Below are 127500 nucleotides of genomic sequence, written 5' to 3'. Positions count from 1 at the left end.
AGAGTCGTACATTTATCCAACGAAGTTCACCGAGTTGAATAAATACGAAGAGTGCCGAAAAAATCAAATTCTGCAACGAGTTCCATACAACATTTTTTGCATTTCCAAAAAAACACACACTGAGTGAAATTTTGTGTCAAATTTTCATGTATTTTGTCAATAAATCCTTTAAATCAAAAAAATGTTGAAAAGTGTTACTTTTCGAAACAAGTGCTGAAAACTTCAACTTGTCAGCACCCATTTGAGTGCCGAAAAGTAGAACTTTTAAGCATTTATTTTGAAAAGTGTTGCTATTCGATTCTGTTATTTTTGGTACAGAAAAGTAGGCTATTTCGTCGTTCAAGAATGACAGGAAAAGTAAGTAGTTTCACGACGGAATTGCAAAAACTATTTTAAACTATTTTAATCTATTTTAAACTATTTGAAACTATTTTAAACTATTTTAAACTATTTTAAACTATTTTAAACCATTTTAAACTATTTTAAACTATTTTGAACTATTTTACACTATTTTACACTATATCACACTATTTTAAACTATTTTAAACTATTTAGCCTTTTCTAAACTATTTTAAACTATTTTAAACTATTTTAAACTATTTCAAACTATTTCAAACTATTTCAAACTATTTGAAACTATTTTAAACTATTTTAAACTATTTTAAACTATTTTAAACTATTTTAAACTATTTTAAACTATTTTAAACTATTTTAAACTATTTTTAACTATTTTAAACTATTTTATACTATTTTACACTATTTTGAACTATTTATAACTATTTAGCCTTTTTTTAAACTATTTTAAACTATTTAGCCTTTTTCAAACTAGTTTAAACTATTTTAAACTAACTGCTGTGTGAGTCTGCAGTGAACTACCGTATTTTCTTTGCAGTTTGCATCAATATAGCAGTACTCAAAATTTTATTGCGTGGGCGCAAATGATATGAAAATTTTCCATCATTTTGGTACACAAAATCAGCAGGGACCAAGGCTTTGCCACGGGACTGCAAGTGACAACAGCAAAAATCAATTGACTTTTGAGCAATCCAGTGTAAACTACTTTGCTGCGTTCAAATTTTTTAGCACGCGTGACGTTTTGGGACGATAATTTGCAAATTTAGCTCTGGGAGTGAAAATTAGTGCCCGAGTGTGAGTGCTTGATTAATTCGACAAATTTGATGGGGGGAATCATTTTTCTGGAAGGTTTCCTACCATTTTGTATAATTTAATGGTGATTATCAATTTGCAGGTTTTGGACTATTTTTGCGCTGCTTATATTTGTTTCGAAACGCTTAGCACTATTTAAGGTTCTGCAATTTTAGCAGGTCTAAAAATATTCCATCCTCGTCACAATTAACGCGACCAAGCTAAAAATTCCCAACCGTAAAGTTTACTAACCAAAAAAAACAAAACCGTTTTTTATATCCATTTCGTTGGGTCCAGCGGATCATCAAAGCACCTGTGTTTGTCGTTTGAATCGGCTCGTTCGCCGTTTGAATTTGAATTTGAAACTTATATTCAAAATTACATTTCCACGCATAAATACAAACTTTTTGTGTAAAAACTTGTTTGTTGTTGTGTGCGTGCAAATTCGAAAGAGCGTTGGTCGACTACTGCCACACAGTGCAATTGCTCAGTGAGCTAGGGCACTCACGACTGAGTCGGGTTTGTTTATGTCACAGTGGATATGAAAAACATTAAATTTCCCTTAAAATGACAAGGTCCAAAAAAATTTACAGTCGAGTAACGGAAAATGGCAGATTTTTTAAAACTTTTTTAGTGTTTTTTTCGATGAAAAATACATTCTTTAGGAATTTTGGGTACGCCATAAAATCGGGCGTCCAATCTTTCATAAACGTCACATTGACATCAATTTTCTATCTCATCACCGTTCCAGGCTGCAAATTATTGAAAAACACATCTTTTTCGCCTGTTCAAAAATGAAAGAAGTCGTACCACCCCTCCGTCACGAGGTTTCAAAATATGAACCTCGGATTCGTGTCCAGAGACAAAAGTTACCCCTAAGGACAAAGTTTCACGCAAAACTATGAGGGGTCGGGGCAACTGCTGTGTGAGTTGGTGGAGAATTACCCATATGAAAAAACAACAAGCTGAGAAAAAACGCATTTGAACTTCCGTTGTAGGTTCTTTTGAAAGAGCACACGATTTTGAACCAAACTGCATCAAAAACTCAAAAGCGATGAGAATGCATATGAGACATTTATACGATCAGGGGCAGTGGGGGTGGTGTAAGTGGACGGTATTTTTTTTATGTAGTGTTATTGATGTATTATATTCAAGTTTTGGTTTCAAATTTAATGTTAGTTTTAAACATTATATTGTAATAATCAAAAAACAGTTAGGCAGCTTATGTAACCAAAGTACTTTTCAAATAATGCGATTTTTTGAAAAACACCCCAACACATTCATCCGGAGTCCCCCGTAGAACATCCAGCATTTCACAAAATGGTTCCACGACGGAAGCAGAGAACTCCGTCCCAAGCGGTGGGGTTGAGTGACGATGATCGAATTTGCTACAGGTAAATGATTATCAAACGGCGAGTTATTTTATGCTGCTCGTCGACATCGTTTCACTCTTTCATAATCACTTTTAGCAACAGCACGGTTCAGGACTTCATGCCTCATGGTTCATTGGCACCCAACCTGCTGCTCTGTGGAAAAAAAATGACAGGATGTGAAGATGGACGTCATCTCTTGAAAAAGGAGATTACTCATCCGAAACAAACCTTTCGTAAATGAATTCAGCAAGGGTTGAATGAAATTTGCTTTGAATTTATGATTCAACGTTTTTTAAACAATTAACTTTAGTAGTATTCACTTCAAACAACTCACAGAAGCAACTTGCTACGCCCACCAGTAGACTGCGCAGCGTCAATTTGCACTGTGAAGAAGCATCTCACAGTCCTCGTCGTCGTCATCCTAAACTTCCGTTTCCGTTGCGTCTGGTGATGGATGCTTTTATCGAGCAACTTTATGGACGTAATGAGGAAGCAAGCGCATTCAGCCATTTGACGAGGACGCAGCGCAAGAATCGATTGAAATTGAATCAATTTATGAGCTGCAAAGTACAAAGTTTGCTTGGTATGAAGGCAGTTTGAACTGATTTTGCAAGTTTGGCTGAAATTTTCTAGTAAAATAACTTTATTTTTTTTAAATAAGACCACCAAACCAAAACCAAAATAATATTAACTTTCTAATATGCAGTTAAAGTTTAATTTAAGTTACTTTTAAACTGCTGGAAACAGGAATTGTGGATTTTTCACATTTTTTTGTAATTTATAAAAAAAGATAAAATGTATTAGCAAAACAAACATGACTTGCATAAACAAAACAATGCTGCAAAACAGGTTGTTTTGTCAGTTTTCTTAAGTCATCGAATATAAAAGTGAAATAACTAGATCAATTTGGGGAAAGTTCATCATTTATTGCTATTAAATACAACTCAAGTAATGCCATTCTTACATCGCAAATTTCCCAGCAAAATTTCATCTCGAAAATCGCAATAATGAAATGCACTTTGAAGGAGGAGGGGAACGCAGAACTGACCACGGAACATACACGTGGACCGGTCCGTGGCGACCACATCAGTCGAGAGTCCACACACACAAAACAGACAGTAATCAGGTGGCAGCGCTCGGCACTTTCAACGGAACTGGCCAGTTTGTGCGGTGAGGTCCATCCTTCATCATCATCATCAGCATCGTAACTGCCAGTCAGGAACGCAGAAAAAAAAGAACCCCCCGAGTCCGGGGGAGTTTTGACCGAACCCAATTACGGTTTTGACGGACATTATGCTACTCGCGATCCGTGGAACGCTGGAACATGGAGGGGGGGAGGTAGTAAATTGAATAAATTGCTAATAAATTTATGATAATTATATCAAATAATTATAAACAGTGGTGGTGAGGTGCGTTGGATGGAGTTTCGGAAGTGGCCATCACAGTGCCTTGACCACGCGAAAGAGTGCGCTGGTTAGCCGAGGCACTTTTCAGCTGGGCGTGGGAGGACCTGCGATGACATGTGGACGTCAACGCGCGCGGTAGCTAGTTATGTACGGTGAGCGTCGGGTGTTACAAGCGAAAAATTTGCATGAAATTTAGCTTGAAATCAGATGAAATGTCACATGTTGAGTTGTAATCTTGTAGAAAGTAACAACATAGTTTGGAATCAGCAAGATTTCACTTCTTGTATATGAACCAAATTGAACCATGCGTCTCCAGAAAAAATATTGGGAACACATGGTATTTCTAGTTTTATTGATACACCGAGTTCCGATATGTTTTTTCGCGAAAATCGTAAAAAACGCATTTTTTTAGACCATCCTATTTTGGATCGGACCACCCTATCCAACAAACAATAAAAATATGGGTCTTATTATTTTTTACCATTTCTTAGATTCTTACCAGGCCGATGCAAATATTTGTCAAAGTTTGTTAGTTTTACTCTGCTATTTTTTTCACAATGGCTTGGAATAATATTAGCATTTTCAGTTTGTCTTAGGGTATTTGCCCCTATTTTGGGCCTAGTACCTATTTTGGGTCTACCAAACTTAATTCAACGAAATTGAGCATTTCACCAAAACTGGCAGGAATCTGCCACTTGATAATGATACGTACAGTCATTATCTTCATTTTGGTGGGCAAGAATAATTTTCTTTTTCCTTCTAAATTAGAAATAAAGCAATAAAAATAGCACTCTTCACTATTTTCTTGGCAAATCGCTAGTTGCCCATTAGAGGCGAAAAATTTCACCACTTTTGCTTACCGCTTGTTGACACTCAGCGCCCGGCTTTCATCGCTCAGCACACGAATGAGAGCCGTCCCCCGAATCTTCAACCACCGGCAAAATGTTTTTATTGGTGGGTTGCACAATCCCGTTGCAAAAACAATCGCTCAACTGCCATCAAATCTATAAAATAATTCATTGATAACTTCGTCCATTTCGGTGAGAATGGCTCTATATTCAGTCCATTTGACACTTCTACAATTTGTGACAGTGTCTGTGCGCTTTTCACAAGTTACAGTGTTTCTTGCATAATACGGGCTTGCTGTTTGGCTACGCAACAAATGTTTAATTATGTTTAAAACTCGTAAAGAATGATATAAATCATGTCCAAGCTAATTATGCACGTAATGCAAGTGAAATCAATCGTTCTAATGTTGATTTGTGGCTTAAAACATCACAATGATTGAGCTTGTTTGTCGACCGAATTTGTGCGGCTGTACTGTTCGAGCTGGGGCTGAACCGTACGTCAAAAAAGTTTGCCTCATGCTTCGAGGTTTCAACCAATCGGAAGGTAGACCGAAAATATGTACAAAGAAGGTCGCATGCTAGAAGCAATATCCCCAAAATAGGGACAAATAATGTTTCAGTTTCACGGGCTTATACAGAAATATAAGGTATTTTCGCCAAAAATGTGATTAAGTAAGAGCATAAGCATTAAAAACCAACTTGTTCATTCAGTATCAGTATTTAACTCAACTAATGTTAACATGTTAAGGTTTCTGTTAACATTCCACAGGTCGCTTTTCTAAGGTGTCGTTGATAAGGTCGAGCTTGTTACGATGGACTACCTTCCCTTTACTAAGCAATCGAATCCAGAAGAGAAACGACCACCAGTTGTGTTGGTCCGAGCCGGGATTTGAACCCCAATCTATCGCTTACGATATTGGTATCAAGCAAGTATAAATCTAACAAGGTTTCTGGAGTTGCCTAATGCTTTCGGTGATTGGTCATTTGACATGGCCTTTACATCGCGTTCCTTCGAGCAGCTTTATTGGGTCAGCTACTTTTCCTATGTGACTCAAAGGAAGCTTCTACAGTATGATTTCGGTAGAGCAGTTCTCTACAAAATCGATCTTTTTTTTTAATTTTAATTTTTTTATTTTTTAATCAGACTGAAACTTTTTTGGTGCCTTCGGTATGCCCAAAGAAGCCATTTTGCATCATTAGTTTGTCCATTTAAATTTCCATACAAATTTGGCAGCTGTCCATACAAATATGATATATGAAAATTAAAAAATCTGTATCTTTTGAAGGAATTTTTTGATCGATTTGGTGTCTTCGGCAAAGTTGTAGGTATGGATAAGGACTAAACTGAAAAAAATGATACAAGGTAAAAAAAAAATTGGTGATTTTTAAATTAACTTTTTGTCACTAAAACTTGATTTGCAAAAAAAAAACACTATTTTATTTTTTATTTTTTTTAATATGTTTTAGGGAACATAAAATGCCAACTTTTCAGAAATTTCCAGCTTGTGCAAAAAATCTTTCCGAAAACTATATTTTTCAAATTTTCAAATCAAGACTGACATTTCAAAAGGGTTAAACATTCAATATTACGCCTTTTTGAAATGTTAGTCTTGATTTAAAAAAAAAATATTTTTTTCGAAAAGATCGGAAAATTTCACGAATGTTTCATATTTCAGTATTGATTCGAAAATTCGAAGATTCAACTCGGTCAAAGATTTTTTGCACAACCTGGAGATTTCTCAAAAGTTGGCATTTGATGTCCCCTAAAACATTAAAAAAAAATAAAAATAAAAATAGTGTTTTTAGTGATAAAAAGTTAAATTAAAAATTACCATTTTTTTACCGTGTATCATTTTTTTCACTGTAGTCCTTATCCATACCCACAACTTTGCCGAAGACACCAAATCGATCAAAATATTCCTTCAAAAGATACAGATTTTTGAATTTTTATACATTATTTTTGTATGGACAGCCGCCAAATTTGTATGGAAATGTATATGGACAAACTAATGATGGATAATGGCTTCTTTGGGCATACCGAAGGCACGAAAAAAGTTTCAGCCGGATTACAAAATACAAAAAAAAAAAACGAATGACCGAAATCTCAGAGAATTGCTCGGTAATATTACTTGCTGAAATACAATACAATGTCGTGGACAATATTCTTTTTGAGCGTGAATTTGTATGGAGTTCCACTTCGACGTATGTGACTGAGGGGTCTTTTCTAATTCTATTTCATTCTAAATCATTTGACGTTAGGGCTGTATGACCCGTTTCATATTTCTAACATTCGACGATAGAAATGTGTTTTTCAGTAAACTGCTGCTCAAAATGGTGGCTGACTGGTAACGGTGTTCGCTTTGTAAGCGAATGGTCCTGGGTTCGATTCCCATCAGTTCTAAAAGAGGAAGTATAGGAAATATAAATCTTCAAACTCTGAACGTGAACGAAAAATCAAAGTTGCTCGAGTCGGGGTTTGATGAGCCCCGTCCTTTGGATTGGTAAGCAAAACTGCTAACCACAAGGCCATCGCGGCTTGGTGAGCTTATGAATTGATTCAGGAATAATGTAACTGTCAACTATATACGTGCTGGTTCCTTGTCCATTTGACAAGGGTTCGGAAGTTCTAAATAACGTTTGAATCCGGTTGATGCAAACGTTCTTCAGGGCGGGGCTCGTCGATAAAGCTGAAGTACCTCGCGCTCGGAAGCCAGCGTAGAAATGGGTCACTGAAGCTCGGCAGAGCTAATACATTCCAAATGCCTATGCGAGTTATTTGCATGTATAGAATGTAGAATGTAACATGCGATTTTATGGGAAATTTAATGTAAGTTTCGAATGAACAATTAACCTGAACAGTTATGCGAAATTCACAAACTATATATAGATGAACGTTCCATTCAAGTTTGATCAAAATCGGTGAAGGTGAAATCCAAAAGTTTACCTATTTCACCCGTTCCTTTTAAGGTTATAAACAACTCTATAATGTTCGGAACCATAGGTTTAGTCTCCACATTGCGCAAAGCAATTCAATTTTGTCCGGGAAATTGGTATGGAAAAATCCCATTTCTGGATTTTGATATTATAAAAAAAATCACGTAGAATTTTTCATTTACCTAATAAACTTCCTAACGACCCACATTGTTTTCTATAATTTCGATGGAGTTGGAGAAAAACAACAGCAGGTTTGATTTTACAACCAAAATATGTATTCTTGTTTTGAGTAACACGTTATTTATTCGGTTCTGTATTTTTGAACTGTGAACCAGGAAAAGAAATTAAAGTTTAAAGATGATGTCTCCATGAACCATAATTATAAAGTTGAACATTTTTTTCAAATAAAGATTGATGGCATTATGATTTAAAAATAGATCATATTTTTGTCTCGCGAAAAAACCAAAACGTATTTAAATAATCATAAACTTTAACAAACTAAACCAAAATTTTGTTGTGCTGTGACAAAGGGGCTGGTTTTATTTCTATTTAAAATGCACAATATTCACATCTCTGCTCCGGAAATGAGCATCCGCCATGATTTATTTACCACATTAATCAAATCTGATTCCAGAATTATCGGTTTTCAACATTTTACAACAGTTTCCCCAAAATGATTTGTTTTCAGCCATTTTAATGTATTGTGGAATTAACTACCCCAATCTGTTTACAACAACCATGCTTACGGGTCACTCAATGTTGAGTTCATATGAGGAAGAAAAATACGCTGGACAAACGGCACAGTTGTTGAAGAAATTACAATTTTATTAACATTAATGCCTTCAGCCAATTGCCGGAAGTGAATCAGACGCGGCTGCCAGAGCTCAATGAATGTGTGTGCCAATTAAAGTGGGAATCGATACCTTTTATTTTTGCACCAGTTGCGATTAAATAAAATGGTAAATAATTTGGTTAATCATCGCACGTGGCGATTCAGCCGTGGTCCCGAGTAAGTTAATCGATTTTTATTTGAGCTTCCGGTAGCAGCGTGTGGTGTGATTTAAATTCGCGTAATTGTAGCTGGAATTAATCTTTTTAATTGGTATGGAATGCGGAAATATGGGGAAGGATTTCTGTACTGTATAAATTGCTGACGTTAATCGATACAAATGCAGCATTTATAATTCTATTTTTATCTGCAACATTTAACCAACAAACATTCAGTTAGTTTTTAAAATCATCAAAATAAGACAAACATTATAAGGTTGATATATACACTCAAACATCGATGGTTTGACACCAACTGTCAAACGAACGTGGTCTCTTTTTAGTTTGACACCCCTTCTACACGGAGTTCACACGCACTACCAAACGTTTGTTTTGATAGTGTGCGCGAGCGCCGTGTAAAAAGTGACAGTTTTTCACTTTTTAGTTTGACTTTGACCAACTAAAAAAGTGTCAAACGAAAAAGTGACCAACCACCGGGGGTTGAGTGTATTCAAGAAGAACTCAAATACACTCTAAACTCCAAGTTTTAACTGTATGAAATTCCAACACACCCCAAAATAACATAATGCATCACAATCCCCAACAAAGTTGATAATGAGCTAGAGCCAATTCATTTAACCTCGCGATGTTTTGCAAAACTGATAATAAAAATATTACGCTAATCATCCAAAAAATAGACCATGTTTGTAAATAGGAAAGGTGTTATCGCTGGTTTGATAACCCACCGTTAACGAAAACTTTTTCAAATGCTAAAAATTGTACAGAGGATCGTCCCACTCCAGTTCTATTTGATCACTGTAACCGTTAACGTCTCCCGACAATCGTAGTCGTAGAAAAATGTCTCAGGAACGGATTCTGCTCGCCTATTCCGGTGGCCTGGACACCAGCTGCATCCTCAAGTGGCTGCTGGAGAAGGGCCACGAGGTGATCTGCTTCATGGCGGACGTGGGCCAGGAAGAGGACTTTGGGGCGGCCCGCGAAAAGGCACTCCGGATCGGGGCCACGGACGTGATCGTCAAGGATATGAAGCAGCAGTTCGTGGAGCGGTTCGTGTGGCCAGCGCTCCAGATGGGACTGATCTACGAGGACCGGTACCTGTTGGGGACGTCGCTGGCAAGGCCGTGCATTTCGATCGGGCTGGTGGAAGCGGCGGCTCAGCGGGGGTGTACGATCATCTCGCACGGGGCTACCGGCAAGGGGAACGATCAGATTCGGTTCGAGCTGAGCTGCTATGCGTTGAATCCGACCATTAAGGTGATCGCGCCGTGGAGGTTGCCCGAGTTTTGCGAGCGGTTCCAGGGGCGGACGGATCTGCTGGAGTATGCGAAGAAGAATAACATTCCGGTAAGGCGATAAAGGGGTTGATTTTTGTTTGGCAAAGTGTATTTTTGTATTTTTGTATTTTTGTATTTTTGTATTTTTGTATTTTTGTATTTTTGTATTTTTGTATTTTTGTATTTTTGTATTTTTGTATTTTTGTATTTTTGTATTTTTGTATTTTTGTATTTTTGTATTTTTGTATTTTTGTATTTTTGTATTTTTGTATTTTGTATTTTTGTATTTTTGTATTTTGTATTTTTGTATTTTTGTATTTTTGTATTTTTGTATTTTTGTATTTTTGTATTTTGTATTTTTGTATTTTTGTATTTTTGTATTTTTGTATTTTTGTATTTTTGTATTTTGTATTTTGTATTTTTGTATTTTGTATTTTTGTATTTTGTATTTTTGTATTTTTGTATTTTTGTATTTTGTATTTTGTATTTTTGTATTTTTGTATTTTTGTATTTTTGTATTTTGTATTTTTGTATTTTTGTATTTTTGTATTTTTGTATTTTTGTATTTTTGTATTTTTGTATTTTTGTATTTTGTATTTTTGTATTTTTGTATTTTGTATTTTTGTATTTTTGTATTTTTGTATTTTTGTATTTTTGTATTTTTGTATTTTTGTATTTTTGTATTTTTGTATTTTTGTATTTTGTATTTTTGTATTTTTGTATTTTTGTATTTTGTATTTTTGTATTTTTGTATTTTTGTATTTTTGTATTTTTGTATTTTGTATTTTTGTATTTTGTATTTTTGTATTTTTGTATTTTGTATTTTTGTATTTTTGTATTTTTGTATTTTTGTATTTTTGTATTTTTGTATTTTTGTATTTTTGTATTTTTGTATTTTTGTATTTTGTATTTTTGTATTTTTGTATTTTTGTATTTTTGTATTTTTGTATTTTTGTATTTTTGTATTTTTGTATTTTTGTATTTTTGTATTTTTGTATTTTTGTATTTTTGTATTTTTGTATTTTTGTATTTTTGTATTTTTGTATTTTTGTATTTTTGTATTTTTGTATTTTTGTATTTTTGTATTTTTGTATTTTTGTATTTTTGTATTTTTGTATTTTTGTATTTTTGTATTTTTGTATTTTTGTATTTTTGTATTTTTGTATTTTTGTATTTTTGTATTTTTGTATTTTTGTATTTTTGTATTTTTGTATTTTTGTATTTTTGTATTTTTGTATTTTTGTATTTTTGTATTTTTGTATTTTTGTATTTTTGTATTTTTGTATTTTTGTATTTTTGTATTTTTGTATTTTTGTATTTTTGTATTTTTGTATTTTTGTATTTTTGTATTTTTTCAACCGTCAAATTTTAATTTTGGAAAACAATAAAAAAAATACTAAATACCTTTTGATTGCAGGTCAGCGCCACCACCAAGGCGCCCTGGTCGATGGACGCCAACATCATGCACATCAGCTACGAGTCCGGCCTGCTGGAGGATCCGGCCATCGCCGCCCCCGAGGAACTGTACCAGATGACGCAGTCGCCGCAGAAGAGCGCCGAAACTGCCACGACGGTGGAGATCATCTTCAAAGATGGCGCCGCCGTTCGCGCCTCGGAGTTGATTAGCGGCAAGACCATGGAACGTCCGGTGGACATTTTGACGTTTTTGAACAAGATTGGTGGGGAGCACGGGGTTGGCCGGATTGATTTGGTCGAGAACCGGTTCTTGGGATTGAAATCTCGTGGAGTGTACGAGACTCCGGGCGCTACGATTCTGCACGTGGCTCATCGCGATCTGGAGGTGTACTGCTTAGATCGGGAGATCTTCCGGGTGAAGTCGTTCCTCTCGTCCAAGATGGCCGACTACGTGTACAACGGGTTCTGGTACTCGCCGGAAGCGGAGTACGTTCGGTCCTGCTTGGTCGCTTCCCAACGTAACGTTACCGGCAAGGTGGTGCTGGAGATCTTCAAGGGACACGCGATGGCCGTTTCTCGGGAGTCCATCAAGAGCGTTTACAACCAGGAGCTGGCCTCGATGGACGTGCACGGATCGCTTTCTCCGTACGCCGCTACCGGGTTCATCGAGGTGAACGCCATGCGACTGAAGGAACATCACCGAGTGTTTGGCAGTGCCAATATGAAGTAGTTCGGTGGAGAGCGTTTTCATTAAAGTTGTTTAACGGTTCTGCAAAACATTGTCCTTTGATTTTGGGAAAAGGGGGGTTGTCTCTACTGTGTTGTGTTGACTTTCGGCCAACAATGTACGGTCACAGATGAACGGATGTGAAGCCCATCTAACTTCAGCACTAGCGAAATCTACTGTCTACTAGCGTCAGCCTTTTTGTCTGCTTGTCTATGGCAAGGTAGTCGTTTTACGTGCCGTTAGTGCCGACTTCCTGTCGATGGGCCCATCCCAGCCCGGTTCAGCCCGGTTCAATCAACCTGTTCAACGCCCTCTCTACAGCTGGGGCGATAGATTTTTATTTCCAGCCCATCGTCGAAGGCCACCTTGGGGAGAGGATGTTGCAAGCCGCCCAGGTCCACACTTTGTGGGGGTGGTCCGGCCAAAGGTTGTCCGTCCAACCTTGCACCATGAACCATGGCGTCGTTCTCATTGCCATCGGGGACAACGGGACCAGTTCCACTGGGAGAAGAAAAGTACATCAAATAAATCGAGATTGGGCGGTAATTTACATTTCCGTCGGTAGATAGACTTTTTCCATCGTTGGAGTGTTGGCACTATACGAGGGAGTGAATGTTGCGAAAATTGCTCAATGTTAGGCGTTTTTTTTTATTTGAATGAACTTTGTTCAGTTGATGATCGGTTGAGGGGTGAGGAGGTCAGTAGATGAACATTTAATAAAACAACATGGAATGATTTTAAAATGAAAGGATCTATTCTATTCGAGTGAAAAACATTTAACTAATATCAATGCAATCATAGTTGTGGGGTATCAGTTTGTGGAGTCGGAACCGAAGTTGGAGTTGGAGTCGACTTATACTCTGCAACCATGTATGCAAGTTGTATGAGCATTTTTTTGGAAAGCGGAAGTCGGAGTCGTCAAAAGTCTTCGCAATAACGATTTTATAGCAAAAAAAATAATCCTGAGTTTGGTTAGAATTGCCAAGAATTTTAGTCAGATTTAAATAGTTGATTGTCTAGTAAGGCCGTTGCAAATATTTTTTAAGTTTATGTCCCTCGACTCCGATCAAAGCAAGGGGTTGGAAACTCTTAGATCTATAATTATTATGTTAACCAGTATATCAATATATATGTTAGTATACTTATTATTTCCTTTACCAATCGCCAGTATACTTACCAATATACTGAGAGTATCTTAATATACTAACAGTTTATTGCTGTTCGGTAAGTATACTAACAAGTATACTGGAATATCGTTAGTATACTCAGTATTTTTAAGTAATATTAGAGTTTCCAGCCCCTTGGATCAAAGTTGAGGGGGGGAGGGGAAAAAAAATAAAAAATATATAAAAATTTAAATTAAAAGCCTAGGTTTGAACATTTGGATGAAAAAAGTGCATTTTACAGGCGTACAGTTGCTTTCCAATCATTAGTTTTAAAAATATCAAGGTATTGACTTGACTCAAACCATAACTTTTCATGGGACTGTACATTGGTATTTCATGAAAATTTAAAATGTTTTCAAAGGAGTGGCGAAATATGATTATAAACGCGGGAAAATGCATTTTAACTGGTTTTCAGTTGAGCAAACTTTAATATTCATTAAAATTTTGAAGGTTTTCGAAAATATCTTTTTTGCCCCCTCATTATTCAGGCCAACTTTGAAGGGGGGGAGGCGATATAAACTTTGAAAAATATTTGCAACGGCCTAAATCATTAAAATTGTTTTGTCAATATTCCATCACCGCCGCCATCTTGGATTTAGAAATTCTAAATCAGTTTAGCGTAGTTAAGAGGTCATTCTTAAGGTAAGAACAAGATTGTCCGTCAGGCCTGAACGCAAACGCAAAATTTTGCGCCTGTAATCATAGCCTGCCAGTCATCGACCATTGAACAAAGCAACCCCTGCAAATTGTTCGACTGACAGTTGATGGAAAAATCGAACTGGCACAGCGTTCTGCGTTCACCACTGCGTCGAACGGACAATCTTGTTCTTAGCTTTACGCTCGACAATCAAAAATAAGACAACGCAGTTGTTTTCCTAAGTAGAACTTTCTAGTACTGGTATTGAAAGGTATTAATTTTCCATTTTGTTATTTTTGGTAGACAAAAGTAGGCCGTGTCGTATCTTCAGAAAGACAGGAAAAGTTTACAGTTTCCTAGCAGAATCACAAAAAAATAATACTTACTTTTTAAACTTTTTAATTTAATGAAAACTTGTTCTAGAAGTACTTTGAACACTTCTCTACCACGTTCAGTATGATTCCATACCATTCCGTACGTATTTAATTTGTACTCTTCATGTTGCGGAAAAAATCAAACCTAGTCACCCCGGTTTGCGGTAACTAAGGAACTAATATCAACTATTCTTTGTGAAAACTATCCCAAGAATTTGCTATTGCTGTTTGTTTTCAATTCAAACTCATTTTCTTTGAGAGTATTTTACGCTATTCATCAATATTTTAAAAATAATAGTTAGGGGAACAGCATCTAATTCGCATGCTGGAATGTTGGCTCTAATGTTGGCAGGTCAGGACTTTGACATTCAATTAAAGCTAATTAAAAGCGTTTTCAACTAAAACCGAGTGATAATTAGCTCAATAAGAAGTGAGCAAGCAAGTTTTTATCAAAAGTTTTGCAAAATTAGTTGTTTAAATAGTGAAAATCACCAAATTGGATGGAGTTAGGAACGAGTGCTCAACCTGCCAAACATACAAGAATTTCCCTTAAATTACGTTTGAAACTTTTCAAAATTTGTTGAAAACATCTTGAACACTTCTCTAACAGGCTCAGTATAATTTCATATGATTCTGTGTTTGTTTAGTTCATATTTTTCATCTTGCAAACAAAAACATTCAATCTGTCTATGTCTCAATAGGGTGCCCGAAAAAATGACTCCAAGCTCTAAAAGTGAAAAACGGTTTTTTGGATTATTTTAGGCGTCGGTGTAAATTCTGAGTGAAATTGGTTAAAATTAACCCATTGATACTCGATCCTTAAGTTGGTAATGTATATGTTTTTCATACAATAATTAAATTTTTATATCATTAATAACTTTTCAGGATCGAGTTTAACTGCTTTGGCATGTTCTACAAAGATGTAGAACATTAAATTTCCAATAAGAATTTCACTTTTGAGAATATTTGGATGAAAGTAGTGTGCCCTGCAGACAAACCCGTTAGAAAGTTCGATTTTTCATACATTTTTCCGATTTTTCTCATAAAAACTGCACACTTGAGTATCCATGGGTAAATGTTGACCGATTATGCATATTTGAGCCAGTCCTAAAATAGGTCAAGGAAAAATAATTAGCTTGTGGAGCGAGGTTTTGGAATTAATGTCCCATATTTTGGGCACCATAATGTTTGTAAATTTGTTTTATAACTGAATTAAATATCTCCCATTATTTTTTCATTTTAGGTTGCTTTTGTCTCTCAGACATCTTAATAGCAAATTTTTTGAACTTTTTGAAAAAAAATATTTTCAGAAATTATCACTTATGGTCACTTTTCAAAAAATCTGTAAAGTAATTATTGATTGCTAATTCAATTTTACATCAAAAACAATATTTAAAATTCCAATTTTTTCCCCAGAATCACTGGTTTTTTTTTTCAAAAAATTATAACGCAACGCAGATTTTTGACCATGCTTCTCTATGGCTCAAAAATTGCGTGTTTTGGCCCCTACAACATATCAAGTTTTTGCGAAACAAAAATTAATTAAAAAATCAGCATTTTTTCCGAGTACCTATTTTATCTGGATATTCCTCAACAATACCTACAACTCTGCCGAAGACATCAGAAAATTCATTCAAAAGGTACAGATTCTCGAATATTTACGTACAATTTTTGTATGGACAGTAGAGGTGGGCAAAAAAGAGCGAGCCGCTCAAAGAGCCGGTTCATTAAAAAGAGCGAACGAACCATGGCTCACAAAAAAAGAACTACGGTTCTTTTTTAAACTCCAGCCTTTAGAAAGAACCGTTCCAAGTCTAAAGCAAACTTGTTATAAATATAATTGATTTAATTTCAAAAAAAAGTTGTGTTAAATTTGTTTTCAAGAATTAAAAATACAATTTAAAATATTTCAATGCAAATGAAAAAAAAGATTTTTGCTTGGTAAACCTTTTCGAGTTCTTAAGGATAAAAAAACGTCAAGTTTACGAGGGACTATTTTCCGACATTTTCAGAGCTGTTTTGTCACATTTCTTTGGAGTGTCCATAGCAACTTTCTCATCAATATAAATTTAAAGATTCTTTATAGCATTGAAGACAATATTTGAAAACAACTGAATAGTTTTCTAGTTCATATTTTCAGTTTTCTTTTTTTCAAATTCTAAAAGTAAATGATTTTCAAAACAAAATGAAAAAAAAACACTTTTCATTGCACTGATCATACATTAAAGTATTACCTAAATACAAATTTGAGCATTTCAAATTGCTTGCCTTGTAAATTATTACCGAAAATCTACTCAATAGCTAAGAGGTTTTGGAAAGAAATTAAATCCTCCTGAAATCAGCATTATTTAAATTTTGGCACAGATAAACGCAATTTTAAAATTAATAGCCATTTCTCCAAAATTCTATAATTAAGTTATTTAAATAATTCGAACGATTAGGTTCGAGTAGTAATGGTAACATAATGTCCTATGGTTTTCAAGGGCATCTTCTCGTTTCAGTATTTTTTTCCAAATAATTTATATAATTCCAATGTTAAATAGCTTTTCAAATAACACCATTCTTACAATCATCCATATTTTAAAAAAGAGCGAAAGAGCCGTTCAAAAGAGCGGCTCTTTTTAATGAGCGAACGAAAATGAGCGCCTCCTTAAGAAGAGCGGTTTTGCCCACCTCGGACAGCTGCCAAAATTGTATGAAGACTTGTATGGGTGAACCAATAACACAAAAAAGCTTTTTTGGCCATAAGGAAGGCCACCACAAAGTTTGAGCCAAATAAAATAATACAAAAATATGAATTTTTAATGTTTGTTTTGTTTTGTTTCGATGATATGATTGTTTTTAATTTTGATCAATCATTAAAATATTTTGATATCATTAAAATTAATTTAACTGTGGAGTGTAATGACGTTAAGATCGCCTTTAAAGGTCTACGTAGTTTAAGGACGGTCCCGTTTACGAAACTATTTCGGAATTTCGGAAAAAAATAAAAATGATGCACACTTTAACATTTAATTTACTTCACTTAAATAAAATTAATCACTTGATTTTCACTTTAAACCTCCAGTTGTTACAACCTTGCAGTGTGCAGGTTTCGTCGACAACGAACTGATTTTCCACGAATCAGTACAGCCCGTTTGCCGCGAAACCCGATCCAGACAAGGTGTTTTTGCTGTTGTTGCTTTTTATGATTTTTTTTTGTTTTGCAGAATTATAACTGATGCCAGATGATTCCACCACCGTTCACTTTCACTTATTTTTCCGATCCCACCATCTGTTTTGTCATCATCTGGTCTTGTAGTTAGCTCATGTCGGAAAAAAACGAAAGGTTAACCAGATACTAATTAAAACTTGTCTAATTAGAGTCCTTGCGACTGTTCTATAAGCTTCGCATATTTTAAATTCGTTTGATACCTGAAATTCCTCAAGTTGAAGAGTTGCTGAGCCCTGTTGAACTCCGATGAAACGCTGCTTCTAAAATCCGTGAAGAACAAATAAAGCTGATCAAGAAGCTGTTGGGGAAGATTTCCCTCTTATTGTGAAGTGCCAGTGTGATAAAAAAAGCTAATTATTTCTAGCGAAACTTGTGCAATGCGCTTCACTAATCAGCATCCTTTGCTCATTTGTGCAGCGAGCGCAAAACAAACTACTTCAACGGTCGATCTGGGCGGAAAAGTTGCCAACGGAAATGGCTGATTAATTGTTGATTTTATTGTAATTTAGCCCCCAGTTTGCCATGTTAGGGGATGCTAGTTTTATTTTGAGAAGTCGTATGCTTATGAAAAACAGTTTTCAAGCTGGAAGGAAGTTATTGTTTTTTTTTTATTTATTAGTAAACAGAAAAAAAGCATTTAAATATTTAAAATGTCTTAACTTCCAAAAATCTAAATCCCGATGACAAAGTAATCTGTCATCCTTTCTTCGCTGCAAAGATTACTCGAGCAATCCAACTGCAAATAATTCCCTCCACACGTCTCAAAAAGTAAAAGTCCCATACACTTTCAAATAAAACAAACCAAATCAAAAAGGCTGCCATCTCCAGCTTTCCAGTCAGGGTTCAAAAGTAAAACTATTCCTAGCTGTCTGGTGCCTACGTTTTTCTCCATTTTTCTGCAAATATTATTACGAATTGAGGGAGCACACGTACAGTAGTCACCCACACACACACACACAATCATATGCACACATAAATCGGAAACAATGTTTCCTCATCGCTTCTTTTTAGCATATTTTTCCTCACACCCACTGACAAAGTCACAAGGAAACGTTTTCCAGACATTTTCCTCCTGATCTACCTGTGTGGATGTGTTTGGGTGTGTGTTGCACAAACAGTTTTTCCTTCGAACAAACCTCCCCCATCCACACACAGGTTTTCCCGCCAAAAACAAGCAGAACAAAACAACGAAGGAAAAAAAACTATTGAAAAGGAAGAGGAAAACTTCTCCGCTGGAAGAGCTTTTCCGATATATCGTCCCGAGAGCAGGATTTCAATTTGAATGATCCTGTTTTATAGTTTTGTGTGCTCGGTGGCGTTTTATTTGTTTCATAAATTTATTCTGCAGCGTTTTCGTATAGGACGTACGAATCAGATGTTGGGTTGGGGGTTTTCTTACCGTTGAAAGGAGGGGTTTTCCGTTGATGTTATATGCATTTATGATAACTTTTTTGTATGATTGTTTCAAGACCACTACAATTCTTGAATATCACTATCTCAAGAGCTCAACCATCCCAAGCCTTAAGAATCTCATTCGGTATAACCTGAAAATCCCCTCTTGCAGCATCCCACGCCTCATTTAACGTTCTCCCGCTAGTCCGATCTCGTCGCTATCAGCGACTTGTCAAAATGCCCACACGTGACAGACAGTCAAGGAAATTCGAAACTCTCTCTCCTTCCCCACCCCCTCTGCCTAGGGTTGATTAGACCACATCGTTGGCCCAACGGTCATTGAAAGCGGTTTTCTCGTTCTTGGTGTCGTCATTGGCGTTGTCACCGTCCATCATCGGACACCAAGTCCAGCACAGGCCAACCGGGAGTTCTCTTCTGGTGTGCAATTGTGTGCCTTTTGGTATAATTGACGTTTGACATAATGGTTGAATGTTTGATGCTTAAATACAGTCCATACTCAATTATGTATAGCATCAATTGTAAAACTAAAATGATAGTCCGGATCGTTTGGCACGGTATGTCCACGCATCCTTCCTCGCCTGCAGATTCTGTGGAATGTGATCCGTTCACAGAATCTTCTCTGCGGTTAAGGCAACGCAGTAGGCCTGGCCGCTTTGATGAGTGTAGTGTAGTATATGTTCTTCCAGGATGCTTTTTTCGGACTGGCTGCGCTTGTGTTCGATAAGATTAGAATACACGGAGAAAAAATAGTTCTCAAAATCGTGAACAAGCTTTCTCGAAAATGGGAACCACCTTTAAGTGGTCACAAGTGTAAACTGCTATAAGTAAGTGCTTGATAAATCTGTTGGATTTTGAAGTCGTGAATTTAAAAATAATAATTGCATTATTTCGAGAATTTTGAATACTCTCTTGAAATAAAAATCAAGTTTGACTTCAAATTATTGATTTGATTTAAATGTATACATCAAATTTACTTCAACTTGTGTGACTTTTCTTAGGATTTATATTTCTAAATGTGATAAATGTCACAAACCTATTTTCATTGTGCTTGAAAAATGATAACTTTAAAAAACTGATTGAAAAGGGGGCGGGGTACAAACAATTTTCAAAAAAATATCTATCCGGAACAGCTGAACCCATTTTACATTTTCAAAACATTTTTAATACAGTTTCATCCTGTTTTTGGCAATATGGGGTGATTTGTATGTTGCCAAAACAAGGATGTAGAAAAAATCGGGAAATCATTAAAATGTATTTTTCAATAAAAAGAAATATTTGATATTTTTGTGGAAACCATCCAAAAATAATTTGAACTCCTCCGAGTGATAGGTACAGCTTAAGGGAACGTCCATTTATCACGTAATGAGCAAAATAGAACATTTTCTCAAAACCGAATAATTATTGCTCTTTTTTTCGGCAGTCACGTACGTGTACTTTGTACACACTTTGTAAGGGCACTCGTAAGAATCGCAAACACACGCGACTTTTGAAGTGATACCTAACCTTTTTGAAAGTCACATCGTGATACACGGTTATGTTTTATTTTCGTTATCAATATTATAAATTCATTATTTTTAAATATGTTTAGTTGTGAGTGTGTGGTCGCAAGACCTTCAAATCAACAAACAAAGTTTTCATTGATTTGTAAGTAAATTCAGCTAGGTTCTGAAGATTTCTTAGTATTTTCATGAAGAGTGCAATTGTTTTGAAAGGTGGATATGATTTTTGAAAAATGTGTGTTTTTGCGAAAATCGGATTTTTTGAACCACCCTAATTCAATTGGAACCACCCTTTCGTCAAATATCATACTATAGCATTGGTGTCTACCCGTAGCTGCTACTTCATTTTTGACCAGGACCCCCAAACATTGCTCCGTGGACCACAGATGAAAAGTAGGAACCAATCATCACCACTTCGCAATTTTCAAAGGTCCCTATCATGCTGTTCAATACCGACGCTGGCCACGACCAGTGGTAAGACAAGGGGAAGTGAATGGGAATGCTAGAATAAGTGATGGAGACCGCTAAATCGGCTGCGTCTCCGACAAAGTATCACATGAGTATTGAGGGGTTAGTAAGATGAGTATGAGGTCAGGATTCACTGTGGTAGGAGATCCGACCATAAGCAATTTGTTTATCGGTTGAAATTTTAAAAATGTTGGACGAGCTTTCCAATAAAAATATTTTCGAGCCTGAAAAATCAAGTCTGTCTTTTAGTATTTGCCTTACACCACCAAAAAACCTATTTTTTCAAAAAAAAAAAAATATATATATATATATTTTTAAAACCACTGTATCTTCATACGGATTGGACATAGGACAATTGTCAATATGGAGACTAAAACAAATCTGGGAAATCGATTCCTATTATCGGTTTTTTGAAACTTTGACGTTTAGACCACTTTTCTAGAATAACAGTTTGATTTTTGTATTTTTTTCAGGAGATCATGTATTTTCCCTGAGTATTTTAATAACATCTTTGGCTACATCCTCACAAATTTTGATCGAAAAAATCGTGACATCACCTTTAAATTTAACTATTATGCTTAAAAATTTAAAAATCGTATAGAAATGGCGTGTTTTTTTCTTTCAGTGTATTTTTCAGAAAGTCCGTCGAATTTACCTACATGTTTGTCTTTGACAATATTTTGATACGATGGAACTGACTTCATATACACAAAAATGGCTTATATAGGCCTAGGATAACATGTCTAAAAAATTTCATTGAAATCGGAGAGGGTTGGGTACAAAAATACCAGAAAAAATCCTGATTTGAGCTGGAATTGCTCTTTATTTGATTTGATTGATTGTATTTATACTAAAACTGCCAGTTAGAATAAATTATAACGATCAACAAAGTTTAACGAAAATAAAACAGGGCACCACGTAACCGATTGTAATGAAATTAAAAGGCTGCGAAAAACACGAAGCAGAGTAACCGCAAGGTCCCGCTACCCACAATCGAATCTTAACAGCGATACAACGAAAATGGAAGTGATTTAAATGCAAAAACGAGCGTGTCTTTCGATAAACGATTCTATATAACTCTTTCGTTTTTCACCGTGAAAATTTAACATAATTTGAAAAATAATTCACAATCTACCCGAAGCCGTGCCTTCAGATCAACGATGACAAAATACATCATCCTAATAGTGAATAATAGTAGGGTAGGGTAGTCATCAATGAGACACTTTTGGTTTTCAACTTTCAACGATTTTTCTAATTTTTTCATCAGCATTTTTTAATGAGCTTTTAGTTGGATTATCTTTCTTTTAATGTGTTCTAACATTGACCAAAATATGAGATCGATCTGACGTCTACAGCCAGAGTTATTTAACTGTCTCATTGTAGACGCACTTGGCAGGAACAATGAGACAGCTGGGGAACAATGAGACACTCTACGAAAATCAACATTTTTCTAGCAAAACATCATGTTTTTGTATTGTTCCATTGCAGGTGACTTGCCTTGAACATTATAGAACAATTTTGCCAACATGAATCTTTTATTAAGAAAAGTTACACTAAAAAGTATTTAAATTTTGTAAAATCCATATATTAATACCAAATAACTTTGTATTTTTGGTTAAATGAAGTTCAAATTCTATAAATATGCCAAAAAACACTTTTAATTCATGTTTTGAAAGATTTCCATCGATTTTGAAAAGTTTATTGAAGAAAAAACAAAGTGTCTCATTGTTACCCATGGGCTGAAATGAGTGGGGAACAATGAGACAGCCCTGGATTCTGGATATATTCTAAATTTTGTCCAAATCTAATGAAAGGACATTGTAGCCCAACTTAATCCCTATGGAATGTCGAAAGAAATTTGAAGAAATATTAGTTTTGGTGTAAATGGCAGCCTACAAGCGAAAAAGTATTTTTTGTCCATTATTTACTTTTACACCCCAGAATCAAACATTTATGAATAACTTTTCAAGGGAGCGTCCATAACCAAAGCCACTATTATGGCAGACGTGTATTCAGTAGACACACCTTTCCCCCAAATTTGAGCCTGATTGGTTGAAACTACGACTTGTGAGAGCCATTTTATCATTGTTCCCCGTGTCTCATTGATGACTACTCTACCCTAAATATCTACCATTTTTCGTCACAGTAAGCTTTTCGACCTATTCTCGTCGTTCACCCCTACACTGCTTGTCCCGTTTAATAAAAGTGTCTAATTATTTTGGCAAAGGAAGCCCAAGCAAAATTTCACTTGAATCGGAGTTGAATGTTAAATTTTTCGATCATTATTTTTACTAAAATTTTAAATTTGAAGTCCGCATTGAGTATAAAAATACCGTAAAAATTTTCATAAGGAAGATGGGCGGCGCAGAGTGAAATTTCTACAGAAATTTCCGACTTTTTCTCAAGCTGGGGAGATTTTATGTTTTATATCATAATGACCTTATTTCAAATGGAATGCACTCCAACTAACATCGACGTCACTATCGCATCACCCACAAACGGTCTCTACGGTTGTTTTGAATAACGTGACCATTTGAAGATCGTCACCACTTAAGGATGAGTCCAGCCAGGAGCAACGATGTGTGACCAATAGAGTGTCCAGATATTTTAATCAGTCTTTCTAACCAGATTGCGCCTTTTGTAAACTGTTCCTTACACCTTTTTAAATTCTCAGTCAAAACTGAGTTAAATCGGTCTAAATTTTCATTTTTTTTGCATGAACTTAATTTTTTTTTAGATTTTTTATGCACCCAGAAACACTAACACAACGAAATGACAACGTGGGAATGCACCGGAAATGGTACCTCTCCCAGCAGTGCACGTTCCCACGTGTAACTGTGACCGTACTGTTACTCTCGTTCTGCAAACGTTCAACAAGTCCTGAAATCACCAACTTCTCACTCCTACGATTTCAGCCACTTCCGGCGACGAGCTACCTGCACCACATCTCCAAAGTTCTGGGAACACACAGTGCTATTCATTATATGCAAAAGTGACGAAACACACACATACGTCGAGCAAGAGAGGGGGGACACCTGGCGGAAAAGACACTCAACTCTGGAGACAGGCGGCCCCGGCCTGATAACGACGAGAGAGAGAGAGAGGAACATCAGAACTAGCTGAAAAGGATTCCCGTCCCAGTAGACGGACGGTGGAGCCGAAAATGGCGCTAGTCTGGTTTGAAACAGAAGCAGCAGGTGACAGGTCCCTTTCCAAAACCTCTTTCAGGCCGGAAGTTGACTTGCCGCCGCCGTCGTCATCAGAATGCAGAACTAGGGGGACAGTTTCGCAGGCAGTCGCAGTTTTGCAACGGGGGAGATAAGCGATTTATTTGCAATTTTCTGTGAATTTTGAGAGTCTTTTTTCATTTGTGATTCAAAATATGTTGTCGGTTTTTGTTCGTATTAGTTAAAAACATGGATGTCATTTTCACAAAAAAATACAGCAAGTGACAGCGTTCTTCTTAAACCTTTGAAGTATTAGTAACACTTTCAAAAAAAAAAAAAAAAAAACATCTGAATTAATTGAATAAACAACTCACTTTTCAAATTTCATGAATATCCACTAAAGTTCCCATTACTTTCGACAAGATTGCCAGCGACCAGGAAGGCTTTGAGGAACATAAACAAAAAGTCCCCTGACCACTTTATCTAACTTTCTTGCCCGACTTATTGCCACGTACCCCTAGTAATCATTTACCAACTCACACATAACGCTCGTAACGTGTGCAAGGTTGCTCTGACAGATAAACTTAAATAAATTATGCTTTTTAATTTAGAGCTTTTTCGTCGGTGGTTTTCTCTGGGCCGAGGCAAGGAAAGTGTATCTTCTTACTGCTCTGCTCTGCTAAGGTCGACGACGACAACGTGGATTGTAACTGAACCTGGGAGCTGTATCGTGTATCCTTAAAGCAGTTTAGGGCGTTTCAAAATCTATGGTTTAAAGGTATTTTGACTGAATATCTAAAAGAAAAATGGAATCTAGTCGTATGAGATAACTTTTTTAACCAAATAAATTACTGGCATTGTTTTTCAATTTTTAAGCCTCTAATGTCGTTTTTTAAATTATTTTTCTCTTGTTCATTAGGTCATTTTTTACAACTTTTGTTCTACGAAAAACTTTACTTCTCTTGTTTTATGTGTGTCTTTATTCATTTTTAATATTGTAATTTGCATTAATCTTGTTTAGTTTATGTTTCTACTCTACACAGTAAAAAGTAATGTGAATTTGGAAGCTGTAATTTTGGAAGGTTGAATATTACCTCTTCTATTATGTAATTTTACCTCAATTTAAAAAAAAGTTCATCCGTCAAAACAAAAAAAAAACAAAAGTGTCGACTACGGGAATCGAACCGTAGACCTTTGACATACTAACCCATGATCTTTACTGCCTCGGCCACCATAGCTTGGTGTCTAAGGAGTGGTCAGATGTCGATGTATGACACTTGTTGGAGATTTATTGCATCAATTAACGAATGAACTCATTTGTTATGGTGGTGTGAGTTGATAAAATTATTCTCTCGATTTTGGCTCTGAGCCCTCAATAAATTTTGAGGTAACGATTCTCTCGACTCGGAATTTTGAGTGTAGGTTTTTCATGTTTTAACAGTTTTTTTTTTTCATTATTGGCTTGTTATTCACATTTTCTGCTATAGAAAAAAAACGAAACTATTGGCACTACGCCCCCCGGGGCATGGCCTTCCTCTAACGTGGGATTTCTGCTCCAGCGCCTCTGACGAGACAGGAGAAACCGGGACCGACGTTTTACTTCACCATCCGATAGAAGCTCAGTGGATAAGGTGGGAATCGAACCCGCGTCTCATAGCATCATCGGGATCGGCAGCCGAAGCCGCTACCCCTGCGCCACGAGACCCCCCTCTGCTATAGAATGATACCATATAAATTAATTTAAAGATCAAAAATTTAGTTTTATTTGGTTTAGGTTTTTTTTTTTTTGCGAATTTTTCAATTGAAGCCCGTCTTAAGGGGTTGGGTTTGAGTTGCAGACGGTTAACTTATACAAATAATCGTCAAACAATTTTATTGCGCATTTTTCACTTTACTAGAGTCTTGCGCTATTGTTTTCATCACAGTATCTTTTTATCACAGTGATTTTTCATCACAATTATGTCATTTCCATGGGTAGTCAAGGCAAGTTATTTATGTTTTGATTTGTATTTTTGCAATCAAAAACACTTTGAACACTCTATTGTTCATGAGTAAAAATCCCCAGTAATTTTTTTTTTCCAGGACTTCTACAAGAGCTCTTCAAGATAGCTACAGCATAGCAGTTTGGACCGCGGTAGCATAAAACTCTCTTCAAGTACTCTTCCAAACTCCTGAAGAAGTTTTGAAGAGAATTTTATCCTACCGCGGTCCAAACTGCTATGCTGTAGCTATCTTAAAGAGCTCTTGTAGAACTCCTGGAAAAAAAAGTTACTTGGGATGTGCCTTGCTATGTTTGCTTTTCCTTAACTATTTTTTTATGGTTTTTTTTATCTGATATAAAAAAAATTAAACAGCCAAAAATACACTTTATACGATTTTTGTTTGATTAGTTGTCAAATTTGTAAGGAAACTTGTTTGGACCGAGGTGACGTAAAATGCTATCTATGGGAAGCTTTTCGGTCGAAATCGAGTGAAAAAAAGCTCAATGTGAAGAAGACAAGCAAGCAAGGTAAGTTAGGAGCGAGTGCTCAACCTGCCTAACATACGAGAATTTCCCCGAATTGCATTATTTTAGATTGCTCTGGATCAGTGCTTACAAAATTTCGACTTGTTTTGTGATAGGTGACAGAACACTCCAACCGCCTTCACCACGACAACCTGGTGTTGACATTCTGCGTTCTACATTCGTTCACAAACGAATGTTGTAGTTTATTTTATTAACACAATTTTAACCTTAAAACGGTCATTCGTCACTTGAACACAAATTCCGATCGTCTCTCCCATGATCGTTTTCAAAAGGCTTCTGTCCCTACGCAGCAAACACAAGGAAGAGAGAGAAGAAATAAAACAGAGAAAGAGTATTTAAGAGCACGTTGTCTCGCTCGGGGGGCTGCTTGTGTCGTGCTCATTTTTGTTCGTTTCGTCTTTGTGTTTACGTTCACCGAGCGTCGCCAAGCAATAGTCATTGGAGCGATCAATAGTCCCATTTAGTGACAGATCCCTTTTCAAAGATTGGTCTTGATCATTCAATGTTGTTTTTTAAAATCGACGTTTGGATAATTGGCGCATTTTATAGGCATTATAGGTTTGAAAATATTCCAGTTCTATTTTTTATTTAATCCTAAAGTTGTATTTGTTATCAATTTCTCAGATTTTAAAGCGTACAATAACTAGTTTTTTTTCCTTTAGTGTAGTTCTCTACATTTTCGCAAATCATAAGCGAATTTTATTTTATTGTTGTCCACATATTCCCTATGCCAAAGGAGTAATTTTTCATCATTAGTTTTTCCATACAAGCCTCCATACAATTTTGCTGGTTAGTCATTCAAAACCGATAACCGAATTTATGAAAATCTGTATTTTAAGATGGGATTTTCTGATCGACCTGGTATCTTCGGTTGTAGATTATGATGAGGATTATTTGAGGTAAAATTTATTTAAAAATACTCTATCTTTTTTTTTCTTCAAAAACCGCGATTAAAATTATATAATTTTTAATATTCGGATATTTTTGATACGTTTTATGGGACTTCAAAAACATCTTTTGAGGCATAGTGCATGATGATTGATGGAGCAAAATCTGGTTCTAGAGGTATGATTTTTTGAAAAAAATGTGTCTTTTGAAAAATACAGAAAATGCGGTCAACACTTTTTTAAATAGAATTTGCAATGCAATTTTGCAAATTTGCAATCGAAAGTGCATGACCGATTCGAGTGAAAGAAAATGATATTTCTAATTGAAATTTTCAACTGATGATTTCTATCGGTTGATTTCAAATGATAACAATGAAATTTTGTGAAATGTTCAGTTGCAGCATGGTGAGAAAGATTGCAATACGAAATACTTGATTTGGAATAATTAATATTTTATTACTCAGCAAAACCTTCAGAAACACTATACTATATGAGAATTATGAATATTGTTTTTTTTAAAGGTTGAAACATTTAAAAGGAAATCGCAATGACTTGTATTCCTAGTTAATTGCTCAAAGAACACTATTTTAATTTTAAATATAAATCGAGAAAAAACAAATGATGAATTAGTGCCTCACAATTTTGGTTATTAAAAACAGTTTTCAAAAATATGGATGAGTACTCGTAAACAAGAAATCATGTTGTTCAAAGACCACTCTAAACCCCCAATAGAAATTTCTTGCGGCTCGCCGATGGTCCGGATGGTCTTTTTACTCCCGCGCCCCAGACACACTATCTTTATTTGTTTTTCCCCAGTAAAATTTATGTGCGTAGACGGACATGGCTGGCCACTGCTCCTTTTTTTTATTTGCTTCATCTCTTTCTATTTCCAGCAAAATCCGGACAGCAGGAAAGAAGAAAATCCCGACGTGGAAAAGCAACGGGCCGGCCACTTGTTGTGAATCTTGTTACTGCTAAAGTTAGAGTGAGTTGGTGGGGGAGGCCAGCGGAAAAGCAATAATTGGTTGTTATTAAAGTTTTGATAAATTATCACAACATCTTGCCTGCAAGGTGGTAAGCTTAAGGAAACGATTTGGTTGAGCCCGATGGGATTTGTTTAATGGTGGTAATTGTGGGATCATTTTGCGTTTAATTGAGTTTTTTTTAAATTAAATTGATGACTTATTCACTTAAAACATTTCAACATATTTGCTTTAAAGTCGAGATTCAAATGCCTTTTCTGCTGCAATCGACCTGTGAAAATCGACGCCAGCCAGCTTTTTCCGCGTAATCGAATTTATTTTATTGCATTTTGCACCAGCCGGGAAAATCCCGGCCTCCGAAGCTCGTCGTAGCGCGAATCTGAGCTCGGGATTAATTAATCGTCGAGTCAATGTCGTGACAAATTTAAAATAACTGCCCGGGACTTGGGGCTTGGGGCCGTGGTTTGGTGATGGTCCTCGTTGAAACTCGAATCCACGGTGCTCTCGCTTCTAAATGGCTAACGAGCGGCACCAGTTGAGGTGGCAGAGTGCCCATCCGAAAGTCATTGCGGAATTAGCAGGTGTTTGACAGTGGCCAAACCCGGGACCGAGCCACTGGAGTAGGCTCAGGTCATCGAGTGGGAAAGGGGCAGGGGTTCTTTTGCTTCTTTTAAATGCTGTGATTGTCGATGTTTTGAAATTTATTTTCATCCAAAAGTGTTGCTGGAATTCAAAGTACAGTCATCCCACATATTCGGAACGGTTTCCAGATCGGCCAATGTTCAAAAAATCATAGCAAATCGATAATTGAACTTAATAATTCGCTTTTACCTTCATTTGAAAGCTTTTCTTGCGATCTTTCGAATGCTGTATCGAACATCTGCAAATTTTAACTTTTATATGAAGTTTTTGAATAATTACTTTGACCCTTGAAATCCACAAATTTGGAACACATTTTTCTTACGAATGTAAACAAACTTTGGATCTCTCCAGGAGTACATATTTATTACCAAATAATGACTTCTCACACTGAAACCAATGAGCAGTTCTCTAGGATTTCGGTCATTCGATTTTTTTTGTATTTTTTAATCCGACTGAAACTTTTTTGGTGCCTTCGGTATGCCCAAAGAAGCCATTTTGCATCATTAGTTTGTCCATATAATTTTCCATACAAATTCGGCAGCTGTCCATACAAAAATGATGTATGAAAATTCAAAAATCTGTATCTTTTGAAGGAATTTTTTGATCGATTTGGTGTCTTCGGCAAAGTTGTAGGTATGGATACGGACTACACTGGAAAAAAATAATACACGGTAAAAAAAATTTGGTGATTTTTTTATTTAACTTTTTATCACTAAAACTTGATTTACAAAAAAACACTATTTTTAATTTTTTTTATTTTTTGATATGTTTTAGAAGGCATAAAATGCCAACTTTTCAGAAATTTCAGGTTGTGCAAAAATCACTGACCGAGTTATGAATTTTTAATCAATACTGATTTTTCAAAAATCGAAATTTTGGTCGTAAAATTTTCAACTTCATTTTCGATGTAAAATCAAATTTGCAATCAAAAGTACTTTACTGAAATTTTGATAAAGTGCACCGTTTTCAAGTTATAGCCATATTTAAGTGATTTTTTGAAAATAGTCGCAGTTTTCATTTTTAAATTAGTGCACATGTTTGCCCAGTTTTGAAAAAAATATTTTTGAAAAGCTGAGAAAATTCTCTATATTTTGCTTATTTGGACTTTGTTGATACGACCTTTAGTTGCTGAGATATTGCAATGCAAAGGTTTAAAAGCAAGAAAATTGATGTTTTCTAAGTTTCACCCAAACAACCCACCATTTTCTATCGTCAATATCTCAGCAACTAATGGTCCGATTTTCAATGTTAATATATGAAACATTTGTGAAATTTTCCGATCTCTTCGAAAAAAATATTTTTGGAATTTTCAAATCAAGACTAACATTTCACAAAGGCCAAACATGCAATATTACGCCCTTTTAAAATGTTTGTCTTGATTTGAAAATTCCAAAAATATTTTTTTCGAAGAGATCGGAAAATTTCACAAATGTTTCATATATTAACATTGAAAATCGGACCATTAGTTGCTGAGATATTGACGATAGAAAATGGTGGGTTGTTTGGGTGAAACTTAGAAAACATCAATTTTCCTGTTTTTAAACCTTTGCATTGCAATATCTCAGCAACTAAAGGTCGTATCAACATAGTCCGAATAAGCAAAATATAGAGAATTTTCTCAGCTTTTCAAAATATTTTTCAAAACTGGGCAAACATGTGCACTAATTTAAAAATGAAAACTGCGACTATTTTCAAAAAGTCACTTAAATATGGCTATAACTTGAAAACGGTGCACTTTATCAAAATTTTAGTAAAGTACTTTTGATTGCAAATTTGATTTTACATCGAAAATGAAGTTGAAAAATTTTACGACAAAATTTCGATTTTTGAAAAATATTGATTAAAAATTCATAACTCGGTCAGTGATTTTGCACAACCTGAAATTTCTGAAAAGTTGGCATTTTATGTCTTCTAAAACATATCAAAAAATAAAAAATATTAAAAATAGTGTTTTTTTGTAAATCAAGTTTTAGTGATAAAAAGTTAAATAAAAAAATCACCAAATTTTGTTTACCGTGTATTATTTTTTCCAGTGTAGTCCGTATCCATACCTACAACTTTGCCGAAGACACCAAATCGATCAAAAAATTCCTTCAAAAGATACAGATTTTTGAATTTTCATACATCATTTTGTATGGACAGCTGCCGAATTTGTATGGAAAATTATATGGACAAACTAATGATGCAAAATGGCTTCTTTGGGCATACCGAAGGCACCAAAAAAGTTTCAGCCGGATTAAAAAATACAAAAATTAAAATTGAAGAAAAAAGACCGATTTCGTAGAGAATTGCTCCAATGAAACTCAAGCTTAGTGATGTTTTATACGTGGTTTGAAAACTTTTTTTGTGAAAATATCAGTAAAATTCAGGTGTTCCACAATTGTGGGAGGCACAATAACATCCCACAATTATGAAACAGGACAAAACAGTCTTGGAATGAAGTTTTTTGTACAAAAAGTACTACTTTTACTAGTGAAATAGCAAGATAATGTCCAAATGAAGGTTCTAAAAAAAGTAGGATCGACAAAAAAGCTACTATTGGCATGCTATTGACAAATTATCATAAAAGTGTTCCGAATTTGTGGGTGTTCCGAATATGTGGGATGACTGTAATTGTTCCAATTTTTGAGAACCCCTGCTCCCCCATCGTGACGACCCCATAAACGTTCAACTGACCAGCACCGGGGCCACAACCCGTGTCCAGGTCCTGCGGCCAGGTCGATCCAATAAAGCGTGAACGTAATTAAAATAATGCAAATTTTAATAACTCTGGCTAGGCTGTGCGCACTAGCCAGTGCTCCCAGTTTGGTGGTGTTGGACTGAATTGGGAACTTCAAATGAACTCTCCGGGTGCCCACTCCAACTCTTCTGTTGACTAAATCTGAGCTTCAATTGAACGTTTAACACGAGGTTATTGCTTTTAACCCTCTGCTGTCAAATGTTGAAATTTTCAAATTAATTTCTAATATTTTTTTAAACTTATTTTGGTGATAATTTAAAAAAAAGACACTTATTTGTAACGCTATAATTCATATTGTGCAGGGTTAGTTAGCCGAGTCAAGAAGGTGTCGTTGAACGCTCGACGAAAACATCCACTTTGAAGGCACTCATCCACAAAATCACATATTTTTGTTTATAATTTCCATCGACGAGATCGTTCGAACGGTGCTTGTTGGTGGCGCCATCAAGCGGATAGAATATAAATTTTAAACTTGAATTTATTTCTTGATGGTCGTCTCCTCTCCAAGACTTTCCATCCAGGACTCCGTAGTGGAAGAAAACCGTTCAAGAAAAAAAAGTCCCGGGAAACCCAAAGGTGGACGAGGAAAAACTCCCGGTGAAAAATTGCAATTACCTTTTCTTCGTTCGTCACCCTCCCTCCCTTACCAACTCCAACTCCGGGATAACGATCAACTTCTCGTCGTCGTCGTCGTTCTTTCGCGGACGCCTTTGCCTTTGACGCCGCAGGTCGGAAAAGGACGATGACGAGGACGCTTAACTGGACCACCCGCCGGGCAACCGACGGGATACGCCACCGCCGACGACGGTTTGTCTTGATTGGACAAATTTGGCGTGGTGAGAGCGAGATAGAGATAGAAAGAAAGATGTTCTTTGGGTTGTGCGAGAAAGTTTTGATTAAATTGTAATGACTGCAGAAGGAGTGTTGTGGGGAATTGAGGTCTAATTTTTTTTTCGAAATCTGTAGTTTCTTAATATATCCAAAACAGATTTATCATTTTTGCTCAGGTTATTGCACATTTTATTTAAAGTGGGACAACCACCCTGTTAAAAATTTTCATGATAGAAACGGGAGGGCCAAAAAATTAATGATAATAAATTGAATCTTCATTGCAAAAACTTGTAAAATCGATTTTAATCTATTCAGAGAACATTAGAAAATAGTTATTTTTTTATTCTTAAGATTTTTTTTAAATTTTTGACTAAAACGTAACAATTAGGGCGTTCAATTTTCCCAGGTTTTGAATTTCCCGGGAAACGGAAAAAAATATTTTTTTAATACCGGGAAATTTTTGCTGCAGTCACAAAATTTATGTTTTCATTATATTTGTTACGTTTTTCTAGCTTAAATCATAGAATTAGCTCAAAACTGTTAATGATGATAAGCCACACTTCAATCTGAACAAGGACAGCAGTCTTTAGATAGTTCAAAACACATTAAAAATGTGTTCTTTGATGTGATTTGGAATTTAATTGAACCAGAATTTTGAATATAATTCTTTTATTTCGCTTATTTATATAATATACTGCCGCTCAAAGCAAGTCCGTCCCATATGTAATTTCGTCAATTTTGAGGTAATTATGCAATTTGGTTCGAAATCATGCGAACTATCAGAAAAAATAATAAAATGAAGTACTTTGTTCCAGAAAACCGTAGAAAATTCACTTTTTCGTGAAATTCTAACACGTAACCTTATGAGTGGGACAAATATGACTTGCGTTTTTCTCGGCTTGCTGTTTTCACATATGGGACGGACTCGATTAGAGCGGCAGTATAACATTTATATAATACAATAGCTTATACAATTTTATTGAAAGTGTCTAAAACAACAAGAAATAAAATTATACCAGACAATGTAACACTTTGGATGAGTTTAGTTTTATATTTTAAAAAATATTTTAAAAATTATCTTTAAGTCACTACCAACCAACAACCAACTAAGGGTATTCGAGACTGCAGTCTGAATAGGTATAGAAAATTTTAGAGCAATAAATTTGGAAATCGGTGTACTGATTGTTTTGACCTGCTCCTGTTGTAATCAAAATCAATCAAAACAATTAGAACATTATTCAAAAACAAATCAACTTAAACAGCTGTCTAAATTCTTTACTTTTGTCCTGATTTGCTGAAGATGCCGGTTTATGATGAAAACTTAAATAATTTTTAAAATATTATGCTTTTATCAAGTCATAATTATACTTGGATATAATAATAAGTCTTTTTTTAAATAAATAAAATTTAGTAGAAAATATCTAAGGCGCAAAGCATTTTGCGTATCTGTAAACAAAAATTTTAACAATCTGAATTTCTAGACCAAAATTTGATATGTTTTAAATTTCGAGAATTTCCGGGACAAAATATGAAAAATCCCGGGATTCCGGAATTCCCGGTTTTGGATAAAACCCGGGATTTTTGTCCTCGGGAATTCCCGGGATGGACGCACTAGTAACAATTGAGGAAAAATATAAATTTTTGTTGTAAGAATCAAATCTATAACGATGTATAACGTATTTTGTGATATTTTTCATATAAGGCCGTTGCAAATATTTTTCAAAGTTTATATCGCCCCCCCCTCCACCCCCTTCAAAATTGGTCTGAAGGGGGCAAACAAATATTTTTCCGGAAAATTTCCATGAAAATAGGAGTCCAATCAACTGAAAACAACCTAAGTGTATTTTTCTGCATTGATAATCATATTCAACATATTTGGGCTTGTTTAAAAATGTTTTGAATTTTTTTTAAATTCCAATGTACAGCATCGCAAAACAAAATATTTTTCGCATAAAATAAAATTTTCGTCAATACTTAGATTTTTGGCAAAACAACTGGACAGGTGTATAATGCATTTAAGAACACTTTTTTTATTAATCTCGTAATTTAAATTTTTAGACTTTTTTTGTATTTTTTGCCTTTACCACCCTTGGTTCGAACAATCGTGGGCAATAAAATATTTTTATTAAATATTTACTTCCTAATTTTAATGAAAGTAGGAGTCTAACCCACTGAAAATATCATAAAACGCGTTGATAATCATCATTAGCATGTTTGTGCTCGTTTAAAAATAATTGAATTTTGAAAATTTGGCAAAAAAGTTGTCAGTTTAAAAAAATAAAATAAAAAAGTGCTTCGATTTGGCTCTTAATTGGACCGGAAATTCTCTGGTCGAAATACATAATGAGACCCTTATTTTTGTTTGGCCATTAGATTGACCAATGCACTATGGGCCATCTCCATACAAACAGGCGGCCAAATTATTTTTTTGCTTTTTAAATGTTTTTTTGATACAAATTTAGGTAATTGTATGGTATTGAAATGATATACGTCGATTTTTATGACTTTTCATGTTTTTCAATAGTTGATTGTTTATAATAAATAGTCTTTTCATACATTTGCAAGTGAAACAGAATTGCATATATATTATATTGCAAGTTTATATTATTAAATTATGGATAAGCTCCCACCCCACTTTAAGGACACAACCCCTCCCTCCTCTTTCTTTCACCCCCCCCCCCTCACCTCCTCCCCACCAACAAATTTTTGTTAAGCGTAATAAATTCTTTTTAAGTCAAATATTTATTATTTCCTGTTGTGTGTTTCTTTTGTGAGGTCATGCCGTATAACTTGAGACCACCCCCTCCCACTCTTATGGGCATAAATTGCGAATATTTTAATTATTAAATCAAATAACAGAAAAATTAATTTTATCCCCAATATTAATTATGAAGTAAAACGATAAAATACAAACCATATTCTTAAAATTCATTTGATTATAGAGTTTGTGACAGCTTCAGGATATGTTAAAGGTACTTTTATGATGTTTTGTACTAACCAACATAGAACTTAAATGTGGATCAGTTTCATGGATTGATCGCAGAAATTCATCATGCTAAGTCAACATTTTGCTGAATACTTTTTCGGTATCAAACTGAGATTCTCCAGTTTCGCTTGAGAAACTTCGGTACGAATACCTTATTTTGACTAAGGTACTCAATTTTAAATGTAGGCAACAGAAAATTCCAATAAAGTCATTTCGAACTTCTTGAAACCAGGTATTGATTTTTGAAGCGACGATGCCCACGAAGTAGGTAGCAAAGCAAGTGAAATAAACGGGCGCATATGTAGATTGCAGCAAATTTTGATAAAACGTAAATGTTCAAAATGGCATATCTCCGAAAACGCAAAAAATCGCAGGCTGGAAATTCCAGCAATGTTAGATTATAATCCAATCTTTCAAGTGATCTCTTAGTTTCATGTTTAGCATCGGTTAGCAAAAAAAGTACTCGATTAACAAACACAAAAAAATATGATTTGTCAAAAAAATGCTCCAATTATTCGATGAAAACTTCAGTTTTTGGTTTGGAAACAACATTTTATCTATTAACAGTTTCAAAGCTTATCTCATTACCTTTCCAACGATGTATATTTGTCCTAATAAAACATTTAAAATGGCTGAGCTATGTTAAAATTAAACAATCAGCCTTTTTTACGAAAAACGCTTGTTTTTTACTCCATTTTTTGACTTTCAGCTTGCGTATCTCCGTAATGAACAAACTTAGAGCTTTGAAAATTTGGATTTTTCTTAGTTAGAATGTTTACTTTCGAGAAAAAAATACCAAAAAATATTTGGAGAAGGTCACTTTTTTGAAACTTGGCCACCCAATGTACCATAGTGCAATGCCGTGTTAGAGTGGTCCGAAAAATGATAATTTTTGTCCATTTTTACAAAAAACACATAAAAAAAATCATAACTTCGCTCCATTTGAACCGTTTTTGGCTGTCTTGGGCGCAAATAAAAGATTATTAGCTTATCTTTAAGAAAATATAAGAGTTTTGGAGTTTCAGGAATGTGGCAGTGTCAGGACCAAGGGGGCCTATATACATCAACAGGATTCCAAGATATGATTTTTGAAAATAAAATCAGTGTTTTCAACGCGTCGCGCGCAAAAACAAGAATATGACGAAAAAGGTGAAAAACAACCATGCCTAGACATGTTTTTTCTTTAACTTTCATGTGAAACTGCTAAATATATATTCTGGAAACTAGTATTAGTTAATAAAAGAATGATTGCAAAACAATTGAACTGGTGAACTTCAAAGATTTTTTTACATAGAAGTGTTAAAACCAAGTTTTGTTCTGCATGACACGACACACACCCAACTGGCAGTCGCATGATTGTGATGCATGGCGGCATGAAAGTATATCAGAATCTGCATGAAATCTGTCCTCATGCATTTTTTGCGATATAGGAGTAAGACATTTTTGCCCGTTACCGACAATTATCGACATTACCGACGGCTTTTTGGTTGTATTTCACAAAAAAAAACTTAGCAGAACGAGGATTGAACCACAAACTTCTTGGTTATTGATCCGACACGCTACCACCGCGCCATGGACGCTTGATGTAAAGTGAGTGAAAGAGCACCAACATATGCTTCTCTTTGGAGTGTTGCTCAGGGAAGGGCCAGCATTATATGTGTTGGTGAGAACTGCAGATCGTTGAAATTTTTACACGCAGGCAAAAATGATCTACGGGCTTGCTGCAAAAAATGTTATAAAATATGACATTTTCTGCAGCAAATCCAATGTTGCAGATTTTGAGATATATTTTTCCTTTGGGTGTAGCTTTTTCAAAAAACGTTATGAAATATTAAACATGAAACACTGTTTTTTTATAGCTTTTGATGAACATTGGTGCAAACTTAAAAATGAGTATACAAAAGTTACAATCAACTTGTGGTTTTCAAATGAAATGAATAAATTATTTATTTTTTTACTTTAATTTAGATTTTTTAATTTAATCTTCAGCTTTGTCAAGCCTAAGTAAAACCTAAAAAATGCCCCATGCAAAGTTAAAAAAAAATATCGAGTATTGGAGCAATTCTCTACGAAATTTGTCGATTTCAACCATTTTGCCTCCATTTAACGTCTCTTAGACAATTGCAGTGATCCCCGTGTACCGCGTTCAACCGCGTTCTCTGTTTTCTGTACTCGATCAAACACCAGCACCGCGTGTGCACGCGTACAAGCAAACCTAAACTCTGTCGTGTACAGGCTTTACCCGTACACGAACCTCAAGTTTAAACCGAACCTTGCACCTCGGGTACAAACGCCGCAAGGCTGTATATCAAAGGTACTCGTCATCTTGCTTTGCATTAGTGTGAGTGCATGACTCCGTGCCACTAAAACCAAAACAATAACAAAAGAACAATGGACCGTGCCAGGAAAACCAAAACATAAACAATGTCAGTGTCAGTGGAGTGAGAGAGTCAGAGATAGCGATTTTGACAACCGCACTACTACACACTCAATCGCGAGTACCTTAGGTAGAAAGCCATGCAAACGCCGTACAGGCCGACGACGCAGAAAAGAGACAAAAATATTGTCCTCACTCTCCCTCTGCTGTAAAGTGGTGCTTCATTCTCCGCTGCAGTCACACTACAGTGTTTGCCACAGAGAGAGTGAGAAGCAGTCATTTTTTCGTCTCTTTATACGCTCTTCGCTCGCACGGCGTTGTACCCGAGGTGTGCACCCCGTGTTTACACCGCGTGTAAACTTGAGTGCGCCGTGCGGGGAGAACTCGAACATGGTAGCCTGGTGTGTTTGAAGTTCATCTGCACTGAAAACTTGTACGGCGTGTACGGCGTGCGCGCGTTTCGGGAAGACTGGACAATTGTATAGCAAATTTTCTGAACTTTTCAAAAGAATATTTTCAGGATTGGTTAGGGGAACAGCATCTAATTCCAGCGTGCCTCTAATGTTGGCAGGTCAGAACTTTGACATTCAATTAAACCGAATTAAAAAAGTTTTCAGCTTAAATCGAGTGATAAATAGCTCAATAAGAAGTGAGCAAGCAAGTTTCTATCAAAAGTATTCCAAAATTAGTTGTTTAAATAGTGAAAATCAGCAAATTGGATGGAATTAGGAGCGAGTGCTTGACCTGCCAAACATACGAGAATTTCCCCTACTCATGGTCACTATTTAAAAAAACCGATCAACTGCGAAAATTTCGCTAAAGTCACACTTTTGGTGGCTATATTTGCAAACCGAGCATTTTATGAAAAAATCTGTGAAATGCTTTCCGATTGCAAATTCAATTTTATATAACAAAATTAGGTCAAAATTATGATTTTTTTTATAAAAATCACTATATTTTCAAAAAGTCATAACTCGGTGGCAGATTTTTTGACCATGTTTCTCTATAGCTCAAAAGTTGCGCGTTTTTGTTCTCTGAAACAAATACGTATTTTGGGAAATTGAGTTTTAGTGATTTTTTTTTGTGTGCGCCTTTTTTTCTAGATAGATCTCAACAATACCTACATTTTTGCCGAAGACACCAAATTGATCAGAAAATTCACTAGGAAGTTACAGCTGTTTTGTTTGAATATTTACGTACCAGTTTTGTATGGGCAGCTGCCAAAATTATATGAAGGCTTGTATGGGTGAACCAATGACACAATATAGCTTCTTTGGTCATAGGGAAGGCCCCCACAAAGTTTGAGCCAAATCAAAAAATACAAATAAAATCCATTTCATTTTAAAGGTGAGTTGAATTTTGTAAAAAAAAAAAAAAGCATGTACAAAATTTGTAATATGCTTTTTTATTACAATTTTTTGAAACATTAATCTAACTTTACATGTTTTATAATAACATATCAGCAAAGTATAACATTTTTGCACAATATATTGTGTTTTTTACATGGTCAATTGAAAGCGTACAAAATCCCATGAAATTTTATTTTTATTTTCGATCTTCCCTAAATCCGACACAAAATTGTCATTCCTGTTGCGCGACGATGACAACGATGACACTTTTCTTTTGATGATGATACATCGCTTCATTGGATTTTGTCTGTTGCACACGCACACACACCGCCGTCGGTCGTTCGTTCGCTTCGTGATGATAGTCTTCAGTCTTCTCACTCAACAGGTTAGCCCGTGATTGCGGCTCTCTACGTTCTACCTTAGTCTCCTGTCGTCTTTCTACGTCGTTGTTGCTCGGAAAGGTGAAGTGGATAGAGGTTCAGGATGGTCGTCGGATGATTGGAGGCCAGTTCCAGAACAGCGTCCAATTTAATACTAGAGAGAGCACAAACAAGCTCCTCTCGTCTTACACGGCTAGGTATTGTTTTTGCTTTAGGGTGGTCTTTAGTTTGATGATTTTATCGATATTGAATAAAATAGAAAAGAATGCTTCCGATTTCTAAACTAATGATAATTTTCTAGTTGTAAACTGTTTTTTTAAATAAAATAAATTTAATGTTTTTTTGAAACATCTAAATCGTAACCCAAGTTCATTGTCACCTCACCATGCGATTAAGGGGGTGATTTTCCGTTCGTTGATTTCACTCGACGCATCCTGAATATGCTCAGTCAAGGGTGTAAACCTTACACACTCTATGTCTTACCTTAGTTTTCCAGCAAAAAAACTACGATTTATCTTCTGAGGTGAGGTGAAGTTACATTTTCCACTGCATAATAATCGTTGCTGAAAAGAAAATTGGAAAATCGAAGAAATTGGTTAGTTTGAGTGATAAATAATGAATCTTTAAATAAATTGTCAAGTTTTTCTTTTAAAATTTAAACTCAGAAATTCTCCATTTTCCATTTCCATGACATTTCAATCTGTTCCTCAAATGGTTATGATCACATTTGAATGGATTATTATTATCACAACCATCACCACCAGCACCACTAACGTCGCAGCACGTATTTGCCTATTGTCGTGGGAGCTGTTATACTATTATTTATTTCATTGATGCTGCTCTCGTTCCCACAATAATAACACAAACAGAAGAAAAGCACACCAAGACTAGCGTCAAGAAAGGAGTAGGAAAAAAATCTTTTTCTTTTCCTCTTATGCGAATCGGTGCGAAAATCACGGACCAAAAGGAGACAACTTTTATTGTGCACTTGAGCAGCAGCAGCGACACAGCCACACAGCGATAAATATGAAATGATTTTCAACGAATCTCACTCGTTGGCGGGACAGGATCAGGATCTGATCCGTATCCGGGACCCATTCAAGCACGGGGGATAAAGTGCGAGTGACACCCCCACAACAGCAGCAGAATCACAAATGCCAATCCAATCTCCAATCGTCACCGCCGGCACGACGAGTTGCAGTTGTTGAGGTTATGCTAAGTTGGCGTAAATGTCATTTATGGGTTGAAGTTTTGTTAAAAATGTGGCTTTTAAGTAGGTTTTAATTGCCTCTTATTGGGCAATTTTTTTATTTGGTAGAGAATTAATCAAAAATGAAGCAGAAAATTTATTGAAGATTTGGCAATCCTGGTTAAAAGTATGAGTACTTGCTTGAAAATTTAATCAGCAAGAAATCCATGTAGGAAGTCTTGAATGTTGACTAAATTTTGAAATCATTTTTTGATACGTAGTTGGACAGAGATTTGAAGACCTATTTTTTAAAAAATGAAAAAAAAACTGGCAATACTTTGCATGTGGTACAATCGTTTCAATGGAAGACAAATCTGATCCATTCTTAATTTTCTTTGGAAAGTCTTTGTTTATATTTTAAATTTATTTTTTGGTTTAAATCAACGAAATCAAAAGTACCACAACAATCCATCAAAATGGCGTTTACGTCAAGCAAGCGTCACAAAACAGTGTGGTGACATATGTATGATGGGCCACATGGGTGGCGTGAAACGATGTGAATGTGTGATTATGGAATGGTCCTTTGTTAAGGTGGTGTTGGCGGGGCTGCCTTTTAAAGTGCATCGGTGGATAATCTCACACACTTTCAAGGGGATGAGAGTGGATAGGAGCATTAAAATGGGCATTCAATTTTGGGGAAATCAATGCAGTTTTTATTTCTTTATTTTGTATGAGGGTAACTCTACCAACGCACATGAAATCGGGAAAATTTGCTCCGACCCCTCTTCGATTTGTGTGAAACTTTGTCCCAAGGGGTAACTTTTAACGAAATTTTACGAAAAAAAGTTTTGAAAAAGTTAGTTGATCATGGCTGTTCATGGTCACCCGCGACAGACACGGACGACGAAACAAAGAGAAACGCAAAAAGCAACTTTTTCAAAACTTTTTTTTTAAGATCGCGATAACTTGTGATGTTTACAAGCGTTGATATATCAAATTTTTTGTAAGCATCTGCTCTACAACTTTGTAGAACATTATAAGACTCTAAAAAATAACCCTGCAAAGTTAGAAAAAACACGAAGTTTTAAAATGAAATATTTTGTTTTAAATGAAAAAAAAAACGACCCTTATGAGTTAATGTAGATTCGAAAAGTACATAAAATTTCCCGTAAAATGACATGTTCCAACATTTTTTACAGTTGAGTAACGGAAAATGTGAGAATTTTTAAAAGATTTTTAGTGTTTTTTTCGATGAAAAATACGTTTTTTTTGGAATTCTGAGACCCATTATTAATCGGGCGTCTAATTTTATGTCTATCTCATCACCGTTTGAGGCTGCAAATTATTGAAAAACACCTCTTTTTCCACATGTTCAAAATGCAAGGGGTCGTACCGCCCCTCCTTCACGAGATATCAAAAAAAGGACGTCGGATTCGTGATCAGGGGCAAAAGTTACCCCTTAGGACAAAGTTTCAGGCAAATCGAAGTGGGGGGGGGGGGGGTCGGGGCAACTGCTGTGTGAGTTTGCGGAGATTATCCCCCATATAATTTTTCATACAAATTTGGCAGCTGTCCATAAAAAAATGATTTATGAAAATTCAAAAGTCTTTATCATTTGAAGGATTTTTTTGATAGATTTGGTGTCTTAGGCATAGTTGTAGGTATGGATAAGGACCACACTGAAAAAAAATGATACGTGGTAAATTTTTTTCGGTGATTTTTAATTTCAATTTATGTCACTTTAACTTGATTTGCAAAAAAAACATTATTTTTATTTTTATTTTTTTGATGATGTCTTCTAAGACATCAAATTGACGTCGCCGTGCTATCTTGTCGCAACCGCCATTTCGTCGTTCCGAGAAAAACGCGTTTTTATGTTTGACCTTGAATAAACAAACAATAACAAACACGTTTTGTTTGGCTGACCATTTTGTGCATTGTCCCAAAGTTTGGTTAAAGTTGGTTGCCGGATTCCCGAGTTATAATTACAAATGCTTACGGTAGTCTGACCCTTTGACCCTTTGACCAGTTGTCGCACTTACATCAATTTTCAGGGAGTGACAAAATAGCAAAACAAGGTTGAACATACTTGAATATGTAAAGTGACAAAAATACAAGGAGTTTTTTTTCGGATTTCGTTGAATATTTCAGGATTGAAATCGAATTTTTGGGATCTGTGAAGGTCAAAAGGTGAGGCATTGGACAGTGGTCCAGTAGCAATATTAAGTGGAAAAATGGTGAAGTTTTGGAGCTTTGGTGTCTTCAAAAGAGTTGTTATGCATAAAAAGGAGCAACTTTTGGTTTGGTTGAAAATAAGGGTGGTTCACGATTAGGGTGGTTTTGAAAATCTAACTTTTCAGGATTATTTTTAGGGTTTGTTTTGTCTTTTAGAAAGCAACTTTGTCGAAGACACCAAAATTACCTTCAAATGTCTATAACTTTTGACCCTTAAATTGACTTGTCAAAAAATAAAAATGTGTGTTTTTTAGAGCTCTAAAAGTGCCCTCAATTCCACTTTTATAAAACTTAACCCTCAATTGCCACGTTTAAAAAAACTGATTTTTTAACGTTTACTCAGATGCTATCTATAAATTTGGTCGTAGAAGGTGTCAATTACGAGATAAAATTTTGGTATCTTCGACAAAGTCGCTCGGATTGGCAAGCTCAACAACTTTCTAGAAGAAAAAAAAAAATCCAAAAATAATCCTGGAAAGTTAGATTTTCAAAACCACCCTAATTTTCAACTAAACCAAAAGTTGCCCCTTTTTGTTTACAACAACTCTTCTTAACCCTTTCAGGCCTGAATTTTTCTGAGCTGTGTTAATCTACAATTTTGATACCAGTAGTTAATTTTTTCCATGAGTAAACAGAAACAGGCAAAAAAAAGTTACATTTCATTATTGGACGTTCTGGGTCCTCCAAAATGTCCTGGAATACAGATCTTGGAGTCTACCGCCGTAACAAAACGATTCTACCAAGTTTCCGATTATGGTTCATATTGAGTCCATTTGGCAACACTATAAGCTATGTGGATCACTTTTGGGATGTTCTGGGTCCTCCAAAGTGTCCTAGAATACAGATCTTGGAGTCTACCGCCGTAACAACACGATTCTACCAAGTTTCCGATTATGGTTCATATTCAGTGATGTCCCTGGGACCATTTGGCAACACTATGAGCTATGTGGATCACTTTTGGGATGTTCTGGGTCCTCCAAAGTGTCCTAGAATACAGATCTTGGAGTCTACCGCCGTAACAACACGATTCTACCAAGTTTTCAGGATGTTCTAGGTCGTCAAAAAGGCCATTAACAACCACTCAAACATTTTTTTCCTAGGTAGAGAAACTCATAAATTACAACTTTGCTGAAGAATGTTATATGTTTTGAGCTCTGTGTGATTTTATACAACCGAATTTCGGTATGGGTCATATATGACCCATCAGGCCTGAAAGGGTTAAGGCACCAATGCTCCAAAACTTCACCATTTTTTCAGAAAATCAATTTTCCGCTTAATTTTGCGATCTAGACCACTGTGCATTGTGAGCTGCACAAAATGGCGTTCTTAACTCAATTTGGCCCAAAATGCACGTACGACAAGTTAGCACGCATGCCAACTTTTCAGAAATTTCCCGAATGTGCAAAAAATCTTTGACCGAGTTATGAATTTTTGAATCAATACTGATTTATTCAAAACCCGAGCAGACGGAAATAACTTTGATATTTGAAAATACTAGGTCGATAACAATTTATGTTATTTATAACAGGATTTGTTATTCATCGCTATGATTTTTTTGTTATTGGATTGTTATTGTAATAACAGATTAATAATATTTTTTGTTATTTTTCGAACAAGTCTTTGTTATTATTTTTTGTTATTTTAACAACTAATCCGATCATCCCAATAACAGTTGGGGTATTTTTTCCATAACAAAAAATGTTATTCCGCAGTTGTTTTGGCTTTCAACCAATATCAGACCAATAACAAATTTTGTTATGATAACATAAACTGTTATTAAACCGTTTTGCAAAAAATGATTGCTCAAGAAGAATCCATAACACTTTCTGTTATTTTAACAGGATTTGTTAGTGAAATGTTATGAATTTTGTTATTACCGTCTGCCCGGGAAAAAAAGGAATGTGTTTTCAAAGTTATAGCCATTTTTAGGTAACTTTTTGGAAAATAGTCGCAGTTGATGTTTTCCATTGATTGATTGATATTGATGTTTTCTAAGCCTCACCCAAACAACCCACCATTTTCTAATCACAATCGATGACTTTTCACCTCAATTTTAAATACTAGCAACTTTCATTTATTCTTGAAATATTGTAGCTTTCACTGTTCACTGATTACAAATGTAAGAGATCCTACATGTACAAAAGGGAAAAGGGCCAAGACGGATATTTCAAAAGGGCGTATAACTCCTGATCAAATTCAAATTAAAAATATTTTTTTAAGATTTTAAAACAAGTATTCGGTGCAATTTTGTAAATGTCAAAAATTTGCAAAACATAATTAAATTTATAAAAATCGGTTTTGGTCTGATGCACCATATCCCTTCTCCTGCGTGGCTTTATTGCCATATTTCAACTTTTTGTATGGCGCGTGGTTTTTCACCAGATCCCCTCCCTCTAAAGAGGCCACGTGGTTTATGCACGAGCCCTCACCAAAATTATTTCTTTTTAATTTTACACTAAAGTTCACTTTAAAACTGCTTCTGAAAGAAATGTGCATAAAGGTCTTAAAATAAACTTTGTTAGCTTTATACAAGCTCTATGTTTCATAAATAAATGAAAATTTTGTCTCAATGGTCATCAGACACTTTTGCAACATGTTGACGAATGAGTTCATGAGGTTGAAGTCTTATTTGTGAAAAAATACGAATTTAAAAATAGACTTCTTCAAAACTCAAATTGAAGGGCTACCTCATTTCAAATCAGCCTAATTTTCCCCTGAACTCTGTGCTAAAAATTCCTCCCAACATTCCAGCATCACACCTTAATTAGATCTTTTCGGTTCGCCTAACGCTCCAACAGAGGTGACTGAAAAATACCTTTGATGACCAGCTCATCACATCCTGCCGGAAAATCTCTGCTGTTGCTTCTTCTTCCGTTGAAACTTTAAAAGCAACCTCAGGAATTTGAGCCGGAATGCTGCTTTTTTTACTTACCTTTGATGAGGACTCGTTTAAGGTTTAGCTTGTCCCTGTTTTTCGTCGCGTTTGGAAAATCGATTTTCCGCCATGTAGCGAAACCAATTCAATTAAGATTTAATATCGGAACGAAATCATGTCACACGTGGGGCACACCGACACGCACATTTCCACCAGTAGTGGCGTGGAAGTCGGTTGGAGCATCCCAGATTTTTTCGGGGGAGGTGCAAGTCAGGGTTGTCAAATGCATTTGAAAGTTGATTTTTCCTACAAAATTGAATGAGAAAAATAAGACTTGCGTACAAGTTTGCATGAAATGTTACGAGAATTTTGCTGTTTTTTCATATTTTAAACAAATTTGATAACTTTTTGCATCCCTCCCTCGTCAAACAAACCGGAACAGGATAAATCCAAATTTCAAGTCGATTTCAGGGATGGTATTTTCTCGTTTCCTCGCCGATGGCGAGGGCTTTTAGATATCGTCCCTCGCTCAAAATCATCAAATTTTCGGCGTTCTCCCAAAACTGCATCAAGAGAGCGAATCGAAAACGAAGCCGATGAAATAGCGAGCAACGAACAAACCGATGCGTAAGACGGAAAAAAATCTCTCACACAGCCAGTCCCCTCGCTCAAAAAGCAAGAGAAAGAGCAATCGTGAAATTCTCTCGCCCGTAAGCCCTGTAGAAATGAGTTCATTTGTGTGCGTGAGCTCCAGTGTATGTATACAGCAATTTCGTGTGCGTGTCTCTCCGGTTGGAACGATAGTTCCATCGGAGCCAGCGATAGGGTATTTCTCGTCGATGTGATGGGCTTTCGATATTCGCGATAGCAAGCCGACCATCACTCGGCTGCGAAAGAGAAGAGAAGTTTTAAGAGACGAGGAACGCACCGAAACATGCATCAATGATAGTGCGATGGTGATGGTTTACCTACCCTGGTCGATTTGCGTGAGTAAACACGGAAATACTTTGCTCAGCGTTATACACGCGGTGAAAGCACGCAAGCAAATCGGCCTGCGGCTATAAATTCACGATGATGGCACCTGATGATATCGTTACACGGCGTTGATGATGACAGGGCTGATTAAGGGGGATGGCTCTGGACAGGGTAAATCGTTCTGGGCCCCTCGGCGAAAACACTTCATCGTCCATGGGGTTGCAGTCGGGAAATTCAACGCAAAAATTGCGTTGGAAATTTCTCGTTAAATTTCTGAGCAAACTTGTTCGAGAAACGCCTAAAAGTATGCTATTTTAAGAGTCAATAGGGATTTTTTTTGCAAACAATGTTGCATGCAACTTTCTAGTGAATTTAATGTGACTATAAATCGATAACACAACAAGCTTATTTTAACATAATAAAACGTGTGACAACTTTTGCTCCATCCTCAAATAGCTTCAAAATCTCCCAAAAGTCCTCAGCAAAACATCTTGACCCCCTCTCCCATCACCACTCCTCCCAGCCAGTAAAAGTTGTTATTTCTATTAGCATCTTGTTATTATGACCTCTCGCCAAATTGCTCAATCGGATTGGGGCGGAAAACTTTTCTGCGGTGGAAATGGTGGTGACGACGACTTTGTCGGAAAAGTCGGTCATTAGAGTGTATCAATTTCAGGAGGGGAAACTTTTGATGAGATTTACTTCTTTGCCGTTGTTTCAACCTTATTGAGATATTTGCTACTTTAAAGATCAATTCAAAAAATAATCCCCTTAAATTAATCAAAAATCCACCTAATGAAGCACCCTAAAGTCGGTCAATGGAGGTTTACCGGAAAATTCCGATGAACTTTCTCCGGACATCAATTGGGGTTTTCTACGAATTAGTGCTTCAAACCTGAAGATGATGAAGTAGGAAAATTGGCTGCATCAATTTGCGGCTTCTTCCTGAGGTCATTGTGCGGAGGCTTTTCACTCTTTGTGGTGAAAATTGTAATCCGATTACACAATCGTAGCTCTGGCAAGCAACAAGCTGTTTGTAATTGTCCTTTCCAGTTGACCTGTTTTTGTGGAAACTTTTCCGGGAGAGGTGAGGAAGTGTGGAGAGGTGTTGTTGTTTGAGGATTTCAGGAGTTTTTGATCTTTTCAATTGGCTTCACTAGGGGAATTCTTCAAGTGGTACTCTTCTGCTTTAAATTTGGAAGTAAAAAATCTTGAGTTATTTCAAGCTTCCTGTATATTCACTTCCAAACTAAGCAAATAACTGGTTCGAATTTCATCAAATGCTGCAACTGGCAGCATAATTACAGAATATTCTCTGCACTTCCTCCTCACTTGTTAACTGAGTGTCTGCTTGCATCCAGTGTGCACTCCAATCAACACCTTTTGCAAGAATATGTTCATCGAACTGGACGTTCAACAAGTCCCGGTTCCACAGACTCAACACGGCGTCTCGGGACACGCTCAAGCAGCCAGCGAGCGTCGTCGTAAAGGACAACGTAATCCGATATATTACACTCTTGAAGATTCCATCATTTCACTCTTCTCTCGTCGTGAGGTCCTTAACCCTTGATGGTCCACTGCGTGGAACAAATGAAAAACTTTACGTTTTAAGCCGGATAGTAGACTTTTTTGAAAATATTTGTTTAAGGGTTGAATAATTAAAATGAATTAGTCCTTCGCTAAGATATCTAAATTTGTAACATTGACAAGACTCATAAATGGTTTATCTTTTAGTGATTTTCACGCTCAAAAATGGCAGGTTTCAGAACATCAAATTTGACGGAAATGTGGATAATGTCAAAATAGCTCTAAATTTCTCTAAATTATTCATATCACGCTAATCAATTGAAAACTCATAAAATTTAAAAGTTTTCGTATAGCAATTCCATGTGAAAAGAGCCTAAACCAAAAAAAAAAAGTTCTCCGATCGGGCTCAAAACTTTTATGGGGATTCCTTGGCCAAAATTAATAGACCTCTATTTTTTGTTTGGCTATTAGGGTGACCTACACTGTGGTCACAAAAATGACAATTTTCGTCATTTTTCGCGAAAACCACTTTTTTCAAAAAATCATATCTCTGAGTCATTTTAACCGATTTTAGCTGTCTTAGATGCAAAAGAAAGGTGCTTTTTCACTTTTTTCACTTAAACTGCGAAAACTGCAAAATTTCAGCAATGTTTCAATACATGTTTGGGTATCAACATTTTTGTGATTGAAAGACGCAACTTTTGGTACCAAAACATGTAAAGGTCATCGCTAAAATTTTAAAGTTATTGCAGTTTTAGTGAAAAAAGTTGTTTTTTTGCCGATTTCGTAATATCCCTGTTTTCGCGCGTGGCGCGTCGAAAAACTTAGTTTTTATTTTGAAAAAATAAACATGTCTCGGGAACGTACCATTCAACTTCGCCAATTATTTTTTTTATATTTTATGTGAATTTTTTCGAGGTATCCGATAAAAATAATTTCAGACATAGGCTCTTTGGTCCAGACACGATCAAATCGCCATTTCTGGAGTTTTTTTTTTGAAAAGGACCAATAAACCAAATTTTCAGTTTTTGCTTTTTGGGTGTTTTTCAATACCCCTGACTCAAGGCGGTTTCAAAAACACCCAAAAAGCAAAAACTGGAAATTTGGTTTATTGGTCCTTTTAAAAAAAAACTCGAGATTTTATATTTTCATACGTTGAGCTTTATTTTTAAACTTCTTGCTATTTTTTCAAATAGCCAGTCTAATAACCTTTCTTTTGCGTCTAAGACAGCTAAAATCGTTTGAAATGACGCAGAGATATTTTTTTTTGAAAATAGTGGTTTTTGCGAAAAGTTATGAAAATTGACATTTTTCGAACCACCCTAGCCAGATGTAGGTTACCTTAATGGTCAAACAAAAAATACGGGTCTTATTATTTTGGCCAAGGAACTCCCAGAAAAATGTTGAGCCCGATAGGAAAACTTTTTCTCGGTTTAGGCAAATGATGAAGTATTTATAATTTTTTTTATTTCATAGAATTGATTTGAGACAATTGATAAATTTTACGGAATTTCACGCTAATCTACAAATTTTACACTGTCTTCGCGGACAAAATTCGTGAAAATTCTACTACCGTAGTCATACCCAATCCAACTTTTAGAAAGTAATTTTGTAAATATTAGTGGAATAAACACGTAAAATGTAAAAAATAGGTATCTAAATAATCAAAAATCTATAACTCGAGAACGTAAATTTTTACCAATTTGGTTTTTCGGCATAATTGTAGGAATAAATTTGAACAATTTTCTCCCTGGGACCTGTCTCGGTGGAGTCGCTGGTAGGCAGTTGGACTAACAATCCAAAGGTCGTCAGTTTGAATCCCGGGGTGGATGGAAGCTAAGGTGTAAAAAGAGGTTTGCCTCAACAACCAAGCCTTCGAGTTTCGAGAAGGAATCTCGCAATCGAGAACGCCACACGGCTTGTCTAAAGGTTATTTTTATCGAACTAGAATGAACCTCGCTAATTCACCCTGGAGCTTGTTGAGGGGACTGTCCTGAGTCAGGGAAACTGTTTTCCAAAATAATCTATCGGTGAAAATTGATTTCATCTCATTTTTAAATTTTTATACCATAAATATTAGCCAAAAACTCGAAAAAGTGCCAAAAATCTCACTAAAATTAGGATATTTTTTGGTCTTTTTTGATCAAAACATTAGTTTTGAACTCTCTGAATATGTTTTAACATCCTACACCATGGACAATTGTTTATCTTGGTCGTCAGGTTCGATAAAAGCTGCAAAATAGGTATTTTCCAAAAAAAATTCTATTTCATCTGGAAATAGCAATTTCCCTCGTGTTTAACATAACTGATTGTGTAGATTTGTAGCAAATAAAATCTAGAATACATTTGCCGAAGAGAGATTAGTATTACATCGAATCTCTCAAAAGTTAATCCAATTGTAGTGTACAAAAAAGTGCAAATTTTCAAAATTCTGTGATATTAATTCATTTTTTGTCCTTAACAGCTACTTCGATCATTTTTAGTTGGAAAAATCACACATCCTCAGATGAATTTTAATCTTATTTTATTTGTACAAAATAAACAAGTTGACAAAATATTGTACATCTTTCAAAATTCGGCTAGGTGACGTAAGTGTATTATTGAATATAAATGTTATATTTACGGTGTTCCAATACAACAATTCCCACGCAAACGGTATGGACCAAAACACAAGTGCCCGGATCGGCCTCTTAATTGGTCTGGAATTCTCCACCCCAAATTACAGTTCACATAACTCTGTTTGGCTATAAGGGTGGTTCATACCGTGTCAGGGTGGTCCAAAAATGAAAAAGTTGACGATCTTTGCAAAATTTTTTTTTTTTCAGAATCATTACTTGATGTCGTTCAACTGAACTATTTTTTTAAAATCCAATCAAGTCACCTTTCTTTTGCAAACCGGTTAACTATAATCGGTTGAAACTGCGTCAAGTAACGGTTTTACAATAAAGTGTTTTTATTTTTTTGCAAAAATCGTCAATATTTTCATTTTTGAACCACCCTGACACTGCATGAGCCACCCTAATGGCCAAAACAGAGTTTTGTGAACTGTAATTTGGGGTAGTGAATTCCAGACCACATAAGAGGCCGATCCGGGCATTTGTGTTTTGGTCCATACCGTTTGCGTGGGAATTGTTGTATTGGAACACCCTAAATATAACATTTATATTCAATAATACACTTACGTCGCTAAGCTGAATTTTGAAAGATGTACAATATTTTGTCAACTTGTTTATTTTATACGAATAAAATAAGATTAAAATTCATCTGAAGATGTGTGATTTGTCCAACTAAAAATGATCGCAGTAGCTGTTAAGGACAAAAATAAATAAATATCACAGAATTTTGAAAATTTGCACCTTTTTGTACACTACAATTGGATTAACTTTTGAGAGATTCGATGTAATACTAATCTCTCTTCGGCAAATGTATTCTAGATTTTATTTGCTACAAATCTACACAATCAGTTATGTTAAACACGAGGGAAATTGCTATTTCCAGATGAAATAGAATTTTTTTTGGAAAATACCTATTTTGCAGCTTTTATCGAACCTGACGACCAAGATAAACAATTGTCCATGGTGTAGGATGTTAAAGACGTATACAGAGAACTCAAAACTAATGTTTTGATCAAACAAGACCAAAAAATATCCTAATTTTAGTGAAATATTTGACACTTTTCGAGTTTTTGGCTAATATTTATGATATAAAAAATTAAAAATGAAATAAAATCAATTTTCACCGATAGATTATTTTGGAAAACAGTTTCCCTGACTCAGGACAGTCCCCTCAACAAGCTCCAGGGTGAATTAGCGAGGTTCATTCAAGTTCGATAAAAATAACCTTTAGACAAGCCGTGGCCAGGGCAATGCTGTAGAGCGAATAATTTGATTTTTGATTTATTTACTTCCCCTTTATCGCAAAATCGATTTGCACAAAACACTTTTTTTAAATAACAATTATAAAATATGATTCAGAATTTTTGAGTCAACTTTTTACCAACTGGAAATTATTTGACAGTTTTGCAAAACTGTTATTGAAATAATCAAGATATTTTGAAATCTCTAAAAACATGACCAACAATAAATATAATTTAATTTTGAAAACCAAAAACTACATTTTCGATAACGTACCGTTTCCTGGGGGTGAAACGGGACATGAGGCTACTACGGACAGTTGTTTAAACCTTGTTACTGCACAATATTTGAATGTTTTTAGTTAGTTTCGGATAACAACCAAGAACAAGAACAACAGGAACAGTGCATCGTCTTCCAAATCACAAGCTTTTAATGTTCTAATAACAACTTTCACAAATTAGACTGCAGTCTCGATTCATCCCAGTTGATGGTACACTGAATTTGAAACAACTTTACCCATGTCTGAATTATTTGTTTTGAGCAATTCTCTACGTTTTCACAAACAGTCTTTCGTTGTATTTTTTTACTTGACTGAAATTGAGTGCATAATTGGCAAAGGGAGCGCGTGGTCGTAAAAAAATGTTCGGAGTGAAAAGTGATTTTTTTTGTGCGTGCCTTTTGTTTCGCCGTGAATTGTGATATAGTTTTCGATAAAAACGATCCGAGTTCGTTAGGTTTATCGCGTAACAAAATTATTTTGATTCATCAAGAACGTCGTGTGGTGCGCGAGTCTTTTTTGTGTTGAAAAGACCTTCCCATATCTCCGTAGCTCGGAGGGCTCGACGTCGATTGTTTGTGTGTTAAGCCCGCTCCATAGCATCGTAGCTCGAGAGGCAACGAAAATCAATACCTTATCTAGCTAACAGAAAGAAGATCGGAAGGCACTTGATGATTGAGTTCGTCGCGTCTATTCCGTAACAAATTCATGAACTAAATGATTATACAATTAAAAATTAGATTCCGCTATCATTGCAGCATTGCGTTTAACACCTCATTTTATAAATAAATATTATTTGGTTTTATCTTTCCACAGCCGGCTGTCTAAGATTAAACCATTTCATTGAAAATTTAACAACAGTTAAACGGGAAATGTCTCACCCGCAGCAACCGATTGTTTGCCTTGAGAATAAAACATAATACCTTTCAACAAACACTATGATTTTGGGTCGCATCACCATCTTCAATGATGAATCCTGACCAAACACCCTATCCTACTAACAAGTTTTCAGGTTCCTGGCGCTCGAGCGCGCTCGTGGGGTGTAAGCACAGAGTAAATCAGCTACCCTAGTAGCAACCTGCGCTAACTAACATTCTCGTCCCTTAAAATCGAGATCTACAAACTGACATGGCGGGCGCCGTTGGTGGCCAATGACTGTTACCTATTCGCAACTGATCTTGTTCTGGAAATCATGGTGTTTTATCTTTTCGGCGCATTCATACATGCTGTTGATAAGGGAAATACCACTTGATAGTCGAAGCTTATGCTCAGTAGTGTTGAAAGGATATTACGGTTCTGTTCAGCAACGGAGAAGGACAACCATGGGTGGTCTCTCATGATCATGCTCATGCTCATTTTTTTACTTGACTGAAATTTTTTCTATGGATTTCATATGTTCAAATAAGCCATTTTTCATCATTGTTTTCTCCTCACAATTTTGGGGGCTTTCCATAGAAGTTTCTATGTAAATATTCGAACTTTTGTATTATGAGAAAAGATTTCGGTGTCTTCAGCAAAGTTGTAGGTTATGATTAGAACTATTCGGAAATAATAGAAATTTTGAAATTGATTTTTATCACAAAATTAACCCTCTTCGATATTTTTTGAAATTTGGTATGACAGACGTTTTGCTTTTTCCAAAATTATTAAATAAAAAAAATAAAATTTCCGGAAATTCCATCTAGAAAAATAAATAAAACATTTAAATGAAATTTCCTGTTTTTAAACCTTTGCATGACAATATCTCAGCAACTAAGGGTCGTGTCAACAAAGTTCATAAAAGCAAAATATAAAGAATTTTCTCAGCTATTCAAAAACATTTTTTTGAAATGTGGGCAATTATGAGCACTAATTTCAAAAAATGAATAACTGTGACTATTTTTTAAAAAGTTAGGTACCTGAAAATGGCGTTAACTTGAAAACGGTGCACTTTATCAAAATTTCACTGTATTACTTTTCGATTGCAAATTCGATTTTACATCAAAATATGAAGATGAAATATTCTAGTATTTTTTTGCAAATCAAGTATTAGCATAGCATAGCATAGCATTGGTGTCTACCCGTAGCTGCTACTTCGTTATTGACCAGGACCCCCAAACATTGCTCCGTGGACCACAGATGAAAAGTAGGAACCAATCATCACCCCTTCGCAATTTTCAAAGGTCCCTATCGTGCTGATCAATACCGACGCCGGCCACGACCAGTGGTAAGACACGGGGAAGTGGATGGGAATGTTAGCCGATACTTGAGTGATGGGACCGCCAAATCGACTGCGTCTCCGACAAAGTATCACATGAGTTTTGAGGGGTTAGTAAGATGGGTATGAGGTCAGGATTCACTGTGGTAGGTGATGTGACCATGAGCAATTTGTTTATCGGTTGAAATTTTAAAAATCTTAGGCAGCTGGCTGCGGAAAGATACCTATCTAGGGATTTAAATATAGTATTAATTCGACCGCGATTCTCCAGAAATTCTCCGTCGGCGTGCCTTCCGATCAAAGGTGATGTAGGAAGGGCTTCATTCATTAAAATTATTTTATATCATAAGCCTTAAAACATATCCGTCGACGTGCCTTCCGATCCTCGATGATATGGAAAGGACTTAATCCAGCAATACGACTTGCTTGTCTCAAAAACAAAATCGGATCGTTTCTATCGAAAACTATATAAAGAGAACAAAAATAAAATTCATCGGCCAACGCACGCGCGAACAAAAAATAAATGAAAAAAGAAGAAGAAGAAATCCAATCACCCCATGTACACAAATAGCGACACAAAAGAGACGGAAAATAACACGAAAAAAAACAGGACTGCGCGTCCACACAGGCACCGCACTACTCATTTTTTTGCAAATCAAGTATTAGTGTCAAAAAGTGAAATTTGAAATCACCATGAAAATTTTATCGTTTATCATTTTGTTTAAGTGTAGTCCTTATCTATACACCCAAAACTGGCAGCGCTAGTCCGAGAGAATGATGGTCTCGAGTCGAGAGAATAGTGGTACCATTCACGGACGCAGAGAATACAGCTCGAGATGGGCGATAGAACTATTCTCTCGAGGTTCATTTGCAAAACAAGTTCATCCGTCAAACAAAAAACCAAAAGTGTCGACAACGGGAATCGAACCAGAGACCTTTGACAAACCAATCCAATGACTTAGCTGCCTCGGCCACCACAGCTTGGTGACCATGGAGAAGTCAGAAGTCGATGTATGACACTTGTTGGAGATTTATTGATTCAACTAACGAATGAACTCATTTGTTATGATGGTGTGAGTTGGTACCAATATTCTATCGATTTTGGCACTGAGCCCTCAATAAATTTTGAGAGAACGATTATCTCGATTCTGAATTTTGGGTGTACCTACAACTGCCAAAGACCCCAAATCGGTCAAAAATTTCCTTCAAGAGATACAGAATTTTGAATTTTATATATCATTTTTGTATGGACAGCTGCCAAATTTATATTGAACATTATATGGACAAACAAATGATGCAAAATGGCTTCTTTGGGCATACCGAAGGCACCAACAAAGTTTCAGGTGGAATCAAATTACAAAAATTACAAGTGTCGACAAATGCCGAGATTACCGAGCAAGTTTTGGGAAAATATTTATTCTCAATTTAAAATAAGTTTTTTTTTTAAACAGAAAATTTGAGGGTTAAAATCTCACGTACTCGAACGCCAAGCAAACGCGCTGCATATAAACTATCTTGTTATAGAGTGGGAGTGTTAGAGCAAAAGGAGTGCAGAGGGGGTGTGTGTGTGTCTTTACTGTTATTGCATCATTGCATAAATGATGATGATCGTTTCTCTCCGATGCGTCCAAGTGCCCCTGGTCGAAGTCAACCCCCCGCCTGCCGGTTCGATATGCGCTTCGTCGTCTTCAATAGCTATAAAATTTTAATCAAAACTCTCGCACCCTTCTGCTTCTCGCAGCAAAATGGAACGATTTTCCGATTTTCCTTTCAATTGAAGCTTAAGGTCTAAGGGGGTGGTAGTTCATCAGCTCTCTAACTTGCTTATCACCTTTGAATCTGGGTTTAGCCGTCGATGCCCTGCCTCGATTGGGTTCATTTAATCGGTTATTTAAGATTCCAATTAGCCTGCCATCCTAGGACCCCCCTCGAGGACAGGTTTTCCAGTGACTTTACCCGAGCGAGTGTCTCTTCTGTAAAGCATGAAGGATTGTTAAATTGAATAATTAAATAAATTCATGCTGCCAAAACGCTTTTACGTGTGGTGAATCTGAGTTTTGAGAGAGAGTCAAATGCGTCAATTGAATTACGGAGGGGCTCTTTATGAGGGTAGCAAGTTTTGGTACAAGGATTTGGGTAATAAACTATTTGAAGAACAATTGATAATTTGGTGAATTTTTCTTAGTTATCTTCTTAGTAAGACTTCTATTAAACAAGAAAACGTATAGTTTTTCGTAAAAATTATAAATTGCAAAAAAAGAAAAAAAAAACACGTGAAAAGTTGAATCTTCCACCTTGGAACTACTACTTGGTGTTAATCCCTAGAAGCCAACCCAGTGCGACATTCCAATTAAGGGTGAAGATGACCGTCGTCTTCTTCGAATTTCCTGAACCGTGAGTGGTCCTTCAAATTCCTGTCGTCCTAGCCCAAAGCCAAACACTCTACCGACTAGCTTGACACTGTCATCGAGTCTACGGCCAAAGTGTGTTTACCAGCCAGAATTGTCTGCCTCTTTTGGGAAAAGAAGGGGGTGGCGAAAATAAAATCTTCTTCAGAAAAAAGCATGAGAGGAGGAAAATCCAAAGAAAATTGCACTTTAATTGATTTCGAAAATGTGATTTATTGCCTGCGGTGCAAGCGGCGGTGTTGGCGGCAGGAGAAAAAACGTTGAAATGATTACTGCTGGCAACACTGCATCCGCCCCGGCCCAGTCACAGCTTCGTAATCCCACCCTAGTTCTGGTGAAGTGATTTAGACTAGGGAAGCAGCTAAATCGAAACGCATAAACTAGTCTAGAGGAAGGAACGTGTCTTCTGCAGGGCAGCATAAATATCAAAAGAAATATGAAAATTTGTTCAAAAATTTGAAAGTTGTCTTTATTTTAAATTTTGATTTTTTTTCAAACTATTTTCAACTTTAATTGAAAAACTTACATTGTCAAACTTAACAATCCTCCCCTAAACTCCGTGTAGTTTCCGTGAAGTGTATCCTACTTTACCACTCCCTTGAATAGTAATTTTGGATGAAGAAGATCGTTTAAGGCGCGGCTGACAGCCCGGTTCAACGAAACAATGAAAAGGTCGGTTTGCTAAATTGCACAACTGGAAGCCAACTAGTCGGTAATGAGCAACTGCGCACTGCAGTGCACAGTCTTTGGAAGTGTCAAGTGGATGCTTTAAATGTGGATGAATGAAGTTGGAGAGAATGTTGTGGTCACCTTAACCCTCTACAACCCAACCCCGCCTTTAGACGGGCTTCGGTTGAAAAAATCGCCTAAAATCCATTATTCAATCAATTTTTGATTTTTAAAAAGCATTGAAAAGAAGGAATCCTAATATTTTAGAAAATGTATAAGTTGGAAGTTTTACTTGTATTTGCCAACGTTTTTGAAAATGTATTTTTTTAGGGATCAACTTTGGCTGTGTTTTTGACTAACATTTCCTATATTTTAAGTAAAAAGAAGTATGAACTATTTTTTCTAGTGTCCCAGACTATGCCTCTACACATTTTTTTTTAATTCAAATGGTAATGGTGTCATTTTATAGTAGAAAATGTTAAAACGAGCAAAAAATGGAAAAAAGTTACTGTAAAAACATGAAAAAGTTAGATAGGCAAAATGTAATGATAGGAGGTGGTAGAATAGCCAAATTGTATTGTACGATCAGTTCCTAACTGGACTCGGTCGTTGGAAACGATCGTCGGCTCAACGACCGTCGAAATAGGCGGTGGGCCAGATGAGGACATAAAAATGTCACAACCTCTCCCCCCTCACTTCGTCTCGCCATCCAGCTGCAGCTTTGTTGACAAAGAAACAGTGCGCGCGGTCGCATGATGGCTGCATCGTGCCAGAATTAGGGGTGATCATGTAGTTAAAAATAACACTTTTTTCAAGAAAAATAAGATTTTTCCGATTGAATTAAAAATTTGGAACTTTGGAATAACATTATTACACTTTGTACAACTTTGTAGAACATTATTACACTTTAAAAAATAACCCTGCAAAGTAAGAAAAAAACACAAAATTTTAAAATGAAATTATTTGTTCTAAATGAAAAAAAATGACCCTTCTGGATCAGTGTAGATTAGAAAAGTACATTAAGTTTCCTTTAAAATGACATGTTCCAATTTTTTTTTGCATTCGAGTAACGGAAATGGGAGAAAATCAAAAACTTTTTAAGTGATTGATTTTTGAAGTGATTTTAAGTGATTTAAGTTTCAAATTATTGAAAAACACATCTTTTTCCGCATGTTAAAAAATTAAAAGGGTCGTACCGCCCCTCCGTCACGAGATATCGAAAAACAGACCTTGGATTCGTGATCAGGGACAAAAGTTACCCTTTAGGACAAAGTTTCACGCAAATCGAATAGGGGTCGGTGTAACTACTGTGTGAGTACCAATATCAAAAACAAACATAAATTTAACAATATAAATGCAAATTAAAATATTTTAAATGAAACTAGAAAAACATAAAACAAGAGAAGAAAAGTTTTTCGTAGAACAAACGTTGTTCAAAATGACCTCCTAAACACGGGAAAAATAAAAAAACCTTTGAAAAAAAAATTTGGGCAGTAGCGCGATATAGTGGCTTTGAACAATTCTCTAAGATTTCGGTCATTCGATTTTTTCTGTATTTTTTAATCCGGCTGAAACTTTTTTGGTGCCTTCGGAATGCACAAAGAAGCCATTTTGCATCATTAGTTTGTCCATATAATTTCCCATACAAATTTGGCAGCTGTCCATACAAAAATGATGTATGGAAATTCAAAAATCTGTATCTTTTGAAGGTATTTTTTGATCGATTTGGTGTCTTCGGCAAAGTTGTAGGTATGGATATGGACTACACTGAAAAAAAAAATGATACACGGTAAAAAATGTTGGTGATTTTTTATTCATTTTTTTGTCACTAAAACTTGATTTGCAAAAAAACACTATTTTTTTATATGTTTTAAAGGACATCAAATGCCAACTTTTCAAAAATTTCCAGGGTGGGCAAAAAATCGTTGACCAAGTTATGATTTTTTTTTTAAATTAATACAATTTTGGGTGGGTCTCGTGGCGCAGGGGTAGCGGCTTCGGCTGCCGATCCCGATGATGCTATGAGACGCGGGTTCGATTCCCGCCTTATCCACTGAGATTCTATCGGATGGTGAAGTAAAACGTCGGTCCCGGTTTCTCCTGTCTCGTCAGAGGCGCTGGAGCAGAAATCCCACGTTAGAGGAAGGTCATGCCCCGGGGGGCGTAGTGCCAATCAGGGCTGCGGAGTCGGGTCATATTTCAAACGACTCCGAATCCGACTCCGACTCCGGCTTTCTCAGACTAGCCGACTCCGACTCCGACTCCGGCTCCGGCTTTCAACAAATGGTTGGCTCCGACTCCGACTCCGACTCCGGCCTACCAACTCTAGCCGACTCCGACTCCGACTCCGACTCCAGCTTTCAACAAATGGTTGGCTCCGACTCCGACTCCGACTCCACATATTTTTAATTGTTTCAAAAGTTAGTCAACTATTATTAGTTAATTATTTTTAAAACATTGATAAATACGATTAAGCATAAAGCATAAGCATAGGTGCCCACCCGCAGTTGCTACTCCGTTATTGACCAAGACCTCCAGAAGTTACATCCACGAGCCGTGGAAGATGAGTGGGCGCTATCTTTCCTCGCTTCGCAACTTCTCAAAGGCCCCTATCATGCTGATCAATACCGGCGCCGGCCACGACCAGTGGTAGAGTCACGGGGAAGTGGATGGGAATGTTAGTCCGATACTTGAGTGATAGAGACCGCCCAATCGACTGCTTCTCCGACAAAGTATCACATGAGTTTTGAGGGGGTTAGTAGATGGGTATGAGGTCAGGATTCACGAGTGGCAGTGATGTGACCATGAGCATTTTGTTTATCGGTTGAAAATTTTAAATCTTAGGCAGCCGGCTGCGGAAAGATAAACTAGTGATGATTTAGAAAGTTTTTTTAATCGAACGCGTGCCAACCGAGCATTAGTGCTATGGGCTGGACTTATCAGTATATTTTTACTGTTTCTACAATTTAGATAACGCGAGCAAATTTCAATTATCCTCGCAGTACACAATACAAGACAAAAATGCGAAACAAAAGGCACACAAAAAGAAATCACTTTTCACTCCGAATATTTTTTACGACCACGCGCTCCCTTTGTCAATTATGCACTGATGACGCTGCATTTTCAGAGGGCAATCTTCTCTTCGCAGCACACAATACACGACAATAATGCGAAACAAAAGGCACACACAAAAAAAAATCACTTTTCACTCCGAATATTTTTTACGACCACGCGCTCTCTTTGTCAATTATGCACTAAAAACATTGATAAATAAAATTATTTAAATACTCTCTAAGCGTCATGTTTTTCTCAAGAAAAATAAGTTCGAATCACAAAACGAAAAAAAAAGTTTCTAGGTTACAAGTTTTATACGTTATGGAAACGGAAATCGAAAATATCTTCAGTTTTAGAGGCATTTTGAGAAGAACAGTTTTGTAAATAAATTTGGAATTATTTGCTTAACCTCAAATTTGCAAATAATGTATTCAAAGCTAATAAATTTGAATATTAAATTCTTACTTTTGAATGAATAATTAAAAGAAACCTGGCCTTAATGATCTATTGAACATTAAAATTCAATTTGCTCTTTTTCAGGTTGACATTTATAAGAAGCACAGTGACATGCACCTTGTTTTTAAATGACAATTTTAAACGAAACTTTTTTTTGTTTTTTTTACATGGACATCACGCCATGGCGGAAGGAGATTATAATTGCAAATCAATGTATCTGAACAATTTCTTCGTGGAAAGGACGCTTAAGAGGTCTTTTTCAAATATCTGTGACATAAAAAATATTTTACCCTGGAATTTTTTAATTTATTTTAATTTTAAAAATTAATATACATTAAAAAGGAGGCGCACGATACTTCGTGAATCTTCAACTAATACGAAGCTTTATGAATGATCTTGCGCCTCCATTAAAATATATGAAAAATCTTAAAATATTATAAATACAAATATCCACAAGTAAAATATTTTCTAGGTCACAAGTATTTAATTTTTTTAAGGTACATTGATTTGCAATGATAATCCCCTTCCGTCATATTGACGTGGGACATACAGTATGAGAAAATTCTTACGGGTTGATAATATTTTGATTTCGTTTTTTAATAATATTTGAAAAATAATTTTAAATCCTACATTTTCTTCTATACATTTTTTTATTAGTAAATTTTTGTACTGAAGTCTTGAGATATGTTCAGCGATAATTTGCAACGATATCAAAATAGTTTACCTAAAATCAACATCAACATCAACATTCAATAATTATTTCAAAATTAGTTACAATTTCTTTTGATATTTTTTGTTGGTTTCAATTATTTTAAATGCAACACTTTGATTTTCTTGTACTCAGTTATAAACAAAATGCGCATGTTGAGTTCCAAGTAAGAAATTGTTATTATCGTTGATTATTTGTTACAACAGTTCAACTGTCAGTTACTCTTTTTCGATTTCCAAAAACAGTAATTACTATTTGTAATCTTTTTATGTATCTCGTAATTTTTTTCCTAAAAATGATTTAACTTAAAACCTCCAAGACATTCGCTATGGGGGTAAAAGATGACTGTGTATGTTCTTTTTTCAGAAAGAACTGGATAAAATTTGGTCAAATTTGAATTGCAAGGGCACATAAATATAGGCAAAAGCAAGCAGTCAAGAATCAATTAGATATGTCTGACTACATAACCAATATTTTTTATATATTTTTTAATTATGATACTTAATATTTGGGTAAGAGGTTATCATTTAGTGATTATAGTGAAATAACACAATTAGAGCTTTCCAATAACAATAAAAAGCTTCAAAAACATAATGGCATCTAATAAATCTCTTTTAAAAAATGAAAAGATGGCGACGCATTGCATGCGACGTAAAAAATAATTAAAAACATAAGAAGTTCTGTATATCAAGCTGTTGTATAGTAAATACTGAACAATAAAAAAACATATTTTTTGTTGAATTTAAGATAACTCCGAATCCGACTGCGACTCCGGGTTATCAGAAATCTTCGGCTCCGACTCCGACTCCGACTCCGGCTCTTAAAATTTAGCCGACTCCGGCTCCGACTCCGACTCCAGCTGTTCGAGTTTTGACGACTCCGACTCCGACTCCGACTCCAGGTCCCCAAAAAGACCCGACTCCACCGACTCCGGCTCCGACTCCGACTCCGACTCCACAGCCCTGGTGCCAATAGTTTCGTTTCGTTTCGTTTCGTTACAATTTTTTCAAAAAATCGAAATATTGGTCGCAAAAACTTTTCAATTTAATTTTTCGATGTAAAATTGAATTTGCAATCAAAAAGTACTTAAGTGAAAGTTTGATAAACCAATAACTGCGACTATTTTGATAAAAGTCACCTAAAAATGGCTATAACTTGAAAAGGTTCACTTTATCAAAATTTCACTTAAGTACCGTAAACCGGGGTGACTTTGATAGAATTTCAATTTGTTTTTGGAATAATTTCCAACAGGTAAAGTTTTTCTCAATATTATTATTTTTAAAACATGTACTGGGATAGGCTACACAAAGTCCATCTACTATTTTGGAAAACATGTTTTTTAAATAGTGTTTAGAAAAATAGTTGCGTTAAAAATTCTTTAAATTCCGGGGTGACCTTGATAGGCATAGTTTTTCTTGCTAAAATCATATTTATGATGTTCCAACTTTATTTGTATGTTAACTGTACCATCACTAAAGTAGCTGAAAAGGTTTTTTAAGAAAAAAAATCAATGTTTATATCTAGTTAACTTTGTTTATAAGCTTTTTAGCAAAATACATATAAATTTTTAGTAAAATTGTTAAAAAGTAGGAATTTTGCCTAAAATTTGTTAAAACAAGTTTTGTTTATAAAATTATTGATTTATATTGCATTTTATACTGAATTCGACGCACAAATCACAAGTTTTCGCATTTTACATGATATTTGTTCAACTGAAATTGCCTATACAGTTAGAGAATTTTTTTAATTGTGTTTCAAAACCACATATTACTTATTATTTACAAACTTATTAAACCTTCTCTTAGTGGAAAATTGTTCAAAGAATTTGAAAATGCATTCCATTTTTCGATTCAAAATCATGTTCCTTGAGAAAATCATGACACTCTGAGAAGTTCAAAATAATGACTTTCATCAACATTTTCTTAGCTATAGTTAACTAACTTTTTAAACTTTTTTAAATATTATGAAAAGTTCATTTTGATGTACTTTGAACACTTCTCTACCACGGTCAGTATGATTCTAAACAATTCCGTACGTATTTTAATTGCACTCTTCATTTTGCGAAAAAATCGCTAACCTATTAAAGTTACCCCGGCTATCAAAGTCAGCCCGTTTTACGGCAATCGAAGTTTACATTGAAAAATGAAATTGAAAATTTTTAGTGACCAATATTTTGATTTTTTGAAAAAAGTTGTTTTGATTCAAAGAATCATAACTCGGTCAAAGATTTTTTGCCCATTCTGGAATTTTCTGAAAAGTTGGCATTTGATGTCCTCTGGAACATATCAAAAAAAAAAAAAGTATTTTTTTGCAAATCAAGGTTTTGTGACAAAAAGTGAAATTAAAAATCACCAAATTTTTTTACCGTGTATATTTTTTTGCGGTGTAGTCCATATCCATACGCACAACTTTGCCGAAGACACCAAATCGATCAAAAATATCTTCAAAAGATACAGATTTTTGAATTTTCACATATCATTTTTGTATGGACAGCTGTCAAATTTGTATGGAAAATTATATGGACAAACTAATGATGCAAAATGGCTTCTTTGGGCATACCAAAGGCATCAAAAAAGTTTCAGCCGGATTAAAAAAAAAAAAAACAAAAATGGCTTATATAAGCGTAGAATAACATTAATTTAAATCGGAGAGGGTCGAGAAAAAAGTACCTAACAAATTCCTGTTTTGGGCTGGAATAGCTCCAATGCAAAATTCGGTTATTTTTTGTTTTTTTTAGAGCTTATTCAATCAAAACTCATCAAATATTTAAACTAGGTTCAAGGTCCCATATCCAGTTCCACTTCCAGTTGGCCAGACTCCCAACCAGAGAGTGATGCCGATAATGATGATATCATAACGATGATTATGTTTCTTTCCTCTGGATGGTTACGAAAACCCACCCGGAAAAGCCCAAATCACGACATGACATCTTTTGGGATCACCACACTGTGTGTGTGACTGTGAGAACCAACATCCGCTACCTGCCATTGTGGTGAGGTGCGAATGATTGATTGAGGGTTTCACCGAGTTTTCATACGAGTTTCGGTGAGTGAGTGAAAAGATTTGCTTTATCATGCCCTAAAAGGGAAAGTTTATCATTTACTAGCACGATCTGAGGGAGGTGACAGTCCGTAACGATTTGATTTGGATATCTGGACGTCATCGCTGTGTATTTATTGTTGATTTATTGGGTCATTTTTGTAACTTATGTAAAGTGATGAAGCAACTTGAAAACATCTTTTCATATCGAATACATTCAGAAAAACTGGTATATTGAAGAGAGCTGCCTATTTTGAGGGGAAACAAATGTTACTAGATTACGCCTGAATTTATGCTCTTCGCATTTTGCACCGGATTTTCCACCAATTTTTCCAACTTAGACACCAGCTCCGGAAAATTCTCTCCGCGGGATGCCTTCCTGTGTGAGGACAAACCACGTGCAAGCACTCACAAGGCACGTGGAAAAAAAGAAACTAGGCTGAAGAAGGCAGCAGCCAGCGTGTTCGAGCATTAAATTTAATAAAATGTACAGGAAAAACTTCCTCCACGCAAGAGATTAAATCTGCGGGGTTTTAAAATGCCTGCAGGGATTTCCTTTGCTGCTTGAGGAAAAAGGGGGAGGGGATGGTGAAAAAGTGTTTTATGCTGTCGGGGAGGGAAAAAATGTACTTCCAAATGGTACCAACATCGAGATTTTCACCCAAGTAGAAGCGCCAAAGCCCCGGTATAACAGGATAACAATCAAAAGTCGATTTGTCGGGCGGAAAAGGGGGCGAAATTGGAATTCGTAACCGAATTTCCGGCCGTGGGTGAAGCTGGGTGCTTCACTCTTCGTAACACGGTGACGTTTGATCGATTTGCTGTCAGTTTGGGGGGTTAAATTGGGTAACATTTTGGTGAAAACATCTCGGTTACTAGTTTGAAGAACACTTTAAGTGCGGATGAACAGCGTTGCAACATGAGCTGGCGGTGGTTGATTTCCCTCCAGACATTTCCATCCACTGACTTCACACAGGATGTTTTGTCACGGCCAATTTGGAGGAAATCCGGTGCTCGAAATGCCTTGCAGCAGTTTGGAACATGTGGCCCAGCAAACCAAGATCCGGTAAAACATATTTTGTGGAAAGTATTTGAATTTTTCAAAAGATAGAAAGTGTTTTTACAGTTGTTTAATGTTTTGTAGCATGAGTTGAAAAACCACTGAGAAATTTCCTTATTCCCTGAAAAAAGTGTTCCAAAATCAACATAAACATCAAATAAACATGACGAAATCTAGTCTGCAATGCAAATTTATCTGCTTCAAAAGATAAAAAAAAAACAAACTTTACCGTATCATCAAACTGTTATTTAAGTGGCCTTTTGGCTTCAAAATCCTGGTCAGTACAACCTAACAGTGACAACCAATTTGAATATATAGAGGGATTTCTAAACAATGTCCAGTTCCACCCGCAAACACCCTTCGCATCCAGTCAAAATGACGGGGCGAAAAAGGTTTCACTTACTTCAACGCCCTCGCGCCACGTGTCCGTTGGCCCAAGATTTTTCCTTACTTTTATTTCACATGTTAAAGGGGGGTGTTTTTTTCCCTTTGCCACACTGATTAGAGTCGCTTTTCCCCAGCAAAGAGCTAATCTCAACCGGTTTCATCAGCCCCTTCAGTTATGCAGACTCATTTACGCGGCCGTCCTACCTTCCCCCGAAGGTTTTGTGGCGAATCCCACGTGGACATCACCACCGCTTCTGCAGTCATATGTGGCACTACCACTCCCCCCCCCCACCCCCTTGAAGGTTGTTTATGCTTATTTCCTCTTTGAGTAGGATCATAATTAAAATGTTTCTCGTCTTTTTCCGTTGTCTCGTCCGGAATCACACTCACTCACACACAAACGTACACTACAATAACAACCAAAAGTGAGGGAGGACTTTTTATGGGGGTTTCTCCACCTCTTCTCTTTTTGGTTTTTCACTATTTGCAAACCTCACAGGATAAAGGTGGAACCAGATCCTTTATTTTCCACAGATTTCCCTCTTCTCTCCCGGTGATGAAGCTCATTACACCAAACTGTTACGGGGAGTTTTTGCTGCCTAGTTAGAGTCACTAACCTTTGTCCCGGATCGCACTGAACTCAGTCATAACTTGGAAATGATAAATGATCCACTTGAAATTTATAGTTTTTGATACGCATAAAACCTCAAACAATCGTGAAACCATACAAGGAAAGCTAAGGGATAGCTCGAAGCCATAAAGTTGAAGTCATGACCGCAAGCGGGAGCCTGGGCACAAACAAGGTGGGTCAAACATTTGGCTTTGGCATAGTTTACAGTTTCATGCGGGTTTATCACTGATGGTGTGTCTCTGTTTTCCCCGGAAAGTTTGCTTCAGAAATGCACTGCTACCAAACGCTAATTGAGTGGAGGGGGAAATGACAGTTGAAAATTGTACGGCTTTATTTTCAACGTCATTTTTTTTTTATCATCAATTTAATTCATTTAGCTAAGGGTCTAAATGTTGCAATCAAGAATTTTATTTTTGATATTATTTTTCTATGTTGGTTAAATGTTAATATTTCTGAAAATAACAGTCATCTTCATTTTTACTCTCAAACCCTAAACTTTCAAAATATCCAAAAATATATTTTGCATGCAATTCTTATTAGAAGTATAAAATATAATACACAGCAAAAAAAAATAGCAATCCAGCTGTGTGTAAAAAGGCCTGGATGTAAAATATTTTTTGCATTATGTTATGATTAGTGCGTCCATCCCGGGAATTCCTGGGACAAAAATCCCGGGATTTTCCCTAAACCTTGAATTCCTGAATCCCGGGATTTTATATATTTTGTCCCGGAAATTCCCGAAATTGAAAAAAAAAAACATTTTTTGGTCTGGAAACTCAGATTTGGTTGTGGAAATAGATGAATGAATACTTAGTAATCGAAAAGAATTTTAAAGCATTAGCAAATTTGTGTACGAAAAGGAAAAATTATTAAAATTTTAATCTACGGATCAGCACAATGCTTAGCGCTTTAAATATTTTCATTAAATTTTATTTATTTTATAAATATTTACGTTTAGTGATGATTTTAAACTTGAAAAAAGTATTTTATTATTATTCATCAAACATCGACATCTGGAGCAAATTAGGACAATAGTAACGAATTAAGACAGCTTTTTAAGCCAATATTTTTTGCATAATGTTCTGATATTTTTTAATATACAATATAATTAGTACACCGATTTTCTAATTTATTGCTCTAAAATATCCTGAACCTATTCAGACTGCAGTCCCGATTTCCCTCAGTTGGCGGTAGTGGCTTTAAGATATTTTATTTGCTAAACAAGAAATTATCAACTTTTCTAGAATTTAACATTGGATGGTATCATTTTATTTGTTTTCTTTTCTTGTTTTTTTTTACAGTTTCAATGAATTTCTTAAAGCATTAGAAGTCATTTCATATGAAAAAAAGAAGAAATTTTTAAAAATTTTAAGATGATTAATATGAAATAATTAAATCACATTGGATTATAAATTTTGATTTTATCAAAATCCAAAGCACAACAAAAAACAAACTAAAAATCGCTGTTCTTGTTCAGATTTAAGTATAGATTATCACCAGTTAACAGTATTGAGCTAATGCTGTATTTGTAAGCTTGAAAAACATAACAAATTTAATAAAAACGTAGATAGACAGTCATAAAGCTTGAAACAAAATTCCTGGGATTTCAAAAATATTTTTCCCGTTTCCCGAGAAATTCAAAACCCGGGAAAATTGGACGCTCTAGTTATGATATTCTATGTAATATTACACCCTTAAATATGTAGCCCATCTGTATGGGAAACCTACTTGACCGAAATTTCAAGCTCATATATGCGTTTATCTTCATAGTAAAAAATTGTATAAATTTGGAAGGTGTTATTTTGGAAGGTTGAATATAACCTCTTTTATTATGTAATTTTACCTCAATTTAGACTGAAAATGCGACATTACAACAGAAAAATGGTAAAATATACATTTTCAGAGGTAAAATTACACATTTTTTCTGACAAAACAAATGAGCAGTTCTCTAGGATTTCGGTCATTCGATTTTTTTTGTATTTTTTAATCCGACTGAAACTTTTTTGGTGCCTTCGGTATGCCCAAAGAAGCCATTTTGCATCATTAGTTTGTCCATATAATTTTCCATACAAATTCGGCAGCTGTCCATACAAAAATGATGTATGAAAATTCAAAAATCTGTATCTTTTGAAGGAATTTTTTGATCGATTTGGTGTCTTCGGCAAAGTTGTAGGTATGGATACGGACTACACTGGAAAAAAATAATACACGGTAAAAAAAATTTGGTGATTTTTTTATTTAACTTTTTATCACTAAAACTTGATTTACAAAAAAACACTATTTTTAATTTTTTTTATTTTTTGATATGTTTTAGAAGGCATAAAATGCCAACTTTTCAGAAATTTCAGGTTGTGCAAAAATCACTGACCGAGTTATGAATTTTTAATCAATACTGATTTTTTCAAAAAATCGAAATTTTGGTCGTAAAAATTTTTCAACTTCATTTTTCGATGTAAAATCAAATTTGCAATCAAAAAGTACTTTACTGAAATTTTGATAAAGTGCACCGTTTTCAAGTTATAGCCATATTTAAGTGACTTTTTTGAAAATAGTCGCAGTTTTTCATTTTTTTAAATTAGTGCACATGTTTGCCCAGTTTTGAAAAAAATATTTTTGAAAAGCTGAGAAAATTCTCTATATTTTGCTTATTTGGACTTTGTTGATACGACCTTTAGTTGCTGAGATATTGCAATGCAAAGGTTTAAAAACAGGAAAATTGATGTTTTCTAAGTTTCACCCAAACAACCCACCATTTTCTATCGTCAATATCTCAGCAACTAATGGTCCGATTTTCAATGTTAATATATGAAACATTTGTGAAATTTTCCGATCTCTTCGAAAAAAATATTTTTGGAATTTTCAAATCAAGACTAACATTTCACAAAGGCCAAACATTCAATATTACGCCCTTTTAAAATGTTTGTCTTGATTTGAAAATTCCAAAAATATTTTTCGAAAAGATCGGAAAATTTCACAATTGTTTCATATATTAACATTGAAAATCGGACCATTAGTTGCTGAGATATTGACGATAGAAAATGGTGGGTTGTTTGGGTGAAACTTAGAAAACATCAATTTTCCTGTTTTTAAACCTTTGCATTGCAATATCTCAGCAACTAAAGGTCGTATCAACATAGTCCGAATAAGCAAAATATAGAGAATTTTCTCAGCTTTTCAAAAATATTTTTTTCAAAACTGGGCAAACATGTGCACTAATTTAAAAAAATGAAAAACTGCGACTATTTTCAAAAAAGTCACTTAAATATGGCTATAACTTGAAAACGGTGCACTTTATCAAAATTTTAGTAAAGTACTTTTTGATTGCAAATTTGATTTTACATCGAAAAAAGTGAAAATTTTTACGACCAAAATTTCGATTTTTGAAAAATCAGTATTGATTAAAAAATTCATAACTCGGTCAGTGATTTTTGCACAACCTGAAATTTCTGAAAAGTTGGCATTTTATATCAAAAATAAAAAATTAAAAATAGTGTTTTTGTAAATCAAGTTTTAGTGATAAAAGTTAAATAAAAAATCACCAAATTTTTTTACCGTGTATTATTTTTCCAGTGTAGTCCGTATCCATACCTACAACTTTGCCGAAGACACCAAATCGATCAAAAAGATACAGATTTTTGAATTTTCATACATCATTTTTGTATGGACAGCTGCCGAATTTGTATGGAAAATTATATGGACAAACTAATGATGCAAAATGGCTTCTTTGGGCATACCGAAGGCACCAAAAAAGTTTCAGCCGGATTAAAAAATACAAAAATTAAAATTGAAGAAAAAAGACCGATTTCGTAGAGAATTGCTCAAATAACTAATGAAACAAATAATCCAAACTGTTCAAAAGAATTAAGATTCCATTGTTTTGAATAAAAAGTTATGAAATAGTACTTAAAATCTTGAATTTTTTTGAAAAATGGTCTTCTACTCTACTAGGGGGTCCACTAATGGTTAAAATACCCTAGAGAAATTTTTCTAAACCCAATTTTTGCCAATTTTTTCAGCTGTCTATTAAAATACTCAAATATGTGTATCTTAAAACGGACTTTCTTCTAGACTTTGTCTTCGGCATAATTTTAGGACTTTTAAGAAAAAAAATAGTTGCACTTTAAAACATATGTACCCATTTTTTTTCTTAAAGTATTTTTTATCAATCTTATTTCTGGATAAATGTTTTATATATGAAACAAATGCAAAATAATGAGCTATGGAAAAGACGGTCAAAACTAATTTGGCAGTGCTGCCATTTTTTTTGGAAATCGGTAAAAAAGGCCAAACAAAAATTTTGATATAAAATTAAACTTGCTATCGAATAGTACTCTGCAAAAATTTCAATAACGTGACTTTTTTACATGTAGAAGTGATATGACCATCCATGAAAATTTCTTTTTTGTTGAGATACATCCTCTGAAAGCAAACAGGATAAATAACGTTTTCTCTACTTCTCTACATAACTGAAATAATTTAAAATTTTTAAGAGACGATGGTTATTGGTTATGCAAATATGCGTCCAATGTTCAATGTAAAAGAAGAAATGTTTGTGGAATTTTCCGATTTTCAAATCAAAATGTAACTAAATTATTCAAATAAACAATTGATACGATCAAAAATAAGTATTTTTTATTCGTTTTAAAATGTTGAGGCAGATTAATTTTTTTTAAATATTGATTTTCAAAGGATCAGAAAGTTTAACGATATTTTTTTTTTAGCATTGAAAATCGTACATAGATATTGTCTCTTAAGAATTTGGTGCTATCTTTTTTGTGATTATTGTTTTGAAGCGAGATCTGAACGGGTTGATTGGAAACGGGGATATTGGAACAATTCAATTACGCAGTCTTTTCGATTTTGACAACACAAGATTTTTTAAATTCATATTAAAGAATTTGCTGACTAACATTTGAAATTATGTTTCACTAATTTATTTCAGACATTTTACTTCCTTTCTTTTTGTCTTCTTCACTGAGGTAATCTTGCTCTGAAAATGAACTTTTTTTTAACTCGGAGATCAACCTTCATGTGAGCAATTCCAGCCAAAAACAAGAATTGTTTAGGTAGATTTTTCTCGACCCTCTCCGATTTTAATGAATCTTTGGGGGCATATTTCCAGGAGTTCTACAAGCTCTCTTCAAGATAACTACAGCACAGCAGTTTGGACCGCGGTAGGATAAAACTCTTTTCAAGTACTCTTCCAAACTTCTGAAGAAGTTTTGAAGAGAATTTTATTCTACCGCGGTCCAAACTGCTATGCTGTAGCTATCTTGAAGAGCTCTTGTAGAACTCCTGGAAAAATATGTTACTTGGGAGATATAAGCCATTTATGTGTATATGGAGCCAGTTACACTCTATAATGACATTTGAGAAGGGTGTAAGTGTTTTAAATATTTTTGTATTTCGTAATTTAAATATTGCTGTACCTCGAAGCCGCCTTATAGAAATTTCCAAAAACCATCAAAAAACCTATTTTTTCAACATTTTTATTTTTTAAACCGCTGTAACTTCACAAGGATTGGACTTAGGACTATGGTCAATATGGAGACTTTTATGTAAAATTGTCTGGAGAATCAACTCTCGTGTTTGGTTTTTGATGATTTTGACGTTTAGAGCACTTTAAAAAAAAGTTTCAGTAAATGATTTTTGTATTTTTTTAGGTGAGTTGCTCCATCCTGCATTTTTCGCGAGTCTTTTTGTAACATCTTAGGCTATCTTCACAAAAAATTTTAACGAAAAAAAAATCGTGGGCTCACCTTCAAATTTGACTTTCAAACTTAAACATCAAAAAATCTCATAGAAGTGGAGTGTTTTTTCTTTCAGTGTATTTTTTTCGGAAAGCCCGTCAAATTTCCTACAAGTTTGTCTTTCAAGCCTTCGGACACCTAGTTTCGAGTAGGAATCTCGCAATCAAGAACGCCAAGGCAATGCTGTAGAGCGAATAATTTGATTTGATTTTTTTTTGATTTTTTTTTGATGGATTCTAAATTGGGAATGGAAAGATTTTGGCGGTGTTGAGTCTTGGAGGGACATTTTTTAAGGTTTTAAAAACAGCCACGTAGCCCAGAAAACTAGGGTTCCAAATTAAAATAACACACACACACTCTTATAACTTGTGATTTCCATTTCATTGAAAAGAGTCTCGTCTCAGGAATTTATTTGTCCCCTTGTTTTCTTTCCCATTTTTAAAGGTATCTTATAAAAATAATGTTCAACCTCAAATCGTACCAGCTTCTCAAAACAGGCAAATTTACAAGATTCAATTTCACAAAGTAGATACAAAACTTTCACCACCCTCCTCTTCCACCCAATCCGGCAATTTCCCCCTCGCCGCTTCGATTGTGTGACTTCCGGGGCCCAGCTCGAAAAAGACGAACCTTTTCATAAATTCTACGCAGACCTTTCATTAAAAATCAATTTCCTTGCAACCGGGAGAAGCTTTTCCTTTTCTTCGGCTTCCCGCCCAGCATCGATTCTGGGACATGTTCCGAGGCCGGATTATAAAGCTTTATTATGTGGCCACGGTGGTGATACTGGATGTGTCACTCAATGGCGACGAATTTGAATAGAAAGATGTGACTTTTTGATAAGATTACCGGGATTTTACACTAATTTGATCGCCATTAGCCTACCGTTCGGCCGGAAATCCCCGCCCGGTGACCCTTGGTTCCATGGCGTGTATTGGGGGAGGCTGGATCCCATATGTCCTGCCTGCAGCCCAGACAGATCAATTATCCCTTTTGAACAAATGGTGGAGAAGATTGGGGAGGGAAAATCTTCAATGTGTCACACACGCCAACGAAAATCGATTCTTTTGTGGGTTTCGTTTTCAGAGGAATGTCTTGCAGAAATTATTTCTAGTCTTATTGAAATTCAATTTAATCAGAAATTCAAAACAATTTCAAGCAATTTAGTAAACAATTGTTTATGTTTTATTTGTAAATTCAAATGAAAACAAATTATAAATATTCATCAAATATTTAAACAAATATTTCTTAGAGAACTTCCCTGCTTGATTCGGAAAACATGAAGAAAGAGTGACAAATTTTTATTTCAAGCTAACAGGAAAAGCGATCTGAGCACGATGCTCCGGGTATTGATTGATTGTGCCGTTCAGTCACGAGTCACACCTTCGTCGTGCCACGGTTACTGGTTCACGACCCGGGAGAGGCTGAGAGTGACACCCAGGAGATGGGAGGACTGGTGTGAAATGGAAAAAGAAGGGTAACATTTTGAGAAAAAAGTTTGGATACAGAAGAAGTTATGTTGTGATGAGATATTAATTTAAAAATGATTTTAGTTCATAACAGCCCTTAATTGCATACACAAAGCATGAATCTTTTTATGAATTCTATACTTAAGCAATTCTCTGTGATTTCGGTCATTCGATATTTTTTTTATGTATTTTTAATCCGGCTGAACTTTTTGGCAGCAAGTTTTTCAGAAATTTCCAGGACGTGCAAAAAATCTTTAATCGAGTTATGAATTTTTGAATCAATACTGATTTTTTCAAAAATCGAAATATTGGTCGCAAAAAATTTTCAACTTCATTTTTCGATGTAAAATCAAAAAGTACTTTAGTGAAATTTTGATAAATTGCACCGTTTTCATGTTAAAACTATTAAGGTAAGTTTATTGAACAACAATATTTTCAATCAAGGGTCCTGATTGCTCCAAAACGACTCATTCACTCGCTACCATCAATCGAAAACGACAAATGACCGTTTTCTACCGTTTTTCGCTTCCGAACCAATCGCTACAGAATACTCTCTTTTTGCTTTTTGTTGATGATACGACATCAAAGACACATTTACAAGCAATTTCCATAATGCCAAATACAAATTTACGGCAATCTGTAGTAGTGCAGGCCAAAAGAGCGCCGAGCTGGTGTGTTGTTAGATTCTCTCCTCTCTGAACGTATTCTTGTGTGACTCGGGTCAACGGACGGAGTGGGCAAAGAAATTCACGAAGTATTTGTGTCGCTGGGAGAAGCGATTGAGCAAATCGCAGGCAGCCTGAGCGTAGTGTTCACTTGCGAATGGTTACGAGCTCCAGTCGGCAAAGATTCGCTCGGCGATGAGTGTGTGATTTCTGATCTTTGAACCAGAAATCAGGACCCTTGTTTTCAATTTCTGTACATCAAGACTAACATTTCAAAAGGGCGATGCATTCAGATTCAAAAAATAAAATAAAATATTGTTTGCGAAAAGATCGGATAGTTTCACAAACGTTGCATATTTTAATATTGAAAATCGGACCAAAAAATATCTAGAATGGCTTTAAGGTGAAGCCGTTGATCATTTTCGAAGAAATTGATCGTCACTATAAAATATTCTTTATTAAATTCAATTTAACGAATTTCAGCAACAAAAGGAATCAGCATGTGCCGGTTGTTGCCTTCTTGAAGCCACTGAAGGAATTTTTGATCTAAATTAATTGTGCTTCAAAATTTATATAATATTGTGGCACAGTCATTGACGTCCTAGTTGGCAATCATTTAATTTAATTTTAATTTTAATTTAATTTTAATCATTGATTAATGACGATTTCCATAACTTTACAAGGAATGGGATTATCATTACCAAAAGGAATCAGCATGTGTAAGGCACTATTCTAAACAACTTGTTGAATGAATTTTGTCAAAATATTGAAAGCGACGCAAAATTTATATCTTTGAACGAAAAATCATGACAATGATGGAAGTCTTCACGTTAATTTGAAAACGGTACACTTAATAATAATTTCACTAAAGTCCATTTTGATTGCCAATTAAATTTTACATCGAAAAATGAAGTTGATTTTTTTTTGCGACCGATAGGGTATTTTAACCATTAGTGGACCCCCTAGTAGAGCCAAAGGACATTTTTCACAAATTGTTAATATTTTAAGCACTTTTTTATAACCGTTTGTACAAAACAATGAAATCTGAAGTCTTTTTGACTATTTGTTTCATCAGTTATTTGTTTTTGAACATAAAAATAGCCATTTGAAAAAAAGTTTTTTTTTGCCTGAGTTACGGAAATTGCTTTCCGCATAATTGATCGACGCCACCAACATCGTCAGCACAGCCGACAACAGTAACCCAAACTGCGAACAAAGCTAAACTTCGTCTACCTCGCCGCGATTAAAGCAAGTAGCTCGATTAATGCTCTGCAAGCAAAACCTCAGTACCTCGTGTGTGGCTCTGGGGGACTTTTCGATCACAATAAAATCACAACGTTTTGGACAGTCAAACTGAACACTTTGGAGTAATTAATCAAGAGAAAACCACCCTTTCATAATGGACGTTTTATAACTGGCGCAGTCGAGTCTTCGCCGGAAGGTGGCTGTGCCCAGTGATTGAAGTGGTCGTTCGCGAAAATCTCGGTAGTGAGACCAAAAGTGCAAGTTAATGCGAAAAACACGGCAGTTGTTCATTCAGCAGAAATTCGTCACCAACGGCTCTGGAGATCAGGAGTGAAGCAGCCAAGGAAATTGCCTGGTGGAGCAGCCACCGACCGAAGAAGATGAACCAACGTTATCCGCTGGATACTTCGGCAAGAGGCGTGATACCATCGTGTGCACATCGCGAAAAACTCAGATCCGAGTTCAGGAGCGCAGCACGACATGGATTTCAACACCTTCGACGAGGAGGACAAAGGAACAGCGTTACCCGGATTTTCAACAAGCAACAAAATTTAAAGTGAAAAAAAATCTAAATTCAAAATTTAAAAATACTTTTCCAAATTTGATAAGATAAGTGAGTGTGTGTGAATGAAAACAAAATCAGCAATTCGAAAATCATTTAAATAATTCAGCATGACCAAATTAACTCATTTGACAAAAAAAAAAAAAACAAAATTCAAAATTTATTTTTTTAGTAGGTGTGTGAGTGAAAAAAAAACAAAGAAAACTATTTCAAAATTATGTAGAAAAAAATCAGTTAATCGAGTGTGTTTGAAATTGTTGTGAGGAAACATTACAATGAAATAATAGTTTGTTTGTAATAGCTAATTACAAGTCTCAATTTGTAATTCAGAATTACAAAAGTGTAATAAATGAAGATGTAATTAAGGATTACGTAATCTTTGATTACAAATATTTGTAACACTTAATTACAAAACAGCAACAACTATAATGTTTCAAACATTACCAAAGAAGCTTGAGATATTTCAACCTCGCTGAGTGACCTGTTTGGTAGTTATTTCCGATGGAAAATTTATGTGCAGTCGATACGGATCGGGACGATCCTTTCTTGGTGAGGGAGCAGTTACGGAAATTGCTTTCCGCATAATTGATCGACGCCACCAACATCGTCAGCACAGCCGACAACAGTAACCCAAACTGCGAACAAAGCTAAACTTCGTCTACCTCGCCGCGATTAAAGCAAGTAGCTCGATTAATGCTCTGCAAGCAAAACCTCAGTACCTCGTGTGTGGCTCTGGGGGACTTTTCGATCACAATAAAATCACAACGTTTTGGACAGTCAAACTGAACACTTTGGAGTAATTAATCAAGAGAAAACCACCCTTTCATAATGGACGTTTTATAACTCCTGTTATGGACCCCCATTTCTTAAAGTGGACCCGGGTCCATAATTCGATTGTGGATCCGGGTCCACTATTATTTTTTTACCAAATTTAACCGATATTTGATGTTTTGATGCATGGTGTAGGTCGTATGATAGATATAATGAATAAAAGATGGATTTTGCTCACTTTTCATCATAAACAAATATGTTATGTTAACAAATTTGGCTGTAAACAACAAAAAAAAACCTAACAAATAAATAAAGACATTTATTTCCAAAATAGATCAGAAAAAAACGTTTCAAAAACCACTGTAAACATAAAAATAATTGGAAAAAGTAATTTTGATGCATTTTTCATAACAATTACATAAATGTTTGACTGAAACTAAACAATAAATTTGTTTACAGTTGCTGATAAAACCAAGCATGTTTATTTAAATAAAATGTTTTGTTATTGATTTATCATTATAAAATATAATTTCAAACTGCAATTATGATGCTTCAGTTAAGTACAATTAACTATAGTTTTGGTGTATTATAAATTCTTACGGCATCAGTATTTTTGGTACTTTTAACATAAAAAAATAATATTTATACTCATAATTGAAAAAAATATGCGTTTAGGTTGATTACAACAAGCATTTATTGTTTGTTTAAGAGAATCATTTTCTTAAATACACGGTTTTCTTCAATTTTAAAGGTTATATTAACAGGGGTCCACTTTTGGAAAAGTTTGGATTTTCGTTGTACTATATTGGACCCCCCTAATTTTTGCTCGAAAATGAGCAGTTCTTCGTTTTATTTTAGTAAAGTTTCTTTAACTTACATTATTTTGACTTGCTGAAGTTAAATAATCAGTCAAACAAATGATTGGATAGTTAATTCAATCTTAAAATATAAATGCAGTTTTGTTGTGAAAATGCTAGTGCTAGCTGATTTCAGATATCGAACTCAAAACACTTATTTAGGTGAAAAGGACAATTCAATTTCAGTCAACATTGTTTTGAATAATGCTGAACATTCCAAATAAAAGATTTGTAGATAACAACACGCTTGAAATTGTGATTTGATTGAATTTTTCATCAAAAACCCTTCAGGGGGTTCATTATAGGAAAGGGGTCCACTAATGAATAACGTACCCTATATAGATTTTTTTTCATAAATCAGTGTTGATTCAAAAATTCATAACTTGATCAAAGATCTTTTGCACATTCTGGAAATTTCTGAAACGTTGGCAGATGGTCCCCTAAAACATATCAAAAAAATAAAAATAGTGTTTTTTTTTGCAAATCACGTTTTAGTGACAAAAAGTAAAATTTTAAATCATCATTTTTTTTAACCAGTTATCATCTTTTTTCAATGTAGTCCATATCCATACCTACAACTTTGACACCAAATCGATCAAAAAATTCCTTAAAAAGATTCAGAATCTTGAATTTTCATTTATCGTTTCTGTATGGGCAGCTGCCAAATTTGCATGGAAATTATATGGACAAACTAATGATGTAAAATGGCTTCTTTGGGCATACGGAAGGCACCAAAAAATTTCTGCCGGGTTAAAAAATTACAAAAATTAAAATAAAAAAAGACTGATTTCGTAAAGAATTGCTCACATCTGAGTTCAAAAATTAAATTACGTTAGTGTAGTAAATGTGTTTTTTTTTTAAATTATTTTTGAAGAGTTATTCTCATGTATTTCAAATGTTATGTTTAACATTTCCATGACCGTGTGTACTCTTGTTCTATCTACAAGATTGGTAGAGTCACATTTCACAACATTCAGAGCATTTTTTATATTCTCTACATGGAGAAAAAACAGTACTCAAAATCATGAACAAAGTGTTCAAATAGTTTGAATCGTTTTTCAAGACGTACAAGTTACAGATCGCGTACAGATTCCAGACAATTGCTCGCAAAACTCAACAAATCAAACAAATTTGCAACATGTCTGAGCAAGAAACCTGCACAAAACAAAACTTTTCGCAAACCACTTCGTAACGACACCAAAGAACAAAGAAAGAAACTGTCTCGCAGATAATTAAGCAAAGCAAAAGATTAAACAAGCAAAGTGCGAAACAAAAAAACGAAAAACTGTACCGAGTTATGCAGGAAAAGCAGCAGGGAAACTCAGCGGACACAAAAAAAAATCCCGGGAAAACTTGTTGCTTTAATCAGTGAAATGTGATTCCGCGTGGGTGGAAAAATCGGGTGAGGATAAAAGTTTTCCACACTGTCGGAATCCCGCGCCCACGGGGACCACCTGTGGCCACGCGGATGATGATTGTTTGCTTTAGCGGGGATTTAAGTTTTTATGTATTTTAGTGTCTCACTTTTTTTTGTCAACTTTTGTTGAAATTGTTTCTTGATTTATCGTTGAAATGCTGTAAAAGTGTGAGACTTTACTATCATTTCTCCCCCTTTCCATCCTAGACGAAACCTTTCTACTTGTAGTCGCTTTTCGATTTTCCCTAAATTGAATGAAAATTTAATTTCGTTCCTTTAATACATTTATACGGTTTATGATCCCTTCACATGGTCCTGGTTCGGCTGGTTCCTGTCTTCTTGTTCGTCGAAAATCTTCGCTTTTTGGTGCTCTCTTGCCTCTTCCATCTCACCCTCCCCAAAAAATCACTCCACAAATCCGTCACAGATCCCGGCTAAGGACTTTAGAGAGCAAAAGTAGGAGAAATGGTAGGGACTGATGGTTTCACCTTTTCGGCTTTCCCACCACCAGCTCAGGGTTCATTCAAGGATTTCGTGCGGAGCCTGTCGAGCAGATTATGTAGTCAGCTCCGATTTCCTACCCCCGTCCGAAAGCCCATTTTTGTCCCAGAACTTGGGAGACGCCTCAATTTAACTCTCAATTTTCGGAATCAGGTTACTTTGAAAATCATTAGAAATATTTGTTATGCTAAGAAAGCTTTTATAAAGCGGTTGAAGGGAATTGTAGAATTTGGAGCTATTAAAAAAAAAGTTTCAAAAAATTAAAAGAATAGGACGATTGAGGGTTAAGGATCAGACACGGCGGCTGCTGCTGGTGAGCCGGTGTCTTGCTTCTTGAAGGATTACCGCGGTGAATCGGTCGGTAAGAAACTTCCCCGGAACGATGTACTCCGGGAGTTTGTGGGGATGTTGTGTTGTACATCGATATGATGAATATGTAATCCAGCGTCATGAGCGGGGCAGGCTGTCGCGTGCCACGTTTTGGGCGAGATATTTTGGGAGCTCATGGAGACCATTGAACAAGTTCAATGAAGTTGAAAAAGAGTATTTCGTAGTATTTTCTAAAATAAGAACTGAATTCAAAACAAAAATAGTAAGATAATGCTGACTTTAAGTACTACGTGAATGTATCATCAAACCCCTTTGGAATCCTCCCAAAGGCAGGAGACCCTCGCAGTAGATTCTGGAGATTTTGAGCCGTGTCTGATCCTTAACCTGGAATCGAGTTGAATTTGGCCATTTCCCGGGAATTTTTTAACAATGCCAATAGTGCAAGTGCAACAAGTAATAAACTTGTATCTTTTCAATGAATTCAGTAACAATTATTTCATACTAATTCTATGACACTTTTTTTCCAAATCAGCAAATAAAAAATCGACTTAAAATTGTAATTTAAAATATTTACGAATCTTAATTTGCACTGAGTAATTTTTCAAAAGTTGCACACACTTGATAATAGATTTTTGTGAATAAATATGATAAACAACGATTCAAAACTACAAATGAAACTGTTTTTTTTTTTTTGAATTTTTGCCTTTCTTACTAAAGAAAGGTATAGGTGTTACTTTATGGCTAGACATCATTTTCATCTTCGTAAATATGACGATTCAGTATCGCTAAAAAAACACACTGCATCGATTTTCGATGCTCTATCGATTCACCTTGACAGAACTCGTCTCTTTCCAACCCTCGAATTTTGAGAAAATAAATTCCGTGGGGTTCGAGTGATGTCTGTGTTTCGCGAAGTCTTCGGCTCCCCTATTTTCGATTTTGATTGTTTTTAGAATTATCCATCTGTTTTCGAATGTGGCAAGACTTTTGAACGAGTTACAAAGTTTTCAAACGAAAATATGGCCAATTTTTTTCATTTTCATATCTTCTATTTTTTCTCAAAAACTGTATTTTTCAAGCTCTACAAACTGTCAAATTTTCATCGAGATTCATAATTTGGTTCTGGAGTTAGAGCCATTTGATTATCCAACCATTAGAAAAAAAATCCTTTAAAAAAGGTTGACCTTCGCCAAAATTTTTCGTTTCTAATTTTATCCAATTTTTTTTCTACATTCATAGTTCAGAGAGCATCTAAAACAAATTTGACATCTATCGGCAATCCCGATCAATTTTTAGAACGATCATCATCTTCATTTTCGTAAATAGGACAGATTCAGCATAAATTTGAATCGGAAAAATTGCAAAAAAAATCACAAATTTATCGATTTTCGACGCTTCATCGCCAAGTCGACAAGTTGTCAAGTTGAGCTTCGAATACTGGCGCGAGAATGCTGGCGCATATATTTTGTGGCTCGAGATATACTCGTTTGCAGTACACAGAAAAAAAAGTTGAATTTTGGAATGTTGAAAATTTGGAAGCGTGAATATTGCCTCTTTTTTTGAGTAATATTACATAAAAAATGTGTAACCTGATGAATATTTATTCAAAACTGATGAAAATTCATCATTTTCTGGGGTAAAATTCATCATTTTTTTAGCCACAAAATCTGTCACCATTTCCTGATGAATATTGCCATCATTTTTTTTCTGTGTAGCTCATCTATCGATGCTTCCTACAACATGTAAGAAATCGTAGTTTTTCGGTTTCTTTTGCCCTGTCCATCTGTGCATAGTTGTCCAATATTTATGCAAATCTCTAGCAATCAATCAATCAATCTAGCAGGATGTCTTTATCATAATCATCATAAGCAAATTATTTAAACACTTTGAAATTTTCTTTTGGAAACAGGTGAATTTGGATTTTTATCGTTCATATTTTATTTTTCATCGAATTTCCTTTTTAAAATTATTGCAGTCACTTAGTGTTGTACACAGCAAAAATAGTGATGGTGATATTACATCAAGAAATGGTGCGAGATTTTGTGTCAAAAACTGTCTGATTTTACATCAGGAACTGGTAATATGTTCATCAGTTTCTGTTGAATTTATCTTTTTTACACATTATTTTAGGTAAAAATACTCATAAATGTATACAATAAGTTGCGTCTTTCAATTACGAATATTATTAAAAAAAGGTCATCGTTTCAGTGAAAATTGTAGTTTTTTTCTCATTTTCTTCATTTTCTTGGTTTTGCGCGTGCACAGAAAAAAAAGTTGAATTTTGGAATGTTGAAAATTTGGTAGGTTGAATATTACCTCTTTATTTGTGTAATATTACATAAAAAATGTGTAAAAATGTGAACCTGATGAATATTCATCAAAAACTGATGAAAATTCATCATTTTCTGGGGTAAAATTTATCATTTATTTTGCCACAAAATCTGTCACCATTTCCTGATGAATATTACCATCATTTTTTTTTCTGTGTGGCTTGTCACAAAATTAGTTTTTTTTTTCAAAAAATGATGCCTCGGGAATGTATTGGTCGACATCTCGAATTTTTTACCCGAAAAATCTGATTCAAAATATATTCAGACATAGGCTCTTTGGTCAAGACACGGTCAAAACGTCATTTTCACGACTTTTTCAAGTGTTTGTCTGTGTGTTTGTTTTTTTTTCAAATTATTATTACTTGAAAGACCATCTAATCTCCTTTAATTTGCGTCCAGGACAGTTACAATCGGTTAAAGTGGCACGGAGCTACCATTTTTTTTAATAAAAAAATGTTTTTTTTTGTGAAATTTGACGAAAATAGGGATCACCGTAGCACGGTGTAGGTCACCCTAACGGACAAACAAAAAAAAAGGTGCAGGTGGTTATGTTACACATGACCAGTATGACAAAGAACTTTGCAAGATGATTGTTGAAATTTTCGATAAGAATGTCCGGTCCAAATTTCCCCATGATTCCCTTATACTTACATAAGACAACTCTTTTGTGAATAGTTTTAAGAAATAATATCAACGTCCTATCGAACTAAGGGGACGGAAATTGCAAATGGAGCTGCAATAGAAATCAAGGTGAAATCAATCGACTTTCCCTCACCACTCGAAAGTTATCAAGATGTGGAAATGTTTTTGCAAGGCTGTTGCAAGCAATTGGCGGCAAAGTAAATTTCAACAGCAAACATTAAAACTGCCCTTTCAAGGGCTCTAATTGAATTTGAAATAGTTATTCTATATTTCCAGAAACAGAATTTCGCCGCGGCACAATAAAAAGGCAATCGCAGTAATCGATTTATAACTTCCTGCGTAAAATAAGCGATTTATTTTAACTGCGTAACTTCAGATAATGGTCAGATGCATGTGCAGTATCAAAAACCATAAAGTTTGATACCCATATTGCCCTAACGCTTATGGGTCGGCAAATGTCCCCTCATCGGAACATCCGCGGCCTCCGGCCACCCGGATTGTAGCCAATACTTCCGAAATTTCAACTTTCATGTCCAGTATCAAAACCATGAAGTTTGATACCCATATTGCCTCAACTCTTATGGTTCGGGAAATGTCCCCCACCGGAACATCCCCGGGCCTCCGGATTGTGGTCACTACTGCTGAAATGTCAAATTTTATGTCCAGTATCGAAACCATAAAGTTTGATACCCATATTGCCCTAACTTATGGTTCGGCAAATGTCCCCTCATCGGAACATCCGCGGCCTCCGGCCACTCCGGATTGTGGCCAATACTTCCGAAATTTCAAATTTCATGTCCAGTATCAAAAACCATAAAGTTTGATACCCATATTGCCCCAACTCTTTGGTTCGGGAAATGTCCCCTTCGAACATCCGCGGCCGGCCACCCGGATTGCGGTCACGACTGCCGAAATGTTAAATTTCATGTCCAGTATCAAAAACCATAAACTTTATCGCAACCACAACCAACTTGACCCAAAGGGAACTGGTTCTCGATCAACACGGAGACCCCTTCTTGATGCCGTTAACCGGAGCCTTCCGGGATCAGCAGCTTGACCACATCGGTCCCTAACGTTCTTCCTGATGGCCTGCAGCGACAATCCGTCCTGTTCCTGCGACGGCCCGAGCCATTTCGGCGACCTCTCCACGTCGTTGACCGGGGGAAATTTCTGCTGTCCCTTCTGATTCTGCAACTGCCACTCGATGTTGACTCCTCGGCTGTCAGAAAATTATGAGCTTGAGTGTAGATGATTTTAGATACATCAATCTCACGTCTCTCGGAGAGGATGATCGGGAAAGGTTTGTTCAACCAATCAGCGTGATGGCCTATCTACAATCACTTAGCTTAGAACATCTAAGTAAAGTAGTTACTTAGGAAAGTCTGCAACTTACGTTTGTCATCCACAATCAACTTAGAAAACTTGCTGGGCTGATATACGTTGCTATGCAGTTGTTTGTTTACCTTTGATATGGAAACGTCAACTTACCGTAGATTTTGAAATTTTCCAAACCAAACGTCAGTTTCTAATTTGATTACTTTTCCATTGTAGAAACTCAGATTCATTTCCATTGATTCAAATTCCTAAGCTAAGTGAAATTTTCTAAGCTAAGTGATTGTAGATAGGCCATGAAGGAAAAGGAGGGGAAGTCTGCGAAGAGGGGAAATCGCCACGTAACGATTTCGCTCCGCAAAAATTGGGTTCCGATCTTTTTATTCATTCTCTTTACACATACTACACACCACCTATAGCACCAAACAGTGCGTTGCAAGTGTATTTGAGCAATTCTCTGAGATTTCGGTCATTCGATTTTTTCTGTATTTTTTAAACCGGCTGAAACTTTTTTGGTGCCTTCGGTATGCCCAAAGAAGCCATTTTGCATCATTAGTTTGTCCATATAATTTTCCATACAAATTTGGCAGCTGTCCATACAAAAATGATATGTGAAAATTCATCTGTATCTTTTGAAGGAATTTTTGATCGATTTGGTGTCTTCGGCAAAGTTGTAGGTATGGATATGGACTACACTGAAAAAAATATACACGGTAAATTTGGTGATTTTTATTTAATTTTGTCACTAAAACTTGATTTGCAAAAACACTATTTTAATTTTTTTTTTTTGATATGTTTTAGAGACATATGCCAACTTTTCAGAAATTTCAGAATGGGCAAAAATCTGACCGAGTTATGATTTTTGAATCAATACAGATTTTTCAAAAAATCGAAATATTGATCGCAAATTTTTCAACTTTTTCGATGTAAAATTGAATTTGGAATCAAAAGTACTTTAGTGAATTTTTGATAAAGTGCCCGTTTTCAAGTTATAACCAATTTTAGGTAACTTTTGAAAATATTCGCAGTTTTTTCATTTTGGTTATAAAATATTTTGAAAAGCTGAGAAAATTTCTATATTTTGCTTTATTGAACTTTGTTGATACGACCATATTTGCTGAGATATTGCCATGCAAAGGTTAAAAATGTTAAGTCTCACAAATTTTTCTAATGTCGATATCTCAGCAACTATAGGTCCGATTTACAATGTTAATATATGAAACATTGATGAAATTTTCCGATCTTTTCGAAAAAAATATTTTCAAAAATTTTAAATCAAAACTAACATTTCAAACGGGCCAAACATTCAATATAACGCCCATTTGAAATGTTAGTCTTGATTTTAAATTTTCGAAAATATTTTTTTCGAAAAGATCGGAAAATTTCACGAATGTTTCATGTATTAACATTGTAAATCGGACCTATAGTTGCTGAGATATCGACATTAGAAAATGGTGGGTTATTTGGGTGAGACTTAAAAAACATCAATTTTCCTGTTTTTTAACCTTTGCATGGCAATATCTCAGCAAATATGGGTCGTATCAACAAAGTTCAATAAAGCAAAATATAGAGAATTTTCTCAGCTTTTCAAAAATATTTTTTTCAAAGATGGGCAAACATGGGCACTAATTTTAAAAAATGAAAAACTGCGACAATTTTCAAAAAGTTACCTAGAAATGGCTATAACTTGAAAACGGTGCACTTTATCAAAAATTCACTAAAGTGCTTTTTGATTGCAAATTCAATTTTACATCGAAAAATGAAGTTGAAATTTTTTTGCGATCAATATTTCGATTTTTTTAAAAAATCTGTATTGATTCAAAAAATCATAACTCGGTCAAAGATTTTTTGCCCATTCTGGAAATTTCTGAAAAGTTGGCATTTTATGTCCTCTAAAACATATCAAAAATAAAAAATTAAAAATAGTTGTTTTTGCAAATCAAGTTTTAGTGACAAAAAGTTAAATTAAAAATCACCAAAAATTTTTTTACCGTGTATATTTTTTTCAGTGTAGTCCATATCCATACCTACAACTTTGCCGAAGACACCAAATCGATCAAAAAATTCCTTCAAAAGATACAGATTTTTGAATTTTCACATATCATTTTTGTATGGACAGCTGCCAAATTTGTATGGAAAATTATATGGACAAACTAATGATGCAAAATGGCTTCTTTGGGCATACCGAAGGCACCAAAAAAGTTTCAGCCGGATAAAAAAATACAAAAATTAAAATTAAAGAAAAAAGACCGATTCCGTAGAGAACTGCTCATTTGTAGCAAAAAAGCGACATCGACTGTGGATTTGCTCGTGTGTGTGTGTGTGTGTGTGTGTGTGTGTGTGTGTAGTAAACCACACTAAAATTGTGTTCGCGGAACCACACTAATATCGAAAATCGATTTTCCCCAAGATCGATCGGATGAGCAAACTCGTGAAGGGTAGTTGCACGGCAGAAACCAGGCGCACACAAATGAAGCTCCCCAGCCCGCGTTTGTGTGTATGCGTTGATAATTTGGTGCTCTTTCAAGCCCCAAACTTGCCACTCGATTTCCCTTCCGCACACAGAAACACTCACTACAGTACCCAACCAGATTTTAAAGAATACTCTTTCGTGTGAATTGGCCCTGAAAGGGCCATTTTAACGTCCTATGACGATGATAAAACCATGCGATGATGACACTCCAAGTTGCCGGCAATTTTCCCTCCCGCGCCTGCTCTGCCTCTCTTTCCAATTTTCAATTCTCTCCTTCCTCTCGGCGGCTCTGCTGTGCTGCTGCTGCTTCTCGATCCTCCTCGTGCAAAGCTTCGGACTCGTTTGAGCTTCAACCGGCGGCACGGCGCTCTTTATAACCTCGCTTGGCTGTGACGGCTCGACGCTTTCGAAGCAGTGGCAGAGAGCAAAATTTGCTAAGTGCTAGATACTTGAATCTGATTAATGTGTTCGGGAAAGGTTGCGCTCAACCAATCAGCGACCGGGCTTTTCCCGGTCTGAATTTTATTTTCATCTTAACTTTTGAGTACTTTAACAAAGTTTTATCAACTTTGTGAGGTAGTCTACTTGCAATTTAAGACTTCCCCTTTCGTTTGGTGGATAAAGCATGCAGATTACTTGAATTGGGTGGAAGATATAAGCGTTTAAACGATTACACAAATCGTTACACTTTCGCTTCGCGAAATTTTGGATTGGCACCCGTAGACAGTGCCCTTAGGACAAAGTTCTTTGTCAAAAATACGGGTCGAACTATTTTGGCCATGAAACCCTTAGAAAAAAAATTGAGACTGATCGAAGAACTTTTCATTCAAATTATTAAAAATATGTTGGAGCAATTTCCAAAATGAGTGCGAAAAATCAAAATATAATTCCAATACTAAAAAAATATTACTTTCAAAAAATAACCTTTAAATTTCTTGATGTGTAAATAAAAAAATAAGACTGTTTTTTAAATGAATAATACAAAATTTCTTAAACTTTTCATGAAATTTAATAACTTGAAAATGCTGTGCAAAAAAGAAGGTCTTCAACATTCAAGTTCGTGGTGCACCTCGGTTTTTGTCATTCCGAGAAAAACGCGTTTTAATGCTTGGCCTTCAATAAACAGAATAGCACGAAATGTAAACAACAACAAACACGTTTTGTTTGGTTGATCATTCTATGCATTGTCTCGAAATTCGATGGAATTTGGTTGCCGGTTTTTCGAGTTATAATGGAAAATGTTTACGGGTTTGTACGTGTGTCAAACGCGTTCTGACCTGATCGCTTTGGCCAGTTTTCGCACTTACACCATTTTCAGGGTGTGTCAAGATAGCATTGAAAGATTGAATTTTCTAACAATTCCGCACAAAATAGCGTTCATAACTCAATTTGGCCCCAAAATGCACGTGCGGTAAGATAGCACGACAGCGATGGTACACACTTAGGGAGGTATTAGACTATGACAAAAAATAATCGAAACTCGCACTTTTTGAAAGGGGGGCAGTTCGCATGCCCTTGTTTGCAGGAACGTCAAACACGAAAAAGTGCGAGTTTGTTTATTTGTTTGTCATAGTCTAATACCTGCTTTAGGCTACAACTGTAGGAAGTTTTGGGATGATATAAAAATTATTTGAGTTCAGGCAAACAAAATCACGTTTCAATAAATTATCATATGAAACAAAAAACGCATTTTTTTTATATTATTCAATATTAAAACCAGTCGGATTAAGTCGGAGTTGAGCTAAGAGTCGAGTTATTTTCACCCACAACTGTATGAGAGTTATTGTTGGAGTCGGAGTAGATTTGGGTATTTTTGAAGAGCTTGAGTCAGGGTTAATTCGAAGCCACAATTTTTTTTTAAATAAGAGTCACTTAAATAGCTAAGCTATTTCGCTTGGATTTAATCATTTTTTTATAAATTCATTAGAAAAATTTGACCTATAAACTATTGTTGACAGAATTGACAAGCAGCTTCAGGGGGGCAAATTCTTGCAGTTTTTTTTTTGGGAATGTTTCCCACTTTGCCGACTTGCAAAGCAAATCAGTGATTTTTTTATCTCAATTTGTTCAAATGTCATGATCATCTTTTGTTTGGCAATGGTTTTGGATAATTTTGTGTCAAACATGATGCTCAAAGCTCATTTCGCATTTAAAATAAAAACTTAAAATGTTGCGTAAAGTCAATCGATTTTCTAGCCACTTTTTGAGCTAGGAAAAGTGGAATTCCAATGCAAAAGCTATCCGATTTCATTTCCATCAACTCATTTTTTTCCGCTTTTTTTTATTCAAATTTAAACTCCCAAACGATGTCAACTCCACCGGAGCAAATCGCCACAGAAAGCCAACCTTTCCTCAGTTTGATGGAAGCAAAACATGAAACCAAATTAAATTGCTCATTATTTTGCGGGTAGCCCGTCTCCCGAAAACAGAACCCAACAATTTTCCTCCAATCCACCCACCTCCACAGATCATGAAAGGTCACACTTGGTGGAATTAAAAGGTGGGGGAGAGGTTTGGGGTGGAATTTAAATAAATTGTACTCTCTTTCGCTTTCTCTCTGTTATTTCGGGTGGCGATGGAGTGTGATTGTCGGGTTGAGGTTGATGAATCTATTTTCGTGTAGTTTTTTTTTCTGGGGGGATTACCTTTTTTGAGCCAGTCTGACCTGCAAAATGGAAAGTGCTGAATTGGAAATGGAATTGAGTTTTTAGAAAGTCGAACATTTGGTTGGGAAAAAATGTTGGGCAGGTTTCTAAATGGTTTCAGAATAAACTAGGAAGAATTTACGAAGCTTTGATTGATGTTTTGTGTTTATGATTATAGTTTCGACTGAATCCTTTTTTTCATAGTGGCAGGTTTCAATGGTTTCGTTTAATTCACTCTTGAAGCCTATTTATTTATGAATCTACTTTTTTGTTTGGAAAATCTGATTCAACATCATTCATAAAGAATAAAGGAAATTCCAGCATTGCGATGTGCTTTCAGATCTTTTTTACGTTATTTTTTTGTAAGCATTATTTGTGGAAGCTGTAAATCTCACCGAGGCAAGTTTATCATTTTTTTTAAATCAGCGTTATAAAATGAGATAAATGATATGTTATAGAGACCAGGAGACACTGGTTCTGAAAAATGAATAATTAAGAAATAATACAGGAAAGAAGGTAAATGAAAGAAATCAACAATTTTTTCAAGTTTTTAACCATAAAACTAGATCAAATAAAATATACATTTTTATTTTGAGAATATTATTTTCAATTTTATTAAATTGATATTTTTTTCCTCAACTTCTTGGCTTGACTCTCATTAGGAGCCCTTAAAAGGAAATCAAGCCCAACTCACACGTGCAGCTGGCTCCAGAAATGGCCACTTTGCAGAACTTCCATCCCCAGGACAGCCTTCACCACCATAAGGCAAAGAAAAAAAAAACAAAAAAAAATGAAGTCACGTGCTGTCGGTTAAATGATTCCACCGGTGGGACGTGTTCAAATTAGTGCCCTCTTGTGTAACCGTTTGCCGCCCTGGAGAGTGTCCACCGGAGGCAAGTGCCTGTCCCGGGCCAACCAACCCCGGGGAATCGGGACATCAGGACCAGGAAGAGCAGAAGCAGAAGCGTATTGCGACTAATTGTTGACCCGAGAGCTGCACTAATGTGAGGGGGTTGGAAATGCAACGTTTCGGTGAGAAGACTCGTATGTGTGTTTGTGTGTAGATTCTTGTAATGCTAATTTATAGTTTTAATAAGAGGGGTTAGCTTACCATTTAGTGTGGGTTTAGGACTACCAGTGGTCAGGCGGTAATGACTTCATCTTGGTTGAGGAGATCTGTGAAAGGAAATTAGAGAAATGTACTTATTAGTAATTGGACGTTTAAAATCAACACCGGCATTGTCTCATATTATGTTTTTATTCATCTTCTCATAACTGTTCTTAGTAACCATTACTCGATGAACTAATTAGTATCCTGCTTGGTCAAAAATTACAAGAAGTTTTGCTTCGGGACAAAAATATTCCAAAACTATTTAGTGCAAAAATAATTGCTAGGGTACTTCAAATCTATAAGGGTCGCTTTTTATTACCAAAAGAAAAAGGCTTATGAATTTATAAAAACAAGTTTTTTTTTGCAATAATCTTAAAAATATTTAAATTCATTTCTGGGTTTTGCGCGTGGCCAGTCAAAAACATAGGCTTTTTTTTCAAAAACATCATGCCTTGGGAATGTATTGGTCGACATCACGAATTTTATACCCGAAAAATCCGATAAAAAATATATTCAGACATAGGCTCTTTGGTTAAGACACGGTCAAAACGCCATTTTCGCGACTTTTTCAAGTGTTTGTTTGTTTGTTTGTTTTTATCTCAAATTATTTTTACTTGAAAGACCATCTAATCTCCTTTTATTTGCGTCCAGGACAGTTAAAATCGGTTAAAATGGCACAGAGCTACAATTTTTTAGATAAACAATTTGTTTTTTTTTGTGAAATTTGACGAAAATTGGGATCACTGTAGCACGGTGTTCTCTTTGTTTCGTCGTCCATGTCTGTCGCAGGTGACCAGGAACGGCCATGATCAACGACGATCAACATTTTCAAAACTTTTTTTTCGTAAAATCGCAATTACTCGTGATGTTTATAAGCAAATCCCTTATGCCTATTAATAATTTTTTTTGTTATTGTCTGCTCCACAATTTTGTAGAACATTGTTACACTCTAAAAAATAACCCTGCAAAGTTAGAAAAAACACGAAATTTTAAAATGAAAAATTTTGTTCTAAATGAAAAAATGACCCTTCCGGGTCAATGTAGATTCGAAATGTACATTAAATTTCCCATAAAATGACATGTTCCAAAATTTTTTACAGTCGAGTAACGGAAAATGTGAGAATTTTTAAAACGTTTTTAGTGTTTTTTCGATACGTTTTTTCATCGAATTCTGAGTACGCCATCAAATCGGGCGTCTAATTTTACATAAAAGTCCGTTTGACACCAAATTTCTATCTCATCACCGTTTCAGGCTGCAAAATATTGAAAAACACCTCTTTTTTCGCATATTCAAAAATGGAAGGGGTCGTACCGCCCCTCCGTCACGAGATATCAAAAAACGGACCTCGGATTCGTGATCACAAAAGTTACTCCTTAGGACAAAGTTTCACGCAAATCGAAGAGGGGTCGGGGCAACTGCTGTGTGAGTTGGCGGAGAATTACCCACTTTCAAAAAATAACCTTTAAATTTTGTGATGTGTAAATAAAAAAATAAGACTGTTTATTTTTTTTTTAAAAAGAATGATAAAATATTTTTTTAAGCTTTTCATGACATTCAATAACATGAAAATGCTGTGAAAAAAGAAGGTCTTGAACATTCAAGTTCTGCACGTCGCTTTTTTTGTTCCGAGAAAAACTCGTTTTAATGCTTGACCTTCAATAAACAGAATAGCACGAAATGTAAACAACAACAAACAAGTTTTGTTTGGTAGACCATTCTATTCTCGAAATTTGATGGAATTTGGTTGCCGGTTTTCCGAGTTATAATGGAAAATGTTTACGGGTTTGTACGTGTGTCAAACGCGTTCTGACCTGATCGCTGAGGCCAGTTTGCGCACTTTCATCATTTTCAGGGTGTGTCAAAATATCAAGACAAGATTGAATTTTCCTACAATGCCGCACAAAATATCGTTCATAACTCAATTTGGCCCAACGTGCACGTTCGGTAAGATAGCACGACAGCGACGGTACACACTTAAGGAGGTATTAGACTATGACAAAAAATAATCAAAACTCGCACTTTTTGAAAGGGGGGCAGTTTGCCTGCCCTTGTTTGCAGGAACGTCAAATACGAAAAAGTGCGAGTTTTTTTTATTTGTTTGTCATAGTCTAATACCTGCTTTAGGCTACAACTATAAGAAGTTTTGGGAAGATATAATAATTATTTGAGTTCAGGCAGATAGCAGAAAAATTAGTTTTCTCTTTGATCGTTTTCCTTGCTATAAAATTTGTGAAATTTACAAAAAATACCCTTGCATCTTAATAGGGTCAAAAATATAGATTTTTAGAGCAATCGCACATTTCAACATGATAAGGAGCGGCCGTGGCTGACTGGTTACGGTGTTCGCTTTGTAAGCGAATGGTCCTGGGTTCGATTCCCATCTGCTCCCAACGAGAAAGTAAAGGAAATATGAATCTTGAAATTCTGAACATGAACGAAAAATCAAAGTCGCTCGAGTCTAATTGACTACCATTTGATTCAGGCAAACAAAATGTTGAAATCGGACGAATAAGTTTGATGGAAATATTTTACAAAGCTTCTAATAATTGGATCGAAAAATTAGGGGCAATTTTTTAATGCTTCAAAATATCAAGGAAATGGTTCTTTAAGATTTTTTTGCAAATTTTGTTGGAAATTGATGGGCCACAGATCGGAAAAGATATAATACAGTTTAAACAATATTGTCAAAAATTCATTGATTGCCTAACTGTTATAATGTAAAAAGAAATAAAAAACGTTACTTAATCCACCTAGGTGATTGGGGGCTTCCTCTTCTCGGTTCATACACAAATAAATGTATTGAGAATGTACATGTATATATAGAGGCGATTCATTGATTGAGTTCTAAAATTCAACTAAATTGCTAATATTATTGTTCACAATGATAAAGCTTAATTTTCTGGGTACAATGACCCTTTGTACGACCGCAAAGGATTTAAAATGGATTTTTAAAACAATTTCAAATAATAACTTTGCGATCCTTTTTGACTGAAAGCAGAATACTTAGTATATAGTCTAGAGACTTACTAAATCGAATGCTATTCAATCCGAGTAGAAGTAAAATACGCCTATGTTCGTCGACGAAAATCCATGTAAGCAAAGCACGCGAGTTTTAACACCGTGACGGCATAGGGGGATGGCGTCACTATTTTTAGACCACGTTTTCCACTTTTTCTTATCGAAACCGACTACTTTATCGACTTCATTTTGCTGGGTGAGATAGGACGCCGTCTATTTTTAGACGATGATTCAGCACTTTTGCACTTAAAAAAACCAGATGGCAGCACGATGTAACGCCACGTCCCTATGCAGTGCTCGAACGAGTCAAAATTTCCGTAAACTCTCTCCTTCTCTCGCCTTGCATTCCGCTCTCACCTTCTACAGCTAAAGCGAAAATTTAAGAAAGGGTAAAAAGTGTATCGCTAACGGAGTCGATCGATGGCTCATGGATAGGTATCTAAGAACACATTACATATTGTCATTTCCCGAAATGACTTGACTTGTCTTGGCTTGGCGAAGACGTTTTTGAGGCTATTCTGGTCCTAATTTAGGGACGACAGAATCTTAGCATGCTGGACGCGATTCACAAAGGGAATTTTATTTCCTAAAATGACATTCGAAGCACGATGAAAAATGCTTTCGAGTGAAGTATAATAGTTCTGGGTTTTTTAGCCGGATGGGCGAACCAGCATGTGATAATGCATTGGTATCGTCAAAAATAGCAGTTTAGTGCAGATATTAGCGACTAAGCCTAATAATTCGTCGAGATATGTATCTCATTGGATTGGGTTTTGAAAAAGCTTTACAAAAATGTGCAACATGCCGAAATTTTGGTTAATTTTGGCCACGTTTTAGTCGATTTGGAGGCGGCTGAATGCAAACAGTTTTCTTAAAGTGGCTGTAACTTTGGCAAATTTCAATGGATTTTTGTCCCGTTTCAGCCGTGGATGGAGGACATTCCAGACTACCTAGTTGTGCAAAAATGAAGCAATTTTGAAAATTTTTCATCGTTTTTGTTTTTGATTTTAGTTTTGCAAATCGTTTTTCGTAAATATCTTTTGACAGGAAAGGGCTACGGGAAGATTTTCAATAGCGACTTATCGGAAGCTAAGAGGGATCGAATGCAACCGGAAGTGTCCAAATCCGTTCAGCCATTTCCGAGAAATCGCAGTGACATTTTTTGGCCAATTTTCAAGTGATTTTATAAGGCATTCCTCGGAGAGGAAGCCAAAAATGTTTTCTGTTTTAAGTTGGGTTTGAAATTTAGAAGTTTTTTTTTGCTTCCTTTCCCTTCTCGTTCTTAACCAGAGTTGAGACACCAAAGCTTTTAATAAAATTTGTTCCAGCCTAAATTTAAAACGATGAATTTATTTATTTTCGATTTAGCTAATTCGATTATATTTTAGAATGCTATTTTTAAAATAAGATTTTTTGCTAATTTTCAATTTATTTCCAATTATTTCGGCAAAAATAACTCTTTAAACAGCAATTCCTCACGAAAACAGTATGATTCGAAACCGATCGGGCTCAAAAATTTTCTGGGGAATCCTTGGCCGAAATAATTAGACCTGTATTTTTTTTTGTTTGGCCATTAGGGTGACCTACGCCGCGTTAGGATGGTCCAAAAAATGGCAATTTTCGCCGATTTTCACAAAAACAACTTGGTATCAAAAAAATTGTCATTGAAATACGCAACTATTGGTAACCGAACATGTTTAGGTCATCGCTGAAATTTTAAGGTTATCGCAGTTTTAGTGAAAAAATGAGATTTTTAGCCGATTTCGTCATTCTCCCTTTTTTGCGCGCGGCGCGTCGAAAACCCCAGTATTTTTTTTATACTATTTCCACCAAAATTTACAATTTTATTTATTGACAGGAAATTTACTTAAATTCAATTATGTCGATTGGAGCATGTTCAGGGATCCCACATCTATCATACCATGACAAAAAGTGTTTACAAACATCAACATAAAATATGTCGTGTTGTATTATTGAGGCTTGAGAAAATCAATATTTAACCGTTGAAAAAATAAATATCATAAATGATAACACTACTGGACATTTTTCAAGTTGATGTCAGTAAACGCTTTTGTTTTGTCAAGATATGATAGATTTGGGCTTCATAAACACACTTCAATCGGCAGAATTTAAGTTTGGTGATTTTTTCGGCAAAAAATAATTTTAAAATTCATGTTTAAATCCAGATTTTTTTCTGTTTTTTTTTCGTATTTTTAATACCGCTTTGAGTCAGGAATATTCAAAAATACCCAAAAAGCTAAAAATAAAATCAAAAGTTTAATGGACCTTTGAAAAATACTCCAGAAATGTTTTAGTCATCTTAAGAAACTAGCAAAAAATCAAAAAAAATCAAGGCAATTCAATTACATTTGATTCTTTTGATCAGAGCGTGTGAAGGAAGCTCAAATCTTTCACAATGCATATAAGAAAAAACACATCAACTGCTACGACTCTACATTTTGAACCACCCTACTGAACCTCCACCGGTGCAACAAGTGGCCAAGTTCCAGGGCAAAACTCCCGGGGGAAAAAAAAAGAAGAAACTTGATTGCGAGAAATCTCCTCCACGTCTTGGGTTGTGTGTTGTTTCACGGATAATTAAGCTCCGGTTTGTACCGGTAGCAGCATCGGCAGCAGGAGCTTGGCCAGAAGACGACCTCCCCCTTAAAGCTGTGGGGGTGGTGGCAAGAGTGTGGGATGATTGAATGATGATGCTCTCTGCGCTGGGTGGCGATAAGGATAATTATGCCGGGGGCCTGTCGAAAAGCTGGGCAAGCGGAAAAATGAGATTTAAAAATTAGTTTATGCGATGCGATGCGAATCTCTGTCTATCTCTGTAGGAGGAGGAGGAAAGATATTTGCCGTTTGCGTTGGCTGATGGAAATAGACGAGCCAATTAAGGCCAGGGAATTGATTGCTTAATAAACGTGCACGCAGGTATTAGGGCAGAAAAAGGATATTGTTAGTTATTGGTGTGGAAAAGTGGATTTTTTGGTGGGATCATCAATCGATTCGCTTTAAATGTGATCAACATCATTTGAGATTTTCTTAAATCTACCCTTACAAATTAGTTTGGAGAACGCAACTTAACGTTATGCTGGAGACGCATTGAATGACACTTAACCGGAAAAGATTCTTTCAGCCAGTTCTGAGAAATTCTGACAAGAGAATTTATGTCTACATTAGGATGGTGATGCATATCTTTTTAGCTTGGGTTGATTTTTCAAAAAAATGCCAATTTTTGAAGGCTATACCAATCTCCAGAGAGCTCAAAAATTTAATGTTAGTTATACCAAATCATGCGCAAGAGCTCCAGCTCCTGATATTTTCAATCAAGCTCATATTTGTGATTTGGGCTCAGTACGCTGATCGGAACAAGAGGTTGATTTAGATGTTCATTTTTTAAGTGATTTTCTTTTTCTTAATATTTTTTTTGTTTTCTTAAAAATTTCGAGAATTTTGATTTTTTCAAAATTATTTTTTTTCAAAATTTCAAAATTAAATCTGAAAATTAATTTCATGTGCATTTTTTCATTTTGGTTTAGGCCGTTGCAATTATTTTTCAAAGTTTATGTCACCCCCCCCCCCCTCAAAATCGCTCCGAAAAATCAGGGGGCAAAAAAATATTTTTTTCAAAAAACTTAAAATTTTTAAAGGAAACAGATATTTTATTAACTGGAAACAATTTTCCCGCATTTTAAATCATATTTAGCAAGTCTGAGTGTCTGAGATCTATCTAAAATACCTTCAATTTTTGTGGAGTTCCAATGTACAGCACCGCAAAATGTTTTTTTCGGCGAAAATATAAAATCTCTTCAATATTTGAATATTTTGAAAACAAATGATTGTAAAAAACTGGGCAGGTGTAAAATGCATTTTAAAGCACTTTTTCCATTCAAATGTAAAAAATCATGCCTTGTAATTTTTTATATTTTTTTAGGTTTTATACTTATCGACTCAGAATCAAATTCTGAGCAAACGTCTGTGCGTTTGTGACGATGTTGATCAAAAATATGTGAAGTACAGACTCGATTACCGTACTACTTCATTTTCTCGGCGTTGGCCGTACGAATTTAGTCCGGATGTAGCCTACCCAATGTCGAGTCCCCTAGCCTGGAATTTTAAACTGTAAAGTTTCATTTAGTTGTTTAAAAATTATGATAAAAATACTATTTGGCCGACTTCAAAAAGGGTGATTTTTAACATAACCTCAAATGGCCAGGTCACATCGCCACGGAAGAGCCGTGCAGGCGGTTGCCATTTTTTGCAAAGGTGGCGGCTGTAAAAAAATCTGCAATTTTTCAAATTGTAACTACGTAAATGAAAAGAAGGTACCAGCCACCATGTGCATTAAATAGATAAAAAAAGAAAAGCACTTTTTAATTTCAATTATAATTTTCCTTTGAAATGCTCTACAAAAAAAAGTTGGGCATTTTTTTCGTATTTTTGAAACCGAATTTTGCATATTTTTTAAAGCTCAAGATTTGTCTTTTTTTCCCATAATTCTCTTAACGGTGTACATTAACTAGAGCTTTTGCACCCAGATTTTTTACAGACATTTTAGAATCCATCGACTATCGATATATATTTTTATTCATCCCCTAATGTACAGCCTACCAAATAATTTACTGATTTTCGGGAAAATTTTGGAGGTCAAAAAAAATCAATGAAACCCTCTAAGAATATTTCCAATCGGAAATCGGAAAGAACTCTTAAATTTTAAAAATATTAAGGGTTGGAAGTTTGACTTGTTTTATGTGACTTTGCCAATGTTTTTAAACATTTTTTGGGGGCAACTTTGCCTGTGGCTTTTACTAACATTTTCAATAATTTAATTAAAAAGAAGTTTGCAGTAATTTTTTAGTATCGCAGACTATGCCTCTACACATTTTTTTATAATTTAAAGAATAATGGTGCCATTTTATAGCAGAAAATAGAAAAACAAGCAAAAAAATAAAAAGAGACTATTAAAGCATGATAAAATTTGAAAGGCATAGTGTAATGATAGGAGATAGTAGAACAGGCCAAATACTACCAAAAAAAACAAGGTAAATGCAAATTAAAATACTAAAAAATATAACAAGAAAAACATAAAGCAAGATAAGTAAAGTTTTTCGTAGATCAAAAGTTGCTCAAAATAACCTCCTGAACAGGGGAAAAATTTTCGAAAAAAATGTGCAGTAGAGGGTTAAATATGAAATTCCCTGACTGTTCATAGATTGATCTTTTTATTAAAAACATAAAACAAATCATTGATATGATTTAGGAAAGGCAGATTTTTTTTTTCGAATATTTGTATAAAAAAAGCATTTTTTCCAAAATTTATTTGAAAAAGTCAAATTGCTTTAGCAATTGAGTGATCTTATGTGATATATTTTTTTTTTGTAATTTGTCATTTTATGAACATAACAAAGTTTTTGTGTTTATTTGGTTTTGTTACTATACAATAATGCATTACAAAAGATAAAAAAAAAAAGTTTTCAAAAAACTTACGAAATTGGTAAACAAATGGGATAGAGAGAGAGTGAGAGAAATGCTTAAAATTAGAAAATTTTATATTAGAGGAAATATACCCATTTTAATCACTCTAAGCCGTTCGACCAATTCTCATCACTTTTGCTGTTTTCCGCTATTAAATCAATATCTTCAGATGTATTAACAATGGAGAGTTGCTTGCTTACTTTTATTTGAGCTATTTATTACTTTGGAACAGTCAAAAACACTTCATGAAAGCTGTAATTCATGATCAAAGTGATGATAGGCCGACTATAGAAATAGGCTGAGAAAGGGTATAAATCTCCTATGTTGCTGTTAGTAACGTACTCAGACTGTGACAAAGAAGGGGGCCAAAAAATAAATATTATTTGAATTAAAAAGCATCACAAATTGCTTTATTCATTATAACAGTTATGCTACTATCACAAATTTGCAAAATATCATTGAATTTATGGGACTTTGTTTTACCCTAAAATACGTAGAATGTTAAGTAGTCTCCGAATTAAAAATTTGTGAAAAAATTAAAAGATTTTTTTCAAGTAGGTCGCTGCAAATATTTATCAAAGTTTATGTCGCCCCTCCTCCCCCCTTCAAAATTGGTCCTTTTGATTTCGATTAAAACTCAAACGCTCGGGTAGTTATTTGACCCCTATTTTTTTTCTTAAAAAATTCATAACTTTTGGTAGAATTGACCAATTTGGATGCTTCTGGTTGCAAACGATCCAGATATGTCTTTATTTTTAACTGTCAGATGGGGGACAAATATGGTCCATAAAGTTTTGCATCATTTCCGGCTTTGTTTTGTGGAATAAATTGTGTTATATTGACCAAAATCCCAAATAGAAGGGCCGAGGTACCCCAATGGAATCCGGAATATCTCCGTTAAAAGTGGACCATATTTGTCCCCCATCTGACAGTTAGAAATATAGACAAATCTGAGTCTTTTGTTACCAGAAGCATCCAAATTGGTCAATTCTACTCAAAGTTATGAGATTTTTAAGAAAAAATAGGGGTCAAATAACTACCCGAGCGTTTGAGTGTTAATCGAAATCAAAAGGATTTAAATAATGCTATTTTATTTGTTGAACCGAGTTTTTAATTCTTATTTGCCTTTTATGGTTAAAATATGCCCAACTGCACTTCTTTTCGAATATTTTGCTTGTGTTGGTTTGTATGTTTGTTTATATACGTTGGTGTACCTATTTTATAATTATTATTTGTTAATGGAACTGTTGCGATATAAACCGAATTTATTTTATTTGTAGGTGACCACTTACCAACATTTGATGACTTCATAGTTTCCACCTTCCAGCCTAAATTCGATTGCGCACACTAACCACTTTTGTTCAACTAAGCCACCACATATCACTCAACAACTCACTTCGCAGCTCAACATTCACACACTCACATAGTCACAGCTGCCAGTCTGAAAGAACTTTCTTTTTTATCATCAACGAAGAGAGTTGATTATCCGTTAGCAGTTCGCTCCATCGGCGTCGTCGTCGTCGTCGTCAGCCTGTTGCTTCCTGTATCGCTATCAGACCAACTGTTGCTCTCAACGGTTCTTCGTCCTCGAGGAAAAAAAAACTTTCCAAATTGAGTTTTCAAGCCGGTGTTGCGGTTTTCCCGAAATTCCTCTTCCCGATTCTGGCCAAGTTTTGGGATGATCCTCAGTTTTCTGGAAACTCCAAGTCCTCCTCAAACTTCAGTTGACGCTGCTGCTGCTCCGGCTTTGCGAACCGCTTTAAATCACGTCAACTATCGAACTGATGCTGGCTAGTTCCGTTCTGTACCATTACAGGCCAGGCTCACCGATGGTGGTCCAGAGGAGACTCCGGGAACTGTATGCCGCACTTCCAACTCCTGCCTCTTCCCCCTCTCTCTCTGAACTGAACATCCCTGTTGCGTGTCTAGGATCGATGGTCGGCACAGGGGGAAGAAGCGAGAACGCAACACTGTTTCCTTCTCTCTCCAGCGCAGAGTGCAGAGTGGATTCTGCACAGATTTGAAGCAACGGAGGGGAGGGAGGACCTGGACGGAGGGTTGGTTCCGTGTTTCACGGGAGCTAACGGCAATGTTTATCGCTGCTGGAAGTACGCGACACGACACGACACCGGAGAGAATCCTGGATGAGCAGCAGGATGATGACGGCGTTGATGATGATGACGGTTATGGTTGCAAAACGGATGGTCCCTCGGGGTGGCAGCACATCTTCAGGGGTTGCGCGTTTTGGGTGAGCAAGGGTGGCCTGGTAGGGGGTGGACCATGGTGGGATTGGAGGGGGATAGAGGTGAAATGAGACAGGACAGGTGTAGGCTTGCAGGAGAATGATGAGACAAGCACATGAAATGGACGGGGGTTGTTGGGAGCAAGGTTGAAGTGCACTATCTCTACACTCGACGTCTGAATTTGAGGAAATTTATAACAACTCATATTTTTTTCAATATCATGCCCATTTGAAGTGTTAGTCTTGATTAAAAAAAGGAAAATATTGTTTTCGAAGAGATCGGAAAATTTCACGAATGTTCAATTTTTAACATAAAAAATCGGACCATTATTTCGTCGCTGTTGTGCTAACTTGTCGTACGTGCATTTTGGGCCAAATTGAGTTAAGAAAGCCATTTTGTGCAACTCTCAATGCCTCACCTTTTGACCTTCACGGATCCCCAAAATTCGATTTCAATCCTGAGATATTTAATAAAAACTGAAAAATCCATGCATTTTTTGAAAATTGATGTAGGGGCGACAACTGGCCAAAAGGATTTAGGTCGAAACGCTTTTGACACACGTACAAGCTCGACTACTGTAAAAATTGTAATTACAACTCGGGACTCCAGCTACCAAATTCAACCAAACTTCAGGACAATGCGCAGAATGGTCAACCAAACAAAACGTGTTTGTTATTGTTTACATTGCGTGCTCTGGGTTTTGTTAATGCAAGGTCAAGGTTTCTAGCGAATACATTCATGTAGCATGTATGTAACATGTAGCTCGGAAAAGACCTTCAAAGTTTGGAAATCTTTCAAAAAATCAGCCCCGGCAAAAAATATATGCGTCGCACCTCGCCGAGCTCCAGGGTGCTCCAAACATCAAAAGATACCAAAAGATGCAAAAGGATCTGGCCTACACTCCAGTGATGTTGGAATGCCCGCCAAAAAGTCATTTTTGTTACACTCTAATACTTATCTATGGCTCAAAAGTTGCGGGTTTTGATCCCCTAAAACATATTAAAAAATCTCGAAATAAAAAAGATGATGTTATGTTGGGAAATCGAGTTTTTGTGAAAAAGAAGTAAATTCAAAAATCTGCATATAGATATAGATAAGTGTGATCCGGCTTCAGACAGGGTTCTCAGATCTTCAAAGGTTTGGACCCCGGTCTAACATAGAGGTTAGATCGTTAGATCAATTCAGGTGTAGGAATCATCTCCCTGGGTCCTGTTTCAGTGGAGTCGTTATTTATAGATCAGCTGAAGTTAAACAATGAATCAAAAATGATCATCAAGCACACAGCGTTTCACTGTTGACACCGCATGAGACCGTTGAATCTCCTTCAATCATCACGAGATTTATGTTTTTTGAGTTAGTAGGTTTTTCGATGCCTCCCGAGCTAAGATGCTGTGGGGAGGGCTTTCATAATAGACCTGTTGGCGAGCCATCCGAGCAACGAATCTTTGGGAAGGTCTTTCTAATTAACACACCAAAACACTCGCGCACTACTATATAAATGTAATTTTGCTCTACGATTACACAGACGACTTAAACCGTCAGCGTGCCTTTCGATCAACGATGATATAAAATGGACTTTTACAGTAATTTGACTTTGAACACTTAAGCATCATTTCATATTCTATTACAATAATTCACACAACGTCGTGGCATATAGGAAGGACTTCTTTGATTATACTTAAGGGGTTACATAAATGTAGAAAATCATTAAATATGGTAGTACAGAAAATTCTATGAATCCACTAAACAGATGATTTTCAATAACTCCTGAAAGTATCATGAAAATATTTGGTGACTAAACTGAATAACATAAAAATATTTTCGTCTTTTTTTGAAATAAACTTTTTGAAAATCGACCTTTGTCATGCACACAGGATCGGTTTAACGAGTCTTCACCAATTCGTGATTAAAAGCTCCATAATTCCAGCAGATGGCGCTGTTCGGTTGTATAGGAATGTAAACTTAAATTGAATTTACAGCTCTTAGAACAACTTTTGAGAAAAAAAAATCAAGTAGTACGAGTGTAAACTTTTTGCCCTCTATTGATTAACGCAATAAAAAAGATTTTCAAAAAAAAATTTGAAAAAATATAGTTTAAAATGATAGAGTATCAAAAGTTTACAAAGTATCAGCTCGAATTTTTGCTCAAAAGTTGTTTTGAACGCTGGAATTTAACAAAACAGAATTCGCATACATAACCTCAAAGGGCAAAAATTTCATAACATACTTCGCTCTGTTCTGCTACTCAACACTAGGTGTCGCATGTCGTTTAGCTTATAAATGCCAATATTTTGAGCCGATTAGGTCAAAGCAGTGTTGAGATATCGTGGCACCCGTTTTTAGAAACAGCTAACTTCAAATAGCTATATCTCGGCAATGATGCAACCAAATGTCTTCAAACTTGTTTTGTAACTAGATAAAAATTTATATTTTAATGCTAATATCCAGGGCTGTGGAGTCGGAGTCGGTGGAGTCGGATCTTTTTGGGGACCTGGAGTCGGAGTCGGAGTTGTCAAAACTCTAATAGCTGGAGTCGGAGTCGTAAATTTCTGATAGACCCGGAGTCGGAGTTGGAGTCGGAGTTGTCAAAAAAAATTAATATAATTTTCGAACTTATTATTGTTCAATAATTGTTATAATTTTGGTTAATTCCCATTTTTTATATTTTAAATTTATTTTTTAAATTGCGTGTACTGCGTTGACATTTTTTTCTGTTTAATTTATTTTTAAGGTTCAAAATATTTATCAGATACCATGATGTTTTCGAAGCATTTTTATTGAGATTGGAAAGCTTACTATCAGTAATTAACAAAAATAATTATGTTTTTAGAACCTTATCAACTATTATATCAATCTTCTACTTGGAACGCAACATGCTCATTTTGTATGTAAATAAAAACAAATCAAAATGTCGTGCTGACATTTCAAGTTGACAATAAATATCGAAAATAAGTTGCAACTAATTTTGAAATACAGTTAAACCGGCGCAACTTTGCATAAATAAGTAATTGAATTTATTAGATGGGTAATTCTCTACCAACTCACACGAAATCGGGAAAAGTTGCCCCGACCCCTCTTCGATTTGCGTGAAACTTTGTCCTAAGGGGTAACTTTTGTCCCTGATCACGAATCCGAGGTCCGTTTTTTGATATCTCGTGACGGAGGGGCGGTACGACCCCTTCCATTTTTGAACATGCGAAAAAAGAGGTGTTTTTCAAAAATTTGCAGTCTGAAACGGTGATGAGATAGAAATCTGGTGTCAAAGGGACTTTTATGTAAAATTAGACGCCCGATTTGATGGCGTACTCAGAATTCCGAAAAAACGTATTTTTCATCGAAAAAAACACTAAAAAAGTTTAAAAAATTCTCCCATTTTCCGTTACTCGACTGTAAAAAATTTTGGAACATGTCATTTTATGGGAAATTTAATGTACTTTTCGAATCTACATTGTCCCAGAAGGGTCATTTTTTCATTTAGAACAAAATTTTTCATTTTAAAATTTCGTGTTTTTTCTAACTTTGCAGGGTTATTTTTTAGAGTGTAACAATGTTCTACAAAGTTGTAGAGCAGACAATTACAAAAATTTTGATTTATAGACATAAGGGGTTTGCTTATAAACATCACAAGTTATCGCGATTTTACGAAAAAAAGTTTTGAAAAAGTTACTTTTTGCGTTTCTCTTTGTTTCGTCGTCCGTGTCTGTCGCGAGTGACCATGAACAGCCATGATCGATGACGACCAACTTTTTCAAAACTTTTTTTCGTAAAATCGCGATAACTCGTGATGTTTATAAGCAAACCCCTTATGTCTATATATCAAAATTTTGTAATTGTCTGCTCTACAACTTTGTAGAACATTTTACACTCTAAAAATAACCCTGCAAAGTTAGAAAAAACACGAAATTTTAAAATGAAAAATTTTGTTCTAAATGAAAAATGACCCTTCTGGGACAATGTAGATTCGAAAGTACATTAAATTTCCCAAAATGACATGTTCAAAATTTTACAGTCAGTAACGGAAAATGGGAAATTTTAAAACTTTTTAGTGTTTTTTCGATGAAAAATACGTTTTTCGGAATTCTGAGTACACAAATTGGGCGTCTAATTTTACATAAAAGTCCCTTTGACACCAGATTTCTATCTCATCACCGTTTCAGGCTGCAAATTTTGAAAACACCTCTTTCGCATGTTCAAAATGGAAGGGTCGTACCGCCCTCCGTCACGAGATATCAAAAAACGGACCTCGGATTCGTGATCAGGGACAAAAGTTACCCCTTAGGACAAAGTTTCACGCAAATCGAAGAGGGGTCGGGGCAACTGCTGTGTGAGTTGGCGGAGAATTACCCAGATATATCGATTACCCGAATGTTTACCATTTCTCTACAAAACTCTTAAAGTGTTGATCCTTATATAATATCGTTGAACAAGTCAAAATTTTTTTAATGCCTCAAATCGGGATGATATAATTGATATAATTTAATTTATTTTTCAAATATTAGAATTTTCTCATGAATTGTATTTTTAAAGTGTGTACTGAGCTGGATCTCACAATGTCCATTTACGTCTTCTCAAATAAATTCTAAAGAGCTTTAAAAAAAAGTTACTTTGAAAAAAAATTATTTTAAAACCAGGGTATCTTTGATAGTTACTGCACACCAATTTCTGATTACTGAATTCAGTTAAATTTACTGAAATTTTCAGTAAATTCAAACTAGCTAAAAAAAACAATTGAAAATTAGTGTAGCTGGCTTATTAACTTAAAGAATGAATGTAAATTTAAAGTAGTTAAATAAAATGTTCCAATTATTCAAACAACAAATTCCTTATTTACACAGAAAATTGCTGTGCTGAAATTGCGTTTTTCTATATTTAAAAAAAAAACAGATTAGGGGTCGGAGTCGGAGTCGGAGCAAGAGTCAACAAATTTTGGAAAGCTGGAGTCGGAGTCGGAGTCGCTTGAAATATGACCCGACTCCGCAGCCCTGCTAATACCATCCTCTGTCATTTTTGCCAATTTACATGTATGTAACCCCTTAAACAATTAGCATTAAACCTTTTTTTTCTTTTTCACATACAATGTCGCTGCACAAACTGAACTCACAAATCATTACAGGAAAAAAAAATACTGATGCTTAAAACCCTGCACAGCATCCGCATGCTTCCACTTCCTCCAATTGACTGAAGCAGTAAAAATAAATAGCACTAATCACTTCATTAGCTACTTTCACTTCCTCCAATCGACTTAAATTCAGTTTCTGGATTTTTATGAATATGCATAATTTTCTTTCGAAGGTTCAAAAAATTTCCAATAAATTTATGTACGAAACTTTGAAATATTGGAAACATTTGTTAAATTTACTGATCTCTTCAAAAAAATATTAGGACATTTTAGATTCAAAAATAACTTATCTTAACTTGTCTTAACTCTAATTTAAATGTGTAAAAAAGTTAATTTAAAAATAAGGAATAAATCCTTGTACCAATTATTTTCCGAATAGTTCTCATCAATACCTGCAACTTTGCCAAAGATACGAAATAGATTGAAAATTTCTCCATTTTAGATTTTCAAATGTTTACATTACATTTTTATATGGACAGCTGGCAAAGATGAATGGAGCCTTATATGGGTGAACCCTTTTAGATCAACGTGAAATTCGGGAAGAATTGCTCTAATAATAATTTTTGTACAGAAAATCAAAATGCTTCTAGCAATTTTTTTTATCAACAAATTAACCATGCTCAAACTCCGGCCAAATAAAACATATTTTTACCACCATGGTGCAATTATAATTTTTTTTGCCGACAATGAGAGAAAAGTTTATTTTATTTAAATAAATTTTAATAGTTTCCAAGCGATGTTTATGAAGTAGCATTTGAGGAAGAGAATCAAAGCAAGACGAATAATATCCCGTCATCCCCTAAATAACGATTCCCGACGCTATTTTCCATTCCCGTATGTGTCGTCATCACCTCAGAAAAGCACGTTTGGTTAATTTTAAAACAGGACGCAGACCAAGTTAGCAACAAACCCGAACGACATCGTCATCAGTCATCCCATCATCATTCTGTGGAAAACCTCGCAAGGGGAAAACCCACCCTCTACTTATTGGTATTGGTGGCGGAAAAACGAGACGGCGCATCGCACACTTGTTGAGTGCCCAAGTGAGAAGCAACTAGTTGCTGCCGGTGTGTTTGTGGTGGGTTTCCCCTCCGCAAGTGGAAAACGGCGCAGATTTTCCAAGCTTTAGCCACCGGATGGAGGGGAAAACGTTGCGAAATCGGAAACTGAATCGGGAGCCGAATGTGGGAAACAACACGAAGTGCTTGCGTGAATGTGGTTGTCTCTGTCGAACCCTGTTGCATACCTGTTTTTCACCTCGCCCGTGGGTTTTAGAAGTGATGTTTAGGGATGAGTTGATGATGATGACAGTTTTGTGGAAGCTGCAACGAGAAGATGACCGAGAATATGTTACAGAAAAGCTTAATTTGCGGTTGCGAATCTAATTGTTTTTTTTTTACAAGATTTGTGACCAAATATTGTTCAGGAAAAAATCTTCGGGTATCAGCGGAGGCACGAGCGTTCTGCTTCAATCTATAATAGGTTCTAGATTTTGCTTGGGGTCATCCTCAAACAAGTTAGTTGTTGTTCTAAACTACTGTTTTTATTTCTGTCTTAGATTTGGTATGCTCATGGGGAAATCATTTGTTATGCGTATTGCTTTGACCATATTAATTAAGATGGTTTTTGCCTAAAAATAAATGTCGACCATCTCTCGTGAATATTGTTTTCAATAATTAAGGTGGTGCCACCATTTCAATTTTTTTCGTTCGAAGGTAAAAAAAGTTGATTTCATATAAATTTCATGCAGATGTTTCAAGTTTATCAGGCAAAAATGGATTTTCTGTTTCAATTTCAAATTTTCAAACAACCGAATTCAGTCGAATAGAAATGTTTTTGGCCCTTTTCAAAAGTTAATTAATTTTTGATTCGATAAATTTTCGCCTTTTAAATAATTTAAGTTTTTTTTGTGATGCATAGGTAACATCCATTAATCACGTGGACACTTTTTTTTGGAATCTCGAACTATTTTCCTGAAATCGCGATAACTTGTGATGTTTAAAAGCAAACCCCTTAATTTTGTATATCAAAAATTTTGTAATTCTCTCACTCTAAAAAAACCCTGCAAACTTAGAAGAAACACTAAATTTTAAAATGAAAAATTACCCTTTTGGGTTAATTTAGATTCGAAAAGTACATTACATTGCCCTTAAAATGACATACATGTTACAAATTTTTTACAGTCGAGTACCGGAAAATGGAAGAGCTTTTAAAACCAGGGCTGTGGAGTCGGAGTTGGAGTCGGAGTCGTCAAACCCCGAATAACTGGAATCGGAGTCGGAGTCGGCTAAATTTTATGAGCTGGAGTCGGAGTCGGAGCCGGAGTCGTAGATTTCTGTTTGACCCGGAGTCGGAGTTATCAAAATATTTTATATAATTTATGAACTTATTTATTGTTCAATATTTGTTATAATCCAGGTTAATTCCCATTTTTAAAATAAATTTATTGAATGCGTTGACATTTTTATAATCAATTTATTTTTTGGATCAAGATATCAGATGTCATGATGTTTCCGAAGCATTTCTACACGGAGAAAAAAGAGTTCCCAAAATCGTGAACAAGCGTTCATGAAAATGAGAACCACGAACAAAGTGTTCAAATTTCATGGTACGTTTTTCAAAATCGTACCATGGAATTTGAACACTTTGTTCGAGGTTCCCATTTTCATGAACGCTTGTTCACGATTTTAAGAACTCTTTTTTCTCCGTGTATTGTGATTGGAAAGCTCTTATTGTGTTACAAATGTTTCACTAAGATCACAGAATGATTATCTGTTAATCCGCTTTTTTCAATGTTTGTATACACTATACTTTAGTGTCATAACTCATAAAATAGTAAACAACAGAGTTATTTACGTGCGCATGTATTGCGTGTACGTACACGAAAAAAAGTGAGGTTAAATTTTGTCCGGCCAACAAAATCAAATGGTGCGCTAGTGTGCGTACGCGAAACGTCATAAAGCTCTATTGTGGCTGTGTAGTCAAAAAATTAAAACATTTTGAAAAGGTTACTATCTCTTTTTGCTTGTATTTACAGTATGTAAAAAAGTATTTACACCCCTTGGGCCCTATGCACATTTTGTGATGAAACATGTAAACAATTTAAAGTTTGACAGAAACCTAGTACTACGTTTTGTAAAGAAACTCATGCCGAACATTTTGCTACAAGCACATGAAAAGATGATTTCTATAAAAAGTTCTGTTACAAATACTATTACAAAAATAAAAAAAGGTACAAAAAAAGTTTGTACACCTTTCGAAAAATTAACATGAATAAAGTTATTTGTTTGGCAAATCACCATAAATCCAGCCTCCCAACTCCAAATAGGCATCTTTGGCCGATTAAAAAATAATTTGGATTGAGTATAAAGTTTACTAACTACTTAGTATAAAAGTATATATAACTCTGGAAATTCTACATAAAACTTATCTTAACCTAATTTTGCACAGTTTTAATTCAACTAAATGTCAATATGTCACCATGGAATTGCTAAGGTTTTAAGTAGATCCTTTTTGTTAATAGGAAAACAAAGGTTCACTATCAGTACTTAACGAAAAAAAATAATATGTATCAGTTGTAAAATTGACATTATAACTCTACTAATAAATTATCAACTATTATATCAATCTACTACTTGGAACGCAACATGCTCATTATGTATGTAAATAAAAATAAATCAAAGTGTCTTGTAAAAACATTTGAAACAAACAAAAAATAGTTGCAACTAATTTTGAAATAATCATTGAATTTATTAGATATATCGATCACCTCAATGTTTACAATTTCTCTTAAAGTGTTGATCCTTAAGGATCCACTACACGCGAATATTTTTTGCTTCTACTTTTTACGGAAATTGTCATTACTCTGAATAGAAAACAGTTAGAGTCCCACTTTTTGTTTTAAGTCCTGTAGAAATGTTTTGCAAAGTAAACAAGATTTTCAACAAGTTTTTTTTGGCTTTTTGGAGAAACTATTGAAACAATCAGATCAGTTTTGGTCTTGTTAACTTTGCATAACTTTTCTACAGGACTTAATACAAAAAGTGGGACTCTAACTGTTTTCTATTCAGAGTTATGACAATTTGCGTAAAAAACTCGAAGCAAAAAATATTTGCGTGTAGTGGATCTTTAAGTAATATCGTTGAACAAGTCTATTTTTTTTAAATACCTTTAAACGGGGTGATATAATCTAATCTAATCTAATCTAATCTAATCGAACACAAGCGCAGCCAGTCCGAAGAAAGCATCCTGGAAGAACTTGTGGTATATAATTGATATAAATTTAATATTTTTTTTCAAATATTAGACCTTCTCATGATGTATATGTTTAAAGTGTGTACTGGGCTGGATCACACAATTTCCATGTACGTCCTCTGAAATAAATTCAAAAGAGCTTTAAAAAATAGTGACTTTGAAAATTGTCAATGGCAAAACCAGCGTATCTTTGATAGTTACTGTGTTTCTTTAAAATTCCAGATTAAAATTATCCAAAATGATTTTATATGTCAATTCGATCATGAAGGTTAACTTTCTTTTAATATTTCATTTAAAAAAGTGAGTAGTGCGGTGCCCGTATGGACGCGCAGTCCTGTTTTTTTCGTGTTATTTTCCGTCTTTTATGTGTCGCTGTTCGAGTGCATGGGGTGATTGGCTATTATAATTAAATAATGGCATCAGTAGTGTGGCTTTTCGGGACGCGCAGTTCTGTTTTTTTACCTTCTTTTTTTTTCATTGTTTTTTTTTTCACTCGCGTTCGTTGGCCGATGAGTTTTTTGTGTTGTACGTTTTGCTGGATTAAGCCCTTTCTATATCATTGATGATTGGAAGGCACGCCGTTGAATATTTTTTAAGGCTTATGATAGAAAATCATTTCAATAAATGAAGCCCTTCCTACATCTCCGTTGATCGGAAGGCACGCCGACGGAGAATTTCTGGAGAATCGCGGTCGAATTAATACTATATTTAAATCCCTAGATAGCTATCTTTCCGCAGCCGGCTGCCTAAGATTTTTAAAATTTCAACCGACATTCAATATTACGCCCATTTGAAATGTAAGTCTTGATTTTAAATTTTTGAAAATATTTTTTTCGAAAAGATCGGAAAATGTCACGAATGTTTCATGTTTTAACATTGTAAATCGGACCTATAGTTGCTGAGATATCGACATTAGAAAATGTTGGGTTGTTTGGGTGAGACTTAGAAAACATCAATTTTCCTGTTTTTTAGCCTTTGCATAGCAATATCTCAGCAACTATGGGTCGCATCAACAAAGTTCAATAAAGCAAAATATAGAGAATTTTCTCAGCTTTTCAAAAATATTTTTTTCAAAGGTGGGCAAACATGGGCACTTATTTTGAAAAATGAAAAACTGCGACTATTTTCAAAAAAGTTACCTAAAAATGGCTATAACTTGAAAACGGTGCACTTTATCAAAAATTCACTAAAGTACTTTTTGATTGCAAATTCGATTTTACATCGAAAAATGAAGTTGAAAAATTTTTGCGACCGATATTTCGATTTTTTGAAAAAATCAGTATTGATTCAAAAAATCATAACTCAGTCAAAGATTTTTTGCCCATTCTGGAAATTTCTGAAAAGTTGGCATTTTATGTCCTCTAAAACATATCAAAAAATAAAAAAAATAAAAATATAAAAAATAAAAAAAAAATATAAATATAATAAATAAAAAATCACCAAAATTTTTTTTACCGTGTAGCATTTTTTTTCAGTGTAGTCCATATCCATACCTACAACTTTGTCGAAGACACCAACTCGATCAAAAAATTCCTTCAAAAGATACAGATTTTTGAATTTTCACATATCATTTTTGTATGGACAGCTGCCAAATTTGTATGGAAAATTATATGGACAAACTAATGATGCAAAATGACTTCTTTGGGCATACCGAAGGCACCAAAAAAGTTTCAGCCAGATTAAAAAATACAAAAAAAATCGAATGACCGAAAACTCAGAGAATTGGGTACTAAAGCCCTATGCCAATTTTTATGTACAACGGTAAAAAACACGATTAAAAACCATTTCTGATCACTATTTTTCATTTTAATAAAAAAAAATTTTTGACAAGACAACATTTTTTCGATGGATCAACTATGGTCCCCTTGGAACGAGCTGTCAAGTAGAAGCTTTTCTGTCAAGAAGGACTGCGAGGTTAATTTTTCAAAATTGATTTAAAAATCCATTTTTAACTCTTTGTGGTCGTACAAAGGGTCATTGTACTCAGAAAAATAAGCTTTATCGCTGTAAACAATAATATCAGCAATCTAAGCTTCATTTTAGGACCCAATTGCTCAGCAGCTACGGGTAGACCAATGCTATGCTATGCTATGCTATGCTATATTTCATTTAAAAAAGTACTTTTAAAAAATAGTGTAGCTAGCATATAAACTTTAAAAAAATGAATGTAAATTTAAAGTAGTTAAATAAAAAATTCAAATTTTTCAGTAAAAATTTTTGAATTTATTTAGAAAATTGTTGTGCAGAAAATGCGTTTAAATCTGAAGATATTTATGATTTTTGTTTCAATAACGCTAAAAACATGTAACATAGAACAACGAACACTTATCTACCAAGCTTAGTATGGTTCCATATTATTCTGTTTGTATAAATAATTCGTATGTATAGTTTTGTTAAACACCCCGAACATAAATGTCACCCCGGTATTATTCGCGCAAGTGTGAACTGAAATATGAGTGATGAGTGATTAATTGAAATTTTTAAATATTTAAAATACAGATTAGGTGTCGGAGTCGGAGTCGGAGCTGGAGTCAACAATTTGTGGAAAGCTGGAGTCGGAGTTAGAGTCGGAGTCGGCTAGAGTTGGAAGGCCGGAGTCGGAGTCGGAGCCGGAGTCATCAATTTGTGGAAAGCCGGAGCCGGAGTCGGAGTCGGAGTCGGCTTAACTCAGAAAGCCGGAGTCGGAGTCGGAGTCGGAGTCGCTTGAAATATGACCCGACTCCGCAGCCCTGTTTAAAACTGTTTAAGTGTTTTTTCGATGAAAAGTTTTTTTTTTAATTTTATCAAATCCGGCGTCAAATTTGACATAAAAGTCCCTTTGGCACTAAATTTCTATCTCATCACCGTTTCAGGCTGCAAATTATTGAAAACACCTCTTTTTTCGCTTTTTTCTCTCAAAAATGAAAGGGGTCGTTCTGCCCCTCCGTCACGAGCTATCGAAAAATGGACCTCGGATTCGTGATCAGGGACAAATGTTACACCTTAGTTTGACGCAAATCGAAGAGGGATCGGGGCAACATCTGTGTGAGTTGGTGGAGAATTACCCATAAATTTTATGTAACTTTTTCGAGTTATCAGGCAAAAATGTAAATTTAAATTTCCATGTCAAATTATCAAATAACCGAATGGGGTAGAAATAATATTTGTATATTTTTTCGGAGGCTGTAACTCACCAACCATTGGTCCAATCTTCAACACTTTTGAATAAAATCTATAGGACATTTTCTGTTTTTTTTTCGAAAACATTTTCAAATTAAAATATTATTATAAAGCTCAAGAAATTAATCTTTAATAAGCCGAGTTTGAAAAAAAACGGCAATAAAAAACTCTTTTCTGAACTACACATGGCATGTTCACTGATATTCTAAAAAATTTTGAAGTTTTAGTTTAATCGTAGTAAATGTTCCTCTCAACGATATTTTTTTAATTGGTTGTACTTTTATTTTAACAAAACATTGCAAAGATACTTAAAACAAATTTTCACTACACTGAAAAAAATACAGAATTTCAATGAAGTCTTTTCTCCTCCAGCTAAAAAACGCAATAACAAAGAATAAAAAAAATCTTCAAAAAAAACTCGCAAATCTACAGGTAGGGGAAAGTGGGGCAAGTGTAACAAGCTAAGGAAATGCTCGTTATAACCCATTAAAAAGTTAAAAAAATTGTCGGATTTTATTATAATCATCTTATTTTAGGTCTTGACTAAGACTTTGTTTAAACAAGTTTTTAAAAAATCCTGTTTTTCAATGTGAAAAATTGATTTTAAAATTTTTGATTTTCCGTACGTTCTACTCAACTAGTGGGGCAAGACGAGCAACCCGTTGGGGCAAGAGGAACAATGCATGAAAAAATATGGTAATTTGCTAACAATTGAACTGTTATCACTTAGATACATCAGATTAGAATGTATTTGAATGGTTTCTTCCATTTTTAGATTAAATAATAACATTTTACTAGAAATTTTATCGTTTTTACGAAAAAAACTAACTTAATCCACCTATGTGGTTGGAGCCTTCCTCACAACAATACAGTGAGTCAAATATTTGTCCGTACCCCCCCGTACGGGAAATGTTTGTGATATAATAGTACATAAAATTCGACTAAAGTGCCATGTTTTATACATCAATCGACGCGGCAGAATGTCCTCTTTAAGACACTGTCATTGGATTTGCAAAAAACTTTTTCTTGAAAAATACAAAAATTGTTTACTGAAAAAAGTCAAAAAAAGAGGTCAAATAATTGTCCGTACCCCTAGTAAAAGTACAAAATCTGATCGATTTAAGTGAATTCATTTATGAAATGTTGTTTCAGTGTCAAATACTAGTACCTTTAGCCAGTTTGTGACAACTTTGAACTTCTGATAAGTTTGTTTAGTTAATTTATATTAAAAATTGGATTAAATTTAGTTTTTTAAAGTAAAACTTATCAAAACATTAGTTTATAAACAACTATTTTTATAAAATTGCTATTTTGTGTTGTAAGAGTCTCTATTGAACAAGTTTCAACAATATTTGTTCAAAATATACATTGTTTTCATCTTTTTTATTGACATTTTTCGACCAAAAATACTGTTTCGGAACAATACCGTTCTCGGGGCAAGACAGTGAAGAAACCAGAACAAGCGAGAGTTACTCCGGGAACAAACGGGAGGAATCGAGAGAAATGAGAGAAACCATGCTATTCTCTTTAGAAATGTCAATTTTGACATTAATGACATTTCTTTCCTGATGTTTTTTTTTCAAGCTGCCTCTGGTTGTCGGAAAAGCGAGGTTAGGTTGAACGCAAAATTGATAGTGTTTTTTCCTTCACAAGGGACGTGGCTGCCTGTGCGGATGCCAAATTTTAATAATCTGTGCCACGATAACGGAACCACCCGGAATGGCGGAAGCGGTCCCCGGAAATGCTCACATGTCCGCCGTCGCCGTGTCCAGCTCGGAGTTACTGGAAATGTTCGTTAGAATGGGCCCGTATCGGGCGACTCATGTTTGCGATGATCCGGAATCACGCGCCCTGCATCGTGCTAAGCGACGGAACGATGCCGTCAGTTAACGTCATGATTCGAATTCCCGGACGCTTCGAAACCCGGACACTTCATCTTGTTTTATCAATTATTTGGATATAAGTTCTCATTATGAATATCAAAACAGTGTTATTTGATGAATTCTAACATCAACTTTCATTTAAAGTTTGTTTGAACGCTGTAGTTATTGCCAAAACAATAAAATAAAGTAAAATTATAAGTTTACCAAAAATGCGAAACATTTCAACGGAAATATTTCTTATGCGTCCGAAGCGCCGGGAAGGCAGAGCAGAAATTTATGTTTTTGATTTTCTTAAATTCTAACCATTTTTTATATAAACTATCGATTGTTTTGATGTTAACAGCTTATTTGAGACCTAAAGAATGCCATTCACTAACATTTCAATCCAAATTTGTTAAATTCATTAGAAAAATCGAGTGTCCGGAATTCGAAGCAAAAGTGTCCGGATTTCGAATCAGCTTTTAACAGTGTCCGGGATTCGAAGCACAACAAGTCATTTTAATTTTCAAATTTTGATGAAAAATTGTTAGAAAAGACATATTTTGCATGCATTCTCTTAAAACTGACTGTTTATACTAAATCCTGATGATATTTCTACATTTCCAACTTATTACATGATTTTTTGCCAGCTATAACAAAAATAATATGGTACTAAGTGTCCGGATTTCGAATCATGACGTTATGTAGTGGAAAATATGAGCAGCTACTGGCTGAGATGGATGGATTTAATTCAACTAAAACACTGTGGATTTGGCAACCACCAGTCGGAGGGACAATCTGAACAAGGCGTGTTGCGTCTCGGTCGTTTTAATTAAAAAATCTTCTTGCCAGCGGACATTGATACACGCAGTACTTTCAAACGGTCCGACTCCACGCTGAACTTGTCTGGCCCCACTTTGGGACACACTGCCCTAGGCAGAATCGTCTCAAAGAAACTCACACATCACAATCGAAGCCAAGGACGATCTTAGGAAAATCCCTCGTATCTTAGCATAATGCCAGGTCAGCTTCTACGTTTATCAGCCGGGCGATGCAATGCTCGCAAAGCCCAAAACCGAAAAAAATAAAAACGCAAAAAGAAAGTTGTTTTATTGTGTAAGGTAACTTTAACATCAAGGAAGAAACTAGCCGGATATCCAATCAGTAGCCCGTGGCACAGCTTGGTGAACTTCGCCGGTACTCCGGCATCTTGAATATCACCACCAGCTAGTGATCTAGTCGATCTTTTCTGGGTAAACTGGTCAACCGTCATCTCGTGATTGTCCAGCACCTTGTCCAAATTTGTCTCGTACGTCCGCGCAACTTTTTTCGCATTTCCTCCTCGTCCATCGAGGCCATTTCAAGATCGGAACTCAAGTTGATCTCCTTCAAGCTCCTGCTGCTAATGCCATCAGCACTCTGCAGTTCTCACACCAATCCCAGCTCGGTACTAACGGTCAAATCGTCTAGCTGAGAACTGGACCGTGATGAGCTTCCGGCGAATACATTTCCACTACTACTTCCTTTCCGACACGGCGATGAGAAACAAGTGGCCACGGCTGACGTTGTGGTAATCTTCGCCACTGCCGGAACAAACGTGGTAAACCTGGCGGAGGAGACAAATTTTCACGCAAAACATTCACAATACTCTTCACCTCAGCAGATCTTCACAAGGAATCTTACCTTTGCGCATATTCCACGCGAACACTCGATCGGAATGGCCTGGTCAAAATGGACCGCAAATTTCCCACGAGAACAAGGCTACTACACAAAACTTAATCATTTTTTCTCCTAATTTTCTACGGATCTAAAATTTCTGCGCGCAGCACAATCTGACAAATGTAAATAAACAAATCAAAATGTCTTTTTTTCTCTTTTCTCTCAATGTTCCTCTCTTTTCTCTCAGAGAAACCTAGAGCAAACGGGAGGAATCGGGAGGAATGTAGAGCAACGAGAGCAACCAAGAAGAATGAGTTGGAAAACTGTCAAAAGCAAAATTTCAGAGCAAACGGGAGCAAAGCGGAGAAAACGGGAGGAACATGGAGAAATAAGAGGTACTCCCTTGCTCACTGTCTTGCCCCGAGATACCGTTAAACAATCCGGATTGTCCCGGAACCGGTTCAACCCCTCGGAGGGAAATTTTGTGGTGATCAGATAGAGGACAAAAAAACCCACCTCTTGCAATTTGAAGCATCCAATTTCGTCCACTACAGCCCGATTACGAGTCCCTAGTCTGAGATTTGAAATTTTCACTTTCTGTGCTGAGAATTTCTGTACCGTTCTGGGTCAGAATGTTTTGCTTGGGGAATTTGAAAATTTCAAATTTCAGACTAGGGACTCGTAATCGGGCTGTAGTGGACGAAATTGGATGCTTCAAATTGCAAGAGGTGGGTTTTTTTGTCCTCTATCTGATCACCACAAAATTTCCCTCCGAGGGTTGAACCAGTTCCGGACAATCCGGATTGTTTAACGGTATTGTTCCGAAACAGTATTTTTGGTCGAAAAATGTCAATAAAAAGATGAAAACAATGTATATTTTGAACAAATATTGTTGAAACTTGTTCAATAGAGACTCTTACAACACAAAATAGCAATTTTATAAAAATAGTTGTTTATAAACTAATGTTTTGATAAGTTTTACTTTAAAAACTAAATTTAATCCAATTTTTAATATAAATTAACTAAACAAACTTATCAGAAGTTCAAAGTTGTCACAAACTGGCTAAAGGTACTAGTATTTGACACTGAAACAACATTTCATAAATGAATTCACTTAAATCGATCAGATTTTGTACTTTTACTAGGGGTACGGACAATTATTTGACCTCTTTTTTTGACTTTTTTCAGTAAACAATTTTTGTATTTTTCAAGAAAAGGTTTTTTGCAAATCCAATGACAGTGTCTTAAAGAGGACATTCTGCCGCGTCGATTGATGTATAAAACATGGCACTTTAGTCGAATTTTATGTACTTTTATATCACAAACATTTCCCGTACGAGGGGGTACGGACAAATATTTGACTCACTGTAGCTGTACACAAGTTTTATCTTTTTTTTAGATCCGGCTTCAAAAAAGTACATCAATATCACTTAAGAGGCCATATCTCGAGACAGGGTTGTTAGATCTTCAATGTTTTGCACTCGTTGGAAAGTTCTTTTGATAACCTAACCAACAATGGGTCGGATGGTGGAGCCGGACATAGTTTACATATATTTAAGTGAGATCCGGCTTCAAAAAAGTACATCAACAACACTTAAGAGGCCATATCTCGAGACAGGGTTGCCAGATCTTCAATGATTTAGACTCGTTGGAAAGGTCTTTTGATAACCTAACCAACAATAGGTCGGATAGTGGATCCGGACATAGTTTACATACATTTAAGTGAGATCCGGCTTCAAAAAAGTACATCAATATCACTTAAGTGGCCATATCTCGAGACAGAGTTGCCAGATCTTCAATATTTTAGACTCGTTGGAAAGGTCTTTTGATAACCTAACCAACGTCGGGTCGGATAGTGGAGCCGGACATAGTTTACATATATTTAAGTGAGATCCGGCTTCAAAAAAGTACATCAACATCACTTAAGAGGCCATATCTCGAGACAGGGTTGCCAGATCTTCAATGATTTAGACTCGTTGGAAAGGTCTTTTGATAACCTAACCAACAATAGGTCGGATAGTGGATCCGGACATAGTTTACATACATTTAAGTGAGTTCCGGCTTCAAAAAAGGACATAAATATCACTTAAATGGCCATATCTCGAGACAGAGTTGCCCGATCTTCAATGTTTTGGACTCGTTGGAAAGGTCTTTTGATAACCTAACCAACGATGGGTCGGATGGTGGATCCGGACATAGTTTACATACATTTAAGTGAGTTCCGGCTTCAAAAAAGTACATCAATATCACTTAAGAGGCCATATCTCGAGACAGGGTTGCCAGATCTTCAATGTTTGGCACTCGTTGGAAAGGTCTTTTGATAACCTTACCAACGTTGGGTCGGATAGTGGAGCCGGACATAGTTTACATACATTTAAGTGAGATCCGGCTACAAAAAAGTACATCAATATCACTTAAGAAGCCATATCTCGAGACAGGGTTGCCAGATCTTCAATGTTTTGGACTCGTTGGAAAGGTATTTTGATAACCTAACCAACGTCGGGTCGGATAGTGGAGCCGGACATAGTTTACATACATTTAAGTGAGATCCGGCTACAAAAAAGTACATCAATATCACTTAAGAAGCCATATCTCGAGACAGGGTTGCCAGATCTTCGATGTTTTGCACTCGTTAGAAAGGTCTTTTGATAACCTAACCAACGATGGGTCGGATGATGGACCCGGACATAGTTTACATACATTTAAGTGAGATCCAAATATATGTGAAAACACCTTTTTATGCATAACTTTTGAACTACTTATCGAAACTTCAATCTGTATAAAACTCGATCTATGGGACCCTAAACCAAGTCGAATGCAACAAGTTCGGGTCAAATCGGTTCAGCCAGTTCCGAGAAACATGAGCTAGTTTGTTGGTCACATACATACATACACACACATACACACACACATACACACACACATACACACACACATACACACACACATACACACAGACATTTGTTCAGTTTTCGATTCTGAGTCGATATGTACCCATGAAGGTGGGTCTACGACGTTTTTATACGAAGTTCATTTTTAGAGCAGGATTATAGCCTTACCTCAGTGAGGAAGGCAAAAAAATACTACTTCGATGATAAATAGTAAATTTTCATAATATCACTATACTTTGTATGTACAATTTTTTTAACGATTGTTTATCAGTTTTTAAGTACTTTCATGTATTTATTTCCCAATAAAATATGTTGTTGCAGCAATTCGTATTTTTTTCCATACTAAAAATCCATGTGGTACACTTACCCCACCTGAACAAGATTTTTTAAAAGTTCTCAACAAAAATAACCAAAAGTTAAATCATACTTTAAAATAGGTGCATGTCATTTGTAGGGACACTACTGATCTAGGAAAAATGACATTTTGATAAAATGAGCCTTAAAACGAACCCTAAGCCTTATTTTGTACTTTCCAAATATTATAAGAAAACAAAGGTTTCGAAAAAAACTTCATTAAATCTTATGCCCCGTGGCGTTTACGTCATTTTGGCGGTTATATGGTAGTAGAATCAGCTAATTGCATTGCTAGCAACAATTCCTCATACTGGAAATAATCAAAATTGTACAAATTACGGCCGTAGGAGCGATTGTTCCTCTTGCCCCATATGGTCGTCTTGCCCCACCTTCCCCTAAATATCCAATCTGTGGTCACAAAGTTCAACATTTGGAAAATGCTTAAAAATACCAAATTTCATTAAATTGCTTAAATAATCGAAATACAATGCTTATTTTTCAATGAAATGTTTGATTGAGAAAACATATTTTTTGCTAATTTTTTGGACAAAATATAAGTTTTTTTTTTGGTAATGATTTCAGAAAATCCTGAATTTCTCGCATTTCGCGGAAATTGAGGAATTTAACGAATTTCAAGCAGCCCACGAAATCGTGAAAATTCACTAACCCTAGTAATGACATTTATTTGTAAAAAATAACGTCATAAAAAAACAACTTACAGTAAATGGGTAATTCTCTACCAACTCACACGAAATCGGAAAAAGTTGCCCCGACCCCTCTTCGATTTGCGTGAAACTTTGTCCTAAGGGGTAACTTTTGTCCTTGATCACGAATCCGAAGTCTGTTTTTTTTATATCTCGTGACGGAGGGGCGGTACGACCCCTTCCATTTTTGAACATGCGAAAAAAGAGGTGTTTTTCAATAATTTGCAGCCTGAAACGGTGATGAGATAGAAATTTGGTGTCAAAGAGACTTTTATGTAAAATTAGACGCCCGATTTGATGGCGTACTCAGAATTCCAGAAAACGTATTTTTCATCGAAAAAAACACTAAAAAAGTAAAAAAAAATTCTTCCATTTTCCGTTACTCGACTGTAAAAAATTTTGGAACGTCTCATTTTAAGGGAAATTTAACGTACTTTTCGAATCTACATTGACCCAGAAGGGTCATGTTTTCATTTAGAACAAGCATTTTCATTTTAAAATTTTATGGTTTTTTTTAACTTTGCAGGGCTATTTTTTACAGTGTAACAATGTTCTACAAAGTTGCAGAGCAGACAATTACAAAAATTATAATAAATAGACATAAGAGGTTTGCTAATAAACATCACGAGTTATCGGATTCGTAATCAGGGACAAAAGTTACCCCTTAGGACAAAGTTTCACGCAAATCGAAGAGGGGTCGGGGCAACTGCTGTGTGAGTTTGCGGAGAATTACCCAGATATAACTCGAAAAAGGTGCACAATATTTAAAAAAATCTAGTACTTTTCGATTTAAAATACGGTTTTAAAAATAAAGTCAAAATATTGTTTTAAGAGCGAGTCCACGAGCAAAGCATACCAATCTCGCATCGACCTCACCAATCTGCCTGAAATTTTCAGGGGTTGTTTGTACATATGAAACTAGCATCTGGCCAAAATATGAGCACTCTAGGTCAACGGGAAGTGGGGCAAATCGGGACACAAAGTTTGAAGGTTCAAAAACGTCAAAAATTTTAAAAAGGCTATAACTCAGGCAAAATTCAATTTAATTTCAAAATTCAAAATGCATCTGAAAGGCTTAAAAATGCAAAAAATGCAGGAGAAGCATCCCAATTGGTTAAATCTAAAAGGAGTTATTGACATTTAGTGAAAAATAGCATAATTTTCAAACTCAAATAAAAAAGTGTTCCATCCAGATATCAACTCGGTTCGAACTGCAGCTTGTAGGGGACATCTGGGACTACCATCTGAGACTGAGACTGCTTTGGGTAAGGCAGTTTAACATATTAAATAGACACTTTTACTTTTAGTGAATTTTTTGGTTGTACATTTTTGCTCGGGGGACCCCTTAGATCAAATTTTCCGGTGATAATGTTATCATATTCGTGTTCCTGAGACAATTTCACAATAGAAACATGCATAAAAATGTTTATTTTCATCCATTTTAACCCTTTAAAAAATGAAAGTAAAAAAAAATTAAGAAGCTACTTTTTTTCTGGTGTCATCTAGTATCCTTGGAAACGAACTTGATTTTTAATAAATGTGAATCGAAGATTTTTTTAACTTTCATTTTTAAAAGGGTTAAAATGAATGATAATAAACATTTTTATGCATGTTTCTATTGTGAAATTGTCTCAGGAACACGAATATTATAACATTATCACCGGAAAATTTGATCTAAGGGGTCCCCCAAGCAAAAATGTACAACCAAAAAATTCACTAAAAGTAAAAGTGTCTATTTAATGTTAAAGCGGTCTCAGTCTCAGATGGTAGTCTCAGATGTCCCCTGCTGCAGTTCGAACCGAGTTGATATCTGGATGGAACACTTTTTATTCGAGTTTGAAAATTGCTATTTTTCACTAAAATGCCAATAACTCCTTTAAATTTAACCAATTGGGATGCTTCTCTGCATTTTAAGCCCTTTCAGATGCAAATTTTGAAATTAAATTGAATTTTGCCTGAGTTATAGCCTTTTAAGATTTTTGACGTTTTTGAACCTTCATTCCATTTGCCCCACTGCTGACCTAGAGTGCTCATATTTTGGCCAGATGCTAGTTTCATATGTACAAACAACCCCTGAAAATTTCAGGCAGATTGGTGAGGTCCAAACGACGTCCCATACAAAGGGGTATGCCCTGTTCGTGGACTCGCTCTTAAACAATTTTCCACATTTTCCAATAATCTTGTTTTTTGCGAAGAATTGGCAACATTGCCAAATGAATTTTGACCAACATGTGCCAATTTCAAAAGGTGACATTTCTGTGTCTAAAACATTATTCAAAATGAAATTTTATGAAAAAGGTGTTTTCCGCAAATTATTTTTTTGTGTGAAAATTCTAAATGAAACTTTTCGACGCTGTCGTGCTATCTTGTCGTTTGTCACTTTTTGACGTTCCGAGAAAAACGGGGAAAAAGAGCACGCAATGTAAACAATAACAAACACGTTTTGTTTGGTTGACCATTCTGTGCATTGTCCTGAAATTTGGTTGAATTTGGTTGCCGAGGTCCCGAGTTTTAATTACAAATGTTTACAGTAGTCGAGCTTGTACGTGTGTCAAACGCGTTCTGATCTGAAATCGCTTTGGCTAGTTGTCGTACTTACATCAATATTCAGGGTGTGGCAAGTTAGCACGACAAGATTGAAACTTCTTTAATTTTGAAGAGTGACAATAATGCATGGAGCTTTTTCGGTGTTTACGCAATATCTCAGGATTGAAACTGTGAGCTGCACAAAATGGCTTCATTAACTCAATTTGGCCCAACATCGACGTATGACAAGTAAGCACGACAGCGATGATTTGGTATTACCAATTCAATATGGAAACTCTGGTAGGACAATTCAAAACAATCTATGTTTGGCTCGAACTAAAGATGGTAAATTGATAACTGGAACTTCCCCAGTTGGTAACATTTTGCACCAATTCAGCCAAATTTCAACTGCATCTCTTAAACCAATTCATTGCCCCCGATGTCACTGTCACACCCAACCCCTCGTGAAACCGTGCGTGCGTGCGTGATTCCCCGATGACCCCGATTAGGGGCAAACCACATCGACATCTGACCGCTGCTGCTGCTGCTGCCAGGTACTGACAAGTACTTAGCGCGAGGTGTCCCCTGCTGACGATGACACGGGGCCAGTCGTCACCACGTCCACCACCACACGTTGATTATGTTATCAGCTCGTATGCAGAGTAAGGTTAGGTGCACTTTGTGTGTGCGTATGTGTGTCATTTCAAATAGGTGTGGGTGCGTTTCGAAGAAGGTCCTTTTGCAGGACTTCCTCGAAGGGATATTAGATTTCACTCAAAAGTGAACTTCGCAGTACGTGACCCTTGATAGAAGGTTGGTGCAGTAATGTTTTTTTTTTAATTTTTTTTTTGTGAATTTGTTGACAGTGGAATTAGTGAGATGTGTTAATGTAACTAACCATTTTGAGAATTTTATACTTTCCTCCAACCTTATAAAACCTTGGTAACAAGATGCCTCTCTTGCCAGCTTTTTGCTAGATCAAATGTGCACCCGATCTTGCGTGCGCGTGTGTTGCATACATTCAGGAGCCTGTCTGGTAGGAAATCCCTCTCCAAAGTCGGTGCAACTGATGAATTTAACTCTAAGGGTGTGTGTGAGTGAAAGAGAGACCGGGATAGAGGAGCCTGAGAAGGTGTTTGAGATAAGAGGATTTTATGCGGATCAGTGTGCAAAGATTCGATGGCACTTTGGGAAATCATTATTTTTATTGCATTATTTATTTTGCACTTTTGAATCATTAATAAGTTTGAACGACATTTTTAAATAAACTAATTTGAAAAATCGAACATTTAAACTTATTACAAACGTGATTTTTTTCTACCGTTTATTCCTTACTGCCAGAGGCTACCGGCAATAAACACCTCATTGCCAATGAATAAATACATCAATTCATGAAGTGTGCGTGTGTGTCCGATACATGAGCAACACGTGCACTTCACACATCACAACCCCCACATGTTGTGTGTGTGTTGGGGGGGGAGGGGACGAGGCAGGATGTGGGCTGACCGCTACAATCATGGCTACCGGACCACTTCACTCAGGGTGTGTGTGTGTGTGTGCTTTACCACATCCTGACGATATGCAATGCATAAAATAGTTTGCTAGAGGGAGTGTGAGTAAGCGGAAGGAAAAATGTTAATTAATAATTACACAAAACAATTACTAATCCGTTCGTGTTACAGGTAATATTGAGATAGATTTTCACGACTGTATGTAGAGTCCTCTGTTGACATAGATAAGCGAAATGAAATGATAGTGCAAAACTAATTAAGTTCTGATTTTTGTTTTTGCAAATCAAGCAATAAAAAAAATCATTAATATGATTTTTTTCTTTATTATCCTTAAAATTAAAATAATCTCTATACATTTTTTATAAGAAATTGTCCTTTTTGAAAGAAATAATCTCATGAAAATAAAATCTCAATCAAATTGCTTTCAATTTAATTTACCTGAATAGATAGTTCCCTTCAATTTAAATTCACAGGAATATTTTTTTCGAAATTTTTGAAGAATTCATAATAGTTATTAATAGTTTGCCATTTTCAAGTTATTCAGAAGATATTTTTTATTTTAAATTATAAGATTCAATGAACAAAAAATATATGAAAAACAAAAAACAAAGAAAACAAAAAAACAAAAAAACAAAAAAAAAAACAAAAAAACAAAAAAACAAAAAAACAAAAAAACAAAAAAACAAAAAAAAAAACAAAAAAACATAAAACTAAAAACTAAAAACTAAAAACTAAAAACTAAAAACTAAAAACTAAAAACTAAAAACTAAAAACTAAAAACTAAAAACTAAAAACTAAAAACTAAAAACTAAAAACTAAAAACTAAAAACTAAAAACTAAAAACTAAAACTAAAAACTAAAAACTAAAAACTAAAACTAAAAACTAAAAACTAAAAACTAAAAACTAAAAACTAAAACTAAAACTAAAACTAAAAACTAAAAACTAAAAACTAAAAACTAAAAACTAAAAACTAAAACTAAAAACTAAAAACTAAAAACTAAAAACTAAAAACTAAAAACTAAAAACTAAAAACTAAAAACTAAAAACTAAAAACTAAAAACTAAAAACTAAAAACTAAAAACTAAAAACTAAAAACTAAAACTAAAAACTAAAAACTAAAAACTAAAAACTAAAAACTAAAAACTAAAAACTAAAAACTAAAAACTAAAAACTAAAAACTAAAAACTAAAAACTAAAACTAAAACTAAAAACTAAAACTAAACTAAAAACTAAAAACTAAAAACTAAAAACTAAAACTAACTAAAAACTAAAAACTAAAAACTAAAAACTAAAACTAAAAACT

At 35.3% G+C, this 127500-nt stretch overlaps 1 protein-coding gene and 1 long non-coding RNA gene across 2 annotated transcripts; one reads left to right on the top strand and one right to left on the bottom strand.

Annotated features, from left to right (window-relative positions):
- The first annotated feature begins 9481 nt into the window (after positions 1-9481).
- Positions 9482-12182, top strand: LOC6045949 (argininosuccinate synthase). The gene is made up of 2 exons (XM_001863188.2): positions 9482-10059; positions 11407-12182. Exons 1-2 carry the CDS (start codon positions 9553-9555, stop codon positions 12133-12135), a joined length of 1236 nt encoding a protein of 411 aa, XP_001863223.1. The 5' UTR covers positions 9482-9552; the 3' UTR covers positions 12136-12182.
- Positions 12183-39580: 27398 nt separating this feature from the next.
- LOC119765438 lies at positions 39581-101679 on the bottom strand. The gene is made up of 3 exons (XR_005276725.1): positions 101207-101679; positions 91415-91479; positions 39581-40335 (listed from the first exon to the last, which is right to left on the bottom strand). It is a non-coding gene; the product is annotated as an uncharacterized LOC119765438 (long non-coding RNA).
- Positions 101680-127500: the final 25821 nt, after the last annotated feature.

This window comes from Culex quinquefasciatus, chromosome 1 (genome assembly GCF_015732765.1).
Source record: "Culex quinquefasciatus strain JHB chromosome 1, VPISU_Cqui_1.0_pri_paternal, whole genome shotgun sequence".
Classification (NCBI taxonomy): domain Eukaryota; kingdom Metazoa; phylum Arthropoda; class Insecta; order Diptera; family Culicidae; genus Culex; species Culex quinquefasciatus.
Note: the sequence above shows the minus strand (reverse complement) of the source record. Positions and strands in the feature narration are given on the sequence as shown.

Bases quoted from the DNA above. Each gene is read 5' to 3' on its own strand.
- LOC6045949 (XM_001863188.2), top strand. From the start codon at position 9,553: ATGTCTCAGGAACGGATTCTGCTCGCCTATTCCGGTGGCCTGGACACC. The intron at 10,060-11,406 runs GTAAGGCGATAA...TTTTGATTGCAG, and splicing joins CGAAGAAGAATAACATTCCG to GTCAGCGCCACCACCAAGGC.